Below are 121,005 nucleotides of genomic sequence, written 5' to 3' on the forward strand. Positions count from 1 at the left end.
AAGGCATACACCCCACAATCCATTGTAACAATCATTATTATTGATTTTGCTGCTGTTTTTAAGGGAGGCATCAATTACAGGAACCAGGTACTTAATGAAATTAGAAAGAAACACATATGCTTTCCCATAAACACACCGGAGACAATTGCCCATCACCACTCATTCGTTACAACTCCCTGGATTCAACCACAAACTGGAAATGACATTTCAATATTGATGCTGCTCTTAAGCAAACATGTAGAAGAAAAAAGGAAAAAAAAACCACCCCAACGAAAAAGAATTGTCCTTATTCCATTCCTGCTCAAATCAGATCAGTTTTCACCAGGACCACTGAATAGAAACATTCTCTTTCCACCAAAAAGCATTACTTGGACAGCTACTGATATGCTCAACACCTCAGTGGAAAAATAGGAACCCCACAACACATAAAAGATTATTTCAGTCTTCATGTTCACCTGTCATGGCCCTGCTCATACACCGTTAATTTGATGAAGCACTTAACAGTCAAATGCTTCTCAGTTTTAAAATCATCTTGTAGCAAGAAGTTTGTCCATGTATTTAAAGAAAGAGATGCAAATCAAAGAATTGAGTATACATGGCATTTTTTTTTTCTGGAGAAGAAATTTATATGGTTTTCCTCATGTTTCTAAAGTGTCTGTAAAACATATCTTGAAAACTTGCATTTTTATCCTTTTTTTTTTTAATTAATGTTAAACATGGGCAGAAGTTGTTCCTTTCCAGGTGTTGTCAGTGGAGATCATTATTGGACTCCTAAACCTGGAAATCTCTTGCCATGACCTTGACTCAAAGAAGGTAACATGTACAACCTGGACTCTTTCACAAAGGCTTTTAGCTACAACCCTTTCAAAGCTGCTGCACACTTTGTCCAAAACAAGGTCCCGCTGCAACAGTTTTTGACTTCAGCTATTACACAGTTAAATAACATAGCTTCCCAGAGAAACACCAGCGAGCTTTTTCAAATTAGCTCTGTGTACCAGATAGAAGACCAAAATGCAAAACCATTTTATTTGATTTACTCCAAGATCGGGCTCCTGGGGCTTTTCAGGTTAAAGAGGTGAATTCTGAAGTTCTGTTTGTATGTAATAGAAAATTGCTGCACTTTAGTGTAATTCTTATTCTCCAAAATACAACGTCACAAACACAGAGCTAGTACTATCATGAAAATCAGGCTGTGGCACAGACCTATCAAGCACTACATTGTACTCCAGTTTAAGTAGTATTATGGTAAACCTCAAAGGAATTTTATAAAACATAATAGGCTTTTTAAAAACAATATTTTAGAGAAAGAATATTTTTCTATCAACTAGTACTATACTTTTTAAAAGTTACAAAGAGATCCCACAATCTATTCAATTCTACCAGTTCTCAGAATCACTTCCATAAAACCATTTTTAGATCCAGAGTCAGCCAAAAACTTACTCAAACACCAGGTTTAAACATATGACATGTATCACCCCAGTTCCACAGAGCACTTCAGCCTGTGATAATTTTAAGCACATTTAGGTCTCACAGGTTGATGCCAGTAAGAGCTGTGAGGTCTTAGCAATGGGTCCTTCTTTCCTTTCAAAGCACTTTGACTCTATTCATACCAACACAGCAATGCAGTCCTACTGCTCTCTCTCAAAAGAAAATTAAAATCCTCCTAGGAGTTGGGTGGAAGACACTGTGACACAGAGGCTGCTGTAGATCTCAGTTCAGCCCTGGCTAGAACTGCCAGGGAGGGTGGCTTTGTGCCAGGCTGGAGAAGGAACGGCCGCTGCCTCCTGCTGCCCAGTGCTCTCTGAGCCTCGGCTGCTGCACGAGCCATTTCCCCTCCAAGGTTCTCACACTGCAGCTGCATCTCTCTGCATAGAGATTAGATGAGCCACAGCAATAAAAATGAATCAGAGCTTAGGAGCAAATATTATAGCTTCTAACATTTGGAAGCTTTAATACGTTGGATTTTACTTCATCCCTTCACAAAAGCAGTCTCTGCCTTGAATAGCTTCATAGTGCAAAACCTTTTGTTTGAGCTGCCCCCAAAATCAGCAAGCAATCCAGGATTCTGTTTCACCAGGGTATAGCACGGTGGTTGATCACGACTAAGACTGCAAAACTGGGCTGCTCTGCACATGCCATTTTATAATTTAGGAAACAGGAAGGTGGGAAGTGGAGCTATACACATCCATATTCCAGCTCTGCGCTGAAGCAGAACAAGCTCAAAATAAGGCTACCAGAAGACCCTATGCAAAATTCCTGTAATGTGTGCACTTCCACAAGTTTCAAATCATGACAGTCGTGATGACATCTGTGCCAGTGAACACGCAGAGCTTTGTCACGCTGTTGTTGGCTTTCTTCTCTCAGCAGCTCCACTTATTTGTGTGCTTCTGTGAAGAACTCCAGCATGTCCTCCTGGGCAGCAGGACACGGAGTGAAGAAAGCCGTTAGCAAATCAATCCTAAAGTGATTTATTTCCAAGTGGCAGATACCAAGCAGGCACCGTATATTTATCATTTGGACAAGGCCTTAATAAAGATAGATTCGAAGTGTAAGTCTTTCTAAGAAACAGCCTCAGCTGCAGACACATGCTAAAGCTGCCCTCACTGTTTAATTAGACTCACATGCTTCAGCTCAGATTTAATATGCATGATGTTTGCTTTCACTTATGAATATTACAACTAGTTCTCTAAAACAACAGGTTGCCCAGGCCAAATAGCATGAAGCCCTTTTGAGATATCTATTGATTATTGGTGTTGAAAAAAAATATTACAAATCAAAACATGCTCCCTGAGACAGTAATTGACATGTATTTATTACCTCAATAAAGGTATTTTAAAACACCTTGTTAAAATAGCATGAGCAACACTGAATCCTGTGGAAGACTCAGACTAAGTGACCAATCTAAGGCAATAAGAGCATGCTTTAAAATCATTTTTTCTCTTCTTTAGAAACTGAGCATTGTAAAATTGGGGGAAAAGGGGGGAGGGAGGAGAAGGAAGCAGCACACAGTTTCTTTTTGTCCATAAAAATGCACTAAGCTTCCTTTTATCTATGCCTAGATGGCCATCCATCATATAAATCATCTATTATTTACTGTAATTTACAGTATTTTCTGTGCTGCATGGTACAGTTTCCCAGTTTCTTTGAGACTAACCTAGAGCCAACCCCATCTTCTTGCATAGATGATATTACTTTCAAGTCAGTGGGAGCACACAGGTTGCAGAAATGAGGTTGAGCTACTCAGAGGGATTTGGATACACATTGCATCAAAATGAATGAAAAGTAAACCTTCTGCATGCCTTGAAAATCTCATTTGCTCCTCTGAACTTAATTCAGCTATAGAAGTTCTCTCTGTTCAGGGGCTCAGTAATATTCTACCTCTTCCTTTATGCAGAGCTGCCACAGGATAGTGTGCTCTGCGGCTACGTCTATTTGCTTTATGAAATACAATCATAACAAACCTGAGGCTAATGTCAAATTTCAGCTATAAATAACTCTATACTAGCAACTGACTGTTAAGCTCTCCTGCTCCACATATGTAATATGAACCAGGCACTTTGCTCGAGCACTCTGCCATCAGCCAGGAATAACCTTTCAGAAGTCAAGGGAACCATGTGGAATAAATCCACTTCAAGCGCAAAGAGAAACACTTCAAAAAAGACTAGGAGGGAATGTCTGATCTGTGATTTCTCACAGACACCAAAACCCACTATTCCACTGAAGTCAAATATCTGCCTTAATATCTCTCCTCTCAACAGGAAGGTTAGAAGAGTCTCTCTACGGACACAACCTGCCAAAGTAAGGATGCCAATCCACCAGAAAGAACCACAGAAATAACCCATATCCCTCTCCCATTCGTTCAATTCCTACAAACATCAACACAATTTCCCAAATGGAAAGCAGAGCCATGCTGCACCAGTCAGTCACTATCACCCATTGCAGTGGATGATAGGAACATCTGTATAAACTGGAAGTCATATTAATATCAGATAAAGCTTCTTTAAAACAATGACACTTAAAAATATTTTTCCAGTTTCTAATGAAAAATAAGCTCTTTGCTAGCATCTTCTGTTCTTACGTGCTTCCTCCAACCCCTTTCCAACTGAGAAATCCAACACGAAATCCACACAAGGGCTATCCACAAATGCTCTTTGCACCAAGAGCCTCAAACACGTTTTAACACCCTGTGTTTCAAACCAGTCAGTCATGCAAATGAACAGCCCTCCTTTGAGGTGACTGCCTGGGGACTATCTCCAGCCCCAAGAAATCCATGTTTTCCTAAAGCTTTTAGTGCACTTCAAAGTATGACAAGTGTTAATGGCTCTTATCGATATTGTGTTGCAGCACATCTCTTCCCTTAACAAGGGGGTCAGAAGAGACTAAGGAAACCTCAGAGGAAAGTGTAAGGATAAAACACACATCTTAACCCTCTCATAGGAAAAGGGAGGCAAAGGAAAACACAAAGGATAAACTTCTCTGCAAGGTAAGAAAGAGAATCAGAAAGTTCTCCATATTTCATATTATCACAAAGCCCATACAGATGCACAAAACCACACTGAAATGAACCTGTAGATAATCCAGCCCCATGCTCTTACCTGTGTGATGCTCAATAGTTTTCTCAAAGTTTCACAGCAGAAAAGGCTAGTGGAGTGCAAAGGAGCTGCCTGAAGTTAGGGTGGAATTTGACTAAGGACTTCCACCTGATTCTCCATATGAGGAATACAACTGAAAGACTGTGTGAAAGACACGATGGGTAATTTGCAATTTTGGATGATCAGATGTCACCTGACAGCTTTTTAGCTTTCCTTGATGCATCTGTGTAAGACAAGTATGGGAATTCAGGTTTGCTAAGTTAAGCTAAACGCCTCAATGTAGAACATTAGTGAAAAGGAACTTTTACAAAATCCTTTTTATTTTTCTCTTATTTTATAAAAAAGAAATATATGTTATTGGGTCAGCACGAAAACTCTGTAGCATTTATCTCAATTTGATAATTTTAGAAATTACCTTGCCTTCACTAGGAAACTAGTGTGGAATATCAGGGGTGACAGATCAAGAACTGTAATGCTTTATACAGAGTTTTTAAAGTCAGCTTTTGCTAGGCATTACAAAACAGTTCCTATATTACAAAGTCTGCATCTTAAAAATGGTAATCACCACCTGGCATACTCCATCAACACTTAGAAAACCGACAAAATGAGGCTGCACTTTACATTTAGGCAGCACATCAGTAGGGAGGAAACAAATCCATGTGCTAATGTAGGCAGACACACGGAAAGAGAAAGACATGAAGTAGTTTAGAGGGCATTATATAATAATTGTTGGCAAGTGTTGGCTTTTTAACAGCAATGGCTTTAGAAATTGGGCAGCAACCCATCAGCCTGCAGGTGCTGAGCAGAGAATAAATTGCTTATCTGTCCCTGCTGTTCAGTCTTAGGAGAGATGCTGTATTGTGTCATTCAACTTGCTGATCTCTTCAGACAGGTTTCTCCAATGACAGAATTTTAGTGCCAAAAGTGTTGGTTTTCTAATAAGGAAACGTGGCTCCTCTGAATTGATATTTCTATATGCTGAGCACATAGGGATACCCTTGGGTAGTCACAAGGAGAACCATTTTCTAATTAATTAATCCACACATCTCCTCTTTCAGCTACATCTGTATACATCAGTACTGACATCAAATTGTCTGTTAACTTCATCAGAAGTATTTCCTTTCCCCAAATTTCCCAGGGGCTGTATCAATAACTCCATCCCTAAATAAAAGTGGCAGGTGGATGTAAAGTGAGTATCAACTGACTCCCCTATTTGGCATATCTCCAGTGCAGCCAACAGTTCAAAGTGCTTATTAAAAGGTCAGAGATCATTCCAATTGACAAGGCACCAACTCCAAGTGACACTCATCCAAAAGTGCTAATGGAAATGGAGACAGAAATTGGAAAACCTGTAGGAGACATTTTGACAAGCTCAGCTGAGTAAAGATCCCTGAAGGCAGACAAAGAACTAACATAAACCAGTGTTTTAAAATACCTAAAAACAAACAGGGAAACACACAGATATAGACATTGACAGACCAGTATTCAAGAGCATTTTGAAAATTATTTTCATGGTTCGGGACTATAAAAAGCCAAATTTCTTCAATTTGATACTGCAAGCAGGTGATAAGTTTTCAAGAAAATGCAAGTTTCCCTTCCTTTGCCACTTCTATATTCTATGCCTTTTCATGCCTTTGCTTTCTTAGTGGAAAAAAACCAAACAAAACACAACCCTGTTAAAGGGATCACATTTAATGAAAAGGGGCTGAAAAGGAATTCTGACAGCATCAGATGCCAAGAGTCGATGCCATTCCTTATATATTATTGTATTCAGAAAATCCTACAAGTTCTCAGCCAGTGAAAATTCCCTGACTTAAGATCAATACCCAACTCAAGTCCTTTATCCTGCCAGTAATTGCTGTTTGCATGCAAAGCTGCTGCATACGCCTTCACTGGGAGAAAAACTAATAAGAGTTTCCTTATAACAGCAGAAAAACAAAGAACTCGGATGTCTGCTCTTAGCACTTCTGTGCCGGGGTGGATTGGGAGGAGGTGGTAATGGCCACATCTCATGAAAGTCACATGGAACAGCTCTCAGTTTCTTCAGTGAGTGCAAATCTCCAGATCCAACTGCCTGTTTGAGTTGTGTCAGCTCATTGACATGGACAACTCCTGGTGTGCTGCCCAATGTAAGTCACTCCTGGAAAGGAGGGGGACACAGAATGGATGGGCATCGATACTCTGAGGTGTCAGCAGTAGGGGTCAAAATGGAAAGTATCACAAATACCTATTTAAAGACAAATTCTTCTGACAAAACCTGATCAGGCTGAAACAAAGACATGAAAATTTTACTGCTTCTCTGACCTGCTCAGACTGCATGAATTTGGAAAAGGGGGTCAGGAAGTTATTTTATTCAACCCTATACCACTAAAGGGATATTGGTTTGAGGGTAACAGTCTTTTCTAAAATCTGCAAAAATATCCAAGTTTCCTGTTCTTGCCTCTTATATGTCTCAACCTTTTCCTGTTGACATGCCTGTCTCATGCACTGAGGCCTGTGGCCCATCTGTGGGGATACACACGTGCACTGCATCCCCTGCAATGGACTAAATCCCATGTGCTAAAAACATTGTTTCAAAGCAGCATCCTGGTGATTAGCTGAAAACATGTGCTGCAAAGCTGCTACACAGTTCCATGGCCCCTCTTCTCCTTCTGGCTCCCCCAGCAGAGAGCTGGTTGGTGGGGCATAAACCTGCTGAATTAGGAAAGTAGAGTTCCATCAGAGAGGAGCAGCCATACGCCTCACAGGTGGCGCAGCAAGATCTGTTTTGCAGTCCTGCACAGAGACCTTTGCATCCAGCTTTCCCATTAGTCACTTTGAAATGGAGAAACAGGAAAAAAATGTTGCCTAAAGAAGGTGAAGGGACATTTGTTCTATGTTTGTTCTAATAAAGGGACCAAACATCCATTTGCCAGCATTTTCCAGGTAGATTCAGACTTTATCACTTGCAATTAGACAGAAGATGAGCCGCGTCATCCTGAAAGGATCCTGGCATGGAAAGGCCATGCTCATCAAGGTCAGCATATGCAGAAGGTCAACTGACTTTTCATCCACCTCATAGCTACTTTCTTTTTGCAGGAACACCTGACATTGATTCCTCCCCCAACCCTACCATGCTCTTCCTTTGAAATCGACTGATTTTTAGTTTAAAGGAGAGTACAAATAAAAAGCACTGAATTCTACAGATCACATGCATTCCAAAACTTCATAGGATGTGTGCTCTCTGTGTTGAAATTACAATCTATCCTCCATAACATTTTCACCTGACCAGGTAGTAGCTGGTATTTGATCACCTCTGTTTGAAAGATCGAATTCTACCTTTTGTTCTCTGGGGTTGCCGGGCCATTTTAAGCTGTATTTTCTAGCTAGCCTTTCCATAACTTCTGCAGAAGCAGGTAATTTCCACCAGCACATTTAATGCCAGCATTGTTTAATCCCCTCCTGAAATGCAGTGAAAGGGAATTTAGAAGCAAGTGAAAGTACCTGGGTGAAGAAAGAAAGAGCATATCCCAATGTCAAAGCCTGAATTAATTATTGTGCCTGCATGCATGTTGTTTTACTATAGTCCTGACTATTAAAAATGGGCCAGTTGATCGCCATGGTGGAATGAGAGTTTGAGAACCTCATGAGCTCTCAGTGAGTCAAAATCACGCCATCCCTTGTGCTAAATAACTGTGCTGATGTGCACTGGAAATGCAGAGACAGTCTCTGCTCCTTGCTCAGCCTGTTTATCACCTAAACTGGGCTGGTATGAAAAGTACATCAAATTACAAAGGCAATGAAGCAATGTCTAAGAAAAAGCCAGGGTTACACCCGAAAGCAATTGATCTGTGGTCACCTGCACTCCAACACTGACCACTGGCATTCCAATTTGGGGCATATCTGGTGTGTTTGGGGCTTTTTCCTCTGTTTGGTAGAACTCAATTGCATTCTGCAGCTTTAAAGGTCTGATGCTCAAGTAGGCAGCTTGTCTGTGTGTGGCCCTTCGGCCACCAGACCACTCAAATCTATATTAAGGAATGTGAGGCAACAAAGCTGAATAGGAGAATGCCCTGGTTTGAAAGACAGGTGTCTGACAAGGAAAGCAGGAACCTCCCTTGGAATGGAAAATATGACCCCCTTCCCTCCAAATTATTACAACTCCAAAATTACAGAGTTTTCAGGCAAAGAGATGGGAAAAGGAGTAACAGTTCTTTACTAGAATATATATATATATAAAACAAGGCAAACAAACAACAACACCGGCAGCAACAACAACCAGAGCCAGAACCCAGTCCCAGCCTCTCTCGGCTGCCGGCACCTTCCCCTCGGGTGCAGTTCCGCTCGCAGCCGGCAGGGGCGCTGGCGGCTCCCGGCCGGGCAGGGCGGCTGCGATGGTTCCCCCGCGCCTGCAGGGGGCGCTGTGCCGCGAGCTCGGTACCCTCAGGTGGTGATGGCGGGCGGGCTGGATGGCGGAATGGGCGGAATGGGATGGCAGGGGCAGTGGCGAACAAAATGTAGCAGAAACCTCCGCAGCCATAGTAGGAACTGCGAGGCACCAGGCAGACACGTAGTAGCGGGTTTAAGCATAGCAAAAAAACCCGAAGCAGCGGCAGAAAGCAGCAGGGCTGGGCGGCAGCAGCCAGGCTTCTGCAGCCCTCCAGTCAGGTCAGGTGTTGGAAAGGTCCCAGTCCAACAGCTGCTCTTGCAAACAGAAGCTCACCCACAGGAAGGAGAAGCAGTACGGGACAGAACTCTGCGGTGGCAGCAAATTCTTCCCACAGCAGCAGCCCAACTGGCTCACCTCCGGTCCTGAGAGCAAGAAAACGAGAAAAGCTGAGCCCAGCCCCTCACCCCCCAACCAAAATCTCACAGTATCTCTGCCCTTCCCAAGAGAAAGCCCACCCAGCTAAGAGACTGCAGCCAACAGTACCCCTTTCCCCCATCTAGGCCACTTTTTTTGTCTCTCTTAAGTACTGTTATCATCCCTAGGCAACAAATGGGAGAAAATTCCCTGAGAGAAAGAAAAAAAAAAGAAAAAAATCCTAACCTCCAACAGGGAAGAAGAAAAATCTGAGCCTGTTGTCTGCCCAGCATTGTCACCAGAGTAGATGTTTCTTAAAAGAAAGGGGAACCTGGTCTGTACCTTGGTCTGGTGGGGTATTTTCTACCACCCCAGAGCTCTGTCCTACTCTTGATCCATTAGCTGTGGATCTCTTCATTGGAATCGGTCCTTTACCCGAGTGGCAGCCTCAGTTCTGCCCCAGTACCAATGTTATCTGTTCCTCACGTCTTGCCAGCTTGTACCCTGTCTCCTCTCAGCCCTCCCTCTCCTGAAGTAGCAGCAATGCAATGCCTGCCCCAGGAGAACTGGGCGAGAGCCATGGCCACTGTCTGGCCCCGTGCTTGCTTGGCAGGAGAGAGACCACGGGGCGGGAGGGCACACAGGCAGAGAAGGGGACAAGGAGCCAGGAAACTCTGGGCTGGTGTGCTGCCAGCGTGCTAAATCCTGCTTCACAAATTCACATCCCTATATGGATGTTTTCTTTTTTTTTTTTTTTAATTACTCTTGAATTTCACATGGCTTGAGGGACAAGGCATTAATGGCAGTTGTTTAATTAATTTATACTCCAAGGAAGCAGAAGTCGTGCTATAATCTGAACTGCAATTACCTGTGTTGACCCCACTCCAGTGAGGCGGCAGAGCTGAGCAGAGCCCAGTGGACGTCACCGAGGCTGTTTCAAGCTGATGTACCCAGCTGAGCTCAGAACACACCAGTCATGAGGGCCACAGACTCTGTTTTAGAACACATTTCCTTCCATGTGCCAGTCAGATCAATATTCACAACTATGCTTTTGACAATGCTGATTTAAAACTGTTTTATGGATTTCAGGGACCTGTAAGACCTTTGTAAAGAAGAAAAACCCCCGTGGCCTCCCCAGAAATAATCTTTATCAAAGTAATGTAAGGGCAGGCACATACATCAACAAATCTATCTGGTAACTACTTCTGTGTCGTGCACTGTATTCAGAAAACTCTGAGGACTGCGAGTAGCAACAACATTGAATAACAACTATCAACAGGAGCTCCACAGCAGCTGCTCTCAGTGGCTGTCAGGAAGCAGGAGAGCTGCAGATAAGCAACGCCCCACAACAAAACCTGGGGTAATGCTGTCCAAAGGGATCCGTGCTCCACCCTGTTCCTGCAGCACAGGTTTGAACTTTCCTTTACTGCAGGGGCACAATACCACTGTGAAGTGGTGCTTCACTTAATTAAGTCAAAACTGAGACTACTATGCATATTAATGAGCACCCTAATGAGCATTAATTTTTGATGTTTCTCGTTAACAAGGATTATAAACTATGACAAATTTCTGTTTGACTGAATGCCAAAATTTGGATGAGCGGAGGTTTAGAATTGTAAATCTGCATGCTTCCCCAGGGGATTGGAGCACCATGCAGATATGCTCTGAAAGCTTGCATGTCAAAGAAGAAATATACATGTCACAACAGGCTATCATCCACTGCCCTTCTACACGTGTCAGTGGAAAAGCACTCGCATCTTTCAAGGAGAGGCAATTCAGATTCAGGAATAATAAAGGAAGTAGCCAACTCTCAAAGAGTAAAAATGAATTATTCTTCTCTCATTGAAGGCAATAACCCTTCAATAGCAGAGGTGAAGTCACCCCTCTGAGCTGTGTTTGTGCCAACACTTGGACTCCTGTGCAGGTCTAGTAAACATGCAGGTTTGTATCTGTTGTCATGACATTGGCGTGAATAAAATAAGCAGCTTTAAAAGATTAACATATCTCAAAAAAAGTCTGGCTCATGTAACACAGTTACAAAAAATTCTAGAGGATAACAAACCCATATGGATATTCCATGCAGATATTTTTGGGGTTGTCCTGTGCAAGCTGGACTTGGGTCCCTTCCAACTAAGGACATGCTATCATTCCATGATTCTACTCATGTGCTAATTTTTACCAGGGCTTCCTCAGGCTTCAGCTGCCTGACTCACGCAATGAGCCGTGGGGCTCCATCACTGAAACACATTCTTGATGTGTCTAAGCCACTGCTGCATTTTGTTCATTTGAAGATAATCAAAGTAGTATTTTAAATTCCTACCTTGCTTTTGTTCTAATTCTATCACAATCAAGCACCACTTCGAAGACAACAAACATAACACACCAAGTGGGGCTCATAACACACTAGCTGAGGCTCATCTGCACTTCTTGCCCCTCACTGGTTCAGATGGAGCAAACTGGTGGTGTAAGAGTTTTATTCTTAAAAAATCATGACGACAATGGCAAATGAGAAGGAGGAAAGCTGCAAAGTCAGGGGAGCCTGCTCTGCTGCAGTTTCACCAAAAGCCTCCAGCAGTTTGCTGTTACACTCCACCTGACCCATTTAACCACCCCACAAGTGTGTGATCCAGACCGGTACTCGTGTCATGATTCTTGTAACTAAAACTGAGGCTTCATAAAAAGTGACTTTTCAAAGTTATTTCTATTTCAGAATATTTAATTTAAAATCTTTGTGAGGTTTTCCCCTTTTTTATTTCTCAGTATTTTCTTCTAAGCATCACTAAAATCTTTGCTTTGTTATAATCTGGTGTTCAGACAGAAAATGCACCTTTTTTAATAAATTTTGAAAACGATTTTTTTTCCAAAAGAATAAATTCAGTAGTGTCAATATCTGCCTTCCACCCCCACCTCCCCAAAAAAGCACCTAAACAAACAAAAACAACACAGAACTTTCAAAAAACTGCTCTCAATGAGCAAGCAACTGAGGAGGGTATCTTGCAGCCACACAAGGTCACCCAATTCACCATAACACACCTGGCAAAACTCTGTGTTCACTGATCCTCTGTGCTGCACCTCCTGCTGACACCCCACAAAAGCCTTTGCCTGTCTGATTACTCAATTTAATTGATTTTACTCTGGAGGTACTTGAATAGATTCGCTCCCCTTACTGCTCTCACTGCTGTTAATAAAACAGAAAATAGATTTATAAAAACCCCACTACTCTCCTCTCTATACAGCAGCCAGTCCTGAATTGCCATCTGATTTTCTCTGTGATTGCTGACACTTTTAGACAGCAGAAATATTTCTGACACTCACACTAAACCAACCTGGATGTTTTATACCTGCTGAGAATCTTACAGTCCTGTCTCCCCAACTGGGAAGGTGGAAATAATGTTGCCCTTTTCCAGTGATCCACGACAAATTTTCATTTCTATTTTCAGTTCACTTTCTATTGGTGTCCCTTTGATTTCTGTTTTGATATTGTTTCCAATAATCAAAATAACAAATCCAGCTTTTTACTCACATCTTTCGAAACTATCATCAAATTATGACAGTTTCAGCATCCCAACAGGACAATTCAGAAAGACCTGCCATTAATATTTACACAGTAGGATCTCAGAGAATAGAAAAATGAATTAGCTTACAACCATTGTTTAGGTCAGGAAGGTAATTGTAATTGTAATATATCATCATCCTTATTTTTCTGTCAAAGTGAGTGATAACTGACAGCAGGATTTTCTAACTATCCCCCATACTATAAATATTACGGAGGGGTTAATTATTTTTTTCTTTGGAGCTGTGGAAGAATTGGGTCTAACTAGATTAAATGGCAAATCAACAAACACTGAGTGGAAAGCATCCAGTTGTCCCAGGTGAATAATGATGCTTTTGCAGTCACTTACTGTGCCCTGGAATCTGTCATAAAAAAAAAGCTCACACAGTTGTTATCAACCTAAGCATCTGGGATAGCAACGAGGGCCACTCCTCTCAGTAATCTCCCTCATGCACTTCTGAAAAGGATGGAAAAGGAGATTAGTAATTACAAAAATCAAATTTTGGAAAATATTTTTCCAACTGACCTGGAAATACACTTTTTATGGAACAACTGATAATCGGATTTTCCGAATTTTTTGTTTTAGGCAGTGATTTGATAGAAGTATGGAGAGGTCTTGGAAAAGCCACCAACTGCTGCTCAAAAAGGCCCCTCGTTTTCAGATGGATGAAATCAGAATTGGTGTATCCTGCAACAGATCGCTATTTTATCTGATCAAGGTGTGATTCCCTAATTATAAAAGTTATGAGAGTGCATGTATGTTTGTGGAAGGGGGAAAGAAGGTTCTCCACCAGGAAAAGTCTCCCTTCAAGATTCCAGGAAATTTGCCAAACCACCAAGCAATTATCAAAATATCACTTGTGCTTACTGCTTGGAAGTGCCACTAGACCTAATCTCAAAAAAAAAAAAAAAAAAAAGAAAAGAAAAGAAAAGAAAAAGAAACAGCAAAAAAGTAATGTTTTTATCTTGATTAACAGACTTGTACTGCTCAGGAGTGCTCAGATGACCTTCACCTCTCTCAACAAATGTTGACAGCTCTGAACATGCTGAAATACATTAGTTCAGAGATGTCAGGAATCAGGGGCAACTTGGAAAAAAACCCCAGGACAAACAAACCAACAAAACCCAAAACTCCACACCTGCACTTTGCACAGGCTCACACCCACAAACACCAACAGACATGAAGGCAGAGCGCCTGCCAGACCAGGTGTCTGCTTCCCACTGTTGCCCTCCATGAAAGCAAAGTAGTGAAGGCACCAGGACAGACAATATCCCCTGTGACTCCATACTTCAAAATCAATCACTGTCTGTCACAGCATGAGAGAGCAGGGGCACGCATCTGCCCGGTGCTGCCGGGAGGAAGGGACAAGCTGACCCGCTGGGTGCCTGTGAGGCCTCTTCCTGGGGGACAGGTCTGCAGTGTGACACTCGGAAAGGTAATCTGAGCTGCAGAGAAACACAGGGAAATGACAGGAATCCCCCACTGCCTGAGACAGGAAGGCAGCCTGCTCCCCTCCACTGGCAGCCCTGCAGGGGCTGGCAGCAAGAGGACATCTGCAACAGCATCGTAAGCCTGAGGCAGAAGATGCCCTGCTGTCCTTTCCCTCAGTGCAGGCCCTTTCCCCTCTTCCTCCCTCGCCGGGTCCAGCACAGCCTAGTGACAATGAGCAGTAAGGTTATTTATGACTGTGTTGGCACTGTATGGATCAAACTGGCTTTTCTTAGCCAGCAATGACGGATTCAGTGGTGCATTCCTGACTCCAAGCACATTCCCACTGAAATCTGCCACCAGGCTGCCAGGGCAAGGAGAATGGGATCAACATCAAAAGCTATTGTCATTCTCACCTCACCCCATTTAAATACATGTTTACAGGCAGCAGCAGAGGTTGCTCTCACTGTAGTCACTGAGAGGACACAAATAAACTTTAATGAGTATTGCCAAAGCCCAGGTCAATATATAAATGATTGGTATTTAACAGAGCTCTTAGAGTGATTTCTAAAAGGAGAAATGCACATTTTATACTTCCTATTCATGAACACAAGCCATACTGAAATTTAGCTTGGCATTGGCTGGGCTTTGTGAGTTAAAGGGATAAACTCCATTAATTTTCTGCTGATAAAATGCTATTTCAACTCATTCTATTGTCTGTTTTTCCCTTGCCAAGATTTCTAATTCTTTTTTTCCCTTGCTACTCCTATCTGCACTAGAGGCTACCTAAAAACAAAGCTAGGCAGTGGAATATTTCCTTTATTGTCTGTTGATAAACTGGCAGTCTGCAGGGATTGCTCCATACAGCCTGTTCCATACAATACCCCCACAAGTTGCTGCTGCTGCGCTACCATGACTGCACAACAGGATTGCAAGAAATGCCCCCAAACTTGCATCTATTCCAGTTTCCAAAGAGTAAGATTACCCCAGTGTAAAGAAACACCACTAGACATTCATGTAAAAGTGTATTATTGGGACTGGAAACTTTCTTCTAAGATAAAAAAATAACATTTTAACTATTACAATATTCTGCTTTAACATTTGTGACCAAACAGTTGGACTACTACATGAGATCAGTGGGAATCAACCCAAAACTGATTTATCAGGTTCTACTTGCCAAGCTGAATGACAAGTTGAAAACTGAAGCAACCAAATATGTCTTGAAAATAGTTGCCTCAAATAGTTGCCTTTCTAAAATAGTTCCTCAGTCCATGATGTAGAACAGAACTAAGAAAGAGCAGCACTCCTCCTTGGCAGACACAGTGCAGATAAAACCACCTCTCTTGCAAAAATCTCAAAAAAAAGAAGAATATAAATTCAGGACTCTGCTAGAGGAGAATGCAGTTTCCACCTCTGACAACTTCATGCTACATGGAAAATATTAGTTAAGAGTGAGACACTAATGTACGGAAAAGAGGATAGAACAGCTAAGGTGAAGAAAACAGAAAATTTTGCAAGAATAGCTCTGAGTGCTTTTCCTTATTTAATATATTTAAGGTTACCAGTAAGAGTGTGCTAATGAAAAACCATTAGCTGACGATATCAGGTTAGGAGACCTGATCAATACTCAAAGGGGGAACTGAGTATCACACAAGAACTACAAGATCAAAGCTGAACACCAGGCATTTAAGAACTACAAGAGTTTTGCTGTAAAGTGGAAACTGTGGAGAGAATTGAGGAAGATTTGGGCATGTGGCTACAGACGTGGCAAACACAGTACTGGTGTGCATCAACCAGCCAGCTGCAGCAAGGACACAGAGGTACCAGTGCAACTCTCCAAGCACTGAAAGAAATTCAAGGCTGAGAACAGTGATGGTTATTGTCATTAAAGAAAATCTCTTAAAGATAAATGTTATTTTTGCCCTCAAATGAATGGGTATGTATTGACCAAAGACTGACTGAAAACAAGAACTAGGGGGGAAAAGATTCTCTAAGAAAAACATTCAGCAACAGTCTTTGAATAATGGAAACAGCAGAAAAGGAAGTAGTTTGAGTTTAATATATTTGTGACTGGCAATATTTTGTATGATGTGAATGGAATTACAATTCCCTGCATTGGTAGGCTGCTGGACAATGCTCTGGGAAGCACTGCCCAGCCCAGGGCTCTTGTGCTCCACTTGGCAGGAGTCACCTTGAGCTGGATGATTCTGCAGTACTAAGTCCTAAGGGAATTCATCATATTTAATATTAAAGACTTTACTTTGACACAATTTCAATTGACTACAACAAATCAAAGCAAACTCTGCAATAAATGTCTTCATAATGCCTTGTGCTGTAGCTGTACTTTGAAAGTCCAAAATCAATAAAAGCAAAATGGTGACATATGTTTGTATTATTTGGAAAGCTAAATGCATGCAAGGGATCTGTCACTGCAGGATTAATAGAGTACAAGATGTTCTGTTTGTTGGGCATCTGATTGTCTGTCTCATAATATGAATTTTGAAATAGCTAGGGATTTCTGCTAGTGCATTTGCAGGTTTATGCTGAATTTCATATTAACAATAAATCATCCTGTATGTATAGTTCTCTTTTTCAATTTACTGCAACATAACTTCATCAATCCACACAGGGAATAGGGCCGTACGCATAATGAGCAGAAATCTGATAATAAAATATTAAGTAAGACAACAAAACAAAAACATTTGAAATATTAATACCAAGGCTCTATAATACCCCTCATTGCTATTCAGCCTACATTTGGTGTGCACATACCTCTTATGTTTGGGTGGAGTGACAGCAGCAGAGTGCCAAGTAGCCTATCCTAACGACTGCAAAATAATCTACTGGAAATTAGGAAATCCATTTAACAATGATGTAAATGAAAGTAAGATGCATTCTGTTGTGAGGTGAAAGATATTATTTTTACTGTAGTTGGCAAAATTACCTTTGACCAAGTAATTATTCACTACCTTAGATCCTTTTCTACACACTGAGTTCTTTGCAAAGCGGACGTGAATGTCTTTGTCAAGACTGATCCTTGGCCGTCTCTGTGTCTGTGCTAATGAGGTAGAGAAGAATTCCTGACCCAGCGAGGTCCCCTGGTGCTGGACACAGCATGGCCTGTGCTAAGCCTGTTCTTCAGCAGTGCCTTGACTTCCAGCACCCCTTTCCAGCAGACATTGCAGCATGTGCTTAGATTGGATCCCATGCTGACACAGGCGTGGCAACAATAGGAACTCTGCACATACCCATGTACTCACCTGAAATCAGGGCACATACCTTTGCCCTGGCCTTTTTGGTATCTCCTGCAGATTCAGATACTGAAGCTCATGGAATTAATCCAGTCTTGGATTCAATTTTTAAATACATCGATATTCAAAACCCACAGACAAGACTTTTTCAAGAACAAATGATTTTGGTATTCCACAAAATACAGCTCTCCCACCCATGTGTCATGTAAATAGGCTCACGAACTGAGTCATTCTCCTCAGCTAACCAGGATCATATTTACTTAACTGATGTGAACAGACAAAGAAAAATATACCACTTGCTCAATGTGTGCAAAATTTATGGTTTGTAGCTAACATAATGTGTTTAACAATTTTATCCAAGTTTCAATCTAGGACAAAACAAATATGTTCGCATAATCCCGAGCAATATTGTAGCAGTTGCCTGCAGTAAGTGATTTAAAGTTTTAATTAATCATTAAGTACACTGTACACATACAGGTTTATCTTTTTAAATAAAAATATGCAAAACTTCCAGAGTCATTAACAATTTAATAAGCTGTTCAAACAAGAGAAGTCTTTGAAATGCTTGATCTGTGCCTGTGCCTTCTAAGCATCATGCAATAATTTATTGTTTTCACAAATTGCTTGTCAGCTGGACCAAAAAGACGTGTTCTGCAATTTTATTTCCATTCTGAAAAGGGTCTATATAATCTTCATGTCAATGGGTACAAGAAGTATATGGAATCAGGTAAAATGTATTTTTCATTGAAAAAATGTTGATTGGCTTTATGTCATTAAGAGTTGCAGAGAACCCAAGGAAAAATGTTCTATTGCCAGATCACAGAGCTGCAATATCTACATTTTACATGCAATAACATAAACAGACAACAGCAGTAATAACCAAGTGGAGCATACTGGCCTTGACAGCATAAAGTCAACTGCAGGACACTGCTCATGCAACTCTGCGCTGTCAAAAGGTCATCATATATCTTCACCTGCAGCTGGAGGGTATTTATCTGGACATCCACCAGTTTCACCTCCAAATTAGGCTCAGTTTTTGCCAGAGGAGGGTGCGTTGGTAATGAGGATGACCTTCACCATTGCAGAGCCATTTCAGCTGTCCCCTACTTGAGCTGGAATTGGATTAGCTTGGCACAAATTTGCTATATAAGTGAAACAGCAGATGTGCAGCTCAGGGCTCCACTTTCCTTGTCTGGGTATTAAGCAAGGAACAGAGGCAGGGAAGATTCTCCCCAACTCTTGCCTAAATTCAGTCATGATTTGTCCCATCATATGAAGTTCATGATAATGCAGCTGATGGCAGTCCATTAAATGAACTATCACATACATAAGAGGGAGAATCCCCCAGTGATCTGCAGCAGAAACTGAGTGTCAGCTTTCTCCTCGCTACCTTCCCACAGTAACCTATAGCCATGGGACAGTCTGGGACCTACGGTAAAGCCTCCTACCAAGAGTAACAGCAGTTTGAGTGAATATTGTGACTAAAGGCACCAAGTGTCGTAATTTGACTCTTGACTCTACCTGGTGTCAGGGCAGAGTCACTGTAAAGCTGAACCACTGAAAAATCCAGTTGCTGTAGCACTCCCTTGCTTCAACAGGTAACCTTTTAATATCTTCCTATGATTGCCACATGGTATTTAGTCAATAGAGGAAAAGTCTTACTGCATTTGAAGGTCTGATACCAGTCTCTAAGTGCTTCTTATGAAGACAGCTGACAAGTAGCCATTACTTTACTGGTTTACACTGAGACTTGCATTCTGGTTTTATTGTATTTTTAATTGTTTAATTAATATTGTTAAGGAAAAACAGAACTAGTCTAAAATTTGACCTCATTGATTTCAATATACAATTTATGCTATGGTACATGAAACATCCCGTGGAAATTTCTGGATAGAGTGTAGTGATTAATCTCATCCAAATTCATAGACTTCAATACACTGCACTCACAACTTAATAATTCAAGTTCTATTTTCTGCAATAGCTTATAGAACCTTGTTTTATAAGCATAAAGTTTAACCATTTTTTAACTGCAAAGGCAATAATGGTGCTTGTCAAGGCTTGCTGGTCTCTAAATACCCACACTGGCACCTCACCATGCTGAATCATTACACCTCATTCCCAAATCGTTATACCTCATTCCCAGAGTCACATTGCTTTGTTTTATGTTACTGAAGTGTGAGAATGCAACACAATTCACTGTCAAAGAAAAGAAAATGGAAAACAACTTTGGTTTTGAAAATGCAAGTTAAGGAAGAATATGCACATCTCCAAGCCTGTACCTTTCAAAGTGTGCTGTTTGGGATGGCTTTCTAAAATGGCTTTGACATTTTGTGAACACCCCCAGCCAAGCATTGTGAATTATTTTGTTCATTTCACATCCAAGACCCAATGGCTTTTCAAGCATTAAAAGCATATACTGCTGCATATAAACTTGAAATAGCAGAGCTTTGAACTTCTCATTGCCTGCTATTTAAATTGCAGAATTACTATGGAATTGAAAGGCTTTAGAGATCAAAAATGTTTACTCTTAACTAGAACAGCCACCCAAAACAGAGTGACATCTGTTAACAATATCAGTGAAACAAGGGAAAGAGCAGTCATTCTTGTAATAGAGATATAACAGATAATATGTTTTATTTTGTTGCCAACAATGAACAATGGTGGTAACAGAACTTGTAAGATTGACATGGCAAGCAAACAGCTGGGAAGAGAAACTCTGGCTAGATGGACACAAGAGGACTTCCACCAGTGGAAGCAGAAACCATGCATCAACAGACATGTAAGAAACACTGCTGGGGCCACAGAAGCATTTTAATCCTATGCTCTTTAAGTTTTTTGGCCTGGAAAAAATGAAGCACTGAATTCATACAAGGCTAATACTTCTAATTACGTGATTGTATCATGTAATTCAACATGTGGAATCATATAAACACATTCTCTCTAACTTACATCCTACAGGTGTCAACAGCATATTCTGGACTCAGTAGTAAATTATTGCAATGTCAGTGGGTGAACTGCAGAGACCAGGTGAAGAATTTGTAGCAAATAAAGTGGAATAAACTGCCTGTCATTAGGGGCTCCAGCATTTACTCTCTAGGATCGACTCGATTCAAAGTAAAGACTGCCTTCATGAAGCTGAACTCTTCCTTGGGTTGTAGGAAATTAGATCTTCTGTGTTTCAAATACTTTGGGAAGATCTCTGAAGAAAATGTGGTGCTTAATAGAGATGTTTGTTCTTAGTTACTTCATATATTTTTGTTCTAATTTTATTGTAATTGATTCAGTGTTCTGAGCATTATGAACCTTTTTTTTTCACTACACAGTGTGCCACAATCTCTCATTAATATCAATGAGATATGTGTAAGCTTCAAAAGCCACTCAGCATTCGGCAGGATTAGGGTAACTTGACAACAGGAGCATTGAAATAGATTTTAAAAAAAGACCTGTAGCATTTAGCACTTCAGTGGCATGTTCTGTGTTATTTGCATGCCTTGCTGAATCTTAACCACAAACTTCATTGAGTATGATTCCCTGCAGAGGAGAATGAGTGTGCACCTTACCTGTATACATCAGAATTTTGAGGCTGGCTGAGGATTTATGTTTTCTGAAGAAGCAAGGGAGATAACTCCAGCTGGGTTGGAAAGGTAAAGCTAAACCAAGAGAGACAGAAGCAAAGTACTGCATCACTAATGCAGTGACATCAGTGAACAGATTGAAATGGGCTAGAAAAATAAATGGAAGTCTGAAAGCACAGTGTGGAGCTATGGATCTGGGCTCTTATATAAGAGTTATATCATACAAAGGAAATAAAACATCATTTGACTTACATTGCTCACCATGCCATCCATTACAGTGGTGTTGCCAGACAAGAGCTAGGACAGATTTAGCCCCGTGCAAGTTGCCTTCCAAATGCCAGTACATAAATTATTATATTCTGTCCCCATTTGAATACTCAAGTGGCACTGAAGTAGATATTTGTGCCTTACAGTCTCACTGTTCCACCAATATGCAGAAATGGGAATCCTCAGGCACCTACATTTACAAATTAAGCACATTATTCTGTAACAAATGACTACACACTTGAAAATTATTTTAAAGCAATCTGAAAAAAAGCCTACAGGGGTTCTACAGATTTATTGCAAAACAAGAATAACATTAAACCACAAAACATAGACAAAAAATAACATCATTTCCCATATGTTCAATGTGTGAAATAGTTATACAGCCCTTTAGGTAGCAATTGTAATAAAGAAAAGTCATCTGGGTCAAATGGCCCATTTCTATTTATTATTAGCATTATTTAAACTATACTTAAGGTGTACAGAGTGCTCTAAAAACCAATAGAAAACTGACAGAGTCCTTCCCTCTGTCAAATCATACAACCTGCAGTAGGCGAATCAAAGCATAATAACTTTTAGGTTTTCGCAGTGAGGAAAAATGTCACAACAAAAACAGGTTTCAAAGTTTTTGGCTGTGAAGTGAAAGGCTAATTTAAGGGTTTTTTTCTTTTTATTACAGAAAAAGCAGCAGTCTGGGTTCAGATGGGCTCCTCCACTAACACAGCTGAAGCTACAAACAGGACTATCTCCAATACTACCAAGCAAACATAAAACAACAAGGAGCTCCATAAAACAAAAGAAAGCTCAGATCTCATTTGTTGGGTGCCAGCAGTGCACTATATATATTTCAGAGGAGCTCACACAGAGTGAAGCAGAGTTTCAAGGCAAGACAAGTCTCAGATGATCCCCCTGTCGTTAAACTAACACAGAGTATTTTAAACCACGTCTGCATTTGCTACAGGAAGTGACAAATCCTGCTTGGGTTTTTCTCAAGGTGTTGGCTGGCCCACACCTGGCAAGGAGACCTATGTCCCCTCTCCTTGGCCCTGGGCTAGTGACAGAGCAGCCACGCTCCTGCTTCCAGGGAGTTTGTAAACAAATTTTGAGGCTGCTCCTTGTCACAAGCTCAGAGGGACTGACCCCAAGGAGGTGTCCCTGGTGCCTGGGGCAGCCCCTAAGGAACCCTTGCCCTGAAGGGGATGACAGCAGGGCACAGAGCCTCTTCAACACAGAAGGACCAGTTGACAACAGCAGATTTGGGGGCTTGGAGACCTCCACAAGTGTCCTATGTTCAAACTAGAGCAGTAGATGCAAGGGCTCTTCACTGCTCAAGGATCATGTCAGACTTCACTGAGGGAGCTTGACATAATAAAGGCAGTCTTCTTATCTGTGTAGCAAATAGATTCTCTTGCATGCAGATGAACCATAAACTCTTCCAAAATACGTAAGAACTAATGTCTGATGCCTCACGGCATTGCAAGATGTAAAGGAAATCCAGAATGGATGGAAGTGTTACAATTTTACTATAAGAAACAGGGCACATGGACTGCTAGGGAGAGACTTTGGAGGAATTAGGAACACAGCACACCCTTTTAGATCTGTGTGACACATATATACAGCACATGTTTATGTATGAAACACATACATAACTATATAAACCCAAAAATTACACACTAAAACATTCCTTTTCTGTTTTTTCCTTCCTCCTTCATGTTAAAACATAATGCACAAAGAAATAATTTTCATTTACAGAAGTGCCATACATAAAAAATAATTAAAACATTAAATTTTTCCAAATAGATGTGATGCAATAAATTAAACTCAGCATTTACTGAAAGGAAAAAAAAATCCCTCAGCCTAAACTTACTGATATGAGGAAGACCAGCTTCCAGGTCTTCTAACTGATATTTGTGGTATCATCATACTTTTGTCCACTTCGTTGTTATCCTCTCCCCAGCAGCCTACATTAACTAGTCCACACCACAGGAAACATCACTGTCGGTGTGGCCCAGCCCACTGCGGGGCTGGGGCAGCAAGATGCCAATCAATCCCAGCCCATCCCCTGGATCGAGTTTCCCGAAGAGGCAGACTCAGAGGGTGGGTCGAGGGGCGGCTCAGAAGCCTAAGCCGCACCCCCCGGGCAGCGCCCAGGTCCAAGCCGCCTCCCCCGGTTCGGGAAAATTCCCGGTTACTCCGTTGTTCACTGGTTCTCTGCTGTAACTCCCGCCTCTCGGTTTACCCCAGTGGTTCATGTTAAATTGTATCCTCCCCCTGGCTTGTAACTCATTGGTTGTTTTCCCCTTTCCCCACGGTTTTCAAACTCCCTATAAAACTGAGGACGAGCCTCGGGGAGGGTTCCCATCACTTCCCATCGCATTCCAACCCTTCCGAGCTTGTTCGGGTTGCGAAACTTCTAACAATAAACCTGTTAGGAGCCAGACCTGAACAGCCTCTCTCTTCCTTTGTCTCCGAGCTAACGTGAGCCGATACCATCGGCTCCTGCTGTGTTCCCTCTACACAGAAGCCAGCTAGCCAGCTCAGCCAGCAGCACCTTTCCTGATGCCGAAGTCGCTTCAGCGACGCGTGGAGGTAGAGCAGTTGGACTCTCTGTGACCTGGGGCACGCCAGAGCTCGTGCCTCGAGCACCAAGAACTGCGTTACATCACCTCCAGCCATGCTCACGGGTGCTGATTTTATTTCTCTCAGTAATTTCTTTAATGTTGTGTGTGCATACAATACCCAGTAGTTCAGCTCAGATTTACACAACAACTCTGCTATTTCTTACATGCAAGTGCATTTCTCTAAATTGGATTTCTGAATATAATGCAAGAACATTTTGCTTACAAAAAAACTTTGTTTATTAGCAACATAAAATTGTCAGTTGTTTATGCCCCACTTGTAAATACTGGGCCACATTAACATAAACTTGCCAAATGGAGGGTGGGGGGAGAGTGGGCTATTTTCCCTGCAATCCTTCAGCAGGAGACCAAAAGAATAAATAAAATCAAGCATGGTGGGAAGAGTTACTATTCATTCTTGTAATTCATCCCTGGCTACGAAGAGGAGACACATGGCCTGGAGGACATGAGCGTGCTCAGCCATGGCCAGATCCCCTTATTTACTGCCCTGAGCCCCAGCCGTGTTTGCCAGCTTGACTTCACAGGAGAATGTGTTGGCTCATCTTGTGAAAATATATTGTTAGACTATATATTTTAAATGCTGCCTACCCTCCTTGTAAGATTCAAGACCTAATCAATCCTTTATGTTATAACCAGGTGTAAGTCATAAAGGGGTTGTTATTACAAAATTTTATGGAGTGAGGCGCTTAGGTACTCATGCAGCAGGGAGGTTATAACATCCACTGCACCCTCGTGTTTTCAGGTACTGGTGTCAAGATTTCTACCTACTGTTCAATTTTAAATATCTTCCATTACTCTGAACTCACTGGTTTCAAATTTTAGGGTTGCCTCTGCTGCTGGTATATAACAGCAAAATTCTTCAGCCACAGAGAGAGACAAATAAGACTCTCCAGGATGTTTCAGCTTGGAGGCCAAAGTTCACTGTCGGCATGTCACAGCACTAAATTTGAGTTTGCACCTCTGGGTTTAAAACGCAAACAGATTCCCTCATAACTGGATTTTATATGCATGTTGTGCATCTGCCTATGGTGTTTGAGATGTCCTCTCACAAATTTCCTGTAACAGTCTGTGCTCCCCTCTCCAGATTCCAGCAGGCCCTTAAGTACCTTAAGTCCCGCACACCAAGCCCCACCTTTGGTGGTGTCTCACTCTGCTATTTTTTCCTAGGTGATTCTGCCTCCTCTGTAATTTGTCAGAGTAGTTGTAACTCAAAGGATCCAGTTCCCACCCACACAAATTGAAAAAAAAATTAGGGCGAGACAAGATACCAGGTATCCACAGTGCTATTACTATTATCTTGATAAAATAGCAGGGACACACATTCTGCCTGTCACAATTAAGGTGATAAATGCCTGTTTCTTTGAGGCTTGTTTGGAAGTCAATTATGCAGATTATTTCTAGAATACAGACAGATGGTGTTTTCCCCCATATGAGACAATCAAGTTGAACTTTGATATGTGCATAAAAATACTGTAATTTGTCAAGCTCCAATGGGGCCATTTTATCACAGATAACCAAAAGACTATATGGATTTTTGTATTTGCCTCTTTTCGATTAACACAGCCTATGTTTTTTTTAATTCCAATTTTTTTTTTTAATGGAAGCTTTGCTATGTTTTATCTTGAAGCCAAATATTGATCTTTCAGTTTAGTCTTCAGGTTTTGATTAACGCAGAAGGTTGCCAAGTGAACGGCTTTTTGTTTGTTTTTTGTTAATTCTTTTTTTATTATTCACTTGCCACAGTAAATCTTGCTTTTATTGTCCAACCACTGAAAAGAAAAAATGGATTGATTTGAGCCCCTAAATAATTTACAATGCAGAGCTTTTTGAAAAGACTGATGCAATGTTGACCTTCATTTTTGCCCCTTCTCTTGTTGACAATAGAAAGCTTTTGATTGACTTGAAAGGAAGAAAGACAGAAGATTGATTTTGACATGTTAATCATGGTTTAATTCGACTAAAGCTTTAGAAAATGAGTGTTTAGGAAGACGTTTTTAACAAAAGAAAAATAAGCTGTTGTAAGTGTGAGAATTATTATAAATATTTTGCTCGTCATTTTTATTCTCTATCAGGCTAAATTTCATGCTCCTATTTAAAAACTGAGTTATATTTATTTTTTATTAACAAATGTCCTGACGGCCTGTATTCCTCTTCATCAACTACATAATAGGTTTGCTAAGCAATAAAAACAAATAGAAAAGCTCTGACTGAATGTAAGAAAGGATGGTCTGAAACAGACTGGGAGACAAAGATCTTGTTTCTTGTAGAGACTTCTTATATCACTGTGGGCAAATAACTTGGGCTCCCAGGGAAACACAGCGAAGGCAAAGCACCAGCTCCAGTCCAACCCAATCCAGGAATGCCTTAATCCTGCTCCCAAAGGAAAACAAGATGTCATCCAGGCTATACATATTAACTAATGCTGCAAGTTCAGAACATATGTAGTCAATAATAGATGCCATCCTACCTCTCTGAGGCTGAAGGTTAGAGGAGGTAGGGTAAGTAACACCTGCCTAAGCAAGGAATGTTTTGAGGTCTCTTGATGGAACACAAGGTATTATTCTGAGAACTTTTTAGATACTTGGCAGCACTACCTAAATATAAGGTATTGTGGTATATATATAAGGTGTGTATATATATATATGTGCTAAGTATATAGCACAAATAGCTGGTAAACAAATCATATAGGTTTAGATCCAGCCAGGCATTAAGCCAAGAATTTAGGTGGAACATCGTACCTACTTCAGCTGTCAGAGGCATGAGGTAGTTTATCAAGGTTCACAAGGACACATGGATATCAGAGTCAATAAAACCCAAAACATTTCTGCAAAACACATAAACAGGCACTTCAAACACCTGCTCTCCTCAATCTACTTGCCAAAGTACCTAAATATTCTAAAAGTTTCCGTTCAGCCTGAAAGAGCAATTTCAACAACTTCAGCTTTGCCAAGTTAGAAAGTTGCTTGACTGACCCCATCCACCTTCCAAACAGCAAAATGCTGCACAGTAACCTACCAGCCATGCTGGGCTGGGCACTTACCAGTGAACCTGTCAATATTTCTTGCATCTTTTCTGTTCTGGTGATTGTTTAATGTCTCTGGATATGCAGTACCTTCATTAAAGACAATGCAGTTACTCCAGATTTTCACTGGCCTCACCAAGAAAAAAACCTGGATCCATATAAATAAAATATTATGTGAAAGTAATAAATATTTAGATTTTCTCTTGCAAATGTACTACCTCATTTTCACTCCAATAGAGTATAATACCAGCAAGTACTCAGGGGTCTGGTAATGCATTGTTACACTTGCCAGATATGCAGGTGTACGAGCTCCATGTGCTGAAGGGTATAATGCACTTCTCTTAGAATACAAATTAAATTAGGCCATTATCTCAGTAAAGTTCTGATCCATCAATATGACTGTTCTGGTAGTAAATATCACCATAGAAGTAGTAAAATGTGAAGACATGCCTAACTGTTCTGGACTGGAGCCTAAATTAGATTTCCAAATAGAATAACATATGTCTTGAATGTTAAGCTCCCCCTGAAGTCAACACTATCCTTATGGACCACTTTGTTTCAGACTTTGCATTTTTTTAATGAAATCATAATTTTAACACAATACAATCTCTCTTCTAGTCATTAACAACTTATAATCAAAAAAAAAAAAAAAGAGCCCTAAAAATGAGTAAGCCTTGCACCTTTCAATCATGAACTCCTATTATCTCCATTCTATCCAGATGTTACTGAGACTAATAATTTTCCTTTTATGAATAATGTCATGTGTACATGGTAAGCACAAATGTGTTCTAGGACTGCTTATCTCCATGATTTTTGATGCTCACAAAAAACTTGTACAGGTGGTGAGGTCTCTGCAAAGGTCAGGAATGATCAACAATAATAGGTTATACTAAATTTGGACAGTTTACATGCAGAAAGAAGCCTGAAAAACAGGAACTGTATATCTATACAAATAAATACACCTCATTTTACTGAAACTCTATTCATAGCAAGTAATTGCAAACAGGACATCCCAGTGGACTTAACTTCTCCAGGGAATCTAACACAGTCATCTTTACAATTGACTGTGTCTACTTACTTTTGCATGCCTCTTTGGCATGAGTAGAATCTCATTTATGCTGTTGGGTTTTGAATCAAATATCACAGGTGTTTTCAGTTCCTTTCCATCTCTGTTTTGTCTGAAAGGTAGAGTTCACCACTGTCCTAAGATAAAAATGGACCTTCATTTAACCAGTTCCTCATCCAGGCTGTAAATGCCCTGCAGGCCAGTGAGCTGGGAGCATTCAAACACAGACACAACTGCTTCCTCTGCATTAACTTGGCAAGAAACAATATTTTAAAAAATCCCAGACATTTGTTAATGGGAACGTGGAGGGTGAAAAGGAGTAGCAACTTCAACAGGGCAAAGGCCAGTGCAGCAGCAAGAAGGCACAGCCTCTGCTTAAGAGTCCTGTTGTCTGTCCTCCTTCATCCCACTCACTTTCTGAATGGTGATCACAGAGCCACAATCCTTCCATGCATGAACAACATTCAACTCATAGCTGGAAAAATCCATTGTAGTCCTTCAGTGTTTCAAGGAGAGAAAGCACAGAATATGAAAGGGTGAATACATGCTAACAGAGAAATCTACAAAGTGACAAATATAAGTTTTTTATTGGCTTTTTTAAAGCACATTCGTTTTTTAAAAGCACACTGCAGAGGGAAGAAGATGCTAGTGATGTGCATTTTCAATAAACCAAATTCATTATCATCAAGTGAGAGAATCAAAAAATTGATTAATTCTGCACATCCTTAAGACAACTTGTTCTATTTTCAACTGTGTGAAAGTTTACAAGGACAAATCAGACCTTTGAAACTAACAATTTCTTTTTTAAGGGTGTCCTTGAAAGACTGCAGCCATATATAACTTACAGGATACAAAAAAAAAAAAACCAAAAAAAACCACGTAAATAACAAAAACTCAGGTTGAATGTCAGAAATGGAAAACATACATACAACTGCTGCAAAATAAATTACTATAGTCAGAGCTGCTCCTCAGACTCAAGAGCTCATATGGCAGTCTTTTAAAGGTCAACACTGAAGGCAGTCAAATTAGAAATGAAGTTCAAGAATATGAAATCCAGTGTTCAAATGATTTCTTTGCCCAAGGTCCTTATTAGAAAGGTAATCTCTTTTCTATCACTGTTTAACAACATATCATTACTTTGTGAAGTGTTTTAAAATACCTGGAGTACAAAAGATTATATTTAAAACCAATTCATTCTAATACATCCCAAACAATACATAAAAAATGGGAAAGAAAGGATAAAGATGTTAATTTTACTGGCAATTTTCTAACACTCCTTGAGAGAGAAAGCAAACAGCCTTAACTCCTAAAATTACATTGCAACTACAGGCCATTTTATCATGTGAAAATTACCAAGTGATGATAATTTCTCTGCTGATTTTAAATAAAGCTTCTTGGACTCTCTCACACACTGTCCTTCCCACTCTTTTTGCTATTAAAGAAAAACCCATGAAGTTACCCCCCAGGTGAATTTTGCCAAATACTTGTAGTTCCAGTGTCAGAACCATGTCTTGCATAATGGAAAGTTTACATGAAAAGTCAAGGTTTTGATGAATGTCACACTTGAAAGCCAATTAAGTGGGCTGAAAGGAAGACACAATTTCCCATTGTCTAATTGCCTCACAGCACCTTCAAGGTAATAAATTTGTCACATTGAATTATTAATGAGGAACGAATATTTGAGTTGAAGCCTTGAATAGAAAGTAGTTCATTATCAGTTGGCATTGTTCCTTCCAAATAAAAGAGGGGCACTATGGGAGTTAAAGAAAGTTGTCAGAGAAAGCTTTCTCTCGCATCACTGTCTCACACACTAAATGCACCTTTTACATCCTGTAAACATTCCAATGAGGGGGAAAAATTATGGTGCATTTCATTCCTAATTCTCTTTGGCCTTTGCAGCCTGACAAATAAACTTCCATCTGGATCCCCCAAAACACACGCTTTAACTGTATCACTTCAGACACAGAGGTTGGAAAATTTTTAGAATTGGCTACATAAAAGTACAAGGAGCACAATAAAGCAGAGGCCAGTTTTAGGTTTATGTGGCTCTTAAAGGCTTTCTGTCTTATCTCCTCTGCAAAGCATTGCTCACACACCTGCTGAAGCCGGGGAGACAGGTAGATCCATGTATTTATCCTTAATCCACAGTTTCTAAAGCAAAGATGATGCACTTGACAAACATTCATTTCAGGACAGGAGACCTTTCTAGTGGTGAGGGACTCTCTGCTACACATCCTATGAACAATGAGAGAAGTCATAGAAAAAATGGGGCCCAAGTCCTTGGTTTGGTGTTAGATCAAATTATGAAATTGAGTTCCTTTGGGCATATCTTGGCTTTCTCAACAGCCCAGACTGGCCATGCAGTGTCTGGAACCCTGCCCTCCCAGACCACAGGGTGGCTGTCAGCTGTTGGAAGGACTAACCCCACAGACAGCACCCACCTTTGCTGCTGTAAGTTACAGCATCCTTCACTGCATTCGTGGTACCCCAGAACTTCCATCTTGGGGCACAGAAGAGCAATGGAGAAATCCAATGGCAGTTACAGAGCTTGCAGAGGAGCAGCTTTGGGCATTAACACTTGTGGGGGGGGGCTTGGCTGCAGTCATGTGTAAAGACTAAATCTTGTTCTCCTTGGGCAAAAGCTAAAGTGCTGTTAAGACTCTTTTGAGATGCAACATTTGCCAGAGAGGTTTGTTGATCTAAAGAGGTGCTTGAAGGGCCTATTCCAAATACTGGTTTGAGCCCCTAGCAAGAAATCTCTTAGACACGGCATTTCTGGCACTGTATCAGGACTCTGTAGAGATGAGGATGCCTTGGGGCTTCAGCAGCTTTAATTTTGCAATGAATTTGACTTGGTGTCTTTCATGTATGTACCAGTAAGACCTGCAGTAGAAACCTTAGAAGTTAATGAATAAGACAGGGCGATGTACAGATTTGGGCATATAATTACTATAGCAACACGTGCTCTTTCTTGCACTACACCATGAGACCTATTAGGCATGCCACAGTAAACCAAATAAATCACAGGTCACAAAACACAGCAATAAATCCTACCCATATTAAATTGCAAAGTAATTAAAACTGGTATGATATTTACATTTCAAATTCACTAATAACATCAGAAAAAATTCTGATTACAAGTGCATCCAAAGCAACCTCTGAAGTGTTTCTTTAACTACTCCTGACATGAAGCCCTGCTTTTTCCAGCAGGGCCAGATGTACAAAGGTTTATAGATACATAAATGTGCAGCAGACTCTTCCTAAGGCTTCATAAAAGTTCCTTTCTTGGTTAGATTCCTAATACCACTGAAGTAATCTTACTCTAAAAGTAAATTCTACAAGAACACACCAAAATGGGCAACTTCAGCTAATTAAGTTTTTGCAGAACACTGAATAGTACTATTTAAACTGCTTAATGACAGCTTGAGTTTTCATGTCCCAGTCCCACCTCCACCCAGGGTCAATTCAACAAACAACAAAAAAACCAGGCGCTCCCTTAGTGCTCTGGTACAGGCATTGTTGAAGGGTCTGAGTGGAGCCTGACCTCCTATTTCCACTGTGCCTTGCAAATAGAGAATCTCAATCCCCCAAAAGCCCCCAGGCCAGAATCTTTCAATAGTGCTGAAACAAAAAACAAAAACATGAATTCACTCATATAAAATCTAACAGTGAAATACTCATTATCATCCCTGACTTACAGGGCAAGTCAAGCCCTTAGTCATCCTTGTCTTAATATACTCTTGCTACAGACAGTGAACAGTTTTCATCCTTTTTCAGACTAAAGCATCTACTGCAGATCATACTCTGAAATTAAACTCAAGCTTTCATTACCCATGTGGTGGATTTTATTATTCCTTTTTTTCATGTTGGTCACCTGGCAGTAGCTACATGCCCTCCTCAGGACATGGCAATTAGACACCCTGTGCTAGACACTGATATTGCACAGTCCTGGGCTTGCACTCCATGCAGTGACTCCCAGTACATCACCAAGCCACTATAAACAGCAGCCAACACCTCCTGGCAACCTATGAAAAATGTCCTATTTTGAAACAATTTTGCCTCTGCGTGATGTATGTTCTGTTTTGCCTTTCCCTCGCTCTTCATTACTAACAACATTTGCATGAAAAATAGCATCTTTCTTTTTCAAAAAGTTCAATTCTTCCTGCTGCTGCTATTTTTTTCCCTGCACTTGAACTCATAATCCGCTCTTTGTGTAGCTACAGTGGAATGCTGTGAAAATGACTGTGGTATCAGCAAAAAGAATAAAATGTAGCTGCTGATGAGTTCTCAGGAGGAAGGCTGGGGGCTAATGTCGCCCTCAGTACTCAGCACAGAAACCAAATGGGCAGCTGCCAACATCTAAAATTTTGCCACCTTCAGTAGCAGTTCTCTGGCTACAGCCTCACAGCTGTAAGTGGGGCTGGAATTTCTGCAGGCGTGCAGCACATCCATCTCTGCGGTGTCACACACAGCCTGGAGCCAGATAACCTCTGCCTCTTCCCTTCTGCTTCACTCCCAGGGACAGCACCGACCACCAGCCTGTCTGGAGATGCCCCTCCAAAGTCATATACAAGCAGGAACACTCACAGGTGTGTGAGACAACCCATGAAACACCTTTTCTTTTGCATCTTTGCTCAAATCCACTCAGCAGACTACAGCAGCCAGCATTTTCCTAACCCATGCTTTTCACTCTGCAGAGGTTACTGACACTCAACTCTCACCCCTTTCCCCTCTGTGTCACAGGCCACCTGCTACCTGTGCAAAGACCTTCCTCCCATGCTGACCCTTGCACTCTGCAGGGACCATCTGGAAAATCATTCCAGAACCCCACTCGCTCTTCCCAGTCCATTTTTTTAATTCCTCAGTGGCAACAAAGAGCCTCACAACAAGCAAGTCACTTCTCCTGGCTGATCTCAGCGTGTGCCTCCCCTGTGCTGTCAGGACTGCATCCATCATGCCCCAGCCTGTGTTTTCTCTTGGGCAATCACCATCACTTTGTCCACTGGGATGTGCATGGATAATGCTCCAGTTTGCTCTGGCACAAAAAACCAGTGCACATACATAATAAGCAAGGCTGCAATATGGAAAGCACAGGCATATGTTCATTTCACCCATTTCCCACTGTTTTTGCTGGCCTTTATCCCTAAACATGAAGCCAAACAATGAAATTATGTTTATGGGGAAATAAGATCTGTGGGACTCTGTCCAGTCATTTTTCCTTGTGTAAAACTAATACACAAAAATGTTTCTAGCTTAGAGCTGGAACATTCAACTTCCCAGGGAGAATATTTCTGCAAGAATGTGGCCAAGGAAATTTACCCCAGGAGAGAGGGAGCAAGAACCACCTACATGTGGGAAAAAATTAGCCCAGAGCAATATAAGCGGTGCACAGACCTTTTGCTGGCCCTCCACAGGGCCTGAATTTCTCCCAGCATACCCATTCCCATGCAAAGATACAAAGCATGTTGCTATCAAAGTGATGCCCTAGAGCATCACTGCAGCCATCAAATTGCTACTCTCCACTTTCCTTTCCTAGGACGAAATTACTCAAATTACATTATGGCTCCAGAAGAAAATGAGGGGGGAAAGAAGTCAACAGGAGCCACCACATGCTGTAAATCCTCAAAAGACACCTTCATCAGTCACACTGTGCCTTTTCCTTTCTTAGGAGGAGTCAGCTGCTGACTGCCTTGTTTTCTGTCCCCACCTTCTTATCAGGATTACTATAATCGTTTGATTATTCCTTTCTATGCAGTGGAGGAAAACATCAGTCATTTTAATCAAATGTTTTAGGAAGTTAAGTTTCACTTTCAAAAGGTAGCTATCTGCATGAAATACTTACTATTCTCAATGCCTTTAAACAGAACCTGTTTTCCCCAAGTGCCTGAACACTAGTTGAGAGCTCTGTCATCTTCTGGTGATCACCCATTTTATTTTTTGAAGACATGGTGGGCTGCATTCATCCAAGAATCTCTGCAAAATAGAAGAGATCCATACACAATGAACCCAATTTACAGAGCAAGTGTAGTCCCCTCAAACCCAGTAATAGAGAAACACAGAGGTGCAGGGTTGAAAAGAGCAGCAGCTGAAAGCCAGCAACTGGAAAAAGGTAAAATACTGCAAATGGAGAGAGAAGAAATAGGGGAAAGCCACAAGTCCAAACATCTCTGTGGAAAGTAATTCACAAAACTCTCCTTGCTTTGACAAAACCAGCTTGGGTGGTGGGGATGAAACTCCAACTCTGCCCTTGCCTTCCCACCAGTTTTCCTCTCTCTGGTTATTAATGCAATAAACACAAAGGCAGAAAAGATATTTTTAGGAAAATCAGTGTTTTTAAGATAAAACATCAATGTAATTCAAACAGGCAGAGTCAACTGCCTATAGTAAATTAAGTTTAAAATTTTAACAAACTGTCATGTAAAACTGGTGGTGTCTGACAAATTGAATTACAATAGTAATACATCACTCACAAAAGTATTATTGATAGTGACAGGAAGATATTGAATCTAAATTATTCATTTTTATTGATTAAACAGTATCTTTTCACCAAGAATAGGGCAAAACATCTGACAAACATTTGAGATTCGTATTTTAGCTCCTGAAATAAATAGCTGTCAATCTACCCATGCTGGGCTTTTGCATATTCCCCTGCAGTGGATCAAACTAGCATTAAACCTTCTTGCATGGAGAGCCATTCATCCACATTTCTTGAAGCTAACACCAAGCTGCAAAACGTTCTTTCCCCTCCCAGAAACCACTTTAAAAGCTGTTTCTGTGAAGATGCACACACTTGTGTGTCCCTGCGAGCAGCTGCCTTACCCACCTGCATTTCAGAGTAGCTATCCCAGGCAGGTGGGACCCCTTGGCTCAATAGCAGCCACAAAGTGCCATCCCTACTGCTAAATGCGTCTGCCCAGGACCAGTCAGGAGATTTCAGCTGAAGTCTGGACCTTCAAATCATTCAACAGGGCCACTCTGAACTTCATTCCTTGCCAGCAGCAGTGATATCCCAAAATGAAAGGAGTAATTGCTTTCTGAGCTGAAAGACTAATCCAAGCCACACTGAGAATACTGACCCTAAGCAGCTCTAACGTGTATTCCAAGAAGAAAAATAATCAGGGAACAGAAAGTCAGGTTGCCTTCAATAACCAACGTGCACTTTTTCCCCTCAAACTATTACCTGTGAACAGTCCTGGGGATTGTTATTTCATTTAAATTCCCAGTTCCTTGCCCATATTCTGTCCTTTGAGGTTTTCACTGAACATGGCACTGAGCATCATACATATAATGGACAAATAAATCTACACCAGCAAAGTAGGTGGAAGTGAAAGAAAAAAGTTTAAAAACACTCAGCCCAAAACCAAGCAACATATGGGAAGGAGGCTTCTTGCACCCAGACACGTGCATTTGATAGTTTTTGGAGACTTTTGGCCATGGGAGCTTTGACATATCCATAAAATCCCAAGCTTTCTCCTACTATAAAAGTGAGGGAATGTCCAGCTGAGAGTTTGGATATGTTTGTGCTGTTAATGTTTTTACTTATCTGCACAGTCTTAAGGGCTGAAAGAAAATAAAGGAGCATGTGTGTACATCTGGGTGATCTTCATGCACAGTCAGGGTGGCAGAGCTGGTGGATGCAGTCTTCGGCTTCCTGTAGCAACTCACTCTCACATCAAAGCATGGGGAATAAACACAATTTTCCACATCAATGTACAGGGTAACCCACTCAGAGACTGTGCACATCATTAACATGTACAGGAATAAATGTCAAATAAACCTTTCATCACCATAATGCATTTTTGGTGGATTTTTAGGAGAATTTGACGTTCTCTTGCCTTTATCTATGTCCAAGTGTACTAATACAATGATACAGTGCTACACTTCAGGCTGAATAATCATACTTGTCTCTATCTGACTAGTTTTCTCTTCAGAACATTAAATTTGAATCCTCATAGCTTGAGCACTGTTACTAACATAAGACGACTAACATTGTTACTAACATAAGATGACCATAACAATATTTTAAGATTATGCAGCCTTTAAAAAAAGATTATATTGTTATTCCAGACTGGCAAAATTTGTGTGCCAGTGCCAAGGAAGAGTTTGCACTCTCACACGTTGGCTCTCAAGCTATGATCAGCACCGGCTGTTTGATAAACCCACATCGCACACTGCACATGGTGGAGCCCAAGGCATGGGCAATTCATTAACTGGTCCCAGGACACACACCCCAACATGGCCAAAACAAGCCTGGGAGATTGGTTTTACCACTAGCCAGTGGCTTTTCCTGTGTTTAATGTTAACGTTTAATTTTTAATTCCAAAGAAAGTATTCACTCCTGCTCCGAATTGTCAAGAGGGAATGGAAATGTCGTGCCACAGCTCCATGTCAATGAAACATTCCAGTGGAGCAGTAATACAGGAGTAGCACAATTTATTCTTTTCCCTGGTCTACAGAATAAGATAGAAGTAAATAAGATTATACTAAAGAAAATTTCTACACAGTTAACAAGCAAATTTATTTAGATACCAGGCTGATTTTTATAGGGTTTGGGGTTTTTTTCAGAAAAAAAAATTCTTCCACTGCCTCCAACTGACATTTTTATTTCTTTTACATGAAGAAAAAGTCTTTCTTGTCTTTTGGTACAAGAAAGTTCAGCCTACTACCCGGATTATTTCTGTCTACTTGAAATAAAAATGAATTTGTTTTATATATTTGACCTTTGATAAACTACTATACAGTAAATCCTTTTCATTTCCCTCTCCCTGCTGATGTGTATTTGGGCCAGTATAAATACAGCGCCTTTCAGCAGCTCTGAGAAACTTCAACAAGGGACCATGGAATATTAGTTTGTTCCTAGCATTACTATGTCCTTGTTTAAAAACCCTGGATGATCCATCAGAAAAAAAACACCAAGTAAAGAACCTTAATGTTTAAATCATTCACAGCCACTCTACCAAAAAACAATGAATCCAAGATGTTTCAATACCTCTTAACACCTTAACATCTAATTTAAATACCTACTTCTTAAATGTCCTAGTTTTAACACATTTCAGCTACACAACAGAAATATCCTGAACCATTAAATCAAATGGAACTTCTCAATCCTAATCCCTTACTAATATTTCACAACTCATTCCCTTCATACCAAATTCACAGTGAAAATATATAGGAGAGGCTTTGGATCAATCCCCAAAGGTCTACAGCACTGGAATAAAAACTGGGACAAGATGTCTTGGTACCTATTTAAACCTGGAGGTTAGACTCTGTTTTGTGGGGAACAGTGAATGAAATCTGGGTCCCACTGACTTCCAGTCACTGCAGACTCCCATTAGAAACACTCTCCCATTAGCAAGAACTCACCACACACACCTCTGAGTTACACCATCGTGTTGGCCATGGAGCAAAAGAGAATGGACAGATAAGATGTTTTTCTGCTAAGAGATGAATGAGAGCCTGTAACTGCCAAGAGGGCTGAAGAAAAAACTGATGGTATGTGGAAGAAAAACAAAAAGTTTCAAACCATTCCTTCAACTGAGAGAAATTGGCTCTTTATTTCCACAGGGAAGAGTTTACAGGTATTTCTCAATGATTTTCAGCAAATAAATATTAAAAAGAATCTTTCATGTCGATAACCTCTCTTTTATCTTCTGCCTAGCCCAGAACCACCTTGTGCTGAGCCTCTGAGAACAAAGTTAGTGAGTCCTTCCTCTGCAAGATCATTTTGCTACTTGCTAGTTAGCATTTCCTGAATCTTTATACTTCAATGAAAAACAATGCATCTCAGGAAAGAGACTAGAGGAGAAACTTTAAAAATTTTAGATCATTTTCTTAATTATTCAACAAACAGCTTTTCTTGTTCAGCTTTACTGTTCTGCACAGATGTCCTATTATTCAGCAAATAATGCTAAAAATAAAAGCAGCTCTTCAGATCCTCAGGAAGTAAGTCCTATGCCAAAAATCACTATTAAAAAGCCATAAATCTGCTGGGTGCAGCTCTCAGATGTAGAAATGTCCAGCTGAAAACATTCAGATAGCCCAGCTACCTCAGTGAGCCTCTAATTACATCAGCCCACACAAAATTTCTGAAAAGATCTTGAGTTCAAACAGGTGAACAAAGCGTATCAGCATTGGCCATGATTATTTCTGAGCTGCTCCTCTTATGCATTACATGGTGTCCAGCTTCTGTAATAAGTAAATCACAAAGTTTGATCAGTTTGTATACTAATAACTGATCTAAGTCAAGGCAGAAAAAAACCTGCAATATATGATTTTGGAATGCAAATACCTAAGTGGCCAGACTGTAATCCTCACACCAGCATTCTGGTTTGCTCTGCCTTACTGCCTCAAGTTTCTTTAGAATATCCTGTTCTTGCTACAGTTTTTATTTTTTTCCTGGTGATAAAAGGTTTTCCATCACACAGAGCTATTTCCTAGGCAGCAGCAGAGGCTCCATTTTGCACTATGAGCTCCCTGAGAAGTCACCAGGAGCTGCAGGTCTCTGCACCCATTGGGGATTTATTTTCACTGCCAAACCCCAGAGCTGCTTCAAGGCAGTACAACTCCATTTCTGTGGGGACCCAGCACTGTCATTTTATCATGAGGAAAACTTCAGGGGGGTGGACACAGCGCTGGCCTCTCCCAGCAAAGAGCAATCCCACCATGTCTCCAGTAGGATTTTACAGCAGAACAGCTGATACCCACAGAGCTGGCACAGGGCACAGGTGAAGGAGGCAGCTGCCAGGATGCTGCCTGTAGGAAAGGCAGCCTGTTTGCTCTGATTTACCAGAAGATGCTGGGATGGACTGTGTCAAACCAGCACAGCCTCCTGCTCTGGGAGAAGAGGGAGACACGCAGGGTTGTTAGAGGAGGCAGCTCTCTCCTGCTACAGCCACCACATTCCACCCCAGCCCATGGGACCCTTCTCACTGGGTCCTCACCAGGGGCCCCAGTGCAGGCAGCAGGCTCAGAATGCACAGAGTGCCCTGGATGCACATGGATGGATTTACCAGCACACAACCCTGCGGAACTGGGTTTGCTTTGTAATTTCATCCTTGACACTTGTGCTACAAACCATGGACTTCCCTTGTAAGGGAAAAGAAACCTGAAATCCAAATCACCACGAGCAGCCTGAGCTGGTGAAGTTGCAAGGCCCATTTTGCCAAACAGAGGCGAAGGGCAGTCACCCACAATGTCACCCCAGCCATGCTGGCCCTGCAGCACACCTTCAAATCCACGGCAATGCTCTGTTCTGAGCCTGAGTAGCACAGCCCAAACTGCTTCCCAGCTGAGGCTGCAGCAGCACTTCAGTCCCACCACCTTCAGGGCTTCAGATTCAACTCAGCACAAAGACAAGAAAATCTTGCAGTTTAGGCAATTAGAAAAGTATCTTTGCCTGAGTACAAACAAAACTTAGTATTCTCTGTCCACAAGCCAACTTTTGGCAATTAATAATTGGGAAAGTGTAGTAAAATGTTTTGAAAGATAAAGTTTCTAGAGATTCCTCCTGTTCTTTCAAAAGCATCATGTGAAATTGCTCAATTCCACCCAGGTGTAAAGACAAGGGAATAGCAAGCACTGCTAAGAAAACTAAATGACAACTCATGCACTTATAACAAAGTCTCATTGTTGATGGAGATACTCATGAATTTAGCCAAAAGTTATTTGCAAATAATGTCTGTTTCTGAGGTTGTAGTGTTCATCATCATCTCTCTTAATTGTTTCTGACACATTCCATATTATTTATGGCCTTCAGTGACACTGGGAAATTAACTCTCAGTCTTCTTCAAAGCAAATGTGCCAAGAAACAGAATTAAATGCTGCACATTTGTATTACAGCATTCAGGCACCTGAAGTAATCAAGCCAGTGCATGCAATGACATGGTGGGAATAATACTCATATAAACACCTGTGAGGAACGAGGGCATCCGTAGGCAGATTTTTGCTCTCTCCAGTATCTTGTCTGCACTTGGTTGTTCAGGGAGATCCTGAAATTCCAAGAAGCTTAATCAGCCCATGCTGATAGAAGACCAGTCCCAGCATGGCTTGCATGAGGGACTTGCAGAGAGGAACAGAAACAAACTCTTCTCAGGGAACACTCACCCCAAAAATATCTATCAGCCTGGAGGTGTATGAAAGGTGCAGCTGTCCCAAAATAGGAACAAGATGCCAACCCTTATTCATCCTTCCCCCAGTATTTGTCCACACTTCCTGCAACACAATGCATACATACAGTATTTTTTGGCCTGTGAAAGAATTCTGTTAATGCAATCAGTAGCCTCAGATAGGAGCATCCATTATGTACTTTGGAAAGTTAAGGAAATCTGCCCACCAGAAAGGCTGAAAATTGCTGTCCTTCAGCTGTGTCATATTTACTCTCCAGGGCTATTTCCTTTTCAAAACAGTTTGTGGGCAGAAATTCCTTCTTGTGGCAGGTGCAGGTAAAAACTTACGATCCATGGGCAAATTTATAGCAGAGGCTTGGTACCGAAAGATAGGAACTGAAAATTAACTCTTACTGCTTTCAAATCCATTAAGTTCCTGTTCCTTCAGGTCTCTAAATCTTCTCATGACCTGCCCATGGAACCCAGCCTGGGTTGGATGCCACTGTCTCTGCAGGGGAAAACAATAATAAAACTTTGCTTCTTAAGCCTTAACATTTTACTAGAGCTTAACATCAGTTGGGCAGCTTCTTTAAAGGTCCATCTTTACCCACAGAGAGCAGTAAAAAGATCAGTCAGAGAGCAGGATCCTAAAATACACCAACTCTTCATATGCATTTGAAGTCAGGCTGTCTGATCCATTGTCTTATCTCCCTGTTTTATCTGCAACCTGCAAACCTTTCCACCAGCAGATCTGTATGTCATAGATGTCTGTGAAATAGTTATTCTTCAGACGCATTTGGATGGAAACAAGGCACTGTTATGCACAGATCAGAGACTGCAGCTCATCAGCACCTCTTATCGCTAAGTGGGAAACTGCAGACAGAGACACACACACAGATGCAGCTCCTCCATCACGGTGAGGCTGCTGCAGTGCCAGAGCTGCACAACCATGGCAGAGAGAGTGCCCACAATGGGTACCATGTGCTCTGCACCACATGGTGAGACACAAGGAGTGGTTGGAGCAGGTTGGAGAGGGGTACAACATAAATGCAACCATTACATTTGATAGGCAGCTGTCACGGAGCTTTCTCATAAACATCATGGCACAGTCCCATTAAAAATTCACCTTCTTTTCTTAAAAAATCTTTTCTTTTTTAATGGCAGTTCTGCTGAAGATCTTGCAGCCAGAGGAGTCTAGTGGCCTGGCAGTAGTGTTGTGAAAAGTCTAAGGAAATCCTTTATTCATCAACTTACAGTCTTAACCAAGTCTCTGCAAATAACCTGATTACTGTATATTCTGATATACTAATAAATAATTTTTAAAGAGGCTATAGCAAATGAAAATTAAAAGGTCTAAAGTCACAGAATGCTGTGAATTGGTCTGATAGCACTTGAGGACACTAAACAAGCAAATTTGCCACATTAAAAAAATATGAAGTCACTGTCAGAGAATTGTAGAATTGTTTAGGTTGGAAAAGACCTCTAAGATTGTTGAGTCCAGCTGTTATCCCAGCACTGCCAAGCCTGTCACTAAACCATGTCCCCAAGGGCTCCATCTACACATCTTTTAAACCCTTCCAGGGTTGGTGACTCTATCACTGCCCTGCAGAGCCTGTTCAATGCTTGAAAACCCTTTCGGTGAAGAAATTTGTTGTAATATCTGATCTAAACCCCCCCTGACACATTTTCTTTTGACCCATCCTGTGTTATTTGAGGGAAGAGCACGACCCCCACCATGCTACACCCTCCTGTCAGGGAGTTGTAGAGAGTGATAAGGTTACCCCAAACTTCCTTTTCTCCAGACTAAACACCCTCAGCTGCTCCTCATCAGGCTGGTGCTCCAGAGCCTTCCCCAGCTCCATTCCCTTCCCTGGACATGCTCCAGCCCCTCAGTGTCCTTCTTGTCATCAGGGGCCCAGAGCTGGACACAGGATTTGAGGTGTGGCCTCACCAGTGCCCAGCACAGGGGACAGCCACTGCCCTGGTCCTGCTGGCCACACCATGGCTGGGACAGGCCAGGTGCCATTGGCCTCTTGCCCACCTGGGCACGCCTGGCTCGTGTTCAGCCACTGCCAACCAGCACCCCCAGGGCCTTTCCTGCTGGGCACTTTCCACCCCCTCTGCCCCAGCCTGGAGCACTGTATGGGGTTGTTGTGACCCAAGGGCAGCATCCAGCACTTGTCCTTGTTGAACCTCATCCAGCTGGCCTCAGGCCATTGATCCAGCCTGTCCAGGTCCCTTCCTGCCCTCCAGCATATTAACACTCCCACAAAACCTGGTGTTATCTGCAAAGTGACTGAGAGTAGCCTCAATCCCCTCATCCAGATCACCAGTCAAGATATTAAGCAGAACTGGCCCCAGTACTGAGCCTTGGGGAAGACCACTTGTGACCAGCTGCCAACTGGATTTAATTTCATTCACCATCACTCTCTGGGATTGGCCATCCAGCCAGTTTTTCACCCAGCAGCAACTGTCAAAGCAGATGATGTGGCAAAAGAATTCATGTTGATAACACTTCCATTTTCCATTATTAACTTGATCTTTTGATGTCCAGATCAAAGCAAACCCATAAATGGGAGTCCTGACATGATTAAAACAGCCATGAAAATGTTAAGGGCTGCTTAATTGTCTTACAATTCAGCACAAGATTTAAGGGAAAAGTGTCACATATGAAAGATGGAAATTAGAAGATAGATGGAGTAAGGGTTAAGCTGAGCTTTTAATCAATGTATCAGGCCCTGAGGACAAGGACTTGGCACAGATGTGAATGAGACACAAAAGGTTTCTGAGAAGACAAGATCCACAAGGACCCTCCATAACCACCTTGCTATTAACATTTATCTTTTTCATAGTTCTACATCTGCAGTATTAAGGAGACAATTACTTATGTACCTTACCAATGCATTATTACCAAATTACCAAATGCAAACCACCATACAACCTTCAGGTAGGAGATGGCAACAAACATCTCCAAAGTACAGGCAACAGGCAAAATAAAAACAGAGATTTTAGCATTTTTAATTTATTGACTAGCAGGGAATGATCTCATGGGTGTCTGATGGCAGATGAAATAGCTGCTCCAATTCGTTGGTATAATTGTCAGCACTGAACCCAAGCAAAGCAGAAAATGTGACATCTTTCAGCCAAACTTAATGGGAATGTAAATGGGTTGAAAAGGAATTGCAATCAGGTCTACAACTGAAATGTTGAGGTGCTTAGAAAAAATTACTTACTGTGATAACAAAATAAGTGTTATATGAACCAATAAGTCACCGAAGTTGTCAATGCTTAGGAGATAATTTGAAAATACAGAGCTTTGCAGTTGTTTGGAAGTATGTCATGGATTTTTTTTTAATACACATGACAGCCAGTATTTTGTGTAGACTCAGAGAAAATTCACATTCACTTCTGACTCATTATCATAAATAATAATCATAAAGTTTCATGCTCTTTATTTATCTAATAAGAGTGTGCATATAAAACAAAAGGCCAGATTGCCCTTCAAAATATCAGCAATTGTTTTCCCTCTCATTTTGAGTAAAATTTTTCTTATCAATTATGTAAATCATTAGCAACACACCTGAAAATCAAATACTTTTTTCCCCTGCAGAAGATCTTAGCACAGAGAAGTTGCTTCAAATCAGGAGGGACACAGAGGCAGTAAGGGTAGAAGAACACAACTGAAATTAATCATGTCTAACCCCTCATCCTTATCATAGAACCTACTAGAACATAATCATTCCTGACTCAACTTTGCCAAAATTTTATCCTAAAAAATCCTTCAGCATGTAGACTTCTTACCTAGGGAACCTATTCTAATGATGGGCCAACAACTTCACCCTGGATTGCCCAATTCACACACTTGGAAGTTTTGTGTCAGGCTTTAAGATGACTTTCCTTGAGTTCTTGTATTTTCCAGCTTAGTTTTTGAACCTTGAAATCTTATATTTCCCAGCCTCTCTGAAATATGATCCTAATTTTTTTTAGCAGAAATTGATAGCTTTTCCTAATTATTTAGTCTAGGCACTGAAACTTGGGAAACAAAAATATATACTTCTTCCAAGTGCTGACAGTATTCACTTAATTTCTTGCAACCAGGGTGGAGAGAATAATAGTCCATTGTCCTTTAACCTCCCAGGGCTCAAAAACTCATAGAAATGCTGCCCCTTGCACAGTGTTTATCCAGACTTTGCTGGAGGCCAAGGGAAGGTGCCCCTGGGTGCCCTGCACCCCCCATCCCCCATCCCCTGCCCCCATGGCCCCCAGCCCTTGTTATCATCATCCCCTTTGCTCCAGGGGACCACGCTGCAGCTGTCCTGCTCTTCTCTCTCCCTTCTGTCCTGTCACTTCCTCTAAGCACATTGATCCAGAAAGTATTTCTCTGGTCCTTTGCTCCATCTGCTGCTCAAACATTAAATGTGAAAGAAGGCAGAGCCCCTAGACTACAGCAGAAATGCTGTTTAGGGTTTGATGCTACTGCAGTTCACATGCATTATCAATTTGAAATAAAAGCAAAATGCTTTGCAGGGGATTGCAGGTACCAGAGATTTAGCTTAACTTAAATTTGGACAAAGAAAAGAAAAGAAAAAAAATAGGAGAAAAAATTTTAAAAATTAAGATTTTCTTTTACCACCTCCCAGTTTTCCAGAAATTCCTTAATTCTATGCTAGATTACATATTAGAGATTTACATTTATGGCGATATTTTTTCCTCCAGTTTGGACATATTTATTTTCTTTGTTTATTCAGGAAATGAAATGGGAGCAGAATGGGACAGAAGAGTTTTGCTTTTTCCTTTCCAGAACAGAACCACAGCACCCACTGATTACTGGATTTTTGGTTCAAGGTTGTTTGGGCAAGCCAACTTTATTTTTCCTGAAGAAAATCTTAAGGACATTGCTTTGGTATTTAGGGGAAGAAGGAGCTCTGTGCGTTTACCACTTTTTTGTTTAACATGATCCCAGAACACAGATGAATTTTAGCACTTTTGGGCACATGAATTTTAGTGGGTTTGGGCACATATGTTTCTTCTGAGTGAAAGGCAGCAAAATTTAGTCACAGCCTCATTCATCACTGGCCTGATCCAACTTACACTGAAATCTGTGGGCACATCTCCACAAAACTGGACCCGTGCACCCAACAATTCTCCTCTGACCAGTCTAAAAATAACAGCGGTCTTGTATGAAGCCAGACATAAATGGATACCAGACAATAAATCACTGTAATAAGTGATACCAAGAGAAGAAAATGGGGATTCAAGTCAAGTTCTAGATTTATAAACCATAGAGGCAAAAGATCTAGCAGCTGTAAAGAAACAAATGGGTATGATTTACTGCTTTGTTCTGTTTGCAGATAAACGTTGCAATTGCAGCTCCAGTTAATAATCATGCAGGAATCCTTAGCTGTAAGCACAAAGAGAACAATAAAACAGCAAAACTCCAAAGTTACAACGTACAATGGAAGATGGAAGTTGATGCAGCAGGGCTTTGCCTTCCTCCTTCACTTGGCAGTACTGTGAAAGTGGTATAACGACTTAGAAAATAATGAATACATAACTAAAACTATGTCAGAATAAGCAAGAAGGGAAAATCCATGGGTTTGCTACCAGTCTCTCTCAGTACTAACTGCTGATTTTGATAGCTTTGCGCTTCTTAGCCAGCAACACATGGGAAGGGGAGGGGAAAAAATGTTTTATTCAGTGCTCAATAAATGCACTGCAGCTTCATACTGACACGGCACTCAGGACAAAAGCACTTCACTGTGCCATCAAGGAGCTGAACTTCTAGTCCTGCCTTGTCTAAAAAAACCAAGTGATGCCCCTTCTCCCAGTCAAATGACACATTAGTTGCTGTCACTTCTGTCAAGCCTGAGTTATAATGATAGCATTACTGCTCGTACAGCCTGCAGGCAAACCAAACAGCATCAGAGAGGGAGGCTGCCAGGAAGGTGCAGTCACCACCTCATCTGCCTAGTGAGAGGAATAATGTTTTTTGCAAGAGATATTTCCCAAAGAGCAGTGATCCTTGCAAATTGCCCTGAGAAACACCCATGCCTTTCTGACCAGCCTCCTTTTCATTCTACAGATACAATAAATCAACCTTCACATCCACAGATGATAACAGTATTTTTCCTCATCAAGCTGAGGCTCTTTCTGTCATACTCAGCCCCCAGCAGACCATCCTCCTGGTGCTGTGTTTTGACACAGGTTTTTTGTGAGGTTTCTGACCTCCCCATGCTGCAATCCAGCTCTGATCATACAGCTGAATGCATGAGAGCTGCAATGTAGAAATTAGCACATGGCACAAAACAGAGACCTTTCGACCCAAGTAAAGGCAGGGTTATGTCTGATAGGATTATTGTCCTGCCATGCATCCATCCTTGAGAATAGTTTCATTTAAAAAGAGACCATTTTAAATTTTCACCTGCTTGCCAATATTCGAAATTTGTCCCATCATTTCCAATTCTGCCAGATAGTCTGAACTCCCCCTAACAGGCTTCAATTCCTCTCTCTACTGCCAGGCAATGCACTCTCATTGTTTATTTGCTGACAAACCGGAGCTTGCCCTGGGGTTTCCGTGCCCCCAGCAAACAGCTGCCCAGGTTCTGTCCCACTACCCACCAACCAGTGGGTGTGGAACAGGCAGGGACCAGCCTCCCATCTCAGCATCACACTGAGCTGCTGCTGCAGCAGCGACAGCTCCTTATCAGAGCATCTGCCCCACCAAAGCTCATTAGGGGGAAATAAGCAAGGAGTGCTGGGGAAGGATCTTGTCATCGTTAATAATGTCAGACCCTTTTCTGCCTTGTCTTTTCATGTTAAAATTTTCAGAAGAACATGGAGGAGTCACATTTGAGAGGTCCTAGAGTACCTTTGATATTCTGATCAAACTTGGCATCTACCACTTTATGTCTGCAGTAAATGATCTTTGGAGCTCACGTACACATCATGTATTAGCATATGTAGCTTTTTTTGTATCTATTTGATATGTATGATTCTGTTTAGCTGCATATGGATACACAGCTACCTATTCCTTTGCCTATTCTGATATCCAAAGGGATTCTCAGGCAAGTTCCCACTAGGCTGGCCTCAAGGATCATACTTTTCTGAGCTATACAGGGTCACAGCAGTTACTCTGAACAGCTCATCAGTCTATCAAAGAAGTAGGTGACTCCTGCTAGCCAGCCACACAGACTGGCTGTTTTTCCCTTTCCCCTTCTGACAGATAAATTATTGCACATATAACATGGAAGTTTTCCTTTAAATTCATTAACAGTTCATCCACACACTACAGCAAGCTGTTATATTTGGATACCTTTCTCCCATAAGCCTCGGGCTGACTTCTCTCTCTTAAAAATAGTTTCCCAGTGGATACCAACATGGTTATGGTGGTGTACAGTCCCCTCCCTGTGTTTTATCCCCAGTTCACATCTCTAGTGCAGCATAAGAAGTACCAGGCTCCTGAAAGACCATGGAAGGCTCCTACCTTTGAGATTTTTATCTCAGACTCCCTGTGAGTCACATTAACTTCCTTGCAGTTTGAAATTAGACTTGTCTGGCCCCACAATCTCACTGAATGCAGCAGTGTGCTGACTGAAGCATGCACTGCCTCAGCTGCAAACACCTGGCGGGGAACCTGCCTGCACCAGCCTGCAGCAGGTTTCTGATGGAGCACATGAAGGGAGTTCTTCAACAAAAACACTGACAGCAAACCCTGCCCCACGGGTGTTAGCAATTCTAGCAGGTGCCACAGGTAGCCCCAGGTATAACAACCTTCTTCCCTCTCTAGGATGCCCATACTCACCCTGACAAGCTGCTGTGCATCCCACTGCACACCATAAACAGACTTTCTATCTACTGTGCAGAACATAAAAGAGAAGTTTTGTTGTCAATCTCCCATTATTTTTGCTGCAGATGTAATGAAAGGTGGGAATGGGCATGATTTATTTAATGAGCACATCCAGCAGTGTCAAAAGGCACCAGCCCTGCAGCCCCTGTCCCCCCACAACAGCCTCAGCAAGTGGGGCACTGGAGAAGGTGCCTGCTCCCACAGACACTGGAAGAGCTGTAATTACTGATTTCCTGCTACATTCAGCGACCTGACCTAGACAAAGTTTCACTAAGTTACTTCAGGACATGCATTTCCTCTGCTTTGTCACTGGAGCTATTAAAACCTCCTACACAGGGTTTTCCTTTGATGCAATTATTTGCTCACAGGGAACTCATCTGAAATTTTCTCCCAGACCCAAAACAGCACCCAGCACAGTAGCTAGATTTAATCCAAAACCCAAGAACTTCCTATGGCACAACTTGGGGGCTGGCAGCCCTTGCTGCTCCCCACACCCTCCTCCTCCTGCTGTCTCACCCTTGCTTTTTCTTTAACTACCAAGAATCCCTAATTTCTGATACTAGATGTCCAGAAGTCTCACATATAGAGGAATCATCTCCCCATCTTGCTTATATTACAAAACAAATTAGAGATATTGAAGTGAAGTGTGTTAATCCTGTAATTATCATGGTTATAATGAGGCAGTTTAATGATCTTGTTAATTGTCTGTTCAGCAAGACTGGATTGGAAAACATTCCTTACCCCATCCACCCTTTTAATTCTGCTTAGATCAGATGTTTCCTGTAAGTGAAGAGCTGTAGCTATGTGTATCACTACCCCATCACCAAATTAATGTTTAAAAATTGCTGCAGGTCTAACCAAAGGCCAAGTATTATATTGTAAGCAATGCCTATGTGGCCACAGCCAGTAGCTATTCAGCTATATATTAATTCAGACAAGATTGCCAGAGGAAGCAAAAACAGAAATAAAACATCTCTGTGAGGACTAAAATTTTGCTTATGGATTGACTGTTAAAGGTCTTAAAATTATCAACTGAAATAAGCTGCCTGAAAGTTGTTTCTGCCTAATCAACTCCTTCCTGTTTATTCTGCTGCACAGACCCACCCTCAGCCTGTGGCAGTGGCTAAATACAGGTGCTGTCCCAGAAGCCACCTTCAATGCCCCAGGAAACTTCATTCTCCAGCTCTTGCACACCTTGGGAGCAACTCAGGACCCCCTACCTGTGTCATCAGAGACTCATTAAGAATGATCTGTATAAAAGAAAACAATCAAGAATGGGTACACAAGTAAGTAATTGTTCACTACTGCAAAAAACACATGCTTCCAGCACATCAGCTGCTCTGCAGGAGTTGTCATGCATATGCTAATCCTGGAGTAAACTGAAAGTAATTCAAAGCAATGAAGCAGTAATTTACCCCATGTTTACTGTAATTCAGCCATGCTTTCCCTGCCATGGCTTGTTCAAAACCCCACATCTCATCCTTCCAGCTCTCTCAGCTGTAAAAAAGGTGAACTAAGTGTTACTGTAATAGGTAAAATTTACCAAGCATCTCAATGTAGAATTCTCATTTTGAGGCTGACACACCTGTGTTTCCCCAGAAAATGACTGCAGAAATGAAAAAGGATGAAGGGTCTGTCCATTTAGCCAAACATACAACTCTGAGCTACAGAGGCACCTGGAGAACTTCTTCCAAGTACCAGCCATCTCTCTGAGATCCCTACCTCGCTGCTACAAAGCAAAGGTAACTTGTCATCAAGCCTGGTAATAACAGTGCTGTGAGCAGCCACCCAAAGCCCAGAGGTCAGATTTAAACTGAGATTAAACCAGCAAAGCTCCACCAGTCAGAAAACACAGTGATTTACAAGCAGCTGAGGACCCAACCTCTGCACCCAGCAAGCTTTGCACCACCTCGCCCAGGCAACCGTCCCAGCACACGTAGGCCAAGCTGCCCAGCACAGCAGAGAACAGACAAAAATCAGGAGTTATCTCTTACTGTAACCAGATCTTAATGCTCAGCACCTACCAGATTTTGTTTCTAGTACATTTGACATGCTAGAGAAATAATGAATAGTAATTAGAATTAATCACTGCAAGTTCCATTGCAATTAACAGCAGCGGTTAGCATGCCAATTATTTATGAATACAGAAGTGATGTATGGGATCAGCCCAAAGATTTAACTAACCCACTGTCCCATTTCCAACAACTGTCAGCAGCAAATGCCTGGAAATACATTTGCAAGGGCGAGGCAGGCATCAAGCAATGCTTCCCCTGAATATTTTTCCAACCTCCAAGGGCTCACAGCTGAGAAATTTCTTGAGCCAAAGACTCCTGGCAGGGCTGTGCATCTGAGCAGCTGGCACCCAGCAGCACCCACAAACTCCTTTTCCCTGCAGAACATCTCTGCCTGTGCCTCAAAGGCCAAGCCCCAGAGGGTACAGGCAAGTCCTGCATGTAGCACTATTTCTTTGCTTATTTGAGATACAATTCTCTTAGCATCACTGCATGAGCTCAAGGCATCACAGGGCTGGAGCACTCCTTTAGCCAAGTGCTAAGTGTTAGTTTGCTGAAAAGGGCTCAAAAGTGAGACAACAGCAGGTAATAAATATACTATGGTCTAGTGATTTCCCATAGCTTTAAAAAATACTGTCAGTGCAGCATTTGGCCATGATAACCAAAGGATGCAGTCAGGAGAAAGTTTGTAGATAAGAACTAGACTTCGTTAAAACCAACCAGCAGAGATTAAAAATGAAGACAAGAAAAGCTTATCGAGACACAAGTCCTCTTCCCAGTTCTATCAGCTCTCTTATTAAACCCTATCATCTCTCCCCAGAGATCTGCCTTGACTGAGCAGTGCTTGGTGCAGGAACAGCAGGGACCAGGTTGGTTTAGCCCCTCCTAGAAGGCCATTGCCCCTGCTCCCCACCCTGCAGCACCCACAGAAAGAATGGGCCTCCCATGCCAAGCAAGACCTGGGAATAAAAGTTCATTTACCAGCAATGGGAAAAATATTCCCTTGGCGGGAAGAGGAGAGGTCAAGTTACAGTGCAATCTGTTAAATGAGTCTGTTTCTCACCACACTTCAGAAAATAGAGTGGAAACAGCAGAGTGATGACATTCGGTGGAATCACCAGTGAGGTGGATAAAAAGCCAAGGGGATGTGGCTGATCTCATTTCCCTCACTCCTACAACAGACACTTTTATTCTGTGCTTCACATTCCTGATAGCACAGACACAGCCATCTGCAGGGGGTTGAACTGCAGGAAGAAAGAAAAGCCAAAGAAAGTTATTCAATAACTTCAGACAGGTTTTGGTGAAAGCTCCAAAAGCCCTTCCAACTCAGCCAGGCAGTAGCTGTGTGCAAATCAGCCGTAACACCTGAAGAAGGTAGCCCAGTGTGAAATTTTAAATAAAATACATAATGGTTTTCAGACATATGTTACAGCAAGGAAACCACTGAAGATGATGGAGAGCCTTGTTTGTTGTTCGGGATTTTGGTTTTGTTTGAAATAATTTTGCAATAACACCACTTCAAAACAAGCTGCCATATATGAAATGGCAGAGTCAATATTACTGAGTAGGAGTATTTTTAAATAAAACACTCATTTGTTTCTCATTGTGCCTTCAAAATTATAAGCTTCTTGATTACAAAGTCCTTTCTCAGAAAACCTCAGATTAAGAGGCATGGTGCTGGCAGCCAGGACTGTTATCAGCATTGTTATGATCCTCAGCAATATAGCCACGCTGCAAATGAATTTGCATGCCAGAAATATTTGGGGCCAAACACAGTGAAACTGTTCATTATTCCTGAGCTGTAACATGGCTCAAAACCATCCCTTTATCCATTACCTCTGTCCATTAACCATCCTTCTGTTTATTGGTCCACCTTCAATATGAGGAACTGGTGAAAAGTTTGGGGTAAAAAACTCTGCAAAGATGAATTCAAGTCAGAACCAATATTTATTCCAAGATTGTTCCTCATTCCATTCCATCTACTCCCCAGCTCTTCACAATAAATCACTTGGGCTCCCCATATACTGCAGCACATCAGATCTCAACAGCATAGATCAGAATACACAGCTGTGTTGATGCGAAAGAGAAACTAATAAATGAAAAATTATGAGTGGAAATTGAATCTGCTAGACGAATGCTCAGCAATAGATTAACATATGCTGCATTTGCAAAAAAAAAATACTTTAACTCCAGCTTATATTAAATATTGAGATCGCTGAGTTTTCCTCAATGTTCTGCATGCCTCGATATATTGTAAGCGAGCATATTTCATTAGTTGCATATATCCATATCTCTCTAATAACTTTCAAACTCCTGGACTCCTGTCATTTGGACTTATATTTGAAGAGACACTTGAGACCTATAAAAGAAGGGGAAAAAAACCAAAAACCAATACTAAAAGCAATGTGCTTTCAGTGCTTTTGTCAGTGGAAACTTTCTTTTAAGCTGTATAATTGAAAAGCAATGCAGTAGCACAAAATATTACATGAGATGAGAAACATTTCAGTGACAGCCTCGCAGCCCACAAACCAAAACATAATGCATTGTTTATCACAGATAATTGCAGGCTTTCCATCCCATTTTAATCTTTTTGTTAGCTTGTAAACAAACTCTCTGTCCCAATTTTAGAGACAGGAAATAAGAAAAAACATTTGCATTCTCTTCTAAAGAATATTCATTATTCAGAGTAACAGAGAGAATAAACTGGATCTTCTGCAGAACATACTACCCTGCTCATGGTAGCTACCCTTTGCTAGATAAGATACAAGCCAGTGAACCTCACAACACATTTTCTTTATTTAACTTTTAGGAAGCTGTAACTAAGCTGTAAGCTTCTCTGTTTCTGTTCCTTGGCTTTGAATTCATTTTCTGCCTTATTTTAATATTTTCTAAATTAAAAAAAAAAAAAATCCCACGAAAGTCAAACCTTTTTCATGCAGATGAGGATGCCAGGAAGTAATTCAGTAGCAGATTTATCCCTGAGAACAGGAACACATTTAAAAAGTCATACCTCCATTTTTAATCATTTTTACAATCTAAGAGAGAGAATTTTCTAGTGAGATAGTTTTCCTCCTGCCTGGACTGCTCTGAAGAGCAGACACAGTCTATGTAACTTCTGAGGTACTGAAAAATCCATGAGAAGGTCAAAAATGTAATTCTGACACCAGTTTTAATTCAGCCTAGTTCAGCCAAAGGCACTCAAGGGAAAAAAACCGAAACAACTTAGTGGTCAATAGCCAAAGAGAACCTCTATGGTACCAATTTCATGGACATCAGTGTTGATGACTATTCTTATTTTCCTTACATGTCCATCCATAGCCTGAGTATTTACACCTATGACTGATACAACTCATCTCATGGAAGTCAGCAGAACTCCTAATGTTCACCCACTACTGCTGAATTGAAGCTCACTGCCTACCACTCACTGATAGCAGCTGCTCCCCTCAGGTGACCCAGTCTGAACTCCATACCCATAATTAACAAAATCTCAGCTCCCCTCCAAGGAGATACCATTGTGCTGTGTTAGGCACATCCTGCAAGGACAAGGGCCAACTAACACAGAAAAACCTGTGCAAAGTCAGCTCCGTTCACTGACACCACTCAGGTGTTGCTCGTAGCAGGCGCCTCCTCTAACGAGATTTGCAGTGCATTTTTTAGAACACTTGGTTAAATTAGTATCTGCAAAGTACAGTGCCACACATGCATAATGCAGTGTGGCAGCTCTGGAGATTCAGTACGGCTGGAAGCATCCATAGTGATAAATGAAAAATACAGCTTTTGAAAATACAAACTTTATGTCTCAAGACACCTGTTACTTGCTCAGAGAATGAATGGAAAACTACCATAAGTAAGAATAGGCATTCTCATTAGGCTGTTTGTAACTTACTACTCTGTTCTGCACTGTCAGACCTCTCTGGTCGGGCTAAAATTCTTGCTGTCCCAAATTCAGTCAGTGGGAGAAAGCCAAGCAGACAGCAAAACCTGGAACCAATCTTAACTTGGTCAAGGTGTAGGGATGTTGGAAGGACAGCTCAGAAGGCAATAAAAGACATTAAGTATCTCAGTCACTGATGTGACACTCAGGATGGTGCAAGGTCTAAAGTAGTAAATTGTAATACAGTCTTGGTCTTTAAAGAAATTGCAGAAGGAGGAGGATAAAAGTCACACCCTTGTGCTTCAAAGGCACGAAACTCCTGCTGCTTAAATGGAGAAAGGACAGTCCTGCAGTTCTTAGTAATATCTGATGCAGCAAATTTTTCAAAAAGACAGAAGAGCAAAGAAAAGAGCAATGCAGGAACACAACAGGATTTGAAGGCACAGATTATTAATCAATATTAATCAAGTTAAGGTAGAGCTTGTTATTAGACACTATTGCCTTCAAGTTGCTTCTGTTCATGTATTTATTAATTTGGATATTTTTACACATTTTCTGTACAGAAAAAAAAAAAAGAGAGAAATTGATTTTAGATTTCCAAACTATGCTCTGTCTTGCTTCACTATTTCCATGGAGCTCCAGAGCAAAGCTGTCTGTTGAAAATGCCAAGTAGGCATTCTGGCAATGAAAACCAATAAAAATGCACAAACAAGAATTCTACCTTGGTAACTAATAGACATTATGTGCTTCTAACTTGCATTCTGCTGCCTGGGAGCCCCAGGGAACAGCCCTGCCATGGGTAGCACCACACCCAGACCCCTGTTCATAGCTCTTTCCCTAAGGCTACCTCTTGGCATCACACAGGTGAATATTGTCCCCTCACAACAACTCTCTCATCCAGCTGACAATTCCCGAAAGAGAAGCCTTTGAATTATCAACCAGCCATTTGTACAGCTGAAAGAGCAATAAGCCAATACCAGGGTCATAAACAACCATTCCAAGTTCTTTTTTTGTGATAGATTGGTTGCAAACATTTCTACTGGCTCTAGCAGTATGAGGTTGGAAGTCATGAGTGAGCAGAGCAATTCCCACTGCAGCTGGATAAACCCTCCCTTCTCAATCTGTTACAGCTCTAACAAGATATATGTGTAGAAATAGTGTTGATCAAGGTGGAATAATATTTAGAGCAGAATGTCAGGTTCAGCCACAAATAGATTTGCTCATGGAAGCAGCTGCTACACCCGTTAGAATCTTTTAATAAACTGTTATGGAGATTGACACCTTGGAAGTAATTAAGTATTAAGTATTTTTAGGTAATTACTGCAGCAATAACATAAGACGTGCTCATTTTCAGAATGAGGAATTATCTGTAGGTCCCATTGCTGTGCTGCTTTTAATAATTCATAATAGTTTGACACCAATGATTATTACTCCAGCTTCCCAACTTTCCAAACAAACTAACAGGAGCAAAAGAAACTGTTTACAGTCCAGGGGGAATCCCACCAGTTTAACATGAGCTGGTTATATAGGACTTCTAGGGGAAAGGAGCACACAGTAGGCATGATGGCAATGCACTGACCAACAGCAAGAAATCCACATGTGAAGCAAGTACCTTTAAGTCAGGATCCTGTGTAGGACAGAAAAAATAGTACAGCAACAAAAGTAGCCATGAGAAAATGATGTCTCATTAACAGGCACGCTGCCACGTCTGTGAGGATACTCACACGCTGACAGTGATGAGGAAGGGCTGTTTTCATACCATCAGTGCTCATGGACCACCACCCAAACCAAGCTCCCCATCTTCTCTCTTCCACTGACACCTGAACTCAGACTTGTTCCCCAAGCCCTTTGAAGGGCACAAGTTCATCCTGGATGTCCAATCACTCGTCTGTATTTGCCAAGTGAGCCGTCAGAAGCTCTCCTGGACTCACACTCGTTCCATGTTCACACAGAGCACATCTTCACACCTGCACACAGAGCCAGACTCAGGCTCATGCTGCTTCCAAGCAGCATTTTATCTGCTAATTGCAAAAAATACAAACGCCAAAACCTCACATAGGCACACTTGTTATTTTTGCTATGAACTGCCCAGTTAAACCACAACAGGTTTCCTGTGAGGTTGTATTGAGAGGATCTCCACATGCAGATGGGTTTTCTCAGTGCAGGAAAGCTTAACTGTGCTCCCCCTGTGGAGGCAGTGTGCCTATCCTGAAGTCCATTTTAAGAGCAGAGTGACCAGGCCAGACTTCAGTGCTGTCCCACTCCTGCACAGCGTCACCACTCCAGAATTCAGAAGTGTCCTTCATCCACCCAGTGCCAACAGGCTGGGCATGACACCCTTCAGGCCCTGACAGGTTGAGAGCAGCTGCACTCAAAGAAACTGTTCTGCCGTCCTAAAAGAAATTCTGAGAATTAAAAAGTGAATAAAAATAAATACACATCAATTAGACAAGAAGGCCAAACCCTAAAAAATGTTACTGAATTAAAAAAAAAAACAGAACTACCAACAAAGGTTAAAACAAAATGGTTTTATTGATAAAAAATGCTTCAGTGGTTTTAAAATTACCTGAGAGTGCCTTTGGCCTTATTATTTTCAGTAAATCTGGAGGTTTGTTTTGTATTTTAACTTAAATTTCAAGTTATAAATGCACTTTGAACTGAAAATGCAATTTAAAAAAAACCTTTTCAAAATGGGACATTCACTAAAACTAACCATCTTCCCATAAGCAGGCTTGGCTTTGACAGAAAAATGTCAGCATGAAACATACCCACAGCTCCGTTCTGAACTGTGTGGCCCCTAATGAGAGGATATTCCTATATGGCCTTCTGAAAATATCTCTCAGTGCCCTACCCAGGCATTCCCAGACAGCTTTTTTCCACAGCCTGGTCAGACCATTGATGTTGTTTCTTCAGGATTTTTAGCTGCTGCCTCACTCCACCCTCCTAACAGAGCTGCTCATCAGGAAAGCTCAGAGTCCTCTGCAAAGATGGGAATATTGTTGCTTGGGACGGATAGATACAGTTAGATTAACCTCCACTTTGTCTTCATTTGCTCCCATCACAGCAAAGACAGAAATATCTGGCCCAGACACAGCCTCTGCCCAACCCCATTAACAGTTGGTTAAAAGAGCCACCAAAGGAGAGATTAACAGCTCCTCATTTATTTTAAAGTGTTTCCTGGTTTGTTTTTGAAATGCACCATCTGTGCTTCCACTACAATGTGCTAATGAAACCTGGCTCGTGGTTCTTTTAGGGTACAAAAGTGATTTAAATGCACCGGGAACCTGAACCCAGAAGTTGCAGCTGTGACTGTAAGTAGTGTGTGGTAATGGCACATCCATCTTTTCACCTGGAAAAGCTCATCCCCACAGCTGCCAGGAGCTCTCCGAAGAAGGTTGGGAAAAACCCACCAGTAACATCCAGCCTCTTTTACAATTCAGACGTAATGAGGCCAAGGAGATTTTAGCATCCATAGATTTCAAGTAATGGTTGGATTCAAACAGCTGGAATTGAGACACACTCTCACAGATGGTTCTTATGTTTGCTTCTATGGTGGTTTAGCCAGTAGACTTTGGGGTAACTGTGTCTGCAGGATCCCAATGCTCTAAAAAAGTTGCATTTCCCATCAACTCTATTTTTATTTGCATTGCTACAGGATACCTTGGCATCTGCAAGACAAGACAGAAAGGCTTACAGAGTGGATTGAAGTGTAGGATTAGGGCACAAGTTGACTCCTCAGATAAATATACAAAACCCGCAACTAAACTGAATTTGAAGAAGAATTTTAAATTTTATTAAATCTGTTTGGTGCTCTCTGACTTTGTACTCAAGACAGAAGCCCAAGATTTTTATCCTGCTTAAGAAAGCAGTAAAGGTAGTTAAATTCCATACAAGTTCTCTCAGACCAAAGCACATTTCCACAGCAGATAACCCAGATTATGCCAACAAAGCAATGGATTAACTTTTTTTTCCCTCAAATGGTAATGCTGTTGAAAACACAAAGGCAAGTGACACTGTCCTGGCTAGAAAAAGCCCATCAGTTAAATAGTAATATCTCCATCTGGTGAGAAATTACCATCATCTGGGGGAGACAGAAAAGTAAGGAAAGGAGCAGGAGGAGGAGGAGGAAGAGAGTGGGACAGAGGCTTTAACATCTGCCTTTAAATGCATTCTTCTATCTATCTGGTAAAAGTGACATTGTTGTGTTTCTAAAGAGATGAAAATCTGAACCTAATGTCAGCAGTCTGCCTTTTCCTGAGAAAAAACACCACGAATTTCAACATCTTTTACCCACGAGGTGAAGTGGTACCAGTTATCATGAGAGAAAAATAAATCACAATGTTTCATGTCCAGACCAAAAACTAAGTAAACTCTGGAAAAGCAACAGTAAACCCTGGAAAGACAAAGTTTTATTCCGCATTAAATATGAAATAAACCTACTAAAAACAGGAAAGCAAAAAACAAAAATTTGAATTATGCCTGAAGATACCTTGGCCATATGTGGTGCCATATTCAGAAATTTCTTTCTAGGCTGCTATGCCACTGTTCAATTTGTTAAATTATTTTTATGCTAGTGAGAATGATTAGGTTTCTTGTGCAGTTATTGGGACCCGAAAGGCACCTTTATTTACCTCATTTATCACATACAGCAGCATTCAGCTGAAGTGTAGAGGTAAACAACTTTAAATAGCAATATTCTTGCTAGAATGCAGTCATCTTGACCACAGGAGCTTTGGAAAAATGCAGATTTAAACTGTTCACATTACTGTTTTATCTGCATTTCAGTCTGAATAACTAACTTATCATCAAGCTCAGCAATAAAGAAACATGGAGGGAAGATATTAAATATTTATGCCTACAGTACCTTATAAGTTTTCATTGAAATATCAATTGTAAAACAAAAGCATAACTGTTCCAGCTACCAGGAGTGGTAAAGGCAATACTTAAAGCCAGCCAACAGTGCCACAGCCAATTTAGTTTGGTGTGCTAAAAGAATTGTTAATTCAGTTTAAATTTGTCAAAGGAAATACTTTGAAAATAGATATTCAAAGTATTTGTCAGTCACTTTGCAATCAGCACCTGCTAGAACTGTTAAATTGTTTGCATGTTACAGGATAGACATAAACTAGGGAAATATCTCCCTACCCTGGCTCCCCAGTTTACGCTGAATTTCTGTCCCAGGGTTTCCTGCAGCTCTGCACACTCACACCAGGACTGACACGTTAGTCCAGGACTCCAGAGCCTGGCCTGGCCATGATGGTTATGGCAAAGCAGGTGCCACAGGCAGCCTTTCATTATGCCATTTTCTTAAAAGGTGGTCTGTTCAATCAGAGAATGTCTTTTACAGTAAGTTGCAATTATTTTTTACAAGAAATAAAGGCTTACTGCAATCTGAAAGAAATAAAAGCTGATCTTTGCTGAAAGAGCTTATTATAAAAGGCAACCTGTGTGGGTGAGGAGGGGAGAAATGCCAGTTAAAATGGGCTGAAGAGAAAAATCAAAGAGTATTGGGGATAAATGAAGAGTAACCTCTACTTCACAGGATTAAATTATTAATTATCCTGGAGAAAGCCCTGTGTTTACCTCACACATGTTCAGTGCCTTAACAAGGGCCGCCATCAGTGCTGCATTATAACAGTGCAGCACACACTGAGCTGGAGCTCAGCTTATTGCATTACAGCGGATTTTAAACACTGCTGCTCCTCAAAGGCAATGATATGGGGTCAAGAACATAATACCCATTGCAGAGAAATCTAATTCCAAAGCCGGGAAAGTCTCTTCCCACCCCAAAATAGCTTTAGGTATTGAAATGAATCCCGTATTACAGCTAAGCTTTGGTCAAAGCAGAAATTCTGACAGATTTATTACTACCTTATCAAGTGACTTCATGGTTTCAAAAAATACATATATTCTTCTAAAATCCATTTATCTAGGCAGAATTTAATAGTTACAAGAAGTATGCTCATTTAATTGAAATTTGCTCCTAGCATGTTACTCTAGGGCTTTCTCCATCTGCAGCACCCCACCAAGGCGTGCATCCTTTTATTCCTGCCATCTATCTTCCACATTCAGAGGCCCACTTAAAATCATGCTAAGGCACCTTCCTTTATGCCTTTGCATTCTCAGAAAATTGCTTTTTAACTTGGGTCAGCTTCAATTTTAACTTTATTTTTTAGGAAATGTTTTTTAATCTGCAGCAGCTCAGCATTTATATACCTCATTTTACAATGCTGCTCTGGAAGAAATGAAGGAAGTGGCCAAGGCGTCATCACCCCAAAGCAGTGCACTATGTTCCTCAAATGTGCTATGAGGCTCTAGGGGAGACAGGAAAAATAGGCTGTAATTTTGACTCAGGCCCTCCCCTGCCTCCAGCTCAAGGTAAAATCACTGCTGGGTGATGCTGGATGTCAGGACGTGCTTTGTGGCATATACGTGCCCATGGGCCCATTGGACCTTTACTATATCCAAGCATTTCACTTCTACAAACTTGCTGATTAATGAAGCTAAAAGCCCTTCTAAGAGCTAAGGACAGCTCTGGAGAAAGGCAAGCAGAAATCATCACTCAGGTAAAAGCTTTCAGTTGCATTTGTACACATCTGGAATAACTTGTTCAATTCAGGCCACCTCAAAACAAGCTGACAGGATGCCATGAGAGCCCCGGGTGAGGCTGCAGTCCCTGAGGCAGCTTTGCATGATCCCCCTCAAGCCACAGGCAAGGTCACACTGGGGCTCTGGGAGCACTCACAGACAGCACAGAGAGAAGGGTCTGGCAGAAGGGAAACCAGAAAGACAGTGGATTTAAATTAGAAACTAGGAAGACATTCTGGACTGTGGGGGAGGTGAGGCCCTGGCACAGGTTGCCCAGAGAAGCTGTGACCACCCCATCCCTGGAAGTGTCCAAGACCAGGTTGGATGGGGCTTTGAACAGCCTGGTCTAGTGGAAAGTGTCCCTGCCTGTGGCAGGGGGGTGGGACCAGGTGATTTTGAAGGTCCCTTCCAACCAAACCATTCTATGATGCTGTGATATTAAGAAAGCAGTGTTCCATATAATTGAGACTGCAAACATAAATCTTTGACTAAAAGCATCTTAGGAAAGAAACTCCTAACCGATTCATGGATGTAGGCTGCACACTGAGCTTCTAAAAGTTAACAAAGAAGCATTTCAAATATACATTCTACTGGCTTTGGTTCCCATAATAAATTCTTAATGTAGAGGAGTTGATGCTTCATATTTCCTTTTGTCCACTTCCAATCACAGTGCCAAGTGCACTTAACTGAAGGACATTATTTTAATGAAGTCATTTGTGCCCTTAAAAATTAATATGTCAGAGCAGTTAAAGTCTAGTGACTGTAACCAAACCAAATAATGTATAATGGAGAAATGCAGTGAGAAAAAAATACAGCCTGAAGTCAAGGTTAAAGTAGTTAACCTTAGGAAAAAAGAGGGAAAAGAAAAGCCAACACCAATTATATGTCCCCTTGACACACCATAAAGGATACCATTACGTTGTCATCACCCTACTGCATACAGCTGTGAACTGAGATGATTAACCATCACTGTACTGTACATCGAAGGCACCATGAAATTTATCTTCATTTGAGGAGATAAAAATTGTATTCCTGTGGTCTAGAGACACTTGATCTAACAGAAGCCCCTCTAGCAGCACAGTACCAGAGCTTCTCAGAGAGCCATGACTAGAGCAGTCCTTTTTGTTGTAAAGAGTTTTGTGCAAGCTAAACACATTGCAAAAATATGATGCAACATTCACTCTTCCTGTTCTTTAAGCTAAACCATACAGAAACTGCTCTTTAATTCCATCAGTGCAGGAAAATTCTTCACTCTTTCTTTGTATAAAGCCATAACAGACTGTTACAGCAGCAGCTCCTTAAATTAGAACAGCTCCAACTCAGGGCTTTGTCTTTAGATAATTCAGCTTTTCCCACATTCAGGTAAAAGTGAACCATGTACCATCTAAACTGCCAACAACATACAAGAAAACAAAGTGCACCTGTTGATGTGCTACTTCTTCATCACCTTTCTTACCATGGCATTTTCTTCAGTGAATGCCATCATTCCAATAAGTAGTGACAGAAGTAGAGTTGATCCCCTGTGAAATGACAGGAAGTGTTCACATGCAGAACTGAAGCTCCTTCCTTCAACATTCCAGCAAATTCACTGCCTTTTGGGTAGTGGAAGGAGACTGCTAGCTAAGCATACAGGAAGTCTAAACACATCAAGAGTTAATCTTCTGTCCAAATTTCCTGATATCCAACACCCCCCACTTCACTCCCAACAAATGGACAGTATTTTTCTCTCCTGCAGAGAAAGACCACATCCACTGGAGCCCAGCAATCTAACACCATAGCAGTTCACTTAAACTGCTGCTCACATGGGGGTTTTCTTCATTATAAGCTGCAAACACTTCCAGACAAGAAAAGCACAATCACATTTGCAGAGCCCATCACAGATATTTATGTGTTCTTCTTCTTGGCCCATGGAATTTACCAGTTTGATAAACTCCCTTCTCCTTTTAACACAGCTTAGCAGTCTCCAAGGTGCACCTCCAAACCAGATTAATGTACTTCCAGAACATTCATAAGGTAAAGAAATGTAATTTAATTTGTGATTGCATAAACCAGTCACGGAAGCCTCCCAAGAAGCCTGAGTTTTCATTTCTTTCATAGTAGACATTTAATTATATGATAATTACTTACAGCTTGCAGCTCAGCTTCTACTTTTATGAAATATAAATTGCTCTTCACTCAAAAGTGCAGGATGAGCATTTAAAAGGCTTCATTAAGTAGGTTTTAAGATTTTTCTGACGACTTTCTTTAAGCTGTGGAATGGAAAGCAGATGTACCTGTAAACTGAAACTTGCTTCACAGAAGAACAAAGTAGAATTGCTAATGTAATACCAGGATGGATGAGGCTTTACAAGAAAAAAAAATTAACTTTTAACAAACACATTTTTTTAAATAACAAACAAAATATTTCTGTCAAGCTGCATGATAAAAGGGACCAGAAGGGAAGAAGCAGTATTTCCAGACTCAGACATGAACAACAAGGCTCTTTATTCCAAATTTCCAGAGCTTGGAAACCTGAGGTTGTGTCAGACTCATAGAGTTATTAAAGCAGCCCAACCAAAAACCCACCAACTCATTTGTGGTTTCCTAAAAGCCTAGGAAACAGGAATTATGAAAGCAGAAAGAGGAAGACAAGAAAAATAACTTCAGAGGAATTTATGTATTTTAATTCTGTGACTGTTTTGACCTTGCTTTTGATTTTAGACCATTAGGAGATTGCAGTGCTGGTACTTCTGCCCTCTCATATCTTCACAGTGCTACAAGACTAGACCTAGGAACAAACATATGAGGACACAAAACCACCAAAGGCTGAGGTCCTGGCTGCTACAAAACATTGTGCAGGTGCTACTGCTGTATCAACACACAAATATCTCACGGTGGTGGTAGAAAGATGCTGTTTGCTGCAAATCCTGCAGGAAACCATGACCCAGGCAGGTTCTTAGGCCACCACCCAGCATGTTCTTAAGCCACAGGGTTGTGGCTCCTCCATCCCAGGCAGGAAAGGTGAGCTGAGAAAGGTGCTGAGGTGTGAACTCCACCTTTTGAGACTCCAACAGTAAATTTTTCTTATTTTAGATTAGTAGATTAGATTAGTAGTTGGGTATGCCCATACTATTAATTACATCTGGATTCGTTAAACATGAATATACAAAATGAGACAATAAAATTAATACACACAACCTGCCTGTAAATTCTGCTTGGCAGCTGTTGTCTGCCACCCTCCAAGTCAGTACCTCAGAAGAGGAATTCTCTCTGAAGCAGAGGAACACAAAACTAGAGACTTGCCTAGACCAGTGCACTGTTAAGGAAACTGAGCAGATCTGAAAAACACAGATTGAAAGGCTCAGTTATACTGCATTAAGCCTTTGTATGGACACTCTCACAGAGAATTAAAGCACCCCTGATTCAAGTGAGGCTTATTAATTCCCAAGGGAAAACAAAGCTTATTATGATTTTTTGTCATTTAAATTCTGAAGTAACAAGTCTACTGAGAATTTGTTCATTTAGTTTAAAAGGTACTTTGGAATCATTTTCCTAAGGGCTCCCATCTAGAGCAGCATTTGCAGACTGCAGTGTCTTTTCAGACATTTTACAGACACTGCAGTACTGAGCACTCACATCACCCCAGATTCTCCTCTGTGCAGCAAGGGAATTCAGTTTACTGTTTTTCCTTCCTCTGGAGATGATATACCCCAAAGAGACACGTTTAAGTGTGACCTTGGGCAAGCAGCCCCACAGACACTGGTCTTTACATAGAGGCTGTGAACTGTGCTCCTAATGCACTGTTGGCTGGCCTCAGCCATGATCCAGGGGAAAATAAAGAGCCAACACCCCCCAGCAAGCTGTGCCTTGGCTGGAACGGGCAGAAAAGTTCATCTTTATTTTATATAGTTTACAAAAGGGCAGAAAATGCCACGCCATTTCATTCTGAACAGCTTCTTCCATTATCTACTGCAGCACGTAGCACTTAGCAGCTAAATAACAGCAAAGGAAGGAAATTAAGAAGTATAGAGGAGCAAAAGGAGTTGTATTTCCAGCTGAGACGTGGAGAGAATTGAGAGACAGTCAAAGGCTGCTTCATGTAGGACTGAACATATCTTCTGTATCCTTAATCACACCAACACAGGCTGCTGGGGTCAGGCTCTCAAATACCCTCATATTGATCAGTAATGTCTCAACCTGTGGAAATCAGCTTCATGCTGAAACAAAAGCTGCCTGGCAGCACATAAAAAATTTTACAGCATTTTTTGAGCACAAGTGCTGGAAGGAAGGTGTGCCCGTGGGCTGCCCAGCAGCATAGAAGGGTCTCTCCCAAAGGGAAAAGGCTACTTAGAGCTACTGTGAGACCTGAGACACTTTTGGCCACACACTTTGCCTTGAAAGGGGACAATATTTTCTACAGCTGCTTTTCTGAAACTTATCTCGTGAGCAGAGAGGGAAGAGGAGGGTCAGGGGACCAGGACATATCACTGCCTTCTATGTCCTGGCCTCTCTATACTACAGCTATTTCCATACTTCACCAGGAGGATCATTCAATGAAATGGTTTGAAGGCAGTGGGGAGGTAAGAAGAGCACCTGATCACACAGTCCCATAAAAATAAAAGGTTTCTCTTTTAAGTTCCACCCCATCTGGCTGAAATTTTGCATTTGCAACAACTGCACAATTAAGACTGTAAGATATAAAGTTGTAATTTAAATCTATAATTAAAACAAAACTTCTAAAGAGCAATATTTTATTCTTTCCAATCTGTTCTTTTAACATTTTATCCATTTAAGGCACTTTTAAGGCCCATAGCAAGATACAACACCACAATCTTCCTAGAAAGAGAAGTAGCAGGTCCTCAGACAACATCTGCCATCAGGCAGGTGCACTTTGTGCTCCAATGAAGAATGTCCCATTTTTCACGGTTGGATACTGCTGGGGAACCTCATTAGAAACCAAATTACTACCTGCATCAGGTTTACACTAATGTATTGACATCTACAGCACTTGTTAAATGAACCATAAATCCAATACACTAAAGTCATTTTCAACTGAATCAAATCAGGTTTCAGTCAAAAGAATTACAATTGTTATATACTTAATGCTTGGCACTTTCCTGGTGTCTCCAGCTAGATCATTTCAGACACAGAGAGAAAATTGTGAACCTATGAAACAGCACAAGCTAAATTGGACACACTGCAAGCATACTAAACACAGGGCTGGGAGTTTGAGGATGATAATTGACTCTAATTGACTACTTGGTAAAGCTACCCAGGCATCCACAGGCACACTCCTTACTAATCTGTTTCCAACAGATGCTATTTTCTTCTTCTTAGTTAATTTATACTTTCTTATTATAAACCACATTGTTCGCATTTCACAGAATCTTTTCATTTTAAATCTTTACCTCCTAGTCCCTCTCCAAAGTAATGGCTTTGTGGGACTATGGCAAAACAGAAGGACCGGGCAGCAGCACTGTGCACAGCCCTCCTCAAAATTCTTTCTCAACAGGAAGAAAAATGCCTTCCAGGCCTTGGGAAACAAATTCACACTCATGTGTTGTCTCTTCCCCTCACAGCCACCACTGGTCTTCTTTTAATACTGATCTGAAAGACCTTGACTCACATGCGAGTGAGGACAGCATTAACCCCTAATTTCCTTTTCTCTCGGGATCAATGATTTCCCAGTAAATCCAGGTCTGTCATTCAGTGCCTGGCCATGTGCACAGTACAAAAGGGGATGTCAGCAGAGAGGACAAAGCCAGTTTCCCCCTGTCCTGCTCCTCCAGCCTACCGAACAAGCTGAAAACAACTTGTTCAAACTAAGACATTTGAAAGGCCTAATTCAAATTCAGTACAGCTACAAATTTGAACTAGCAGATTTGTCCAGCTAGATTTTCCTCCAGCCTCACACAGACACTTTCCCTAAGTGGCCTTAGTTCTGCTTAATTCATTTCCCAGAAATAGAAAACAGCAAAATGTAAATTAAAAAGGAAATATATATGAGCCAGTTCCTCTATCAGCATTAATCGAACCTGGTACCAGTGAATTACTCTGACACTTCCATAAGTGTCTGAGGTACCAGCTCCTTATCAAGAGTTTATATAGATTAAATTCATTTACTAGGCCAGACCATAAACAATCTCTTTTGGCCTCTTGCTATCTAAACTCCAGGCAGTCTGTCTGTGCAAGTCCTCTTCCCCCTTGCTTGGAGCAGTGCTGTCTCCATGATCCACCCCAGCAATAAAGAGATGCCCCTTGGAAGAAGTAGTCACGCGAAAGAATAAAAGGCCACATTAAATTTATGCAGCCTGGAAGCAGTTCTGCTTATCAGTCAGAAATAATTGGTGACCTTCTATTATGAGAAGAAATAACCTCAGTAGAAGGGGTGGAAACTGCTTGCTTCCATTCATGCATAGAGCTGCATTGTTTGGAGAGCTAAGGCTGTCCAGTTGGATGGTACTCTCAAACCTCTGGCCACTTTCCATCCCCATTTACCACTTTCCACAGTGCCTGTGCTGTTTTCAGCCTGCTCCTGGAGGACTCTAGCAGAAAGTCATCCTGCCAGTGTATTCAAGGACGCTTTTGCAATGCACTGTTACTCATCTGACACATTTAGAGGCTGATGGTGAAAGTGAGGATCACCCACACAGTGCATCTCATTCCCACATTGTTGCTGAAATTCTGGATCTGCCCCTAGAACAGGCTCTTGAACCTCCCAAGTCAGCCAGCTGGCAGGGAGTCAGCCGGTCCCCTGAACCCAGCACACAGGCAGGTCTTGGACCAGGACAAGCTGGCACAGCTCAGCAGAAGGCAGTGGGCCACTTGCTCAGTGTGTTTGCTATCAAGTGAAAGGTCAGCAACTCATTGTGGAAAAACTTACAAAATTCTGGTAAACTGAGGTGAAAACACAGCCTCAAGCAGAGTGAAGATGGTTAGAGTGAAGATCACACCTTGGAACACATTTGTTTTCAATTGCTTCCTCCTTCCAATTCTCAAATTCTTTATACTCAGTTTTCCAGTACACTGTTAGTTTCTTACTCCTCTGTGAACAAACATCTTGCACACAGGTTCCATACAGGTGTGACTCCTTTCCATTGCTTCCCTACAATGGAAAGGAGTCACTCACTCTGCATCAGTGTCCATCAGGAGATGGATGAGGATGCCATGCTGCTGGCAGCAATTCACCTCAGCTATTTCTGCAGTGAGCTGGGAAGGGTGTGCCCTCCTCACCACATCAGTCTATAGTCAACTCTCCTACACTTTAACCATGGTCATTTTATCCCCCTCCACCCTGCAAAGTAAAAGAGCAGGTATTAATTTACCAGTAAGTTTGCTTTGCATCCTACAGAGGCAGCTGCCATGGGACACCTGCACAGGATGCTCATCAGACAATCAAAACACTGGTGGGATAACCAGCACTGAGGCTGATGCAGGAGCTGTGAACTGGAGATCTCTGTTACTAAATACATTAGAAAGAATAAAGTCTGTGATTTCACTGTAGCTGGGTGTGTAACACACATCCTCTGTGAACCACACGTTCTCCAGGGGATTAGGGGACCACATGACTGCACTGGGCTTCCCTTTATAGAAGACAAAAAAGCTGCAGGGCAAGCAGGGAACAGAGTCAAAGAAAAGCCTGGTCCATTGGGTAAAGGGAAAGAGATTCAAACTATGTACCAATGAAAGGGCAATACCAAGAAATTGAGGTTAGTTCAGAGCCAGTTACAAAAGCTCAGAACAAAGAGTGGTTACATGAGACTTTAAAAACTAGTAGCAGATCCAGAAATAAAAGCCAATCTTAAAGTGAGTTGTAAAGGAAACACATTAAATCCCCAACATAGTAACAGGTCAGAAAGGTCATTTCACTGTAGAGCTCTCCAAATACAACACAACAAACAAGCTTGCTAATGCTGAGAGAGTCAGGATAATTTTCTTGTAGTACAGTGTCTGTGCCCAACCATAGTGCAAACCAGCCAGAGCCAGTGCATCAAGTCACATAACCAGTGTAGGAGGATCAAAACATGTTCCTCAAACATCTTTGATGAAGGCTTCTGACTTTTGAATTATCTGCTATGCTTCCATTTATTATTTTTGATGACAGTCTTTTGTTTCCATCCAAACTAATTATTCCCAAATCAATGGTAATGGTAGATTTGGCATCAATTATCCCTGTAGATGCTCTCAACTTAAATTATCCTTTTGCACACAGATAATTCCCTTGGCTACCTCCTGCCAGAGCATCGACACCTGAGTGTTTATTTCACTAATTATTTTTATGCACATCATCACTGGCATTTGATATAAATTATAGGAACATAAACAGCTTCCCTTTCCTGTGCTGTCCAGAGACATCAGAAGATGGGCTCCCTCAGCAGTGAGACACTGTCTAAAAGTCTGCTCAGAAACTGCACTGAAACTGAGCTGTGTTCATGAAATCTTCCTCAGTCACAGACCCTGTACCAAACAAGGTGTCCAAGCAGATCATTTGTGGAGTCTTATCAGTACAAGACCAGATTTACTGATGTACTAGACTAGTGTCTCTTCATTGACCTCACTGGAGAGTCAAGAGTTCAAAAAAGCTGAAAACTGTCAGGGTTTTTTTGCATTAAAAAAAAAGACTTCTGCACTTTTGCAGCTGCCTCTCTTGTTGTTCACTTCTCCAAGTCTTCCCTGGCCTGGAAGGGATGACTCAATTCTGAAAGAGAAGCAAAGCCCACAGTGATTGGGATGACAGATGGATCCACCTGCTGGCATAAAGATCTTGATTTCTGTCTGTTCCACTTCCAAATTAGGGAAAAAAAAAAAGTTGCCTGTTGGAAGTGAAAGGCTCCTACATTATCCTTTACATTATTTTGTTTTCCACCATTTTCCTCATATAAAAATCACCTAAAATCACCTAGGTCAAAAGTAGTCACTTGACTTTCACAGAAAAAAACATAACCAAATAGATGCAAACATTTTTTCTGACATTCCCACTCAGAATGTAAAAATCATCTCAAATAGCCCCTCTACATTTGAAAATTGTGTTTACTTCTGAGACAAACAGGATTAGTCTCAGTGACAGATTAATTTGCTTTTTGATACAGAAAAAATACTCTGTGGGATAAACACAAACACTGCAGGCTCCAGAGAACTGCAGGAGAGCATTTCACCTCCAGGTCCCTGGTTCAGGTTCCATCTGGAGGTAGAGACAGAAGATTTTTTTAATGTCTAATGATCAGTGGTCTATGTGAAATGAGTTTTGTTGTTGTGCCTTCACTTCAAGCAACACTACTTAGTGTCTTAGTGGTGAGGCCAAGGACTGGGCAAGTGCAGTGAGCAGCAAACCCTCCCTCCTGCTTCCTGAATTTCCTTTCCATAAAGGAAAGTCTGCTCTTGAGCTGGCTGTAACACAATTGTTCAGAAACAAAACAAAGGATTTCTGACACTGGGGCTTATCAGCTCATTGCTTGTCACCAGAAATAAAATTGTTCTAAGTGAATGCTGAAGGCAGCATTTATAACTCACAAGAAGCAGTTAAAAACTCAGATCTGATTTAGAGAGATGAATAGGCTACTCCCCTCTAGAAGTTTCTCCTTTTTTGCCTATTTGCAGACATGTGGGTTTGTCTAAAGAAATATATACAGTCCCAAAGCCTAGGAGACTGCAGTTTTGGAGCATTTCCAGAAGCACCAGATGAAACACATTGCACCTGGAAAGGTCTGCTGTGGGCAGATGGAAATAAGCAATAAGCCATTTTTCCTTTATGTAATCCCACACCGCCAATAACACTGCCCAGAGGCCTCATTCCCTACCTGATATGCATATTGAGTTACTTTTACTCCTGTGACATAATACACTTAATGTCTTTTAAAAGCAAAAGGCTACTTGAGATTTCCCAAATTGAAGCACTGTTTTAAAGGCCAGAACTTGAGACACTCTGTTTCAGGGAGACCACTACTGCTCCCAGGAAGGCTGCTCTGCCGACCTTAGCGGAGCCACAGCAGCAATAAAGGCACTGCAGACAGTCACAGAGAGCAGCTGTGCTGAGCACGGTGCTCTGTGGGAAGGGGAGACACTGGAGAGGGAATGCAGAGAGGCTGCTGCATCCTCCCAGCCTCAGGGCCTCCTAAACCCATGCTGCAGACATCCTCTCAGGATAGCTCTAGCCATACCTCTTCCCCCAGTCTATGCACATGAGATGGGAGAGGAGAAGAAAAAGGCAACATTGCACTTTGCCTGCAATGAGTAGAGGAAGCAAGAAATTAACTGATATGTTTTCCAGATCTTGCCATGATGCTGTATAAAATAAAAACAGGTTCTTGCACCAGCTACCCACCCATAACAATTTATAGCACCTGATTTGGGGGCATTAACCTGTGCACACAAAATGTGTCAGTTCTTATTATTCACTGTAAACATGTCATCAGCATGGAAATATGCTCAGCAAGGCTATTGAGGCTAGTCCTGAAATTGTAAACAGCCCATTAAATAGGAGCAGTAAATGCTCCAAAGTGCTGTAGATCTTGGTCAGCTAAAAAGCACTGGACAGACTCTAAACCACAAAAAATACTTGGCTCCATCTAAATTCCCTTCTTGCAATCCAACCCAATGCTGCACTGCAAGAAATTGAGGAGAAAAGAGCAAGCAGGTAAAACCCACACAAGGACAGAAAATACAGGAGCACTTTCACAGCTGCTGGCTGCTAGAGCAAACACCAACACCAGCATAACAAGCACTCCTCTGAAAGAGAGGGATGAAACACAGGCAGGGGATGCCTATGAGCACACATCCTTGTTCAGATCAAAGCTGTATCTGAGCCATCTCAGGCAACAGAAACGAGAACAGTGGCTCCACTGGTGGTAACTGGAGATTTTGCACTGGAACACAGTGTGGGAGGCAGAAACAAAACATGGTATCTAGTTTATAGGAATATTTTTGCTAAGACACAAACACCTAATGCAGCTGGTCCTGCGTAGCCCAGTCCCTGGACCAGTGCAGACACTGGGACAGGATGGGGACATGGGGCTCACCACCACAGAGGAAATACCTGAACCAACTTTTGCAGGGCTGGAACTCAGCTGGTCCTCACAGCAATTTACACTGCTCTCAAGGATAGAAACCACATGCTTCTTTCTTTACCAAACACCACAAAACTTCATTTACTCCCCTGATTGCATTAACCAATATGAAACAAAGTAATTTTTAATAAAGTGTGCCATGGCAGAGAAAAATTGATACAATCACAGAGCCTGTATAATAGGATTTAATTCTGCTTCAGATGTGCTAGTTTTAATAAAAAAGGATTGAGCAAATCTAAAATAAATTACACTGAAAGGTCAGGCTTATTGCTTGTACAGTTATGTTAACTCTTCCACAGACATTTTTACAGACTGTATTTATGAGACCTTTTGATTTTCAGAAGAGGTATAAAATACCTCTGCAATTTTCTCATTATTTGCAGCAATGTTTCTTCCCCAAGTGTCATTTCTTAGTACTTCAAAATAGATTTATTTAACGGACATCTATAAAAAATGATGAGTTATTTATTTGGTGGTTTTGTTAAATTAGTGAAACTGTAATTCCCAATGGAAACTTAAACCCAACTAGAAAAAAATTTGTTAAGGGAATGATGATTCCCATTTGTGTGTCAGTGACACTCGTGATTCTTACTCATTAATCATTCCACCAGCATGTCATTTATTCAATAGAAAGCAAATCAATTACTTATTTTTATATATAGCTAAGGCCCTGATACTGTGAACTGCTCAGAACAGCCATGAATTGGAAAGGATTGTAGACACTCAATCTTATTACAAAGCTCTTATTAATATTACAGCAGCACCTCAAGAGGCTACCCAAGATCATAGCCCACATCACTTAGGCGCTACCATAACCCAGAGATAAATATCCATCCTACCCCTAAATACACGGCATAAACAGACCTGAGCAGAGCAGAGAAAGAACAGAGAGTCTACAGAGGAAGGAGTCCCAGGGGAGACACAGAACAGCATGGCAGTGTCCCAGCTCACAGTCCTAGGCTGCTGCTCTCCTGCCTTGCCTGACCCAAATCCTGCAGGCACGACCAAGGACTCCACCAAGCTGCAATGACACCAGTCCGCTCTTACCCAGTTCCTTGCCATTGCCATGGCTGCACAATTCCATTGTGTATGAGCACAGATGTTCTCTGCTGCTTCTCAGTGGTTTTACCCAATTCAGGTGAACATAAGACCTCAGGCTTGGAAAAAGAACTGTCAGTCTTGATATAATATCTAGACACAACAAGCTCAATTCTCTACAGCCACACCAGAGAAATCCTGCTGAATTTGACCAAAGAAACTATTGGAAAGAACAGAAAATCCAAGCCAGTCTTGGTATCTGTCTGTATTGACACTTCAGGGAACCTAGGCACTAGTCCACCAGCAATGAGCACAGGCAAAGCAGGTTGGACTGGGTCACCACATTTAAAAGTAAAATCTTGGGTTCACTGTGAAGTTCTACTCAACACTTGCACCAGTGAAGAGTCTCTCCAGCATCAGGAAACTGCACACAACCGCATCTGGCAGCAGGATAATAAAGACCTGACACAGCAGCCAAGGACTTTCCCAGGGGGTCTTGGGTTTTAAGGGTCACTTCAATTCCAAAACACTGATTTTTATTTCATTCTAATGAAATGAATGGCTACTAGGTGACTGGGAAACTGGAAGAGGGTGTTGTCTTCATTTTTCTATTTGGAAAATACAGCAAACCTTAGAAACACCTCCTCAAATCTGCCTCAACAGCTAAAACATCCACCAGGCTCTAATACATCAGTTCATACACACTTTTTCTTCTGATACCACTAACTCTGACAAGATATCTGTATCTATTTCCACCTATATAAGATAGAGACACAAACTATAGTGTCTGCAGAGGCCCTGCTACATACAACCTGCAGTTACTGCTGCTGTGATTGATCCAAATCCTCTCATCTCCCACAGGAATGTGGTCTCTATCTGACAAAACTATCTATTTTGTCTTTTATTTTAATCGGTTTCCTGTCAGCTGGGCTCTGCATCCATTTGATCAAGTGAACTATGTCCTCAATCAACTCTTCTCCTTGATTTTTTTCCTCTCTATTTTTAAAAGCAATGGCCCAAGATCATGAAAGCCGTAAAAAATATTGCATTTTCTCAACTTTTATTACTGTAGCTAATTCCCAAAGAGAACAAACATTTCTACAGCAGTCCTCAAACAAAGCTCTCAAAGCTCTTTAAATTAAAAATAATTTATTATGCAGAGAAACTGGCAGCGCTGCTGCTCTCAGGTTGTAGGCACCTTTGTTTATCCAAGAGGAACTCAGAAAACCGAGATACATAATCCACTACCACAGTGTGGGCAGGGCTGTGTTGAACACACTCATCCTGCTGCACTAATTACAGAGGAGACTCCTCTCAGCTCTCCCGTGCTCAGCACATGCAGCCAGGCTGGGAGTGATAGCCTTCCCACATGGCTTCATCTGGCCCACACCAGAACATCTAGTTCTGAGCAAGGAATGGCACATCCACTCCAAACTCCAGGAATGAGTGTAATCAGTGGTTTCATTCCAATCCAGAAGATAGCACTGATTTGCATGGGGTGTATCAATAGGGTGTTATTAGCTCCATATTACTTTTAGTTTCCTCCAGTGAAGACGACTTTCTGACCACCTCCAGACACACTGAACACTGGAAGGAGCCTTCCGTGTAGAGAAGATGTCGATTTCTGAAGGGTGATGGGTCTGCCTGTGTACAATATCCATGGATAGGCACTGGGGCCTATCAGACAGCCAACCCCTGCACCCTAGGCTTCTAAACAAACTTTTAAACCAGGATGCCTGACAGGCAGCATTTTAAGAAAATCCTGCAGCACCCAAGAAATAAATAGACTAACATTACTCTTGTGTTTCTGATTCTGCCTCCGGTTCACTACAATGTAACTTGAAGCTCAATAAACTTTGACATGTTTTCATGTTATAAAAACAAAGACAAAAACTTATTTATTCACTTTTCACCTCATACATCCCAAATCAATAATTGCATCTATTGATCGATGACAAATTCAAAACTTTAATTTACATTGAGTACCGTAACCTAATAAGATGGCAACAACTGAATTTGTTGAAATCGATTTTCGTTTCCAACAGAAAATCTTCAGGCCCGTAGCATAATAAGATGCAGTACATGGAGCAGTTAATTACCAATGAGTATCACAAAAAGCTAAAATTAAATTTCTTTTTGACTATTGAAAGAAAATGCTGAGTCTCCAGGGCTGACATTTAAGAAAAAGAAACTTCTTGTACCTCTTCCACATGTTCATTTACGTAATGCTAATCAACCCTTTGTAACATAAATAAGTAAAATTATTTCAGAGATATGTATGTATAGAAGCCATAAAATAATGCCGACACATTTTGAAAGGGTAGGGGGTTTTTTCTTTTAAAATTACGGCGACATAATTTTAATAGTAAGTCCCTGAAGAAAAGTCCTGCTTTTTGTGGTGCAGAGGTGCCTGCCTTCAAGCAGTCATTGAATGTGCTCTAACACAAAGCCAACACAGACCTTGCAGGCTGGCTCTGAGCTGCTCTGAGTGTCACATTAAGTGCCACATCAGCTATAGCTCAGCTTAAACTTTGATAGAGGCTTTTTAAATTGAACATAATGCAACTTCTGGATGGGAAGACCTCCTCAAATCACCTCTTATGTGGCAACTAGCCAGCAAGCCAGGCAGTCTGCATGTATGTTTGGAAAGGAGTGGCAATGCTGAGGAGACACTGGATTACAGCCCTGTCAACACAGAAATCCAAGCAGTTGCATAGAGCACCTCAGTATTGCCACACCATTGGCCCTGTTCACAGTTCTCCATCTTCACGTTTCCTCCTTTCAGATCCCACACCACCACCTGGGGTCTGAACAGGTAAGAACATGAGAGCTCTGCAGGCAGGAAAGCCAGAGAGAAGCGAAGCCCAACGGTGCCTTCACAAGCTGCGCTCCACACCAGGCACATGCACAGCTCCAGGGCCTTCCTAACTCCACACACTCAGCAGCAAGTTACAGTAGCTTTACTTTAAATTTCCATTTACTAGCAATAAAAATAGATAGATTTAGCCATCAATCTCCAGTTAATTACACACAGATTTTTGCAGCCCAGCTCTCACTCCTGCCTGCCACAGGCAATTTTTTCCAGGATTCAGCCTTTCCGCTCCCCATTTCAAATGTTGGAAGTGGAGCCTGCTGTGAGAGTAGGGCTTGCACAGGGACTGGGAACTGTGCCAAGACACCCCATCTGTTAATTTGGACAGCTTTCCAAGGAGCCTCCACATGAAAATATCCACAATGTCAACTGACCCAGCAGGATTTGAAATAAGGTCTAGAAGCAAAGGCTTAGTCCCAACTAAGAGTGCATCACGTACCTGTGCACCTTCCTGCTCCTGACTTCACCACCAGCCAGCATTAAAGCAGGTTATTATAACACCCAGCAACTTCTTGTCTCTCCTCCACTTTCCAGCCTCGTGAGCACTGTCCAGCAGCATAGCTTGGCATCAGGCTCCAGGATGGTCCAATTAGTGTGTCCAGAGGTCAGGCAGACTCCTCACAGCAAAACAAGTGCCTGGGTTTGCAGCCTCCAGCCAGGACATGGTAACCAAGGGCAGCCTCACAAGGACTACGGGGCAGAAATGAACACCAGACAAGCCACACCTCCCTTTGTGCCAGGGTACAGGACACTGAATGAAAATAACAATCCATGTTTCTAATCCTACAGGGCACTCAAGGCTTCCAAGCCAATAAATGGCCTTGTTCAGCTTAAGGACCAGGCACAAGTGTCACCTCCCGACAGAGACAGCCAAAAGACACTTACTGCCACCCAGAGCAGAAATTAGGCAGGCACAAGGCCACATCAAGTTGAGGGTTTTTGAGAGGAACTGACTGAAGGCAAGGGGAGGTGGCGCAGAGTAGGCAGGGAACACACAAATGCTTGTACCAACACCTAGGCTAAAAGGGCCCTGTAGCATTGGGGCTCCTGAAGTGAACATCATTCCACACCTTCACCCAGGTTACATTCCCAGCTGAAACACCCTTCCAAGCCAATTAAAACAAACAAACAAACAAAATCCTGACCAACAGCCCTCCATGAACAAAGACATGAAAATCAAGGCATCTAGAAAATCAGGTTATTTGAAGAAAATGCAAGTGCTACAGTTGTAAGGAAACAGAATTAACAAAAGCCTTACTGCACTCTAAACCCTCAATGTAAAGTCATGTCTTAAGTAATATCCACCTGTTAAGCTAAAAAAGGAAAACACATAACAAAGGCCATTTTCCAAACTGATGGGTGGTACTTAAGATTTTGTGGCCTTCAGCATTGTCTACCTAATTAACAAAGAAGAAGATAAATGAAGATGACTTTTCAGTCTCTTTTCTTATGGCAGGAAACTGCCAAGAACTGTTTGCTCCCTGCAGAAGCTGACTACAGCCTGACCTTCCCCAAAACAGAGCACACGAGAATGATCATCCTGTGTCAACACAGAGCCCCACACCCACTGAGTAGCTCTGCAGACAGGATCACTGCTCCCATCTGAAAGTTCTGTTGTTTGAACAGAGCTTCTCCTCCAGGAGGGTTGGCAGGTACTGTTTCCAAGAAAATCTTGGAAACAGTAGACTTTGTGCTGGTAAACTACCCCTCAAAATATGCAAGAAGCAGAAACTAGCTATGGGATCCTGCTCAGCCTGGCAGGGAGCAAAGCTATCTGGAAGAACTATAGCTCTTGTAGTGAACCCAAAAACTTTTTTGGCTGCTACTGAAGACAAGGTAAGGTGGAACTACACATCTATTCCCAGCTCCTTCATCCTGGTCTGCGTGCCTCACCTGAAAAAGAACAAGGTCTATAAAAAGTTCAGTGTGGAGCAGACAGAATTGCTGCCAGCCAACACCAGAAAATCTGGTCCTCCAGTCTGTCCTTTTTTTTAGGTCATCCTGAGGAAAAAAAAAGGTAGGAAAATGAGCATTCATGGAGGGCATGCACCTCTCCAAGCACAGTATCTAGCAAGTCTACTAGAGATCAACAAGTGCAACAAAAATTTTCATGGTTCTTACCACTGTGTCAGCTGGACTTAAGCGCCAAAGTATTTCATTTTAGTAACACACCAGAGGTATGAAATAAAAGGGAACCAGCAATATACTTTAATAAAGAATCAATATACATTGTGTGACAGTGTACTAAGAGACAACACAGGCAAGGCTGTCAAAAAAGCATAGGCACTACTAGTACAGTTTTAGATTACAAGAAACTATAATTTGAAAGCAGATGTGGAACAGCCACACACACCCCTTTACGTTCAGCCACCATGGCCTGAAGGTTACGGGAGGCACAAGAACAACAAAACCAGATTAAACTACATTGAAAGTATCCAAGTAACAGGCCCCTGTGTACCAGAATTACCAGAAGACATCAAGTTCATATTAACTTTTATTTTCATATATGTACAACTTAAGAAACAAATCTCAGTTTGAAAACTTTAGAAGTTATCTTGAACAACACAACACCGACATACCTTTGAGGCAGCAAATATTACTCCTATTAAGGCTCTCATAAAAGGATGGATATCATGCAAATGCAATTAAAGAGTACAGTACATTTCAAAATATGCAAACTAAGCTCAACTTTAAGTCTTTCAGAAAAAGAACATATCAAACATTAGAACAATGACCCACAAACGCATTTACATACATGCTTGAAGCTAAGTACATGGACTAGATAAAATTAAGTGATCTCTTAGTCAGATCAGAACTACAGTTGGTGATCAATCCCTTCTAGCATCACAAGTGCCAATGTCTGCACCAACCTCATCATTTTACATTCACATAAACTGGTATTGACCGCAAAATTCCACCTTTTTTCAAGCTGTAATGCTTTGGCATTTATTTCTCATCACTGAAAGTACTTAATCCCCCTACTGAACGTGGGCAAGAGACATGAACAGAGTGCCTGCAACACAGCAGTGCACAGCAGGAGCTGCAGGCACTGCACAACAAAGTTACTTCCATTGATGCCAAACTAATTTTTGCTTTTATATGCTCCTCATATAGCTACAGAGCTACAAATATATATATGAAGAATATATAAAAGCAAAAATCAGTTTGTCATTACCATCAGGCACTTAGAGTCTGATTAATTTCTGTATACTGTACTCCTTCCTCATCATCTCAAAGAGGGAAGCTGCTTTTTTGTTAAACCATAACCAGCATTACCACTAAATCAAACAAGCAATGCTAATCTACAAGAAAAACATTCTTACTTAATATTTTAGTGTAACAACACCACTTGTGCAAACCATCATCTAAAGATGGTCTAGTATTACCAGCAAGAAGAAAGTTCATTTCTTCTCTATGTCATTATAACAAACTGAAATTAAATACAATGAAGACGGTCAGCAGCATTATTTTTTTGGTGTCGTCACTAACATAACTCAAAAATAAAAGGACTAGTAAGTTGGAAATGATGAAAATGTGAAAAGAAAACCACCACAATTGCTGTGACCTCTCCCAGGATGTTATGTGCACTGCTGGGTGAGCCAAAGGTGCTAGGTGACTTTCTTCAAGACTGATGTTTACACAAGCAAATTTTACTTGTCCACTGAAAAGGAACTAAATTAATTTTCAAAATGTTATATCTTGCAGCATTTCTGGCAACTCTAAAATTGCCTGAAGGCCCAGACTTTTCAGAAGTTTCCTATCACATAACATTCAGTGCTTACTAATTTCTTACAAACAGTACTCCTCACCTAAGAAAAGAACAGTTAAAAGGAAGATGCTTTCATTTCTGTCATCTAATTTTGAGTCACAGCAGCATATAATTTAAGATACTGCTAGGCACACACTGTGTGGGTATCTGCAACTGGAAGAACGAAAAAGGGAAAAGAAAGATCCATTTTACTTTAATCCTGACCAGCAGCTGTTAGCAATTTTCTTTAGTTATCACTGTAGGACATGATGGATGGGAAGGCTCAATCCGCTAGGAACTGGTTTATAGCATCCAAGTGCTCTCAAGGACTGTTGTTCAACAGCACATTCAGTTTAACTAGGGACTACAGACTGCAAGAGATAGCAGATAGTTCCTGGGAGAATCTATCATTCTTCAGAGAAGCTGTCTCATCAAGGGGATAATATCTGAAAGAACAATTGCATGATCTTTTGCTATATGGCTTGTGTACCATGTCATTGAGAAGAGTGAACATTAATTCAAGTGGTAACTCAAACCAAGAAATCTGCATAAAAGAACATGTTAAGATATTACCATTTTAAGACTTTCCATACACTTTGCAACACAGAGAAACCGGATACACAAAAACATGCAAGTCAAACAAAGCTAATCTACAATAAACAAAACCAGAATACACTTATTTCAAGACTTAAAACATGAAAATACTCATCCAATGCTAAATAGGAGCAATAGAATAAGCTCTAGACCTAGCCATGTAATTCCATAAACATTTCAATTGGCTCTTTCAGCCTTTATTTCCCTTCTCTTTTAACTTGTTTTTATAATTTCAGGCCATAAACTTAGTGAGTGGCACATGAGCCAAAAAGCAAATGTAAATAAGGCATCTTCCTCTCTATTAATAGCAATGCTCCAGCGATTTGTGGTTATATCTGCACATAGCTGCACAGCCTTTTTCCATAATTACATGGGATGTCCTCCTCCCAAGGATAAAGCAGGATGTTAATTGCTCCAATACCAAAGCTATCATCTGAGGAGACATGCTCCTTTCCTGAGCACACCTACCCCGCTAGGTTGCACACTCATTTAAAAACATGCTCTGACTCCAATCTCCTGCCTGGAAGTTGTGCCCCATCATTGTCAGATGTACCCTTCAACTCATCACATGAAGCTCAACAGATGAATACCAAGTCTTACAAATATAAGCCCAGTGAAATAATTAACGTGGTCCCTGGACAAAAGCTACAATCCAAAATATAGAATCTAATCTTTATAATTACCTTTTGAAATGCTCAACTAATTCATCACACCCATTTTGACCCAAACCTTAAACAGACATTACCAAAAAAGCTGGAAATTGCTCATCAAACTTAGGGACCCTAATCCCAGAAAACTTCGAAGACATACCAGTATATTTTAAATGACATAGAAGAATACGGGCAGAGCTCAAGAACTTTATTTTATAAAGTCCTGAATTTTACAAACACAGAAGAAGGTAGCAAATGCAAAGCACGAAATACAAAGAGTAAAGAGGTTTCTTTATCTCAAAACACCTCAATCCACTGAAGGAAGCAAACTGCACTACAAGTTTACAAGCAGTCTTCAAGGGAAGTACCATGTAAAGCACACTGCATGAATCTAGACCTGACATTATGAGGGCATGTCTCACCATAGCAAGGTCTGTACTAAACACCAGATCAGAGACAGAACATTAAAGTAAAACATCAGATGTCACAGTCACTGTTCTACTGATCCAGGAAAGGCAGAGACTCTGAAGTGAGCAGGAACTGTGAACCTGCTTAATAAAGGCCATTCTTGCAAAGTCAAAAAATCATACATCCAACACTTTCGTCCCTTCATTAAAATAGAAATACTAAAAAGGAGCACTCCATAACATATCCCCATTGCTTTTGACTGACATGTTGAGTAAAAGGTAAAAGAAGAACTTTAGCAGAGATAATTAGAGCAACGAAGATCTTTCAGCACAAGGCAGCAGAGCTGAGCAGCCTACCAACCAGAAAGTGAATTATTTTGTTTGCTACTTAAACAACCAGAAGCTGTTAGCTGACTACTTCCTTTTATGAGGCATAGAAAAGTTTTCATCTAGACACCCTTCTGAAGAACACCTCACCCTGTGTTTAAGCATGTAGCCCAGCAGAAATCACTGATAAAGAAAAACAAGAAGTGTGTATTTGCTGGGTTTCCTTCTGAACATTTCAGAGAAAAATGTCCACATAATGCACAGAGCAAACAAGGATGTCAGTCTAATTAGATTTTGTTTTGTCATGCTCCTGATCCTGTCTAAGTACTCCTCTGAAAAAAATCTGATTGATGATGAAGGCACAATTATACAAACCTTAACATTCTCTCTAAATGTAGCTATGCAAAAGGGAGAGAAGGTAGGGAAAACAAAGGTGAAGTATATTTCTCTTCAAATAATTAAGTCAGTTTATTTTCCAACAGCCATATAAATTTAAAATATGAAATAACAGTAATACAGCTATAGAATCTAGGTTTTCTTTCAAAGCAGCAGCATATAAAACATATAAAAGCCAAAAACCTCAGCACAAGCTTCAAAAAACCAAGGACTGAGTGAATTTTGCCAAAGACATAAAACTCACAAAATACAGTACACAAAAATACTGGAATGCATAAGATATAAAGCTACACATTTTAGGTAAAGAAAGCCGTTGTAAAGTATACAAAATTTGCAAAATTAAAGCATGGGACTTGGGGAAGAGTACCATGAATACAAAGAAGTTGGCAATTAATACACATAGATGGAGTGAAGAAAGTGGCAGTCTAATATTTAGCATTCGGTTTTCAGGTTCACGACTTCACTTTCTTAGCATCTTTTTTTCCAGAGTTCTCAGCAGCCAAATCTGCTTTTCTCTTCTGTGACTAAAGAGAAAAAATAAGTATAAATTTCACAATAAATTCAAATACATAATTGACTATTTCAAAGGGAATGTATGACCCCAATGCATTCTAGATTTCAGTTCACCTTTGTAGGATATAATGGAAAGGCAAACATAAATCGCCGATGTAGACACTTAATTCTCCTACCCTTTTTATATCCTTGAAATCATCACATGGTCTCAGTGGTGCAGGCACCACACATACCATGAATTGGATGACAAGATCAGGACCTTGACTTATACACAATTCTGTTCTAAAGATGACAACCCTTCAAAATAAAAGCAGCACTTTCATTTCTTCTTCCAGCAATTATTATGTAAGGGAGGAAAAGAACTCTGAGAAGAAATTGAAGCAACGTGTGATGTACGTAAGTAGGCAGAAAGTAGGCAGTGGAACTTTCTAAAATGAGTGTTCCTCAGCTACTTAAACAAAAGGCTTTCCAAAAAAAAAAAAGCCCCAAAACACTATGCACTGGGAATACCAACCCCAAAAAATCTAGAAGATCTGCGAATAGACAAATATTTCAGTTTAATTTCTCAACTCATGGTTTCTACTAACGCAATCAGTGCCTACCATTATCTTTTACGTTTTCTAACAAAATATATTATGGAATTCTGCCCCACTAGAAGCAAAGTAAGCGCTGCTAAACATACTGCTGTAACTTTTGCTCCTCTTTTCTTCTTTTCAGCTCTTTCTTTTTCCTCAATTTCCATATTTTCTTTTTCTATTAATGATATGAGAGTATTGCAGCGTCTCTGAAACTCCTAAGGAAAGAGAACACATCAGATTTTTAAGTAAATTATACAACTTCTCTTGCTTACATAAGTATGTTCAAAATTCTTTAATTTCAAAGCATATACATTTTCCTAAAATATTCAATAACACTAATCATTAGCTTAGTTACTATTATCTGTCTTTCCCTCAGTGTAACTTTTAGAAACAGAAAAGGATTTACTGTCCTCCTGACAAGGATTTTTCAGGATTGTATCTTCCAAACGGACATCCCAAAAGACTGATGTGATCTTTCATTGGTTAATGAAGCAAATTACAGCCTGCCAGCATAGTATGCCAGATTTTAGGAAAGAGGTCTTCAAATATATCTTTAAAGGAGAGAGAAAAGGAAGTAAAGCTATCTTAAGCAATACTTTTTTCAAACAGACTACGGTTTGGGGGTTTTTGTGAAAAGACACTGTAGAGCTGCAAATTGGCCAAAAATCTCTCCTGTCTTACATTGTGAATTCACTGCTATATTTTTACTCAAATAGCACCCAAGAGACAGTAGGCCCTAAATGCTTTAACATCAAGACTTGAAAGCCATCTGAAAGCCATCAGGACTAAATGCCACAAGGCTGTTTATACATTAAAAAGTATTTGCAATGCAACTCAAAATATCTGCATTGCAGTTACTAATGGTTAGCTTGCTTAAAAGAACTCAATTGACATGGACAGTTTCTTGTACCCCCATCTAAAAGATCTCTTACAAAATACCTAACAGTGCCTATTTTTATTATCATTACTCAGTATATTCTATGTACTATTGAGAACATGATTCCATGGGCTTTTCTTTCCAACTCGAAGCAGAAAGCTTTCTTCTGAGAATAAAAAAAAGCCCCAAAAATATGTCTTATCTCTGTTAAACTCAGTGAAGCCATTTTTGAAACACAGGCTATCCTAGAATCACCTAGTAGCACAAATCTTAACCTACAATGGGTCCATTTGCAATGAAGTGAACAGCTGACCTTTTTGCCCAGAAATTAGTCTCTATTTTCTCAGCATCTGTAAGCTGGGTACTGCCTCAGCCACCATGGTCCCTGACAGAAAATGATGCAGCCTCTGTGCTTTCCTGATCCTGAACCTTCTCACACAGGCGGGCATGTGACTCATCTTTGAGACATTCAAACCCTCAAGCTCAACCACATTCTTTAAGTTCTACAGTTGTCACAGATTTCTCTACAAAGGATGCTCCATGGCCTTGGGCAAAAGCTGTGTAGTTCAGAATGGACACAGAGAATCCTACCACCACATGAATTCTTTTTACCAGACACACACAAAAAAAATCCTCAGGACATTTTTCTTAACAACTCCCTTCCAGAAATGTTCCAGTGTCATGCTTGTAGCTTCGCAAGGTATGGTAGTAAGTCATTTCTATCACATCCTGTAGCAGTAACCCCACACCCTCCAGTAAAGGTTAAACCACGAATTAGGGTGCCATGCTTGTGCCCTGGTATGTGACAGTCCTGGAGCTAAAATACTCTCACTTTAACCAACAAACTTCCTCAAATTCCACCCAAACAACAATTTTTAGATAAAAAAGCAACAAGTCTGAGTAAACTCGAGTTCAAGCCATCCCAACATACATTGCAATCCCAAACATAGAACAAAAGAGAGCCTCTGTCCCAAAAACCTACACACTACAGATGAACAGAGATGAAAGAAGACCAATATAGAATGATGCTTGTCAATATGCCAGAAGTATTTTATATCATTTAAATTTGTGTATATTGCACTCAGACTTAGGAGCTGAGGTAAAGAGTGATGACAAGCTGCCTCATGATAATAATAATCAGCTGGATTTTTTCTAGCATATGAGAAACCGGACTGTGTTAAACTCAAGACAAGCAACTAATCAGAAAGGACTAAGAAATAACCTTGATCCATTTGCCATAAGGCACTCAGAAAGATCCTACTTTTTCCTGGGGACAAATGCTTGCATAAACACATACATTTATAAAGTGTTCATGTTCATGGTTAGACTTCCAGATGGACTACTGCTCCAAAGCATCTGCTGTGGACAGAGGATGGACTCAAGAACAATTTTCTCTGGAGAATCACAGAATCAGCTGACAGTAAGATGTGACATGCACACAGGTTTCTTGTACATCTACCATGAGAAAGAATCTGAGTGATAAATCCTGCACTGAGCTACTGAAATTTCAATATGGACTGCTGCATTCCATTTTAGTGTTATAAAAATACATTTATTTAAAATGCTTTGCACTTTCAGAGATGAGTTTTTATTCTGTGTGGTCTGATACTTTTCTCTTTAGGATGGAAAGACAGAAGATGTACTTTGTTCACCCCTTCACAGCTATAAAGACCTGTATTGCAATAAATAAGATGGGAGCACTGAACCATTGCCTTCCACATGGCTGGAGGCAGAGATGCTGACTTGGGAGCAAAGGCAGCCCTCAGCTCTGTCCACAGCCCCGATACTCCTGTATTTACTAAGGAGTCATTTGTCTTATGCTGGAGAATGTTTGCAGAAAGGTAAAAGAGAATATGCATAATTTATGACTTCAGAGAACAGATACATGCTTCACTGCTGCCATGATATTTTGCATTCTTCCTGCATGGACAGAAATTTAAAAAAAAAAAAACAAAACAAAAAAGAACTCAATTTAAAAAGAAAAAAAAAATTTACAATCTTGGCACTTGTGATATCTTTAAAAACTTACATTTTGGATAAACCATCTGATTTTGAAATAATTAAATGAAGCAGAATTTGTTTTTCAAAGAGAAATCTTCAGGAGAAGAAACAGAAATAATAAGATGGAAGATAAATTAGCTATTTATATGGAATTCAAGAGACATCTAGTGGTTACAACACAAAGTTTTGTCAAAGAGCCTACTAAACTCTTTTCAGAATTATGCTGCCCTTCTTATCTTGTTTAATAGGAGTTTAAATGATCACATGTAAGTTTCAGCATTCTAAGAAGCCCCTCCACTTTCACAGAATTTATTGACTCCTCTATAAATATTTGTTTATACTGCATTCATTATTCTTATTATGTGATAATATGTGATTTTATGCGATTTTCCAGCACATTTCTTTACAAAAAAAATCACTGAACTAGTGCAAAATGGACCCGTAGAAATTAATACCTCCACAAATGCCAAGATATTAGAATATATCAGCTATATTACTAAACCATAGAGAGCATGCTAATTTAGAACATTTCAGAAAATTAAATGCACATTGAAAGTGAAAGATTGTTTTAAGTTTGTATTTCTATAATATTCTTTTTCAACCGTGTAGTAGCAGAAAAACTAAAAATATTAATGGATAGAATTTTAAGAGAAAATCTAAGCCAAAAGATTCATTATATTCCCAGTGTGTCAGTTTCAGCATTAAGACACCACAGAACATACTTCTATACTTCAGCAAATTATTTCTATCCCCTTTAAAAAGAAAAGTATACGGAACATAAGGATCTGCAAGATTTAAATTGAATATTTAACTCTACCCCTGACAACTATATATCAACTAATATTAAACACTGAGCTACATTTTTAATTTCTAGTACCCATTTCTATGATTTATTTAAATGGATTCCTGCACAGACAACTTAAAAGAAACTTCTTAATGTACTAAATATTGGAGGCTTCTCTCTTTATGGCTGTAATTTTGAAATCCAGTATTTCTTCAAACAGACATTTTAGTAAGTAACACTTGTAATTCTTTTTAATTAAGGGCTAACTGCTGCACTATCCAGAAGCACTTTAACTGCTGAAATATCAAGTAAAAAATTGTATTGCATAATTATAAGTGGTACTGGGAAAAGCAAATACCCAGCTGTTCAAACACAATTTTAAATATTTTATCTTATGTTTTATTTATTCTTAGTACAGTACCCAGAACTCTCAAAGAACATTCTTTCAGATAAGCAAATCCTGAGGTCAGGAAATGAAGACAAACAAGTAGAAAGAGCTGAGCAAAAATTTTGAGACAGATCCAACAGCTTTTTATCACTGCAAGAGTCCCATATTCTGATGCTGGTACCCACATACCAGCAACCACCAAAGCTTCTGTTAGTGTTATCAATTCCTGCTTAATGACTGAATTAAAAATCAATGGCTCTGCTCTAACATTCAGAGTACTAGTCTAGACTTGCTATTAACCTTGTATTATATTCCCTAAATACAAACAAAAATTTCAGGAAAGTATACATAAAGAAATTTAAGCACTTGTAGTTGTGAATGTGGATTATCCCATGCAAAGTGCATTTTCAACCTGTTGCTTCAATGATTAATTTCTATGTGAATCACTAACTTTCCTCATGCTGTTAGAAATTAAATACTGTATTAGAAAACCTGCTCCTTTCTCCAAGTATATTATTCAGATATTTTCAGTGTTTAATTATCCAAAAATTCTAAAAAAGTCATATTTTAAGAGACATTGTTTGGTAAAACACTCAGTTTGCAATAAAATTAACAAGGATATTTTTAAGTCTAGTCTACCTCTGCATTAATCCCTTTGGATGACATGGGACTTCAGCTTGGCAGGTTTTCTAATCTGTTTGTTTCAGTTGGAATGTTTTTGCTGTACTAAAGGAAAAGGTTACTTTAAAAAAAATAGAAACGAAAATAAAAAAACCTTAAGTTATTCTTTCAGCACTTGTTTCCTGAACACCAGTGTTCCAGCACAAACCCAAATTTTATGTGGTGGTGCTTAAAAGAAAGGAACAAGACACTTCATGTCATGCCCTAGTCCCTGGAAGTGGTACTCACCATTGCAGTTCTGGATTTGATAAACCAGTCGAACCTGAACTGAGGAGCGTTGCGCACGCACTGCCTCAGCTCCTCATACACGTTTTCCTTGTCAAAGCCCATCTTGTGTAACATACAGATCAAAAATCTGTCTTCTTCTTCCGTGTAATTTTTCCCTTTGTTTGTCCCATACTGAATACGCAGCTGATGAAAAGGTGCTTTGTACCTTGCAATCTGAATGCAAAACAAAAATAAGGACTAATAAACACACAGTGCTACATCAAGGAATTATTGCACATTACTGTAGATCACTGATAGATGGTATGCTACCTATGCTGCATAAAAAGACAGAACTCCCATCCCCAACTATTACTTTTCTGAAGAAATTTTTTGGAAGAAGTCAGCTGCAGTAAACAAAAAACCTAGAATCATTACTTTGGCATCAAGGGCTTTCTTGATACTGATCCTCCGCTGAATTCTTGCCTCTCCTCGTTCAATTTGAGCCATAATCCTCTCAATGTCCTGTAGTTCATTACAACGTTCCCAGAAAACGGCTAAAAACACAAAACAAAATTGTTAAATATAATCTTTTCCTCTACTCTTACTATTTTACTCAGTTAAGATACTCTGGCAAAAAAAATAAATGTAGCCTGTGGTTCCATTAAATCATGAACAATGAGCTAATGCTCTCCAGCTTATTATGCTAGCCAAAAAACAAGCTTGCACAGACTCTTTATTCAATATCTTTAAAGCTTAACTATAAGCAAAGGCTTAGTAAAAATTCTAACAAAATTTACATTCAACATAATTAATTGTAGTCATGTAAAACTCTGAAAAAAATACTTTTAAGGATGCTTTCCATAACAGTGGTGAAACAGAGCTGCCAGTCTAGCAGTGAAACACATTCATATTTTTGTTTTCACTAGCTATCTCTAACATCAGAGGATACTTAGTCTCTCTATTACAAAAGCTACTCATTTGTGGTTTCTCCAATGATATATCTTTTAGTCAACCCAAAATAAATTCAACACTTTGAACGGAACTCTTGTGGAGCTCTTCCTTTTCAACTATAGGAGGAACATTGCAAAGTTTATTTTATGAAGGTGTTTGGTAAAATTACATCCAAGGCTGCAAGAGGAAGAAATCTAAAAAGCACTGTGTAAATACAAAAGAAAGATACAGTGTACTAGCTAAAATAGCAGAGACACAGCATAAAGAATCACATTGCCACTATAAGGCAGCTTCACAATTCCACAAGTCCATGTTATCAGTGAGAATTAACTATGTCAAATTCTAAATCTTGACTAAGGAGGGATAAAGGCAGCTGTAGGTGTTAAGTTATATGCTGCAAAATCAACCTTTTTAACAGAATTTTTTCTTCTAAAAAAAAAAAAAAATTCTTCCATGCATCCAAATTCTCTATCGTGTAATTTTAAAAGAACACGTATCAAAAATCATGGTAATACAGTGGTATTAGGAAATAAATACATTTTAAAATATCACAAACCTGAGTACTCAATGACCTCCTCAGGTGACTTTCCTTCCACCTCACGGGCAATATTGTCTATATCATCACGACCATATTTCTCATTAGCTTTAATAAACTGGTTAAAATCTCTTTTATTCCAGTTTGTAAAACCCTGTAAGCAGCAAGAAGGCATTATTAGGTCAAAGGGAAACATTTTCCAAAATTTTGATTTATGTAAGTACCATTTGCTCCTCTGCAACATCACATAATTACAGCAGCTAATGGTCTTTCAGGATTTCCATAAACTTGCATTATCCAGGGTTTATTACTGAATCATTAAAAGTCTAAAGAGTTATTGTTGGGCATGACTTCACGTGCATTAGTAAGAGCTTTTTATCCTTTCTTTTTAAAGTTTTTGTGATACTTCTCCAAAGAAACCAGCTCAGTGACAGTCGCCCTTCAGTGGATACAAGCACCACACTTCAGAGGAGCACAGGGTGCAGCAATGCAAGTGTCATCACAAGTTCTTAGAGCAGTGCAAGTATCTAAAGCAAGAGCTCCTACTTCAGATGTTTACAAACCTGGAACCAGACAAACAGCTGGATGAAAGTATAAGTATGTCAAGAAACCATCTCTAGTCCAAAAAGATGCAATCAAATGGAAACTCTAAAGCACTGTCAAACAGAGAATTTGTTATGCACCAAGGTAATCAATCCAAAACTGAACAAGCGAGATGAAACGCACAAAAACATCATCCAAGAAAGAAACATTACAATTTAAAGACAGGGAAAGCAGGAAACACCAAGAACAAACAAGACAATCACACGCCTGGGCAATAATCTGTAGTGCATTGAGTTTCTTTCATCACAGAAATGTATTTACAAGGAGCTTTGTCAGTTCTCCAGCTGAATAAACTCACTCCACAATTAGCATCTTCAGAGTGAGTCTAATATACAATACAATACAAGTATTTCTTTTTAATCATTAACAGCAGTACTGATATGCATATCAGCACATTGGCTTAAATATTTCCTCTGCTATACATATGTGAAATTAATAGTGAAATTGTGACCTTGCAATTTTCTTCCAAGGTACACTAGGCTCAATTCTTTTACAGAAAATTTTCTGAATCAAAAAATCCTGTTACTTTGAGACACACCTTTCTCCTTAACAATCAGCTTTTAATAAGCCCACTCAGCAGGGTAACCAGCCAAAAGGTCCAGAAACTAGCCAGTGACAGGGATTCAGTCCCAGTATAAAAGGAACATGCCTAACAACTCAACTGGGACAAAATTGTGGATGTGACATGCCTTAGACACCTGCATAAACACCATGTATGTTGACACAGGCTTGTCCTGATTCAAACCCTTTTTGATTTAAAAAAACACAAGCCATATGCATGTACAAGAAACCCACTGATTGGCTTTCTGCATGTATTGCTGGGTAGTGCATCTACTATACAAGTTGTTGCCTCAGAAATGTTCAAAGACATTCAAGGAAACAGTAGATGACCAAGATGTAAACTTGTTCAAGGACAGGAAAGATCCCTCAAAGCAAAACCAATCAAAATCATTACATGTTGTGTGCTTTCTTCTTTCAATAACATCAGCATAGCTTTCCTGTGTGTATTTACCATTATTAGTACTGATATTCCACACTAGCAAAAACCTATGATGAAATACTTCAGCTGATTTTATTTTACCTGTGTTAGAAGCTTTTCTTTCTCTTCACTCTCCTCAGTATTCAGAGGCATAGACTCATCTATCTTCTTTTGTTCCTCCTTTTGTACCTGAGCTGCATTTGGAAGGTCAGGATTCCTGGGGACCTAAAATCAGGGGAATCAAAAAGCAGTAGTACAGCAATGTTATTTCAAAGATTGCATTTTAGAAGCACTGATCTGTGCAAGTTACCAAATGTGTTCTACCTAGATTCAAATCTCATTGCTTAAACCTCTCCTCCCAAAAATAGGACTGGATTTAAGTTCTAAGTTCGTTATGCCCTGAACCCACCACTCCTACACATAATGACCATGGGATATTGTGAGAGGCAGAGCTGTCACAGGTCACTGATTTCAGTGGCACCTTTCACTAGCAAAGGACCTGCTTTCCATCGTTCAGTGGTTTAGAATGTTTTATAACTACAGCGAAACACTAAGTTCTGCCAGGTTTACTATAAAGCCATGCACGCTGCCAAAGGAAGGACCAGACACACAACACAATGTAAACAAGAACAAGCAACATTTGATCTGTCCCTCTCCACACTGACCAATTTAGTATTTGTGACCTTTCAACTGTATTCCAATTCCACTGCACGTAACAGCAAACAAGTCAGAAACCAGTATTCAGTAAAGGTTTAGTAGACCTTACATATTTCTGCAGCAAAAGGTAGTGGAAGATAAGAACTGTTTAGCTGGTTTTAATATATAAGAAATCTTCTTGACTTTACTGGTTTAAATTAAGACTGACACATAAAGCTTGGTCTCTGCCTATTGGATACCTTCTGATACTCTTTATGGCAGTTTTCAGTTTTAATAATAAACTCTCTTCAGATTGAAAGAGCAATACTCATATTTCCATTTCAAAGCAAAACAAATTTAATTTTATTTATCACTTTCACCACCAGTAAACAGTCAAACTAACTTTTTAAGATAACAACTATTCATGTTCGACCTTTCCAGTCTAACAGGTTTCCATAACAGGGCTGAAACACCTCTTTTTACACTCATATTGTCAACATTAGCAATTCTCCCATCCTTCTTTGTTGGAGCATTAATTGAATAAATTCTTTCCCTAAACTAATTACATACTTAATTCTATCTGCCATCCCCATGAAATTCTTTTGGCTGCAAACAAGATTCTAAGATACCTTCTGCTTTTTCTTAAAAATACATTTTGCTAACATTAATTCTACTGTCTGGCAGCACCAATTTTCTATCTGTTGCTTTGTATGACAATTTTATATTCTCCAACACATTTTATAGGTGATTTTTTCTTGCTGTAAACTGTCATGAAACCTGGGGCTTTTTAAAGCAAGTTACAGACATGTCTGGCTGGAAGTAGGGAATCCATTTGGTTTACTCAATCTATTCTGGTCCAAGTAAGGATCACAACATTAAAACAGAATCTGTTCACCGCTTGTCCAGTAATGTCTGCAGGGAAAAGGGAGAAATTCAGCTAAGGCACAGTAGGAAGGGAAAAAAAAGGAAAAGAGAGAAGTCTGTTGTCTCCCTTTTTGTAGTAGTAATACATTTAGACTTCTCCACACCTTTAAACCTTTTATATCCCAGCAAAATCCAAGGAAAATCGATGTCATTTTACTTAAGAGAATAGTGACTTTGTGTTGATATGAAGGTATTTTCTAAATAAGACATACAAAAGTTTTCACTAAAAACATCATACCCTGGAAGGTGACCTTTTATTAGCCAAATTTTCCTCACCTTAGACCACATGTCACACATTTTCTTTTGAGCATATGAAGCATCACAACTGTCTTTCTTTTTCCTACTCTATTTTATCGTTAGGAATACACCACAAAACACAAAGCTACACAGATATGGAATTTTTAGTGAAGGAAAGAATGACAGATTACTTTTTCTGCTCCTCAGTGGAACAGAAACAGAAGAATAGAGGCTTTAAGCCATTTCTTTCACAGTAAGTTGACAAGTCAAGGTTGCAACAAATTTACAAAAAGGAATACAAATACATTTCACTGGTTTGAAAAGAAGAAAAATGCATTACCTTATATCCTATAGTCTTACGGTAATACAGAATTTCTTTTTCCAGAAGTTCAAATAACCGTGGTGGGAAAAACTGAAAATCCTGAATATTTGGTTGTTTTGGAGGTCGTGGAGCCTTCAAAAACATACAGACACATCAACATGATAGAAGCTTAACTTTTCTGCAAGTAAACTACCATAATTCAGAGCAGTGGCAACCTATGACTTTGTAAATATATTGGGGTAGAGCAGGGGATGCGGCATGGGAAAGAAGGACCAAAAGAATGACATAAAAACACTCCATACTTGCCAACTTCTTACCTTGGGGACTTTTGGTTCACTGACACGTAGGGCTTCTCTGAAATAAGCATCCACTGCATAATTGGCTTTGCGTTCTCTTTTTGGAGGCTCAATCCATTCCATCATGCTCAGCTTAACACAGAACAGAATAAAAAACTACTAAAGTAACTGTCTGCTTCCCTAAAGTCACAAGAATAATGACTAATGTGGCATTGCAAAACAGGAATGTATTTTTGCACAGCAAATCTAATGATTGTGCTCAATAATTTGGACACTCTACAATAGAGCTCAAAAATAAGCTAGAAATTATAGCTTATTATAACAAGTATTTAAGCACATAAAAGATAATAAGTAAGGCAGTGCAGTGGCAAGAACCTATTTTTTTTACAGTATTCTAAGTATTTCAGACACCTGAGTAGGGTTATGATTCCATCTACCAAAACACAATGGAAGGGCTGAGGACTTGGGCTCTGAATTCTCTAATTTCTTGTGATATGAATAAATTGCTTCTTCTCTAACTATCACAATGAATAACCTCTCTAAACGCTACAACACAGACAAAAAATCCATTAGCAGTCAATTAATCTTAACTAAATCCTTGAAGTTACTAAAGTGTATTTCATACTATGCTGCACTTAACTCACTTCTCGTAATGAAATTATCAACACAAAGAATTTTATGTATATACCTACACACTGTACTTTATTCTCACCAAACAATTTATTTTTCTAGATGTTTCCTCAAAATCAATAAAAAACCTGAGTTAGAAGGGCATTTTGTAGGTAACAAGTAAGAACTCACATATCTGATTCCAGGTAAGACCTTAAGGATATCTTCACTACAGATCTTGTACAAAACAGAGATGCAGAGGGAACATTGTGGGATTGAGTAATACCTCTTTGTAGGGATGATCCTTCTATTATTGGGTAAAATCAATGTACAAACAGTTCAAATTAATGCTTGTGACTAAAACCTTCACTGCAAAAACAGACTCAAGTCCAAGATCCACATTAAAAGTCATTGTCAGGCCTGTATTTTCCCCTCAGTTATGCGATAGCAAAATAATACTGACTGCAGCAGTACAGTAGGATGCAACACAGTGGTTTTGCTGCAAAAGGGGTAACACCTGAGCAATATTATCAGATTTTACCATGAAAAAACAGTGGGGCTGAAAGCTAGTTTAACAAAATTTCAGAATATTAATGCTTGGGCAGAGCCAAATGAATTTTTCAATAGCTCCTTACTTCTCTAGAACAACCTTCATAGTCATAACAATTACAGTGTGGCTTTTATGCTTGCACCTCTAAACTGAAGTCTTAAGCACTATGAAAAATTACCTTTTGTTTTTCTCTGTAATCTTCACCTTCAAAGTTGTATAAGCTCATCTCTGTGTCCATAGTGAAATTTCGTAGGGAGCTCTCTCCCATTTTCTGCAATCGTTCATTCATTTCAGCTGTCTAAAAAGAGAAGAAGATACTTTTAGGCTCACTCAAGCTATTTTATCTTTTCTGAAAAAAACCAGCTTTCATCATTACTACAACATTCTCAACATCTTTTTCTGATTTCAACTTTTATTTACATTTTCTTCTAAAAGGAGATACCCATTGTCCTTTTCAATTTACAGCAATTTAACTTCAAGACTCCCCATTAAACTAAATATATTATGTTGGGATGTAGTCCTACAACCGTAGAATTTAAGTTTAAAATTTAAATTAAATTTATGCCCATCTCTCTGGAGCTGAAATGGCAGTTCATTTTTTCACAGAGCCATCTATTCCCTAATGAAGTTCCATAAAGATTTTGTGTCTCCCAGAATTGTTGGCATTAAATTTACATTTTTCTAAAACACAACAAAATAAGCAGTGCTTAAGATATGATGCACAGAGCATGAACCTTGAATATAATTATAATCACTAATTCTACTCCTTCAAAACTTTCACAAGATTTAAAATCTGCACAAATGGTAAAGTAATAATGGATTTACATCATCAGATCTCATTCCATTTTGTGCATATATATTTTGCATTCCATATGAAACAGTTCTCTAACCTTCTTTTCACCTCTTTCTAAAATAGTGGTTATATCTTCTTCTGTCAGCTCACTGTCTTTGGAAGCAAACACATGCGTGGCTCCGTGCCGGATCATCTGCAGCATTTCATCTTTTGCCAGTTTGTTGGACTGTTGGTCTATGAGCCTTCCTACAATCACAAGAAATGTGTTGAAAGTTATAATATGGGAGTTCTAGTAGGACAATGCAAACAGTGGATTTTTTTACTTCACTGACAGAACAGGAAAGGAAAAACAGAACAACCAAGCAGAAAAAATACATTTCACTCGAGATGAGGATAAATGGAAGTCAGGAACTTTGGGGAAAATAAAAAAAACAACTTTGACTCAAGCCATAACACAAAAATGTTTCACATTCAGATAATCCAAGTTTTACATTTAAGATCTTATTCTTACAAAGTTAGCTGAACTTTTAAGATCACAATCTTTTCTCAAAATGAAAAATTACAAAGTATTCTGTAATGACCACTAAGAAGTACTTGATATTTTCAACACCCAGTTCACTGATTTCAACCCAATTTTCTGATTATTTTTCCCAAAATTTGAATTTCTATTCCAAAATTTCACTTATCCTATCTCATTTCTTCTCATGCTATCAAAATTTTGACCATCATCCTTTCAGTAGCCCACCCTTTAGTAAGTACGAACAACCCTAAAAACTTAGCTTGAGTACCTTCGTTTTTGACAAACTATTCTTCTAAGAGCTTCTAAACAAAAATAGACAAAGGTGTTTTGTTGTCAGTTAACTCTTATGTGGTGGCAAGCATATGTATATAATTATTTTAACTGCCAGGGAACATACCTGAGTTTCTTTTTTTTCTTTTTAACATAACACAAAACCAAGTAACATCTATTCAGCTGTAGTTTACTTCCTTCATTTAGACTCCTACTATAAGTCTATGTCTACATTAATCAGGAAAACAGAATTTAAAAATAATTCAGCTGAACAAGTGAATACTTTGTTCACATTAGGTTGACTTAGTACACTGCTATTATACACAAGGCCTGCTTTGTTTAACGCTGTACATTTGTACAGTTATTTAACCACACTTTAAGGGACTGAACAATTCTGTTGCAGACAAACATATATAGCAGTTGATACCTTGTTGTATAACTATAGAGTCCAGCCTCAGTTTTATTTCAGCTCTTTCTACAATCCTCTCTTCAACAGTATTATCAGTGATAAGTCGAAACACCCGTACTGGTTTCTTTTGACCAATACGATGCGCACGATCCTAACAAACATAAATCAATGAGTGTTCAGCAACAAGAACTCACAAGCAATAGACAGTTAGCTTGCAGAAACAGCAGCCTCAAACTAGCATTGTACTTCTTGGTCCCTTGACTATTCAAGAGCACAGAACACTGTAAAACCAGTATTCTAATATTCACTTATACCTGGCTATTACACTTCTAAAGTTTGAGTCATTCCATAGCAATAAATGCATCTTCCTCATTGTAAACGAAGATAACTGAATGTCTGTCCAGACTACAGTTGGGAAGTGGAGGTACAACACCACATACATGCATACACTTGTACTGCTTTCAAATGAATACTTTCACTTGACACAGGTACTGAAACTTCTGTATCCCTGGCTTGAGCACATTAATTCCATTTGCAGAGTTCCTGGAGCCACAGCTCCAATACTGTGCTTGTCCCAAGCCAGCAAATGACGTTTATGACTGACACACTACACTCATTTGTAACAAAACTTCTGTTTATCCTCTCTGGAAAATGTCCTTTTGAAGAAAAAGAAGTTAAACAGCTGCCTTCTAAGCTGTAGGTACCAGGATTTTCTGACTGTCCTTTAAATACAAGTTGCTAAATCTTTTATTCTCCTGCATAATACTGATTTCTTCCTGAAAACCCTACTGAAGGTCACAAATCACACAAGCTTCCAGGAAGTTGGTCTACTATTGGCAATAAGCATGCATATCAAAAGGATAAGCCATTCATATTAAATATTTGATGTGTTTAAGTGCATTAAAAGAAAATTTTAAATTACAAACCACTGAACAAATACCCACCCTCCCAACCATGCAAGAAGGATCACATGAGTTTTATTCCACACGAAACAAATTACAGAATCTATTTTTTTTACATTCAGCACTCAGAGAATATTTTAGTAGGTTTAACCCAAAGGTAACCCTCTTCCCCCCAGCATCACCACCAAATGCTTTTATGCTTATGCACAAACAAAAAGCAAAAGCATAAACTTCCCAAATGAGAGGACTATAAGACTGCATGCTTCTAATTATTTGTTATTATTTTGGAAACAGTCCTCCATTATTCATTTGCTGTTCTCTTCTGAAAAGACAGTATTAAGAATAATTCTATAATTCCATTAACAATATTAATACAGTATTTTGACAGAAGTAATCTGCCATTATGAAAATAATGATGACAAATATTTACAGACAAAAATCTACAGTTTCCTCCACAAATTCTGGTCATGCCCTTTTTATTCAATTCTTTAGTTTCTTGGTATTGTCTTATGTATACAAAAAGTAAAGAAAAATAACAAAAATGCAAGTTCTGAAAACAGTTACACAAAATAGAACACTGACAACGTAAACAAACAAATGTGTATTAGAGAACTAGCTCACCATGGCTTGCAGATCTACTTGAGGGTTCCAATCTGAATCATAGAGAATAACCACATCAGCAGTTGCCAAATTAATTCCAAGACCTCCAGCTCTGGTACTCAGCATGAAAATGAATTTACTGCTGTTGGGAGCATTAAATGTGTCAATTGCTTCCTGAAAGAAAAAAAAAGGTGTCACTAAAGTATCAGATCTTTCACACAAGTTTCCAGTATGTTGGTGGCTTTCCAACTAAATTTATTTTAAATTTACACAATTTTCATATAAAAAATAATTTTATCAAAGTAAGAAACTGTATGTTTGGACAGGCAAGAAAATCCATACTGACTCCACAACATACTGTGTTTTTCATTTAGCTGAGGAAAAAATGAAATGTACTGTGGACTTTGGTTAAGAAAAACATACCCTTGGCAGCCTTTTAAAAACTGTAGCATTTCTGCTTTACTTTAAACAATGATGCAGCTACGTACATATATGTAAGTAATAACTTATTCATCTAATGTGTAAACCAAAGGCATTTCTTGTTTGCATACAGCTTTCCCACCTCTCTTTCCTCATGTGGTGTCTGCCCATCAAGTCTGCAGTACTCATACCCACGCCACATGCAATAGTCTTCCAAAATATCCAGCAAGCGAGTCATCTGACTGAACAGCAGAACTCTGGAACCTGACAGAACACAGAATGTTCCAACGTTCATTTTATATTTTCACATTGATCTTATCACAGAGCTACTACAGAGTATGACTGAGAATTTATGTGAAATATTCTGTACTATGTCTAATTTAAGTAACTCTTTCTTCTCAAGTTACTTTCCTGGTAGTGATTTGACTACTCGAGAATATTACTTGATAAATTATACAGGAGAAATACATAACCAAAGAAAGAGAACACTTCAAGCCATCACAAGGAAATTGGGTGATGACTGATGTGCACAGACAAAATAATCCTATCATCAGAAATTTTCTTACAGAAAGGAGAAGGGAGGCTCTACTCTTCCTTTCCTTCTACTTCTCCATATTTTTCGTCTTACTCATCATTTCCATAAAATTTCTCTCTCTTCATGTGTTAAGATCTACAGAAAATTCATTTTCCACAAAAACCTCACAGAAAGTAATGAATACATTTGCTGCAGGAAAGGCTATTTTTGAAAGATACTTTAACTTACAAGGAGCATTCAGATTACTGCTGTCCATGAACAGTACTCACCCTGCTCTCTGAGTTTTGCCAGCAGCTTATCCAGAACTAACATTTTACCACTGTTGGTGATGAGATGAGTGTCAGTGGTGTAAGGAGGGCCTGGCTCAGCACCATCAAACAGGTAAGGATGGTTACAGCACTTCCGCAGCTGCATCAGAATATTCAGCAGACGCATCTTATCCATTTTCCCAGCTGAATTCAGGATATCAATATCTTTCATCAGGATCCTGGTATACCTGAGGTTTTAAGGGCAGTTTTGAACAACTTTCCAGTTTTTATATGACATTTAGTACACGAATGAACCCCTGCAATATCCCAATTACTTATTTTTGGATGTGGGAGTCATTTATATAACATTGAGCTATATTATGAAAGTTGGCAAAAACATCTAACTGATAATAAGGCTTTATAAATCCATGTCTAAACATGAAAGGGAATCTCTGTGAGCGACAATGATCTGTCATTCACTGGATTATTTTACACTTTCATTTTAGTAGTACAAAGTGGATTAAAAAAATATCACTTATTTGACAGAAACTGCTACAACTGACCTGGCTCCTTGTCTCACGTTCTTCTGGGTATGTACCTTACTAAAATAAGGTTTTATTTTAATTTCATGTAAGACTTTTTGGTGCATACATACTTGGATCAAAGGAGGAAGCTTAGGAGGCATATACGTTCTTTCAAATAAACTTAAGGAAGGAAAAAAGTTTCTGCTTTCTTCCTCCCAGCTCTTTTCATTACCCTTCCTGAGCTCTTTGAAACTTGTGCATTTTTTAAAAAGCCCCAAAGACAGCTATAAATAAGTTTCCCTGTCTTAACCTGCAACTATAAGAAAAAAAATGAGTGTGAAAAGCTATAGTGTTTATCTGTTGGGGTTTTAGCTCTCCTCCTGTTTTCTTTTTCTCTTAAAGGAACTTTCCCCATACATGTTGCCAGGGGACAAATTACTGGGTGCTTAAGAAAAACAAAAGACCTGGCCATAGGGATGGGGTGCATCTTGCTACTCTCTTTCACCTGGGGGTGTAGGCAGCCAGTTCCCGGCGTTTTCGGCTGCCTTCCTTCTACCGGAGAGAGACCCCAGGGCTTCCCAAGCCCGCCTTTCCCTGCCCCACTGGGAGCCGGGCTGTGGCTGCCCTGCCCCCGCTGTTGCTTCGAGCCCTCACTACTCTGTAGCCCCGCACACCCTGCCTGCCCAGACCTCCGGGGGTTCCCACCGCAGCTCCGGAGTTCCATACACCTCGTCTGCCACCCGGGATTTGTGCTCGTCCCTGCCGTTCCAGCCTGCTGTTCCCGAGGGTCTGGCCGGATACCAGGATCAGCTGCCCAGGGGTTTGTGAAGCCTTTGTTCCATCCCTTCCCGGGATCCCAGGGCACCGGTGCCGCGTGCTCCCCGAGCTCGCTCCGGAGCGCCCCCTGCAGCCGCGGGGGAACCATCGCACCTGCCCTGCTCACCGGGAGCCGCCAGCGCCCCTGCCGGCTGCGAGCGGAACTGCACCCGAGGGGAAAGGGCCTGACAGCCGAGAAGGCTGGCACTGGGTTTGTGATTGTTTGCTGTTACTGCCATAGTTATTGCTGTTTGTTTGACTGGTTATACACGTATAGATATATAATAGTAAAGAACTGTTACTCCTGTTCCTCATATCTTTGCCTGAAAGCCCCTTAATTTCAAAATTATAACAATTCGGAGGGAAGGGGGGTTGCAATTTTTTTTCTTCCATTCCAAGGGAGACTCCTGCCTTCCTAGGCAGACACCTGTCTTTCAAACCAAGACAATCAGAAAAGAATCTTACTTTGATGTAAGTAACTCACCATTCTCTCTGCATTTTGCTGAGCCCAAGATAAATTTTTACTTCCTTCTTTGGAGGCAAACTCTTTTCTACTTCACCTTTTATGCGACGTAAGAGAAATGGCTTCAAAACCTACACAAATTAAGATGTTTTACATAGATAAATGTATAAAATTGACTGCTTCACATACAAAGTTAACAGATTCAATTATCTGATATTTATTCAGAACTAATCAGTATCTATTGCTGTCATAGTGACTCCATGAGAAAAATTCTGCTAAATTCTGCAAAACAAAGTTGTCCAGCAATGACTAAACTCATACATAAATATGTGTATCTATAAAGGATTGCCATAATCATCCCAGTTGTTATCTTAAGCAGGGGCCAAACCCGTAAGTTTATAAAATCTAATCCTGTTTAACATAAGACCTGTTTCATTTCCACTAGCAGGGACAAAGCACACCAATATTTTAAATATCAGCAATGTATATTGTAGTTTCTCTGATTTCTTTTGCTACTGTAAGACAAAAAATATCTTATCTCATGCACAGTAGAACAAAGGTAAAGGCATGCCTTTATTCAGACTAGCATGACATGTATCAGTGCACTATTCACAATAATAAATGGCTTCAAAAAGATCTCACAATTCTTCATTTTCATATTTTATGTTCAGATTTTGTCTGCTTTAAATAGTAACACACAAAAAGTAGTATCTATGATAGGAAGCTCCAATGCTTAATTCATGAAAATTCTGCTAGGCATTTCTGTAACTAAATACCTTCATGTTCATCGTTTCAACTTTGAGATGAAGGGGAAAATAATGTTTTTCTTTTTTACACTGTGCATGCTAATGATGACATGTGATTACAGCTTTAATTACTTACAGCATGAAGTCTTTCTACAAGCTTCTGATCACCGAGACAATTTTTAGTGTCAAACCATGAGTCAAAATCCTGTGGTAAGAAACAGCACAATTGGTATGAACAGTTTATCATCAGTACTTTTACAGACACATATTGACTCTCTTTCATTCCAGCTGAGAGTGGCATAAATCTTGAGACAAATTACTTCCATGAAAGAAAAATCAGTCTGCAATTCTGTGCCATCTCCCTGGTATGTTGTAACATTCGAGTCAACCACATCACCCTGCAGACAAAATACCATTATACTCTGCTTAATTCACAACAATTTTCCATGCTCATCACTGCACGGTCCAAGTGCTCCCCTTTAGTGCTTGTGTGATGATGGGACAAGTTAAAAAAACCAAACAAATTGAATCCTTAAGTAAATGAGATGGACAGCAGAGTGAAAATAACATAAGCAAGTAATACAAGCACAAAGAAACATTAACAGTCAAAGAGAAGAAAGATTACTTAAATTCTAAATTTAAAAAAGGCTTATGCCTATTTGGATGCTTCATATTCTTGATACTTCATCACTTTCTCAAATTTTGCATAATGCTCGAACTATTGAAAGTATTACATTTGCTATTACTGGTCTGAGGCCTCATCTACACCAGCAGAATGCACTGTTTTAACTAGGTCGAGTAAAAAGTCCACCTAGTTAATGGTAAAAGAAATAAAAGAAGTCTACAGCTCAGTAAGCCACAGAGCTTCCCCTGAACCTGGGTCTTCCACAACATACATCTCCTGCTAGGCTGATCATTCTTCCCTTCTACTGACAGCAGCCTGGGAATCAAAATAACAACACTGTACCTAAAAACATCAACTTACATCTGCAGAATTGAAGACATCAGGTAAAAGGAAATTGAGTAATGCCCACAGCTCATGGAGGTTATTCTGTAAAGGAGTTCCCGTAAGCAGCAATCGATTTGTTGTCTTGAACTCACGTACAATCTCTGACAGCTGGAAACACAACATAGTTATCAACACCATCTACACTTAAACACAGTGAATCAGTTTTTGAAATCTAAAACAACGTCAATTAAACTCAGAGACAGTGAGCTACCTATGAAATTCACATTTACCACCCAATAGCTTATTGCTTCTATTTTAAAAAAAACACCCCACCTAACACTTAAAATCTGCTCAAACCAGATGCAATCTTTTTGTTTTGAACTAATTTCAAAGTATCAAACAATTTCAAATTTACCTTAGACTTCTCATTCTTTATTCTGTGGGCTTCATCAATTACCAGGTACCTCCAGTTAAATTTTTTGAAGACTGATTTCTCTTTAATTACCATTTCATATGATGTAACACAAACATCCCATTCACCAGGCATCATAACATCACGGATAAATGCAGCCTAAAGCAGAAGAACTGGATTAATGAACATTTATAAATATGAACAATTTTTATAGCATCCAGAGAAAGCTGTCTCCACCACCATTACTTATGCACTAAACTAGCACACAAAAGACTCTGAAACATCTTCTCAGTAACTGAAAGTTACTGTAACGAAAGCCTTCAATCCTTTGCACTTTAAGGACAGAGAAAGCTGGAGTTAAGCAAAACACAAATTATCTCCCATTCAAAATTAACTACTTGCTCTTCAGCATCATTTCTCTGTAATTCAAATACAGTACATACAACCAAAAGGGGAAAAACCTTCTAAATTAACTTGTCCAAAGATACAATCCACAAAAGTGTTTCAAAACAACTTACATAGCCCACTCCCAACTATCTTTGCTCTTCCCCAAATATCTCTCTCCTCTGTCCCATCTCTGTTTTGCAAGGCACACATCAAGGCATATAAATCCTTTCACACGAAAGAATATCACCCTATGGGAAAGCCACGCAGACAGGTCTCCCCTGGTACACGTGAGGCCATTTCCTCTTGTCCTATCACTTACAGAAACAAGCCCAGTTCCCTCAGCTGCTCCTCCTAAGCCTTGTTCAGACCCTTCCCCGGCTCTGTTCCCTTCTCTGAACACACCCCAGCACCTCAATGTCACTAGTGCCCAGTACAGGGGGACAGTCACTGCCCTAGTTCTGCTGGCCACATGTTGGGGTTTTAGTTTAGTCTTAGGTTTTCCTGTTAAAGGAATTTTCTCCCATATGCATGTTGCTAGGGGACAAATAGCTGTACTTAAGAAAGACAAAAAGGGGAGTGGGGCGGGCCTGGCTACTCCTTTGTCTACACCTGGGTGTGGGGGCAGTTCGCTCTGAGCGTCCGGAGAGAGAAGCTGCAGAGAAAGGAGCTGCTGCTTCTTTCTTTTTTGGCCATTCTTTCTTCCTGCTGGAAGCAACGCCGGGACCCCAAAAGCCGCTTTCCCTGCCCTGCTGGAGACTGAGCTGTGGCTGCCCTGCCCCGCTGCTGCTTCGAGCTTTCGCTACGCTGTAGCCCTGCTCGCCCTGCCTGCCTGGGCCTCCGTGGGTTTTTCCCATCTGGATGCATCTCGCCTGCCACCCGGGATTTGCGTCCATCCCTGCCGTTCCAGCCTGCCATTCCAGCCTGCTGTTCCTGAGAGCCCGGGATCGGCTGCCCAGGGGTTTGTGAAGCCTTTGTCCCATCCCTTCCCGGGATCCCAGGGCACCAGAGCCGCGTGCTCCCCGAGCTCGCTCCGGAGCGCCCCCTGCAGCCGCGGGGGAACCATCGCACCTGCCCTGCTCACCGGGAGCCGCCAGCGCCCCTGCCGGCTGCGAGCGGAACTGCACCCGAGGGGAAAGGGCCTGACAGCCGAGAAGGCTGGCACTGGGTTTGTGATTGTTTGCTGTTACTGCCATAGTTATTGTTGTTTGTTTGACTGGTTATATACATATATATATATAGTAAAGAACTGTTATTCCTATTTCCCACATCTTTGCCTAAAGGCCCTTGATTTCAAAATATAATAACTTGGAGGGAAAAGGGGTTATATCTGCCACTTCAAGGGGGGCCTCTGCCTTCCTTAGCAGACACCTGTCTTTCAAAACCGAGACACCACACTATGGCTGGTACAGGCCAGGATGCCACTGGCCTTCTTGGCCACACTGCCAGCTCCTATTTCCTTTCTAGAGCCTTTCCATCCTCAAGCAGTAACAGGCAGCCATGCAATCCACATGAGCAACCACAGAATCCACAGAAACATCCAGCTTAGAAAAACACTCCATATCTATTTTACAATGACTGATGGAAAGCTCTACAACAGAATCCTAGTTACAAGGCCGGGCAGGCTTATAAAATACAAGTAAAGAATGGAAAAAGTCACCTGAAAAAAGGTGAAGAAAGAGGTAACAAAGTGAGTGCAATAAAGCAAAATGAGTACACACTGTCACATTGCAAATATGGAAGAGAGATAAAAAATAGGTTCAAAAATCAAACAGAAAGACAATAGCAAAACACATAACTCAAAGAGTTGTACTTATATCTAATTGAGTGTATTATTTCATCTACTGATTTTCAGGTTTTCCTCATAGTCACAAGCATTACATTTTGCATTTTCAACACTGATGTAGTTAAAGATTACTAAAATATACTGTAATTAAGGAAGTAGCTTAGGGAGAATTCCACATACCCAACTGATATTTTTTGCCAAATAATGCATACATTTCTGAAATGTAGAGCACTTACTCTGGCATCTTTATCTCCAATAAGGCAAACAGCACGTAAGGATGGAACCCAGCGCTTGAATTCATTCATCCAGTTGTGCAAAGTTGATTTTGGAACCAGGACCATGTGTGGCCCAGGAATGTTTCGGTAATGCTTCAGATAGCCTAATAAAGCTATTGTTTGCAGAGTCTTACCAAGCCCCTGCATTGACAAAGAGGGGGGGAAAGAAACCTGCTGAAGTGAAATATCATAAAGAAATACTTCCAAACCATTTTCTTACTATATAATTCTGCCATATGTTTAAAGCAAACTACACAAATGTTTGCAAAATAATTTCTTTCATTACAATTCCAGATTTGAAAAATCAGACTGTTGTAGAATGAAGCATACTACTGCACATACGTGAAATACAATAAGCATTTAAATGCTGAATTTTGCTCATTAATTGCCACAAAAATTCCAAAAGATTACTGCTTACCATTTCATCTGCCAGAATGCCATTAACACCATTTTCATACAATGAGATCATCCAGTTCAAACCTCTAACCTGATAATCTCTTAGTGTTCCTCCTTTCACATCTGTAAATGTAAGATTCCTCTAAGTAGAAAAATACTAATTCTAAGTAGAAAATTTTAATTGCAATCTGCTCAGATCTTAATTACATGAAATCAATCAGAGAACTGTTAACACCATACTTACATGAAGGAGACTCCTCAAACCGAATACACACATTGGACGTTTTCCGACTCTCGGACAAGAGCTCTTCATCCTCCTCCTGCTCTGTGCGCCTGTGACGGTACCTAAAGGAAGAACCCAGCACTGATGTGTGAACAAAATCACTTCAAAACACTGCTACAAGCTCCAAAGACAAGTTACAACAGAAGCAATCACTGACCCACAATGTGGATGCTCTGGTATCCTGACCAAACCCTCATCCTGTTAATATGTTATTCCTTAGGAGTCATTCCAGCTTTAATTAGAAAGGCTGCTAAGAAGCCCTCTCTTTCAGAGTCATAACTATAATCTGACAATATCATGAGTTCTCTGAGGCACTCTTTAATGAGTGACACAGAAATACAAGACATATCAGTGGTGGCCTTAAGACTCAATTACTTGATAATTACAATGTTCAGAAAAATCACGTATTCCAATTTTTAAAAAAATTAAATTTTTAAACTAGAATGTCATTTTGCAAACATTCCAAAAACTAGCTGTTATTCCAAGACCCCTCAGAGGCACTACAGGCAGGCTCTGCTGCAATACTAACACAGACAGACCAGTGGAGCAGGACAATTGGTGCTGAGGATCCAACATCCCCACTACATGCACACTGCCTTGTTATAACCTGGTCTAGCCCCACTCTGGTCCCTCTGACTTGTCCACTAGCAACTGGGTCATATCAGGTGGACTTCTGGAGTGCACCTTCTAGTTCAACACCATACAAAAGAAATTCAATTCGTGCTCCAAAGTCACCCCACAATACAAACCAAAGCATTTTACATGGCAAGAATCAGGCAACTTTTAAAAGTGCATTTCTGGTCCAAGGTCACACTAATGTTGATGTAGCAGATGATGCTTTTAAACCAAAGCTTTTTTTTAAAATTGATACACCAGTAATAGGAAATGCTCTGGATTTACTGAAAGTACAGTTTCTATGTTCAATCTCTAAACAGATTATGTTAAAAAGCCCAAGTTGTTTGAAACTGTAAGAAGCCAGAAATAAAAATAAAAACATACTCCCCAGCTGAAATCAAACTCTGTTTTTCATCTTTCTTCATCCGTGGCCGTCCCAGCTTGACTTTCAGTGGAGACGTTGGTGATTTTTGTGCTGCAGGTTGAATAAAATGTGCAAAAAGTTCTGTCTGCTTCAGGAGGAACTCAAACCTTTTTGCTCGATCTGCTTTCTAGTTTCCAAAGTGGGGAAGAGAATTAAAAAAAGAAAGAAAAATAGGAAAAATAGGTAAGTTTTCTTCATAAAAACATATTGTTAAGAAACAGAATTCAGACACTCATGAGAACAACTTATATGAGGAAAGACTGACAAGACCATCTGCTAGATAACTCAGAGGGCTACAAGCATTGCGAAATAGAGCTGGAGCTGCTCCATGGCACGCTAGCAGTGGTAAAGGGATGCTTTAATGGCCTGTCTACAGAAGATAAAGACAAAACTAAAGTTATGACTTACAGTAATGGATGAAATCCTAACCTTGCTCAAGTCAGTGGCAAAACTTTTATCAGCTTCAAGATTATCAGGATTTGATCAAAGACAACAATGCAGTAGCTCGGCTTTTAGAATTATTTCTGAAGTAATGGATGAACCAGCTCAATACTGCTTTCACTCAAGTTTGTGAATTTTGCTGTCAGATTTCAAATTTCAAGCATTTCGGTTTTGCCATCTCAATGGGCCATATGCACTTCACTATCTCACACAGCAAAACGTGGCCTTCTCTACATTTAGAAGATGCTACACAATTTTAAAGAAAAATATGATAAAATGCAAACTCTATCTAACAGAATGCAATTGTTACCAGTTTCTCTATGACAAATCTAAGCATCATGTAACACTGTACCATGTAAGGCAATTTCCATGTGATCGCATTTACATATCATGATATAAATGACAGAAGTGAAACTGTAGTTCTGCATTGTAGCCTTTGCAGGAAATACTCGACCCACAGACCTTACACACAAGCAAGTCTCCCACAGCAGGATCACCAATCAAAGAAAAAAGCAGCAAGAACGAGCCTGGCATGCAATGCAGCATCTCGCCACACGAGGGCACTGCGTTTCTTGTAACAGTGCACCACTTACCAGCAAAGGAACATCCTCACTAAGAATCTCCTGGAGAAAAAAATTACCACTTCCCCCCCACTTGCATTCATTATTGGACCATTTCTTTAAATAACTTGACAACCGAATAAAACGTAAACATCAAGTAAAACCTTTAAGAAAAAGGCATTCTAGAAGGGAGAAGTAGAATAAAAACAAATCCATTCAGAGGATTTACAGTTAACAAATAACACATGATGGTTTTGGCAAAATAATCATAGTTGGTAAGGACCTATATTGAATGACACAGTATACTTTTCTGCCTGCAATATTATTGGCTTAGTATAAGCAATATGTTTTGATAAAACAGGAAAGGTCTAGCTCACAACTATACAACTGATAAAAGGTAGATTTTTTTTTTAATACCGAATCCCTTTGCCTCTTAGAAAAACTGAACTGAAATTGTAATTTAGGAAAGCTGTAAATTCACCGTGTATTACTGTGAAACAAGTTTATCTGTTTACTAAACTCATTTTTGGAGAACAAATTCACTGCGGGTCTTCTCTTTGGCTAGGAACTGGGTATTCATACAAGGAAGTATCAATTTTTCTATGTCTAACAGTTATATTCTTCCCTGACTTCTGTAATACCCAATCCTTTCAGACTCTACTGTAATTATTAGGCATCCATTTAACAGTAAAGCTTTTAAGAAAAAATATAAGAGAGAGGTACCAGCTTAAACCAAGAACTTAATAAAAATGTCATTCAAGGAGTCTTACAATGTCATACTGGTTTTTGCCTTTGTAACACAGAAGTTACCCTGCTACATCTCCTCTCCAGCATCACAAGCTCCCTTCACTGGTCCTGTGGACAGATCCTCTTTTGCATTGTTATGGCACAAATATTATGGGGCATTTAAATATTTAAAACCTTATGTTTTTATATGAGAGAAACCGGCAGCTTCAGTATTTCAGTTAAGTAAGAAGCAGCTTAAGGATGCCTCTGGCATCACCCAAGGGGTCATCAAATAAAACTGGCAGAGACAGATTCAAAACAAAATGGGGAGAGTTCTAAATATAAAATCTCATTGAATAGTCCTTACCACAGATGAGTGTGGATAACTAAAAAAGAAACCACAAAACCAAAAATCCACTGACAACTACTGAGTATAAAAACCACAGGCTACAACTCCAAAAATTATGCAGACAAAAATACTTGGGAAGAATAGGACAGTATTTAACAGAACTACCACTACCTTCCTCCTCTGCTCTCATTGTCTTCACTAAACACCTGTTAGTCACTGTGAGAAACACAACACGGGCCTAGACATTTAAATGAATCTTCATTTGTTTTTCTTTTCTGACACATCCAGGCTGCAATAACTCCTTGTAACTGTGCTGATCCTGTTCCGACAACCAACTGCCATAAAAAGCTGCAGTGTGTTTTGTCATGAAAACACTTACCATCTTCTCTTCATATTCTGGGTCAACTTCTTTTTCAGGTCTAGCTGCCTTTGGAGGAAGTTTGAGTTGAAATGGGGGATCATTTTTCTGGAATTCAAAAGTTAAACATTTTATAAATACCAGTTTCTTTATTTACTTTTTTAGCAAAATGTATCAAACAAACAAACCTACAAACTGCGAGACAAGAATGCTATTTTTTAAAAATAATTATTTCAAAATGAAGTGACTGCATTAATCGTATCATTTCACCCAAAGCAAAACCTCATGCCCATGATGGAACTAAAAGATCCTCATGTTAATCTCTACAAGCAGGATCCAAATTGAAAGAAATTACTAAAAGAGCACAATAATCTTTCACAGAGATATTACTGTAAATGCATAATTAAGTTTAATATCATGAAAAGATATTTTAAAAAATTAAATGTGATCTCTAAATGTCAGATTCCTAACTGTAAGCTTCCGGCACTTGCATTTTGTTTGGATTTTGTCTGTTTTCACTGCTAGATGAATAGTCACAAGTTGAATTGGAAACACAGCTTAACTACACTGAGCCATGAACCTGGGAGAGACACAACCAACCAATTCAATTCATGCAGCAACAACTCCATGGTATACTCTCAGACTGCTGAAGAACTACCTTATTTACTCTATATGGAAGAAATCTATGGAATTGTAACTAAAATGGCTGACTTTTGTAGTTTATGAGATTCATATCTGTCTTCAACAGTGAAGCTCAAAGCACGTTTTCCACAACTACAATACTGGAAAAATGATGAAATGGTAGATTTTTCCCCCCTAATTTAAGAAAATTTTCCTAATTGGTCTTTGAAATGTGACAATAAAAAATAAATCTATTTTGAGATGCATTAAATTATAAAAGTGTTTTTGAAAAGCTCTGAATAAACTGAAAGGAGCTTCCAGAGTGCATGTCTGCATAAAATCTAACAGTGCAGAGTATTAAACTGCTTTAAGTGCTTTGAGTATCAGATTAAATTATAAATTATTATTAAATACATTAAATTAAAATAATAATCTAAACTATTCAGGGTCAAGTAGCAAAACCAGGCCAAAATGTACCAAATATTTAAAAATCTGTCAAGCAACATTACATTTAAATTTCAGAACTGTTACTGACAAATATACATGCTAACTTCTTTTTGAAGCACAATCACACAAATGGGAGGAATATTTTCTGAAGTCAGAGATTACTGTTTCAAGTTTGGCCCAAAGCCATAATTCTCTGCAGAGGTGAACAGTACTAAGTGTATAATGAAGCTGTTTGACAGCTTAATGATTTTATAAATGCACCAGTTCCCTTTGCAAGGCCAAATGTTGCAAACAGGTAGCATTAGAAATATTCTATTCACTTAAATGTTCTTCAGTCATACAGGTAATCAGCTCATCTCAGAAAGCAAAGTTACCCCAACATGCCAAAGAGCAGGTCATACATACGTGTATATTCACACCTCCATTATATTACTACGCAACATACACTCCAAAAAGAGAGAGTGACATTGCCAATATCAAGTCCAGTCCTTCAATTAAAGTGTCAAACTATTCCTTAAATGAAAGCAAATTGACAATAGGCCCTTTCAGGCATCTCCCTCGCTTGCCCTATAAATAAATTAGATAGATATGTGTTACTGGGAAAAAAGCTGTCTACCTCAGGTAAGTATGAAGTTTCTTCAAGCAGAAGAACTCACTGTTGTGAGAATCCCCTATAACTGTATGATCTCCAAGCAAATTGCAATGCAGTATTATTTTTCTAAGCCCCAAGGCAGATGGCTGCAATGCCAGTTCTGTTGTTACTCAGATTATCCCAGAAGGATAAAACTTACAGTGGCATACAAATCAAATTTATTCTGAAAGAAGTATTTCTGAATAACACACTGAATTAGTCAATGAGCTGACATATTACTGCAGCCACAGCACAATAAAATCACATGGTACATTTTACCTTTCAAGAGAAAACACACATTCCCCACCCCCCCCCAACTCTTATTGCAGTGTTTCTGTTGAATATTGATGGTCCGCAAAGTATCAGAAACAAAAAACAGGAGATTATCAAAAGCCAGTGAAAGAGACAAACAAGATACATGCATCCCTGTGCCCCTTCTCTTCCTCACAACTCACAAGGGGGAGAATATGCTGCAGGTTCACTAAAGTACTACTCTGTGCTGGTGGTGCCAGACAGGGACAGGCATCATACCCAAACTTGCTTCTACATAATGCTCTGAATTACAAAAATCTACACCTTGACAATTACCAGATTTTGATATGAATATTTCCCCCTAACAACCGGACCATGCACCTTATACAACACAGAAACTAAAATATTCCATGAAGTCTGAGAGCTTTGCCCTAGAAACTTTACACAATGTATCCTCATCACTTAGAGGACTGACTTGTCAGGAACCAGGACAGCAGAAGCCTCAGTGCAATTCACCACGGCTAAAGTACTTTCATTTTTAACTCCAGTAACAATTTATTCTAGAAACAATTTCCATTCAGAATTAAATAATCCCCTGAAAACCGGTGTCATTTAAACAACTTTTGAATTTACAACTAACACAACCACGCAGCACTTACAAAAGATCCTGAGTATTCCAAGGATACAAAATACTCCCCCTCAAAATCTCTAATAACTATCCTGAATACAGTTCATAAGATCAGCCTGAGAGATTTCCATGCAGTAAGTGTAACAGTCCCAAAGTGAGGAGCCCCCACGAACACCTCAATAAACAGCTGGGAACAAGAACTGCGGCTGCTTTAGCTGACTTTACTCTTGTAACTTGTGCTACTGAAAACTCTGAACAGATGCACTAAGAATAATTAGAAGGACTCCTTCTGTGTTTAACTCACATATACAAACTGGAAATACATTCCCAATAGCCAGTCAGACTGTTTTGGTAGTACAACAAAAACTATTTATAAAGTAAAATATTGAGAGGGGAGCAGAGCACAACAGGTTGCATGACTGCCATTGTAATGCAGATGCTGTAACTGTACAGTTGACGTGCATAAAATTTTGCAGAGTAAGTTGTATACAATAGAGAAATAGTCCTTGAACATTTTCCCTCGAGTAACCAAGGAAAGTTCAGGATCACACTGCACTGTGTACCATAGTTGTTTGTATACATAATAAAATAAAGCTTCAAGCATTCATTACAGGCAAAATGGACTTTCAGTAACTGGCATAAAAACCTGAATGCACTGTTATCAGTAGTTCAGCAATCTTCTCCAGTATCATAAATATATGATGCACGGTCCTCATTCTTACTAAGTTTTTTCTAAGATTCATTCTTCAGGTTAAATCTTGTTCTGTTTCCAAGGATACCTGAATACGTCACTTTCTACATGCCTTGTGTCTTTCTCCCAAAAAACTAAGGAGAGGCCGCTGGCAGCCATACGTGTTCTTCCGAGGGGTGTATTCTGCATCAGGGCACAATCCGAGCCAGGCGGGGGCAGGGGGAGGCCCGGGCAGCCGGGGCAGACCGGGTCAGCCGGGAACACTCCGGGCCGCCCCCGCGACACTCCCACCCCGAGCCCGCGGAGCTCCCGGCTCCGGGACAGCTTTTCCCGGGGGCACGGGGAAGGAAACAGCAGGGCGGGGGGCGCCGGAAGACGGGCCCTGCAGGAGCGCCCAGGCTGCGGGGCTGGCGGGGGTTCCGCACGGGCTCAGCGGCCCCAGCCCCGTGCCCAGGCTGCAGAGCCGAGCCGCGGGCATCGCAGGACCGCGCTGACAGCGGCTGCTGACAGGGCGACGCCGAAGGGCAGGCACGGGGGCGGGGGTGTGTCCGGGCGGGGCCGACCCGCAGGGCCCTCGCGGGCCGCGGCGGAGGAGCCCGGGCGGCCTCACGGCCGGGGCTGCGCGGGCCGAGCAGCGGCTGCAGAAGGGGACGACCGGGCCAGGGTCCACCACCCGCAGGAGCCCCCCGGAGCGGAGCGGTACCTCCTCGGCGCCGGGCTCCTGCGCGACGGCCGTGGCGGAGGATGTGGAGGCGCGGGGCTCCTCGCCGGGGCCCGGGTCCATGTTGAGCTCGGCGGGTGCCGGAGCCACGGGGGGGCGGGGGCGGCCCCACCGCCCCTCGCGCCGCGCGGCTCCGCCCGGCCCGCGCCGCGCGGCTCTCGCGATACCTCCGCGGGACGGGGCCGGGCGCGCGCCTCCCGCGCCGCCTGAGGCGGGCTCGGGGAGCGGCCCCGGGCCGGGCCCCCCGTTCTGGCGGGCGCTGCGGGCCGCGGGTTCCGCGGCTCTGCTGCCTCCCGTCCTCCCGCCTGACACCGCAGCTCACGAGAGAGCGCGGCCAGGGCCGCTGCGTAACGCCACAGACCAGTTCGGAGTCGAAGGGACCTTAAAGATTATCTTGTTCCAACCCCCTGCCGTGGGCAGGGACACTTTACGTTATCCCAGGTTGCTCCAAGCTCCAATCAACCTGGCCTTGAACATTTTCAGGGATGGGGCAGTCACATCTCTAGGAAACCTGTGCCAGTGCCTCACCACCCTTACATTAAAGAATTTCTTACTAATATCTAATCCAAGTCTCTCCTCTTAGTTTAAAACAGTTCCCTCTTGTCTTATCTGCCCGTGTAAAAAGTTGCTCTCCCTCCTTCATGAGCCCCCTTTAAGTACTGAAAGGCTACAAGATCTCCCCAGACCCTCCTCTTCAGGCTGAGCAGCCGCATCTCAGCCTTTCCCCACAGCAGAGGTGCTCCAGCCTCCAGAGCATCCCTGGAATCACTCCAACATGTCCATGTCATGCTGGGGACCCCAGAGCTGGGTGGGGGTCTCACCAGAGCAGAGCAGAGGGGCAGGATCTCATCCCTCGACCTGCTGCCCTCAGTGCTTTGGATTCAGCCCAGCATTTCCAAACCCTGTTGCAAATGGTAAGTATGTTTTCCTAAACCGCCCCAGGCGGTACCAGAGAGAAAATCATCTCTTAACATCTGCAGGTCTAAGAGGTACCAGTGGAGCTCACAAAACAAGAATAGCTGGCAGGATTTTTTTTTCCTGAGCAATTTTAAATTCAGCAGTGTTTGCATATTTCTGATGAAAATTGCAGTAAAGGAGCCATTCAATTTAGTTACTGGCAGTGCACATATTTCAGACTGTCCATGCAAGACATTCAGATTTTCAGCTGCTGAGCTGTAACTTTGCTCATACTGCTAAAGGATCCCAAACCAGTCCTTGAGCTGGCGGACTTAAAAAACAGAGCTCTAAATCAGCCATGTTACCTGGTGATTACTTACAAAGGCAGTATCATGAGCATTTTGTCCAGTGGCAGCAAGGAAACCTTAGCCCAGTGGGCAGAATAGGCAATAAAAGCTACTTCAGTCCAGTAAAAAGCTCAGTAGCTGTTACCAAAATCTTTTTGCATAACTCAACAACTAAGCTGAGCAAATGGGTTATTGCAACTCTCATACACTGCATTTAGAAAAACCTCTGAGACCTCTTTTCCATCTATACATTGGCTCCAGTGAGGTGCCATTAACATATGTCTGAGCTGTTTCCACGACTGCCTGATTACTCTGAAATTCAGTATCTAGATTATGGCCCATCATAGAAGATTTAAGCTCCAAACCCCTCTTTTTCATGTTGTGGAACAGCTGCAAAGCAGTAACAGTGTTGTTCCAAATTATTTAGCACCCTATTACCTTCTGTGTCTGCTACATCATCCACAAAAAAGCAAGGCCCACAGCATCTGCAGTAGCCCTTCCACATGATTTACTTTTAAAAGCTTTGGGAAGTACATTTTTCATAGAGCAATCGAGAAGAGTGACGTGACTGGTTTTGAAACAGTACTCCAAATAGCTTTTCCAAGCAGTACTCTCTAGAAAATGAAGTTTACCGTTAGCTATGAGAAAGTCTCTAAGGTGGGAAAATTCCAGTCTATGACGTGGTTGTTCTTAACCTTTAGAGAAAATAGCGTACTAACCACTTTTAATATCTGACTTTCCTTCTCCACTTTCAAATGCTTGATGCTTCTCTTTATGCAAAATGCTCTCAAGTGTTTGTCACAGCTTGTTTTTTCCTTGAAATTCACAGGAACATTGCATGCTGTACAAAACAATCAAGCTGCTGCTTTCATGAAAGATCTCCTTTGGCTATTTTTTGCTTGTGTGCTTCACATTTGCATTTGACACTTTGTAGACATGTTCTTAGCTGCTTCTCTTAGACTATGCTGTGTACTCTGTGCATCTACAGGCCAGTGGCTGAAAAAATCATGTAGTCACACAACAGTATTATCACATCATAATCTAATTAATTTTAAAAAGTAGGAAGTGCTTTTTTGTACTTACTTTGTATACTAGATTTTGTACTCATATTTGACAAATTGTACCGACTATCTCCAATTGGTATTTTTTTTATGTGTTGGGAGGCAAGGGGGTAGTTGTCATGTTAAAGTTGTAGATTTAGCTATTAGCTCTTTGTTTTCCCAGGTTTATTACTCCGTATTTTAGAGTCTGCCAGATATAATCACCAGGGCTGAATGTGTAGTCTCCTACACATCAATTTAGCAGGCTTCCTCTGCCCAACTCAGAAAGATGCCACTTAACATATTGTATGATGAGAATTATGTTTTCTTGCCAGATTTAATAAGAGAAATTGCAGATTCACTGTTACCCACTTGTATGTTTTAAACACTGCTGAAACCTGTAAAGAACTGGTAAGACACAGATCCAGTGACATTTTCACATACTATCCAGGTAATTCCATAAGATTTTAAAATTTCTGGATGGTGATTACTCAACCTTTTCCAAACAGGGGACTAATTGTAGCAGTCTGCATTTCTCTAGCACAGATATAACTGGGTTTGGGTAACTTCTTAAATAAACCTTAGTATTCTGCAGAATTACTTTCTAGGCCAAGTTGCTATACAAGCTCCCTTTGTGTGAGTTCATAAGCACTACCTGTAAGCCAGTAGGCTGCTGAATTCACAAGAACAAATAAACCCATTACACCAAGAATTGCCAAATCCATGCAAGGCCACCAGTAGCAACAGGTTTGTAACTCAGACCACGGCTGAAGAGCAGTGGCTATGTCTGCCAACTAGAAGTGAAGTGAGAGGATTATATAGGCACCTGCTGAAGAAAGAGGAGCCTTTAAGACCTTGTGAGCCCCTCAGTGAGCAGGTGGGGTTGGCCTCCCAACCTTTGCACAACCAAGGAACTCAGTGGAGGTGTAATGGAACCACGTGAATGCACTGCGGGGATGGTGATCTGCTGTTAGCCGTAAAACCTTGATTCTGCAGAAAACAACAGCTTAAATAATAAAACGTGCCTTAAATATAGGTTGTGATGTGTGTCTTTGCTGACTTGAAAATCCCATTGCCAAGTGGCAGTGCCGCTGTCACGTGCCACCAGGTGGCAACAGCGACCTGTACTCGGCTGCGGGAGTCCTGACGAGGGGATCCGGTAGCCTGAGGACTATTGAACGTGAATGCTGCTCAATCTGGAAACTAATTTTTTGATCAAGAATAGGAAAAAAATTATAAAAATTACTTTTGAAACCATCTTTTACTTGCTGTTGTTTAATTACCTCTGGAACTGTATCATGTACATACAGTACCTTCCCTTAGAATGGCAAAAGTGTTTGTTAAGAAGGGCCTTGTAAAGGTTGTATCCTGTTACTCTGGGATCTGTTCACACATTCAGGAAGCTCTCCATTGAATGCCATAATCCAAAATCCACCTCTAGGACGCTGGTCATTTCTAGCTTAATCATACCAGCCATGAACTTAAACCACAACTGTGCAATACATGTTATCAATAAACAGCTTTATGATTCAGACACCAGCAGGATCTGCAAGTAACACAGCTCTCTCTGGGGTATTTGCAAGTTGACTTGAATAGTTGTCACCTTTATCTCCGTGCCTATATCAGCCTCCAAGTGTGATCAACCACAGTAACCACACATTACCCTGAATGCAGCAGTGTTACCATCATGCTTAACATGTTTATATCAAGAGTTGCTTTTTTAATATTGCTGTTAGTAATAGGTTATGTCTCTACAAGTAACCTTGGCTCTGTCCAGTAGCACAGTTCTATGCATTCTTGCACTTACCTGTGCAGCCCTGTTTCCTTCAGTTCCTTATTTCACAGGTTCCCTTCCAAGTTTACCTACTTTAGGGTTTCAGATTTTTTCCTTGCTCATAGGACTCCTCCTCTAGAGCTTACAATAAAGAAGGTACTTCTCAAATGTGCTTTTGGTTTATGTGCCACTCCTTTGTAAGCCAGGTTTTGCTGAAGATGCCATTCCCAAGGATGTCCATGGCTGCAAGTCTTTGCAGCAGCTGAGCAGATGAGAGCAGCCCAGCTCGTGGCTACAAAAAAATGCTTCAAAATTCTGCATCAGTAACAGGCAACAGTGTGCCCTAATAGGCTTTACATTGAGTATTCTTAAAGAAAAGGGTTTGCTTTTTTGTTGTTGTTGTTGCTTGGGGTTTTTGAGAGGGTTTGTTTTTGGGGTGGTTTTTTTTGCTTGTTTTGGGGTTTTTTCTTTTGTTTTTATGGGTGTTTTTTCTCCTTTTTGTTTGTTGGTTTTTTTTTTTTTGTGGTGGAGGCTTCATATTAATGCATCAATTTTCTGTATCAAGTTTTCATTTCACCCAACAGAGAGTCTCTGGTGTTGCCAATAGGGTTTGCAAATACAAGACCACATTCAGCAGTGGGAACTGTAACAAAATAGTTCATATGTCCTTTGCGTCTGGTTCAAAGAGTTGATAGCTGTACAAATACTCTTTGTTTATACAACTTTATCCCAATATTGCATTTTTAATCCAGGCTTTAGTAGCCAGAGCTTTATTGTGGTACTGGAAAGTCTTCCAATATCACTGTATTTCCCAACCACACAGTTTTTTTGCTAATTTTTCTTTTTTTCTTTTTTTTTTCTTTTTTTTTTGGCTATGTGTTCATTTTCGCACTGGGAGAGCCAGGAACTCTCACAGTTTGTGTTCCTGACCCCTTGCACTGTTACTGGTGTTTCTGCAGGTGAGCAGTGGGTTAGTTCAAGATTCTAAAAAACAAAATTGATCCTAACAAAGAGAGTTACTATTTTTTCCTCAGATCAGCACAGCAAAACAACTCAACTGCCCACGCACACAGGGGCCAGTGCCAATACAGCAGCAAAACAGATCCATGGCAAGATGAAGGGTGGGATTGCAGCCACTCTAATTTGTACCAGTTTAAGCTACCATAACCCAGGCTTTAATAAACAGTTTTACAGCTGTGTATTCTGTCCTGAATGCCAGATTTTGCCCACCTACAAACAGTGATGTCATCCAAATTTAACAATGATTGGTGATTCCTTTGGAGGTCATAAAATATTTCCTGATGTAATAAGCTACGACTTTGCCAAAATCTGAGCATTATCTCAGGACAGTCCCCAACCAGAAGAGTCTAGTTTTGTTTAAAGTGAAAGGCACTTTAAAAGAGATTTTAGATCAAAGCAAAAGCTGTTAAAAGTTTCTTCCATCCAACTGAAATAAGTCTGAAGCATATTTTGCTACTCCCTGCAATGGCATCTTTTTCTCCCATAACCTATGCAGTCATTTTGCAATATTGAAAACCTATAAACAAACTGCTCTTAACAGAGACAGAGTATTATAAAATTTTGAATATCTGTGAGTATCCAGTGAGCAGGCTGGTGCAGTACAGCCTTTAACTCTCTTAAATGATGGTTGAGATTCTTTCTTCATGAAGAATTCTCTTCCTTCTCTGCCCAAAACAAATTATCTTTCTCTTAACCAAAAGCCTATGGGTTTGATTTCACACTGATCACAGATTATTTGTAAACACAACAGTTCTTGTTTAAAGGTTTAACATGCACCAGGATTTCATTTAAATACAGGAAATGCACAGAAGGATGCTGCAAAGTACTGCCTGCCTTAGCCTTGCAAACATGGCAAATGCATTGCATAAGCCAAAAGCCATCACTTCAGCTGCCACAGGCTTTACCCTGCTGTGAAAATACTTTAATCTTGATCTTTGTATCTATTGTTACTTGCAAACATCTACACACTGTGAAAAACTAAACTGAAGCTATTATATTTTCCAGAGTACTACCATTTCTGCTGAGGGATCTGTTAGATAAAAGTAGCTGGTTTTAGTTTATCCTAGTCCACATAGGGTATATGTCTGCCTTTCCCCTTGCTGCCTTTTTTTTTTTTTTTTTTTTTGCTGCTATTTTGCTTCCCTGACTGCCTGGGCCTTCTTTCTTCCTCATCCTGTACTGATTCTTCCTTTTTTGTAGCAGTCTCAAACACACAGCTGCCATCAAAACAATCCCTCCTTTCCTGCATTTACATTCTTCACACAGAGCAACCTTTTACACACAAGAGTTCGGAAATCTGGTCTCTTTGCTGTATTCTGGTCTATTGCTTTATGCTCTATTTGCTATATTTTGCTCTAGTCAATCATTATTAAACATAGTTAATTGCCTAGAGGGGGAAGGTCTCTCACCCACAGTTCTGCCATCAGCATGAAAAATTCTCCCAGATGTAAGAGGCAGGGTTTCTATTTACTCTCAGGCATTTTGGGGCAATCTAGGGAACAGAGGCAGGCATCCCCTGCTAATTTTCCCGGGTTCATTTTCTCATCACTCCAAAGTGTTCTCTGGTCTCAGAAAGAATATTTGGGGGAAGCTGAGACCCATCCTGCACCTCATGGTGAGCCTTCCACGTTTATGAGTCTGAAAATAGCTAGCTAGATATTTTTTTCATCTAAACATAAACCTACAGACTTCTTTTTCCATCTGTTTCTGCAGGCCTACCTGAGACCTTTCTTTAAGCATCATATTCAAACTTCAGGCTGCTCCAGATAGCCTGGAGTAAACAGGTTTCAGCAAACCCTCACTTTCAAGATATTAAAATTCAAATTTAATAAAAATTTGTTATTTCTGATCTGGAAGAAGCATATCATAATCTTGATGTCAAATAGATTTTTTTGTATTCTTGTGCAAAGGTAACTCCTTCAAATTGCCATATAAAGTAGACTTCACATGTGAGCTGAGTATTGATCATTGTTGTGCATGAAAAATGAAGTAGATTTTTCTTAGCTCATAAAAGAAATGAAGACAATTAGAATAGAAATTTTGGATCTTTAAAAAAGCTTCTGTATCTCCTCCCTCAACTGCAAGGATTATTTGCTGACCTTGAGGGGCCAGTGATATCATTACCTCATGAGCATATCCTCACAAAAGGTTTGCTACTGATTCATATGTAGAAAGGAACAGCCATGACTTACTTAACAACCTGTGTAGACATCATAAAATTGTTTACTAGTCTGCAAACAGAAGCTGAAAATTAGCAAAAGCACAATTTTTAGTGTGTGCTTTTATGGATGACAGGGAAGAAAGAAACCTCTCAAAAGAGCCAGGGAAGAGGTTTGAACCAAAGTGAGCCTGTTTGTTGCCACTCCCACTTCAGAAAAAGACAGTTTTG

At 40.5% G+C, this 121,005-nt stretch overlaps 1 protein-coding gene and 1 long non-coding RNA gene across 2 annotated transcripts; both read right to left on the reverse strand.

Moving 5' to 3' along the window:
• Window positions 1–25,867: 25,867 nt before the first annotated feature.
• LOC125332981 lies at window positions 25,868–77,299 on the reverse strand. Its single transcript, XR_007206705.1, has 4 exons — window positions 75,990–77,299; window positions 34,017–34,147; window positions 28,589–28,670; window positions 25,868–26,456 (listed from the first exon to the last, which is right to left on the reverse strand). It is a non-coding gene; the product is annotated as an uncharacterized LOC125332981 (long non-coding RNA).
• A 436-nt stretch (window positions 77,300–77,735) lies between these two features.
• On the reverse strand, window positions 77,736–113,660 carry SMARCA1 (SWI/SNF related, matrix associated, actin dependent regulator of chromatin, subfamily a, member 1). The gene is made up of 24 exons (XM_048318730.1): window positions 113,521–113,660; window positions 109,569–109,655; window positions 107,074–107,240; window positions 106,036–106,136; window positions 105,814–105,914; window positions 105,357–105,536; window positions 102,954–103,109; window positions 102,575–102,706; window positions 101,726–101,794; window positions 100,865–100,974; window positions 99,062–99,288; window positions 98,400–98,521; window positions 97,859–98,011; window positions 96,354–96,486; window positions 95,234–95,382; window positions 94,522–94,641; window positions 93,206–93,316; window positions 92,907–93,020; window positions 90,872–90,994; window positions 89,209–89,341; window positions 88,137–88,255; window positions 87,723–87,935; window positions 82,868–82,978; window positions 77,736–82,196 (listed from the first exon to the last, which is right to left on the reverse strand). The coding sequence occupies exons 1-24, from the start codon at window positions 113,599–113,601 to the stop codon at window positions 82,125–82,127; spliced, it is 3,084 nt and encodes a 1,027-aa protein (XP_048174687.1). The 5' UTR covers window positions 113,602–113,660; the 3' UTR covers window positions 77,736–82,124.
• Window positions 113,661–121,005: the final 7,345 nt, after the last annotated feature.

The sequence above is a fragment of the Corvus hawaiiensis genome, chromosome 14 (assembly GCF_020740725.1).
Source record: "Corvus hawaiiensis isolate bCorHaw1 chromosome 14, bCorHaw1.pri.cur, whole genome shotgun sequence".
Classification (NCBI taxonomy): Eukaryota; Metazoa; Chordata; class Aves; order Passeriformes; family Corvidae; genus Corvus; species Corvus hawaiiensis.

Bases quoted from the DNA above. Each gene is read 5' to 3' on its own strand.
- SMARCA1 (XM_048318730.1), bottom strand. From the start codon at position 113,601: ATGGACCCGGGCCCCGGCGAGGAGCCCCGCGCCTCCACATCCTCCGCC. The intron at 107,241-109,568 runs GTAAGTGTTTTC...TTTGGAAACTAG, and splicing joins CAGAATATGAAGAGAAGATG to AAAGCAGATCGAGCAAAAAG. The intron at 98,012-98,399 runs GTGGGAAAGCTG...TTTTTCTTTCAG, and splicing joins CACCACATGAGGAAAGAGAG to GAAGCAATTGACACATTTAA.